The 121,896-nt window shown below is 35.9% G+C and overlaps 5 protein-coding genes and 1 long non-coding RNA gene across 25 annotated transcripts; 1 reads left to right on the top strand and 5 right to left on the bottom strand.

Annotated features, from left to right (window-relative positions):
* Positions 1-27,871: 27,871 nt before the first annotated feature.
* On the bottom strand, positions 27,872-34,227 carry LOC125670512 (uncharacterized). The gene is made up of 8 exons (XM_048905720.2): positions 34,216-34,227; positions 33,706-33,824; positions 33,307-33,439; positions 32,703-32,849; positions 32,225-32,434; positions 31,787-32,017; positions 31,106-31,205; positions 27,872-29,183 (listed from the first exon to the last, which is right to left on the bottom strand). The coding sequence occupies exons 2-8, from the start codon at positions 33,769-33,771 to the stop codon at positions 28,031-28,033; spliced, it is 2,040 nt and encodes a 679-aa protein (XP_048761677.2). The 5' UTR covers positions 33,772-33,824; positions 34,216-34,227; the 3' UTR covers positions 27,872-28,030.
* Positions 33,705-42,290, top strand: LOC125670513 (uncharacterized). The gene is made up of 2 exons (XR_007368233.2): positions 33,705-33,845; positions 40,869-42,290. It is a non-coding gene; the product is annotated as an uncharacterized LOC125670513 (long non-coding RNA).
* Positions 38,675-46,050, bottom strand: LOC125670511 (uncharacterized). The gene is made up of 8 exons (XM_048905719.2): positions 45,868-46,050; positions 45,615-45,736; positions 45,204-45,354; positions 44,928-45,074; positions 42,452-42,661; positions 42,120-42,320; positions 41,875-41,971; positions 38,675-41,707 (listed from the first exon to the last, which is right to left on the bottom strand). Exons 1-8 carry the CDS (start codon positions 46,007-46,009, stop codon positions 40,609-40,611), a joined length of 2,169 nt encoding a protein of 722 aa, XP_048761676.2. The 5' UTR covers positions 46,010-46,050; the 3' UTR covers positions 38,675-40,608.
* Positions 46,051-65,489: 19,439 nt separating this feature from the next.
* Positions 65,490-95,329, bottom strand: LOC125668794 (uncharacterized). 10 transcript variants are annotated; one of them, XR_007367771.2, is made up of 9 exons: positions 89,718-95,329; positions 77,842-77,956; positions 74,789-75,060; positions 72,584-72,685; positions 71,473-71,634; positions 71,073-71,096; positions 69,482-70,225; positions 67,060-67,228; positions 65,490-66,779 (listed from the first exon to the last, which is right to left on the bottom strand). XR_007367771.2 is itself a non-coding variant. In XM_048903204.2 (9 exons), exons 2-8 carry the CDS (start codon positions 77,937-77,939, stop codon positions 67,125-67,127), a joined length of 1,506 nt encoding a protein of 501 aa, XP_048759161.2. In that variant the 5' UTR covers positions 77,940-77,956; positions 89,718-95,329; the 3' UTR covers positions 65,490-66,779; positions 67,120-67,124. The 10 variants fall into 10 exon arrangements, 9 of the variants coding, with proteins under 9 accessions (XP_048759161.2, XP_048759162.2, XP_048759163.2 ...); XM_048903204.2 differs by having other exon boundaries at positions 67,120-67,228; XM_048903205.2 differs by lacking the exon at positions 89,718-95,329 and adding an exon at positions 80,935-81,421 and having other exon boundaries at positions 67,120-67,228.
* Positions 95,330-99,208: 3,879 nt separating this feature from the next.
* On the bottom strand, positions 99,209-99,841 carry LOC125669120 (transcription factor HIVEP3-like). Its single transcript, XM_048903568.2, has one exon. The coding sequence runs from the start codon at positions 99,839-99,841 to the stop codon at positions 99,209-99,211; it is 633 nt and encodes a 210-aa protein (XP_048759525.2).
* A 7,581-nt stretch (positions 99,842-107,422) lies between these two features.
* On the bottom strand, positions 107,423-120,618 carry LOC125670629 (cyclin-dependent kinase 12-like). Of its 11 annotated transcripts, none has more exons than XM_056163604.1 (9): positions 120,129-120,440; positions 115,364-115,469; positions 113,557-113,994; positions 113,288-113,347; positions 113,002-113,091; positions 112,716-112,799; positions 112,161-112,274; positions 109,989-110,013; positions 107,423-109,903 (listed from the first exon to the last, which is right to left on the bottom strand). In XM_056163604.1, exons 1-9 carry the CDS (start codon positions 120,184-120,186, stop codon positions 108,641-108,643), a joined length of 2,238 nt encoding a protein of 745 aa, XP_056019579.1. In that variant the 5' UTR covers positions 120,187-120,440; the 3' UTR covers positions 107,423-108,640. The 11 variants fall into 11 exon arrangements, with proteins under 11 accessions (XP_056019579.1, XP_056019580.1, XP_056019581.1 ...); XM_056163605.1 differs by having other exon boundaries at positions 113,557-113,955; positions 120,129-120,437; XM_056163606.1 differs by lacking the exon at positions 112,161-112,274 and having other exon boundaries at positions 120,129-120,438.
* Between the last annotated feature and the right edge of the window lie 1,278 nt (positions 120,619-121,896).

The raw sequence follows: 121,896 nt of genomic DNA on the forward strand, positions 1-121,896 counted from the left end.
TTGGTCGCCACATGAGTTTTGAAAACAATTAACACAACATTATTTTTAATTTAACGAGTGTTAGAATTGGTCGGCTAATTAGAATGACAGATTGATCATGAGTACGTTGGTGAAATATTTTAAAGAACACTATTGTGTGTATGTCACTCACGACGACCAAGGTAACATTAGTACAGATTTCACACTCTGCTGGTCGAATTTACGCTGTATTTTTATATTTGTTATTTTCGCCATGGAATAGATACGTATTATCACTGCTGCGAAAAATAATCCGGCCTGTGTTTTTTTGTTTTTGGTTTGTTTTTTTTAAAGAAAGTTTGATCATGAGTACGTTGGTGAAATATTTTAAAGAACACTATTGTGTGTATGTCACTCACGACGACCAAGGTAACATTAGTACAGATTTCACACCCCGGAATAAAAGATTTTTGCCGATACTAAAGTACTGACTGGGATCCTGCGGAAGCGGAGAATGTCACTGAACATCAGCCTCTCTATCGGAACCCCTCTCATCTATCCATCGTAGGGATACCCAGAGAGTAGAGATTGTCTAGGTAGCCCAGGCCATATGTGATGCATGAGAGCAATCGACAGTTTTATAAATGAATTATTTCAATGCGTTAAATGATTAATAATCAATGGACGGATAATATAAATTTATGATTTTTACTGCATTATTTCTCTCACTCTATTTTAATTTTTAATAACCCGATCCAGCTACAAGTTAAGCTTGGTTTGGCATTCTATTCTTCTATGGCGTCATCTAATTTCGGTGTATACTGTTTAGCGGGCTGTACGACCGTCTTTGTTGCAGAACAAGTCATACCCGTGAAAATAAGGTACGCCCCTCACCTGAGATTTACCTCCACTCCTTGCAAAACAAAATGGAATACATTACATCCAAAGATACTTTGTGCAAAGTTATGAATAAAATAAAGAGATGCCGATGACAAGGAAGACGACGGACAGATTATGACCACCAGCGGCTCATATTAGCCTACGCTTTTGGTGAGCTGAATTACCGTATGCCTTCTATAGCCTGATCCCTGTGGGTAAAAATCGGCTTTTGTATCACCAGGCGTCTCTGACATCTGCGTGAGGTTTCGATTTCTTAGGGTTACAGACACTTATAACGGAATAAACAATTTAGTATAATCGGTCAATAAAACGAAGGACAGTTCCTGCTGTTGTTTGGAAGAGTTTCATTGATGCAATGATCGTGTATACGTTGGTTCCCGGTACAATACTGCTGTATGTTACGCTCACAATTCTCTGCTGGTCGAATTTACGCTGTATTTTTATATTTGTTATTTTCGCCATGGAATAGATACGTATTATCACTGCTGCGAAAAATAATCCGGCCTGTGTTTTTTTGTTTTTGGTTTGTTTTTTTTAAAGAAAGTTTAGTGTGGTCAAATTAGGCGCATGTGGTTACCAAGACTTAAAGAAAGTCGTAATAATGAGACAAAACGTTATTACAACGTAAGAAAGTCGTAATAATGACTTATGAAAGTCGTAAAACCGAGATTAAAATTCGTCTTCACGACTTACGAAAGTCAAAATAACGACTCGGGAAAGTCGTATTAACGAGCTTTAAAAACCGTAATATCGACAAAAAAGTCGTTTGTATGACTTAAGAAAGTCAGAATAAAGATTAAGGAATGACACGACGTATCTTATGTTTTTTCTACACTAATTATTTTATCTTCTCGATAAGAAGAGTTCTCGAACAATTTCCGTATTATGTTTAAATTGTATATTATAGTAAAAATCAGCTCGTTGGACAAATAGGGCATGTCCTAATTCGCTCCGTTTTTAACATTGATTGGCAAGCCTAAAATCCAAAAAAACAAGTCTGCGTTGTAAATACGTTTGTAGATTAATGTAGTTGTAGTGCTAGATGTATTTATATGTAGTTTTTCTTATTATTCTCTGTTAATATTGGCCACATTATGTAATTCTTTTCGTTTGTCCTAAAGAAGGGACAGGTCGTCCTGAAAATTTTACAATCTGGTTGTTCGTCATTTTAGTGCTTTATAATATATTTTGTATTTGACCATATATATATATATCTCCCATGACGGTTTGTAGAAACGAGACAGAATACAAGGGAGCTATACGGAAAATGTCACAAAAATTATATATAAACGTCGCACATGTCCTAAAAAAGTCCTAATTACCAGAAGGAAAGTTTTTACGTCTTAAGAAAGGTGTCATAACGAAATAAAGAGAGAGTCGTAATTACGAATTCGTAAGAATGTACTTTTGTTTACAGTGGTTTGGTATTTACATAGGAATATATTCAATTTTAAAAAATGGTTTTTTTTATCAAGGATAGCACGGGTATAATTGGTCAAATACATGTACATATGCATGGTCCATTAGATCATTCATGTACATTAAGTTTTATTCAAACCACGACCCTTGGGACTTAAATGGTGGTTTAAAGTTTTACACATATATGTAGGATTTTAAAACAAATCCTCCCAAAACCAAAACAATGTGTTAAATTTTTATGTACGCATCGTCATGTAGTATAGATTCTTGTGTCTTAAACCCGGAAAGTATCTGACCAAAACCAGATTTATCATTTCACACAGGAATGTGTAAGAAACATCTTCAAATATTTACTTTTTTATTGTTTTACCTATTGAATTTGATAACCATTACCTCATGAATGTGAGAATAATTTTGATAGGTATAATACAACTATTTTAACGGCTAGGAAGATTCTGACAGAATGAAGTAAATATAAATAAACAAAATTAATTTCAATTTGAAAATATATGATGGTATGAACAGCGAAGCTAGCGCGCCTCATGAAGTATGCTGGCGTAACGTTTTGTAGTCCATGCCCTCATGTATTTTCAAAAACGAAATTTATTTCTTAAAAACCATTTTCTAAAGAACCACTTGGGTACAGTTTGTGGAAATGATATACAAGCATTCTGACGTAATGTTTTCAATCCATGACCTGAACGTACAGAACATGTGGATTTTTATGCAACAGAGATTTGAATCAATACTGGATGTTGGAATTCAGCATTTTCACCACTCAAATACCAACATAATATGGTCCGGAAGACCTTTACATGACATGTAACATTTCTGTCAGTACTGGAGTGATACGCCGTAGATAATGGCACCGATTAAATGTTTTTAGTTAATATGATATACTTTTTAAAGACTCCCAAATGATAGAATTGTTGAATTTTGACAATTAAAGGAAGACAATATCATGCATTTTAGATTGATTATAGATTGTTTTATAATTTAAAAATGATGCTGCATCGTGAAAAAAGAAATTTTAATAGACTGTCAATAAGAAAGAGGAAATCCCGGAGGAATGCAAAGAGGGCATCCTCATCAAGCTGCCAAAGAAGGGAGATCTGAGGAACTGCGACAACTACCGCGGAATAATACTCCTGTCTGTGCCCCGCAAAGTCCTCAACAAGATCCTTCTCGAGGGCATGAAAGAGGTGTGGATCCAGTCTCCGCGACCAATAGACTGGCATTCGACGAAATTGTCCATGTGCTGACCTGATAGCCAATTTGCGCATCATCATAGAATAGTCACTTCAGCGACCGAGAAAGCGTCCGACAGCGTGGACTGAGATACACTGGAAGATACCGAGGTACTATGGAGTACCCGAGAAGCTCGTCTCTTTGATCTGCAGCACCTATCAAGGCACGGCATGCAGGGTCGCCCTCGTTGGCCAGAGGCCCAAGAAGAGTTTGGGGTAAAGACAGGAGTTCGACAAGGATGTTTACTGTCGTTATTTCTCTTCACCCTGGTAATTGACTGGGTCATGACGACCACCACGATAGACAGGAACAAGGTATATAGTGGACACTCCTGGCTCACCTTGACGACCTTGATTTCTTCAATTACCTGGCCCTCCTCTCGCACAACCACAGTTAGATGCAGGACAAGACAACTCGCCTCGCAACAACATAAGCTAAAACGGGTCTAAAGATCAACCTGAAGAAAATTGAATTGAAGTAGATGAACACCACTGTCCAATCACCAGTTACAGTTGGCGTAGAGCCGATCAGGGAAGTCGAATCTTTCGTTTACCTGGGGGTGGGGGGTGGACAGACGGGTGACACAGATCAGGACGTCAAGTCAAGAATCGGCAAGGCACGGGTAGCATTCACCATGCTCAAGAACATCTTGCCCTTGAAGGACATCCGCATGACCACCAAACTGCAGATCCTCAGCTCCAATGTTAAGTTCATTTTACTGTACGGAGTGGAGGCACGGAGAAAGATTAAAGCAATCCTGTAGATCTGGACATTTCTCAACATCTGTCTCTGGTGCATCTTGCCTGAAAGGATCACGAACCTTTAATGTGGGTATCCACTGGTGATGTGAAAAATATACATCTACTTTGTTGGGGCAAGCACATCCAGTGTATAATTCATATTTTCCGCGGTACGGAGATTAGCGGAAAATGATTGTGTTATAGATTCGGGAATAAGTTATTCAATGAAATTAGTGTATTAAGTCACGTGGTGTGAGTCTATGAGAAGTATTTACGGAGAATCAGTTCTAGCCCATCTTCAGAAGAAGACACATCAAACTTCAATAAAAATATAATTCTAATTATATTTTTAGCATTTGTTTCAAAAGTTTCATAGGTTATTGTACACTATAGGGCTAAGGTTTCCAGAGGTTTTTTCTTTTTTGGAAATATACGTTTTCATCCTGGCCAACAAGTTTTTCATATCAATAATACAGCATGTTATTTGTTATTCATATATGTATTTTTATATCATAAAACGTATATTATGCTTGTCAAATACATTGTACATATTATATTTTAATAAACCTCCGGCTCCCCGATATGTTTCCTGGGCTAGTCGGCAAATATATTTGCGTGTTTTTTTTTTTGGTGAGAATAGAGAAGACTACATGTATGTGTAATGGGGGGGGGGATACAACATGATACTCAGTTAAAATTATTGTGGACTTAGATGATATCTATTTTATTTTACTAAAGTGCTCTTTGAAAATCATCAGATGGCAAGCAAAGTGCTAAAAGGTGGCATAAATTTTATACACGTGACGTCATTTTAACGTTTTTGGTAAATATAACGATTACTTTAACCCAATTACTGTTTTTCAATTTCACAATGGTCTTTAAATGTCCGGTTTAATTGTGTTCACAAAACGTGATTTAATCGTGCTTACGAAATTGTTGTGAAGTAATGCCGCGTCTAAGTAAAGATGAGCGAAATAGAGCAGTTGGGATGGTTCAGGCAGGGACGTGCCAAAATGACGTTGCAGATCGATTTGGTGTGTCTCGGATAACCTTTACGAATCATCTAAGAACGACTGGCACCACAAACGACAGACCACATAGCGGTCGAAAAAAGTAACACACAACGTGACGACCGTCAAATTCGACTGGCACATCTACGTACATTAATGTAACCGGTGTTTGCCTGTCACTGTTACAGCAAACCAGACAGCTGGTAGGCACAACATAATTTCTGTCCAAACAGTACGCAATCGACTGAGGGAGGTAGGGTTACACTCAAGACGCCCAGTAGTTAAAACCACACTTACATGACGTGATCGTACAGCACGCTTACGCTGGGCCAATGCACGTATATTTGGAACCGTATTCGGTGGCAAAATGTAGGATAAGAGTCTATCGACGGCAAACGAGCGATATCGTGACGCTTGTGCGTGCATGAAAGCTATAGGTTTGGTGGCGGGAGCGCAATAATCTGGGCATTGATTACACATTGTGGACGCACAGAGCCAAATATAATTGAGGGAAGTCTTATTGGAGTCCGTTATCGAGACGAGATCTTATTTTCTATATTGCAACCGTTTATTGCGAGGTTTGGAAATCACCATACGTTTCAGCAGGACAACGCTCGATGTCATGTGGCGCGCGTTTGTATTGAGTATCTTACGTTCTGCCTTGACCGGCGTTATCTCCAGACTTATCCCCAATTGAGCATCTCTAGGATGAGCTTGACAGACGGGTGCGCGAACGCCCGAATCCACCGAAAACGACGGAACAGTTACGAGCTGCATTGCTAGAAGAGTGGAACGACATCCCAAAGGCTGCAGTAGAAGGACTAATTGTGTCCATGAAAGGAGAAGATAACGAACAGTGATCAATCTCATAACTCCTATAAGTAATACATAATAGATAGTTGGGCAAACGCGAACCACTGGACACACCAGAGGTGGGATCCATGAGGCGCAGATTGAGAGCTGTGATAGACGCAAGAGGTGGACACTCGTTATTAGTCTTTCAATTTTGCATTCTGAGGCATCCCCTTTCATGTAACCACTACATTGCATAGAAATCAAATTTATAAATATCCCTTTGTTGTTGCTTTTGGTTCACCTTCTTGTTGATAAAAGACTGTTCTATACATTTATATTCCATGCAAAGAATTATGTATGAATGATAAATTGTCTGTATCGTTTATTTTTCTTTTTGCTTATATCAGGCATGTTGGCATGTATAACTAGAAAATTCCGAATTTAACCGGACGTGTACGGACAACTGTCAAAATAGCTTTTGATTCTCCAATTCATTTAACGCGGGAAACAAAACGCAGTTGATGTAAACAGTACATTGTGTGCATATTTAGCTTCGCTGTTAAAATAACAACTACCAAACGTACGAGGTGTCAAACATCTGCCCAAGTCAAAGGTTTTTGGTCCGCTCCGCTCCAATCAGAAACCCTTGACTTGGAAAGATGGATGTCAAACTGAGCGTGTTCATTATGACTTACAATGTTGGACTGAATAAAATTTGGGAATATCGTTGTTACTGTTATAATGTCGTTTTTTTTAGCACGAATAATTAAACTGTTTGGGTTTTCCAAATGGTTGAAAATAATACACAAGTTTATATCGGAATGAATTGTATTGAAATTGACTTCATAGATGTTCACATTTATTTTGCCTAATCATGCTTGATTGAATGTAACGTACTGACATCGCTGCCACACATATAGTCAGCATTTATTCATTAATTGGTATATCGTTTTTCATATTGTTTATGATTTTACTCGCGTTTTAACATCAGTTTGTAGCAGCTGAAAGTCAGGTTTACTAAACATTGTGTAAATCTGTAATGTTAACTGCGTGTTGGAGAACCCTAAATACCCTGTCCTTGAACCGTGGTCAATGAAAAAATCTTAGTACGAGTAGTACAGTTGTGTTACGGCAGAGTTGCACAAGTCACGTGACTCGAACGAAAGAAAATGGGAGTAAAATATAGCCCAAACTTTGGAATTTGAACTAATTCTCTTTTGTACTTTTTACCATTAGAGCTCGCTAAACATTTTGGATTTTTAAGATACGTTTTCTAAGTCTTTACTTTGGTTATTAAATCATGAGGAAGGAATTTCAACTTGATTTATTCAAATTTTACTGCGGCAGAACTTGTAGAATCTGCTGTAGAACTTGTATACACATGTAGCTTTAGATTTTATATCACATGACTAATGTTAACCAATAAAAGTATGCCTCGGAAGTCATTGGCCAGTTGCATCAGTTCTCACACATGTCAAGCTCACACACGAAACTACAGACTACCGTACAAACACGATATGAATATCAATAAGTACAAAATAACATCTAGGTATTTGTATTAAACATTTCTGTTTTCTGTGCGTATGAATATATAGTCACTAACAACCACGCCGTAAACAAATCTGGTTTCTTTACATACGACTAGTTACAGGTACATGTAAAACGTAGTAAATAATTGAAGGACATTTATTGATTCACACATGCTTGAATGACTCCATCATCGCTGCCCAGGGTGACGATATATGGTGTTTCTCTTTCATCCTTGGCAGAATGAAAACTTGAATGAAACCATCTGATTGGCTGCGCTGTCGATGTTTGCAAGAACTTTACTAGTTGACGCTTTACGCATTAATCAATTCGTATATGAAAATACATGTGTAATATAAAGATCCTAAGAAATTCTATGTTTTAGAGTTATATGACAAACGGGGTGATTTCAGCTTCTCCATCGTCAACTTCCCATATTTACGTAGTAATATTCTAACATCACCTGTATATGGTGTTTATATCTCTCAACTGATTCGATACGTAAGAGCTTGTTCTGCGTATGGTAAATTTTTAAATCGAGGCAGGCTACTGACAAACAAGTTGATGGTAAAGGGGTTCCAACAGTCTCGGTTGAAATCAGCATTTCGCAAATTCTACGGTCGTTATAACGATCTAGTCTGCCAATACAACCCATCATTGGGTCAAATGCTGTCTGACGTGTTTCATACCGATTGTTAGGCCGTTCTTGGCACACTGATTGTGACTACAGATAACTCTGTTTACCTGATCAAGATATAGGGCTCACGGTGGGTGTGACCGCTCTACAGGAGATGCTTACTCCTCCTAGGCACCTGATCCCACCTCTGGTGTGTCCAGGGCTCCGTGTTTTCCCAACTCTGTATTTTGTATTGCTTATAGGACTTATGAGATTGATCACTGTTCGTTATTTTCACCTTTCATTCAACAAGGTTGTTATCTTGTGCATACCTAAACGATCATGTAAGATTGTTGAAAAGCTACCATGTGAAATGCCTTATGCCTGTGCTATTTCTTCCACCCAAATTCGCCCGTCAGAGTATACCAGATCCCGAGCTTTATTACACATTTCTTCGTCGATGGCATTTTTTGGGCGTCCACACCCGGCTTCATCTACTAAAAACGTTCTACCGTGTTTGAATTCCCCTACCCAGAATTTAACCTGACCATAAGATGATGCAGAAGACTCATAAACATCGTCTAACTCGCCGTGTATTTCCTTGTCTGTTTTACCTTTTAAATACAAGTACTGAATTATAGCATGTTACTCAACTTTAGATGTAACGCATGCGTTTGCGTCACTAGCCATGTTTGACATTCAATATCTTATTAAAAAATGACTTGATACGCGTGCAATTTTGTACCCAGGTATAAAACATGTATTGAAACAAGGCATGAAAATCGTGACCATCTCGGTCAATTGGAAATGGGATAGGCTGGTCACTTATTGACTCGCCCTCGTACCATTCCTTATTGCGATATTCAACCAATGAAAAAGTCCCTTATTTTCAGTCCTCGGGAGCATAGAAAAACATGCTTTCGAAGCGAAAATTTTGACTACGTTTAAGTTGGACAAGTTACAAAACTTTTCAGCGAGATGCTTTATCTGCATTCAATTTATTGAAGCGAAGGGTGTATTTGTGTCTATAAAGACAGGAGAGGGAAAAGCCCGTGTTACCAAGCGTTTACTACTGCGTACTAGTCTCTGTGCATGTCTGTACATGTCTCTATGTTCAGTCCTCGTAGTCTCGCCACTTTTATCCAACATAGGAGAGCAATGTGTTTTTTAACAGACTTTCATCGGTTTATATAGCTATGTTAAACTTACTTGAGTATTAAATACTGCCGAAATTTGTTCCAGTTGTGTTGTCGGCACAATTTGAACTAGTAATTTTGACTTTCTTTACATTGTGTAAACACAATTGATGTCTCACCTACACTAATTACAAAATGGCATGTATTGTATTTGTATTGTTTATTGACCAAGAACCATACAGTTAATAGGTATAAAGTATACACAACAACTTATACAATGAAATAATGACAAAACATAATATATCATACTGATGTACATGGACAGGGTAGATACTGAGGATAATCTTATAATAACTGAGATCTAATAGATGAACATTTATATAGGTATTTACCAAGTTTACATAATTCCGTAATATTTCCAGTTGATAATAGTTGGATAAGCTTGAAAGTGAATGGGATTGTGAGGCCATATTTTATTTCAAATTTGCATCTAATTTTGAAATTGTATCATGCATGACTGATTTTATTCACGTGTCATGTAGCAGTAATGATAACATATCAGAGTAGGATCCAGGATTTCCGAAAGGGGGGGGGGAGCATGTGAAAGTGAAGTATTAGCCAAAATAATCAAGCATTTTAGGTGCCAAATCTGGAGTTTTCATCTATATATCTTTGATAGTGGCACAACAAAACACACACACTTTCATGGGCGCCGCCATTGCAGCTAACACTATGAGTTCCGGGAATACTTACAGCGATTCCCATTGATCCTCGATAGGTGATATAAGGTCATGCATTTTAATGAGTTATGCGAAAATATTGGAGTTGTGTCCCACGGGAGGTAAACGGAGAGTGACTGACCGTGGGTTTCCGACGATGGGTATACACGTACCAGTATAAGTACATGAAATTACTTGCAATTGCTCCAAACTGATATTTGAATAACTTAATTACCTGAACAATATGTCAAACTATACGAGACTACTTCTGAACGATTTTAGTGTAGTAATACACAATACAATGTCACTAATTATTATTGATCCAAACATAGTTATAGTAGAAAACAAACAAGAGATAAACACTGCACATTACAAGGAATACGTGTCCGGGTTCTTTGTATCATGGGAATCCTTATCTTATATATTTTTGTGATGAAATACAGTTAGGCTTTTATGTTAAGTTGAACTGAAAACAACGGAACAGCGATGGTGATTGATTGTATATTGTTAACTCCCTCTCGAGAATTTCTCACTCATTTGGAATTGCCGGTGATTTAGGCATATTAGTATGCTTGGCGCTTACAACCTTTGAGGAGGGAGGGATCTTTATCGTGCCACACCTGCTGCGACATGGGGCCTGGGTTTTGCGGTCTCATCTGAAAGACCACCCTACATGTATTTAGTCGCCTCTTACGACAAACAAAGGATACTGAGGACCTATTCTAACTCGAATCCCCACGGTTGGTGAATGTAAAATACCTTTATATGCAAATAAAAAGTGAAATGTCCTCCATGACCACTTAATAAATTAATTCCAATCCTGTTTGTAATATTGGTTATGAAAACAATAGAAATATGAGTAATTACAATTCTATCTTCCATAATACGAACACCCTAGATATTTATTCGTGAAGTTTATATTTTGTAATTTAACTTGTTTGTGTTCGATTGGGGGGTTAGTGCTTTTGTCGGGGAATATAATACATTGAACCAGCCTTGAATTATCATACAAAGCATTAGTATGTGACATCTTTGTACGTTTAATTCTCAAATACTTGTAGCCTTTTCTAATTACTAGTACCTCGAAGTAATGAGCGACAACTTCAACGGAACAGAGAAAATAAAATTAGAAACATCTCCAAGAGAGAGAGAGAGAGAGAGAGAGAGAGAGAGAGAGAGAGAGAGAGGGGCTTTAAATTCTTTTGGAGATATTTCTCATTCCAATTCGTTGCTTTCCCTAATTCTACTGGAACAATCTCTAATTCTTTTAGACCTGTTTTTTATGCGCTTCATGAAGTATGCTGGCGTTAGGCATCGCAGTTCACATCCTCATTTATTTTTAAAAATGAAATTCTTTTCTTAAATACATTTGTATTTGAGTTTATGCTGATACATGCTACGAATGTATATAGTATATCATCATATGAAAAAAAAAGAAAGATTGAAGATATATATTATTTTGAAGGTTGTAAAAAATGTGCATTTATGATTTATGCAACATTGCCTATACCTTTCTCTCTTTCCTGTTATTTTAGTCACCGTTCGTTAATTTTACAATCTGGATATAATTGTATTTGTTTTAATGATTGTGTATTTAATTAAAACATATACAATGTATATGTACGAGCATATATCCTTAATCTGGTATTGTAATTAATGCTCTCTTTAATTGGAAATTTAAGTAATTGAATTAAAAATGTACAATTGAATTGGAAACTAAATTCAATGAAATCGCGCTCTGAGATAGAAACAAGTCTAAGTCAGTGGAATTACAGAGGAAAATAATTCAATGATGAGTGTCCTATAACATAACGAGCTCTTACAGAGTGTAGCACTCTCTAATTGAATTGTTGCGCACTTTAATTGAATTATTACGTACGTGCATGTAATATAATTCAAATACGAATCCACAATGGTTAGAAAGCGCTATAATTATGTAAACATGCACATGTAGAATTAGCGAGTATTTAAATTTGGCATTATTAACAAAGGTTTGCGGATCGCTAAAATATAGATCCCGCTAATATTTCGTATTGGTCTATTATTTTACTGGATATATACAGATACGTAAACATTGGAACTCAAGACCTCACTAAAATTTAATACCTGTACTATAAGACAAATTGCTATCCTTACGTCTCAATCGTGAACATTTACAGTTATCACCATGGAGTTTTTAATTAAATACGTCTTCCAACAGAATTTAAAGTGTTGCAATTTCCCACTGTCTCCTATGTCCCAGTAATTCACAAATATGTCTGTAAATACGGATTACGTTTTCTCAGCGGATCGAGTCCACAACCAAAATGACTAATTATCCACCACGTGGTCATTGTAATGCTTCCGAAGATTTCCTTTTGTAGCAGACTTGGAGGTTCCAAAAGATTCCATGTCTCCGATTTTCGTTCAATCATCGAAGCCTACTCACGTAGTTAAAGATTGTTTTGCATTGATATTTATTTAGGAACAGTACAGTGCGCAATGTTTGTTTTTGTTTTTGTATAGCCTATATAACAGTACCAACTTTACATTTACTTACAGGGTCTAAGGGTCTCATTCTCATACCCTTATGTTCTACACACTCCTCTGGGGATTCATTTACGTAAGACAAGAATTGTACAACACTTTCAAACAGATTTTTCGGTGTTTTAATTTTTTTAATGACAGTAGGATGTGATGAAAATTCAAATTTCGTTATTTGAGTATGATCTCTTCAGTGGTTCGGAAGTGATTGCAAAGCTCTTCAAAATTCAAATAATGAAGTTTCGGATACTTTAAACGCGTGTCCATAAACCCGTTTGTCGTGTTAAAATTTTCGAGTTCAGAGAATATACAATTGACCGAGATTGTAGCTGTTGTTTAAAGTTTTCTAAAAAGCGGATCTTGCTAACGGGGGAGGGGTGCATCGTAGTGCAATGGGGGAAACAAATGTCATACATGGATCATCGTCTGCAGACACGTGACCCTGTCCTGAACTAACTAATAACTACAAATTTTGTTTGGTCTTATGTAGTTTGCAGAACTCTACAGACCGCGATGGTTCGTGCGAACCAAGCTGCTTTGCTGAGATATCTAAAGTTGTTTTTAATTTGTATTATTTTTTTTAATTTGTTGGTTTTATGCCCATGGCAACAATGCCAAATTTTGATACATACAGTCGTTCCCTGGAGTCGTTTCAGAGAAATGACGACTAAGACACGTGTTCGTATTGAAACTGTTGTTTGCGGTAATGGGTTTGTGAAATAATTGTGTTTACTAAGAGGATGCTATTTTTAGAAAATTTGAAATAGGTTTGTGATGATTTTAAAGCTGTAATTTGTTTACTAAAGATACTACTTTTGAAAGAAGAAAAAAAGAAAGAATAAGCAAATGAACTGCCTGACATAATTAAAAGCCCTAGGTGTGTTGGATTAAAACTATGACGTGTTGTCAAATATTACGAAGACATCTTATGTCGAACAAAGATTAGTATACTAGTACATGTATTATCTTAAAATGAAAATCATTAATAAGAAAATTCCGTAATATCTTCCAAAGAAATATTTATTGTTTTAAATTCAGTACAAAGCTCGTACTATTGTTGGTAAAACTTATTTTATTCCGTGAAGTTTCAATTATGATGTGAAAAATCTTCCAATTTATATGATAATCGTATCTCTTTTCTAATTTTCGTGTACTTAAATTACGATAAAATCAAACACGTGTTTTCATACAGGATACTGGCTTTAATTGAACATGAAAATCTTAACAAAAGAGTGATAGAATTAGGTTAACGAATAGAATAAAAAAAAACTCGGTAACGTCTTCGCTGTCTAAGAACATGTCAATGATTCACATCGATTTCACTGAACCAATACAGCGCTAAGGCCCCAATGAAACCCAACACACAATAATTTGTCATGATGTAAATGAGGTTTAAAACGGTAGACTTATTTTCTTTTGCAAAAAAGGGCTTGTATATGATTTGCAAATTTTGAAACACCTTTGGTCACCTTCGACCATTGGTTTTAAGGTCAACTGGAGCTGTGGATACAAGAAATATTCCCTGTGTGTATTGCTTCTTGGATCCTGTTTCTCATGCGAATGGTTCCAGCCATTTCGTGTATTTTGAGAGGGCTTTTTATCACATGTACGATGTCACTGTGTTGTCGCTTACATAAACGATATTAGATGTTTATACAGTTGTATTCATTTATCCGCAGAGAGGAATGTACCGGGAAGTGAGTATTGATTTCATAATCAAATAATTTCTTGTCGCTGGCTTAGCAAATTATTGCAGAGTTTCTTTCATTACAGATCGACGGTATATAAGAGAGACATGTATTTGCTTCGCATTTCAAATCCTCGGGGGCAAAAACGATTTATTTCTGCGTTCTGGTGAGCATTGTCAAGTAAACAAGAGAACAGCAATAAATAAAGATGCTACATATCTGTCGCTATTTTCCTCAAAAGTGTTGCTCTTCCAAGGTCGGAACATTTTTTGAGAATGGCGTTTACTAGAATGACCTTTAGAATCAGGAAAATGCTTGTCTGCGAGGAATCCAATGTGAAATTGTGGTAGAAGAATTAACAGTTATTAGTACAATTAATATGTTAAAAATGAGCAAATAGCTTAATTTGTCGGTTGCAACCACTTTGCAGAGAGTTTCCCCCAATGATTATGAAAACTGCATTTTTGAACGAAATGAAATATATTTCATTCTCTTAAAAGGAAGGGGGTCTCGCTCAAAAATCACACGGCCTCTCACCTCTGTCGGCGCGTGTTTGAATCCCGCTCGCGCCGGTAAGTGAGAAAGTTTCCCTGTTTACTTTCGGAAGGTCGGTGGTCTCTTCCCAGGTACATTGTATCTGGGTTCTCTATTCCACCAATATAAAACTGGGCGACACCAGATAACTGAAAAATTGTTGAGTGTGGCAGAAAACAGCAATCAATCTTAAAAAGAAAATGTTGGTTGTTATTTGCCTTTTCAAGTATATCATTGAGGAAATTAGCAAGATTCCAGTTCTTCGAGAGCAAGCCTACAAAACTGTATTTCTCTCGACTTCAGCCTGCTCTTGGGGAACTGGAATTTTGCTGCGACTCCCTCAATGATATGTTTTAACCTTTTTGATATACCGATACAAATATATTAAAACGTACAATGTTTATTTTAACCCTTCAAGTTCAGTATACCGGTAACAGAAAGGAGGAAAAAATCATAAAAACAATAAATTTTACTTAAAATGATTTAAAATATAATATATAATAATTGAACATGTTTAAGGAAGTTGAAAAGGTCTTATTTTTTCCTATATAACTTTATTTTGTGTGGTAGCAGACGAAAACAACAATGACGAGTGAGTCCCGGAGGGAAAATTCATAACACACACACACATATATATATATATAGTATAGTATAGACTGGCTATTTGAATAAGAATAAAAGTTCTGAAAGCGTAAATTTTGTTTATATCAGCCGTTGGTATACATTAAAGTGACCATGTCAAGAATAATTTGTTTGAATTTGGCCATTAAATTTGATGTGAAATTACCGGTATTATGTATTTCCTCTTCTAAACGAGTGATTATTTTATCAAAGAAAGATGGTGATTGTCGACTTTTGATTGAGCTGTTATACCGAGCGAAGATCGGACGGGCCGAAGGTCCGTCCGCGAAGCAAGGCTCTAAAGGTAACATGTATGTAAAAGATTGAATATTGTTTAACGTCCCACTTGAAAATATTTCACTCATTTGGAGACGTCACAAATGATGGTGAAGGGCTGTGAAATTTAGGCCTATGCTCGGCGCTTGCGGTCATTGAGCAGGGAGGGATCTTTATTGTGCCACACCTGCTGTGACACGGGACCTCGGTTTTTTGTGGTCTCGTCCGAAGGACCACCCCATTTAGTTGCCTCTTATGATAAGCAGGGGTTACTGAGAACCTATTCGAACCCGGATCCCCACGGGACCGTATGTAGACGAAAAAATAAGAAAATCAGCAAATGAATATAGTATAATCTCTACATACGTTCACTGAAAACTTTGTGATCCATATGGGCGCCGCCATTTTGTTTTGTTCATTAGTTGCTTCTTCAGTTATTCGTGTTTTCATTTTGAATGCCAAAAATACAAGATTGACGTGCAATGTGTAGTAGAAAATAGAAAACATAATACGACTAAATAGATGAACGAGTTCATGGGTTTCTTTAAATGGATATATACATTATACTAGTATTTCGTTTACGTTTTTGCCACTTTGAATTCTGTTGGTTAATTTTGTTTAGTTTTAACTGTCTTTTAAATTGCAAACGGGATGTATTGTTGTTTATAATTGTTTGATTTGAAGGGAAAAAAGTCAAGGGTAAATGTGAAGTCACAATGCACGGTTTATGTCGGCTGGCGTTATATTCCCCGCGTTAAATGAATAGGCGGATCCTGTAGTTATCCTTATATATCCCCCTTTAATATTTAGATGTTACTGGGCGTTTAGTGTAAGGGGAATTTCATAAATAATATATACTTTGAAATGAATTATGATTTACCGTACTTAATGGAATTATGATTATCACTTGCGACACGCCAATAGACATTTCATGCTTTTTTTGGTCCAACGGTCACATCGTATTTACATATTATAATTAAATACTTACTAAATTTTTGTGTGCCTGCAATTCGGGTGGTTGCTTGACGTGTGGCAATCATCCTTTAGGCAATATATCAACGCAGCGATGAGCATTTGTACCCACCTTGTGAATACCAAAATATTTTTGCGCCTCACCATGCGTAAGAGTTCAACAAGGACAACTCCGAAATTGCGTATTCCATCGTATAATGAATATTCATGACTCCATTCAGAAAACATCAGAACTTTCCATAATATGAAATGGAAGCTGCTTGGTGTTCCGAATAGATGTGTATTAGTTCATCGAAATGAAGCACATTTTGCAGGATATCAATCATTTTAGGTGATTTACATGGAATCAACAAAGCATGTCAATTAACATTCATATAGTGAAAAATCAGTGCAGGTATATAAACCCACCTAAACTTCAAATATGGGCGCCACCAGATAACTGAAAAATTGTTGAGTGTGGCGGAAAACATAAATCAATCGATCAACCAATCAATCAAATGACGATGAGATGTAGTGGAGGTTTTTTTTAAACGGGTTTTGGTTTTAAAATGTACAATTTTTCTCTTTTAAATGTACATGTAACTTTTACCAAAACAATTTTTCTTCTGAGTTTTCTTCTGACATTGCAGACGAAGGTCAAAATCTTTCACAGCAAAGTCAAGGCTGTTTTGCTGTATGGATCCAGTCGTCAGTATCAGCAGAATTCAGTCATTGATTCATACCTAAGAAGAATCCTGCAGGTACGTTCATCAAACGCCATCACCAATGAGGATTCGTGGTAAACAGATGTCTTTAGAAACCGATATTATAAGGAAACCAGGGGTTGAAAATTGACATACTCTTCGTAAACCTTCAAACGACATCACGAGGCAAGCTCGAAGCTGGAACTCGTAATGGGTTAGATTGGTCATACTCTTTGTAAACTTCCAAATGACATCACAAGGCAAGCTTTAAGCTAGAACCCACAAGACAAAAAGAAATATGATGACCAGAGAACACCTGACGCCGGTATTTGGAAGCAGACACAAAGAGTTTAGGATTTACCTGAAATTAGTAGGATAAAAGAGTTCTGTATAAAGATATTTGATTACCGGTCCTGGTAGCTCTTCGTAACCGGGAAGTCGTGAGTTCGACGCTCGTGTCATGGTCCCATCCTACTTTAGACCATGCGTCAAACCTAATTGAGTATAAGGTATTGATTGCTCCTTCGCCAAACGCTTGGCATTTAGAAGTGAGAACCACGAGTCTTTCGAATATGACCTTAAGAATGGCGGTTCCGTGTTGCGGCAGGTGTTGGCACGTTAAAGAACCGTCACTGCTAGGACCGTAAGCGCTACACATAGGTTTACATTTTTGGTACTTCATTTACGACCGGTGACGTCTCAACAGGACGTACATGTAAAACAGACAACCAACCAACTTGATGTTCTTATTCGTTCTACTCAAACGAACATAAATAATTTATAAAATAAACACAAACACGTAAGTTAGGATATGAAGCGCTCTGAAAGTGCAGTTTACTTATTTCAAAAACACTGTTATACATAAACAATTCTTCACACAGTATTCTCTTCCTTTCTACAAAATCAATCAATTTTTAATGATAAATCAAAGTACTCGAGTAAGGCAAGGGCGGGTGGGTGGGGCATAAGTTATCTGCACTAAAAAGAGCATTCGAATGGTTTCACAATTCTACTCACTGACAGTGGTCAGTTTAAATCCGTGTAATGACTATTTTGATGTCACCTGACAAGGTGACAATTAGACTACCCAATAGATGACAGGTATAAATAAACACGAACAGGTGTTATTAGAACCTTTAATGAATACATAACCTAACGACGGCTTCAGGTAGTAGGCACAGGTAGATACAAGGAAGTATATATAAGTAAGTAGTCATAGTTTCTTCTTTCGACATGTAGTGTGTATGATGCACACACCCTAATATATATATATATATATATATATATATATATATATATATATATATATATATATATATATATATATCACGTATTTGTCTGCATACCCTTTTATTCATAAATATGTCGCCATAATTGCAATTTTGGGTATGTAGTGACGAAGTTTTAGGGAAAACCTTTGTTCAAATGGCTGAATAGATAAAAGACAAGATTTTCATATTATTTTCACTGTAAAAAGGATTATCTCTTCAAGATATTTATCAGAATTCTGTTTAAAGACAACTGAAGTCTTACCCAATCTTAACCTACCACAGAACATACATGTATAATATCAGAATTCTATTTAAAGACAAATGAAACAGATTTTAGAGTCAACCCAATCTTCATCTATCACAGCACACAGTATAGCGTCCGAGTACAATAGCCAGTTAATTGAGATACGATGTAATGATAAAAAGGGCTGCCATTATGTCACTCTGCCCTTTTGTCTACAGGGAAATTGATATTGAATTCTAGGGTAACAATTTCACGGAAAAATGTAAGATAATGATAGAAACACTGAAAGATACACGTGTATTTATATCCAGAAAAGAATACATCCAACGTCACAGGTATTTAAAGCATTCAACGGAAAATTCCATATAGGGTCTGCCACAACGAAATAAATAGAATAATGAATGAACTACATGTATATACTTATTATTCAGTATTAAGATAAACTTTTATCAGTTCAAATATTTAAAGCGTTGTGTAATTTACATTAATACGGCATGTCTAATCTAGTTATGTTATTTAGATTTTAGACAATATATTTTTTGATATGAATGGCTTTGAAATACATGTACAAATAAAATAAATCCATGGTGACGTTCTCTTGTGCAGGTAATCTGAAGATTATGACAGTAAACCCTAATCCTCAGCTGATAAAACGACGCTCTACGGAAAGAATTTCAGTCGTAATCCCTTGATAAAGTACTGAGCCGATCATGACATCGCAAGGATCAAAAGCAGGGACAGGAAACAGGTCAATTCATCTCAAGCGAGTTCACGCAGTTTTGAAACAAAGTGCTCCAAATGGCAGGTTTTCTATCGTTAATCAGTATTTTAAAACTTTGAATGCGGTTTGTTAGATAAAATGTAGAATACGCGTAGGGTTGAACACGGATGATGTGAAACAATTTGTTTTCGACCAAATCCATTTCAGTATATTGTGTGAAAAACTGTCGATAACGTCGGGACGAAGGGTGTATTTTCGTAATAGTAATTGTAAACTAAATTGCAATGACGTAAAATCATCGCACATCATACAATTTTTGTCTAATTAAGCTTTGAAATGTTTACTTTTTTATGTCTGTGTGCTGATAACGCAAGAGTTTGCAGACAAATTGTATTACGAACGGTAGGGAAATTTGCTCGCACATCGTCGTATTGTATCAGAACAATAGATGCCAGAAGACATTTAAAATTCATATTTACATTGAATTTAGATATGACTTTGAAGATGTCATTGTAATACATGTATCCCATTTCCTAGAACCCATCCAACCTGTCAGTCAACGAGTCACAGCAGCCGTGCTTTACGTAGTTGGTTGAAAAGGCATCGTGACGTCAACGTAATTGTTTTGATTGGGGCATTGTGGTATCATTGCGAATTATTATCAAAGTTTTTCATAAGAAAATCATGTTGTGATGTAGATATGATTGTAATGTAAATATGATTCTAATGTACAAATAAAATATAAATTTGATATGCACAGAACTACATTTAAATGTAATCCCTTGTATCTTTGAATGAAAAGAGTTGATTTACGTAATGAAATACAGTCTAAACTCTCTTTGTATCATGGATGAAATACGACGGTAGATATCACAATTATGTAGCCTGAATGCTGTAAACGAGATGCGACAGGAACACCCAGACTGCTAGTTTGTTGATGGGTCGTGGGTTGGAAACCCTGTAAGTCAAGCGTAACAGGCCCTTGCACGTAGTTTGGTCCTTTTCCAAAGATGCTCAGCTGAAAACTTTGACAGATGTGACCTTTAAATCAGATGCCCCAGGAGAGCAATCGACAAAGATCATACAGCGCAAGTCCAAAGCCTAGGTCTGCGATGGAATCGATAAAGGTCAATAAGCTCAAGTTATATATATATATATATATAAACGTACATGTAGTTGTAAGCTGAGATGGCGTAGCTACTGTGAGGATAAAATTGGTTTTAATCCATTAATCATTACATAATGCATGTAGAATACGTATCTGGCGACACAAATTTCCATACACAATCGATTGTTCAATGAAGACGATACAGATCAATTGTATACGATATAGTAAAGTAGACGTTTGTGTCAGATATTGAACCACAGACACTGTCATCGACGTAGATCAATAGAAAGAAGGAAAGCCGGGTGTGCTTTCAAACACACGAGGAAGACATGCAGCCGGTAAAATATAAAGCCGACCTTTAAAATCAGTACATTAGGTTCATGATGTAAAAGTTATACGGTACCAATTTTGATGCACCAGATGCGCATTTCGACAAATGTCTCTTTAGTGTTGCTCAACCGAAATGTTTGAAATCCGTAATAACAATAAACTTGCTATAGCTATTTTAAGGAAAACAGAGTGCCAAAAAGTGGAGTCCAATTCGTCTATTGATTGATTGAATATTGTTTAACGTCCCTCTCGAGAATATTACACTCATATGGAGACGTCACCACTGCCGGTGAAGGGCTACAGGCCTATGCTCTGCGCTTATGGCCATTGAGCAGGGAGGGATCTTTATCGTGCCACACCCGCTGTGACACGGGGCCTCGGTTTTAGAGGTCTCATCCAAAGGACCGCCCCATTTAGTCGCCTCTTACAACAAGCAAGGGGGTACTGAGGACCTATTCTAACCCGGATCCCCACGAGATCTAAATTCGTCTAAAGATAAGAGCTATGCATGAGGGAGATAATCCTTAATTTTGAAATGAATTTCTAAATTTTATCACAGCAATTAAATATACATCCTTATTTTCAAGCTAGTAACGAAATACTTAGCTACTGGGCTGTAGAGATCCTCGGGGACTAACAGTCCACCAGCAGAGGCCTCTACCCAGTAGTCATCAGGGCCGTAAGTAGGGTTCTAAATCAGGGGAGGCAGGGGATTGGGGGCCGCCGATTGACTTTACGACTGAAAATGACACTTTTTAAATCCCAATTTATCATGTTTGTGTTTCATTTGTACTATGTAAAGAATCGTAATATGGTGTCAAAGACAAAGGTGCTTGTCTTCATTTTAAACATATATCCTATAATATAACATTTATATAATTTTATTTTCTTTTTTGCCAAAAAATCAGACGAGGCAGTTGCCTCGTCTGCCTCATCGGCAGTTACGGCCCTGGACTCATAACGTAAAACTTATATACGGTACCAATTTTGATGCACCAGATGCGCATTTCGACAAATAATGTCTCTTCAGTGGTGCTCAACCGAAATGTTTGAAATCCGAAATACTAAATTCTGCACCAGTAGGTGGCAAAGTAAGACCACGAAAAAGACCGAGTTAAAAAGTATAAACATTAACTCGGGGCGGACAAGACATGGGGCGACACTTTATCTCGATTGAGATTCAGCTCGGCTGAATGCCTTCACTGAATCTCGTAGCAGTCATTCATAATTCTTGTCTGGAAAATTTATTTTCAGCTTCGGCCGGTTCTAGCAATTGATATGAACTTAAGTGACACTAGTACTGCTATTCGCTTCAGATAATTTAGTTGACTATTAAACCAACTTTGTATCACTATTTATGCTGCATTACTAAGTATGTAAATTCCATATAATAAAGAATCACCAAATTTTCCGTTCAAATGAGGACGTCTATGGTGCAATATTTTATCTGAAATTGAAGATTCCTTCTTCTTTTTTTAATTAGCAATGTATCTGTAATTTAATAAAACAGACTATAGGAACTCTTCAATTTCAGGAGATAAATATTGTGCCCGGAAAGTCTTCATTTGAACGGAAAATTTAGTGGCTGTTTTCGAATTCGTTTTGGGATTTTCATTGGTAAGCAACGGTAAGCAATGTGAATTTAATACTGATAAAGAGTTAACATTCATCTAACTTATCTGAAGCGAACTGCAGTGTCACATAAGTGCACATTAATTGCTAGAACAGGCCGAAACTGAAAGTAAATGTCCAGATATGAATTATGAAGGATTTTCCGAGATTCGGTGAAGACGTCAGTCCAAATATTTAGCCGAGCCGAATTTCAGCCGAGATTAGACTACAACCAAACGAACACGAAGCAGTAGTTACACGATAGCACGACAGGAAGGACGGATATTGTGACAAATCGAAATATTACAATCACACTAGTATGACAGATTCACGATAATGATTATGCGAGTTAACACGGTGTTACGTGAGATTACGACATAACGACTTAATAAATAGTACATACTGTATCGTGCTGATTACAGAAGGTGTCTGTGCCTCCCTAAAGACTGCAACTTTTTTCAACACATTGTCGAATTTAAAAGACAACCGGGGGAAATCATGGGGATCCCCATTAATTCCAAGTTTTATTCAAATACAGCTTTATTAAGCAGAATTTTTCTCAATTACATGAAGTATGCATATTTAAAAATTAATTCTTATAAAGTTTATAAGGAAAGCGTAATTTTGCCAAGGAAGAAAGGGGTAAACAATTTTAATTAACAAAAACAAAATTGATGTGATATGCACGAGGTGATAGCTCACACATACGATATATTACATGTTAGACACACACACAACTTATCTGGTACATACAATAAACAATGGTTTTCTTTATTCATTTGGTAATGATTGCTTTAACTCTCAATATGTGTCAGGTTTTTGGTACAACTAAGGAAACATGTTATGCATGAGTAGATAGCTGAACTAAAGTCCATCTCGATACGTACTGGCAATTAGTGAGGCGGTGAAAGTTAGGCTACCTCGTGTCTGGTGACTGTACGAGTCATAGTGCCTGCGTGTTTAATACAAGAATAATATATTTTTTGATATTTGTATTCCTTACTGGCGGACTTACGCAGCACATTTTTTTTCCAAATACTTTTTTGATAATATCTTCAAATATTAATTGGAAACTTAACTCGCAATATACATGGTGCTGGTTTTTAAAACCCCTCACCTGCCGTACCAGTGTTCGTAATTCACACGATTTGAGTAACAATGCACGGGATTTTCCGGGCGCTATTCAAAACTAATGATAAGCTAAAACGAGTTTTGTCGTGATAAAACAGTTCTGCTGGTGATTACAGATGCAAAATCAACAGCAGAGATAAAAATAAGACTATATGCCGCGTTTAAACAATGAAATGCGAATATGCTGCAACCAGGCGTTAGTCAGCGGGAGGTAGCGTGACGTTTTAATGTTCACCTCTGTACAATAAACCGTTTGTTGCAACGGTATCCTCATAAATACCAAAAAATGATTGCCCAAGACCTGGTCGACCGTTTTTGACACGTACGGACGACAAAGTCACTTCCGGGATAGGTTTACGGCTGCTGCGATTACGGCAAGGCAAACAAATGGACATCATGGTAGGTGGTCCATTCATCCCTAGAGAAGTATCCAGAATATTGAAATGTGCTCGGATCTTCTTAACCCGCACCACCGACGTTACAGAGTAAATTGGGCCAGACAGAGGCTGAATAAACGCCAAAACTGGACAAGGGTCTTGTTCTCCGACGATTCTGGACTTAACGTTAGAAATGCTTAAGACAGAGCTTGATTCTACCGTCCTATACATGATCCTTAATTAGTCCCCGGATGTGCCAGATTCGGTGGAGATAACGTCATGGTATGGGGTGCGATTGTCGCAAATTTTCCCTCACGAATTTTGAACGAAACCTTAACGTACAGGCAGACGATTCTGTAGTCAGTGTTAGTACCATTGATGCAACAGCATAAACAAGACAATGGATTCGTATTTCATTATACCCCACGGAAATGACACTTAAGGTTATTGAAATAATATTGGTTGAACAAATCACGTGATCAAGTCTACATTTCACTGGTCGCGGTAGCTCAGTGATGAAATACTCTAATTGAAACCATCAGTGGAAATTCTGGATCATTTTGGCACAATACGATTAATTGTGGAAAAAATAGGATATAGAGTCATTGTTAAAAGTTTTGACGTTCGTTATTACGAAAAAGCACTTATCTACCAGTTACGTAATAACTATTTTTGGAATCATTACGAGATCAAAAGTTGTAAAATTGTTACAAGGAAGATTGATTGATTGAATGTTGTTTAGCGTCCCTCTCGAGAATATTTCACTCATATGGAGACGTCACCATTGCCGGTGAAGGGCTGTAAAATTTGGGCATATGCTCGTCGCTTATGGCCTTTGAGCAGGGAGGTATCTTTATCGTGCCACACCTGCTGTGACACGGGACCTCGGTTTTAGAGGTCTCATCCGAAGGACCGCCCCATTTAGTCGCCTCTTACGACAAACAAGGGATACTGAGGACCTATTCTAACCCGGATCCCCACGGGATTACAATGAAGACTTTCAAATTAAAGTCTGTATAACGAGACAAAAAGCTGAGACCACGATCGTAAATAATTTCACCTTCATGTAGTACGGGGCAAAAAATCGTAACAACTTTTAGAAATCATTTTTACGACCATTTTCACGTAATAACGAAAACCTATATTAACACCCATTTATTTTTGCATCCTTTAATTTGATCTCCCTCCGTTTTGGTCGATATTATTTATGTTGCAAGTAGTTATGGCCGATGGGATTGTTATGTCCGACAAGCTAGCTCCCACTGATGTAAATCCAACAATCTCTTTATGAATCGATTTATTCTTCGTAATTAAGGACTTCTCTTGGAAACCCCCCGTATGATGACAGTTTCAGTCCTCATTTTGAATGAACTTTTCGAAGTCATTCGTATTTAAATCGCTCAATATACTTCGAAAAATATTACATCATTGATACTCCTGCAAATGACTCTTTTTATTTTATTGCAGAAATCTTGCACCCTATTTACCACTTACATGTCAAACAACTTAAGGAATGTCCGTACAAATGACTGTTCGTGTCGTGACTTCGTTATGCTAGGAACCTCTAAGGCGCATCCTGTTCTTTCCTTGTCAATATCGTCGGCTACAAATAGAAGTTTCATGTAACAGGTACTCAATTTCCCACGTGAAATCAGTCTTTATAGATAACAATTGCAGAGAATGTCCTTTTAAAGCCGATAATGAAACAAGCATAAAATCGTAGAGTATGTATTTCAAGCAAAACATAAACCGTGGATAATATCAATAAAATATGAAAATTCGTAAACACGAAGATCTAAACGAATTCATCATATGTATCTCATTGCACAGCTGCTCGTCAATTACGCAAATATTAATTCGTCTTTCATCATTACTCATCACGGCCTAGACAGCGGCATCAGTTTATGCTTTTATGCTCTCAAAACGCGAAAATGAATATTCTGTTTGGACATTAAAGTTGCTAACTCCATAGTCTATTTTATTTAGTCATGTGACCGGAGAAATCGTATCCCACATTTCTGCGGAAACCCTTCAGTATTTCTCTGATTGATAATGCCAAAGATAGTACATAATCATAGTGACGTCACTATCAATCAACGTCCGGGAGCGCGTTTTACAAAAGAACTTACGACAAACTTTAGATACTGGAATTTTCAACTTTATTGTAAATCACTCACTCCAAATGCAAAATATTTTAAAAGAAAATATTGAAATTAAAGCCTCAGAAAAGTTTTAATTCATTAATTTAAAGTAATAACTGTATAATACAATTTAGGACTTGCGACTTTGTCGTAAGTTGTTTCGTAAAACGGGCTCCAGAATTCTGAACTTTAAAAATTGAAATACTTTGAGAATAAGTTGATTCCATATTGTGAACAATTCATTGCATAGATATTCAGTAGAGCTTTATTCAACCAATCCAAGGAGAATATGCTTTTCCAGGGCGAAGAAAGCTTCATATAAACGCATACCATTGTATCCAACAGAAAGCGCAAGTGATTATAAGTATCAAGATTTAAGAACTATATTTTGGCTACATCTGAATTAATTTTTTAAGGTGGGTATAATCAAAGGTAGCTTAATTGATAAAATGCTGAGTTGTCGTCATATTGTGAGAATACCAACAGCGACATTTTAAGGATTTGTGATATCATGTTATATGGAAAACTGCCTAAGTATATAGAATAGCAAACACTCGAATATCACGACTTGGGTATAAATATATCAATGTAGTGGGTTGTTATACGTTTTATTGACCAGTCGTAGCGTGATCTTCTGGAGAAAGGATTATACTGGCGGCGTTACCAAAACGTGACACGGATGCAGACGACACTTTGAGGCTCTGACGTCATTCCGGAAATTTACTGATTAACTTTATTTATTCGATGAACAAATTGTCACCGAGGAAATAGTATAATAAACCTTACGGAATTTGTCCCGAGAAATGAATCTTGTTTAATAATTTTTTTTCAGTCTGAACTTTTCATAAATTTACTATGTAGGGATAACCATTTAATGTTTTCATCAATGCTGTCAAATTAGCAATCAGCGTTTGCATATATATCCATACAAGGAATAGAGACTTTAAACCGATGGGTTCGATACAGCACATCACATTTCCTTACCCGCATCCGGAAATCGCTTGGTGGATTGCTTTTCTAATTCATCTGAAAATCACAGATCTGTATGCTAGTTTAGTAATTTATTTTCTCCAATTAATCTTACAACTGAATACTCTTTTGGGTTGTTTTAGATGGTGAAAGAGATGATTTTGAAAGAATTCATTTCATATATCAATTATCTGCGTTTTTAAGAAATACATGAAAAAACAATGCAAAATATAAAACCGTAATATGTAGTTCAGTTTACGTCAAGGTATTTGATGAAATTGTCCTAGACTACATTTCCATGAAGACGACACATGCCCAACAGACATTTCGTATAGTTTTTTAACATTAAAAGGATCGAGTCTCATGCTTTAAAACACAGTGGCAATCCTTTAAATTCCTAGATTCTAATAACAATAATCCAGCCCATAAAGTCACCTGATCATTCTGAAACTTCAGTTATCTTTTGATCTTTTACATTTATACAAGTACATGTAGCTACAATTTATTTATTTTTTAAAAACTACTTTGAGAACGCTTTGTAGCCCTATTTGGGTGTAATCCTTTCAAAGAGGAGAATTGTAGATGAAGGTAAAGATAAATAAGTAGATAACAGATTGAATTTATTGGGAAAAAAACCATTTGACGCTTACTCACGCGAGCTAACTCTTAGCTCTTGTGACACAAAGAATTGGTAACATTAAAATATTCGGGGGGTTTTGTGGCATTTAAAAAAAACAGGTATTACTCTAAGTTTCCGAAACACTATAATTTAACACTGGGCTGAGGTTGACCGAGATAGGCTCGAACGCTTTCCATTGTGTCATATTCTTCGTCACAGACCGTTGAAGGAGAGTTTGCATGAGGATTGTTCATAGTGTCATATACTGGATCACTTGTAGGTGACGAAACATCCGGTAGTGCACTGACCCTTACTCTGTTTCCGGTTCCTTTTCCTTTAGGGTCAGTTCCACGTGTTTGTGTAGAGCCTTTGTTGCGACGTGCAGAATTTACCGACGGAGCGGAAGCGGAAACGTTTACTCTAGCATGCGGTTGTTTACTCTCTTGACTCCATTTTATTTTCACACTTTTAGCTTTATTAGTTGAACCGTCATCTTTCCACAGTTTTTCGTACGAGTTTTTCGGTTCCAAACTGGTTCCTGTTTTCTGAGGAAAGGAAACTTCCTTCTTCGTCCGTTTACGAGACATTGACAGGCTGTCGTCTGGAGGAGATTTTGACAGGCTGTCGTCTGGAGGAGATTTTGACGGTTTTTCTAATTTGTGATATACTACTATATTGTTGCTAACATCATGTTTTTCTACATCGGTCAAGTTACTAGAAGCAATATCGTCTGATTTTCGTCGTTCCAGTTCATGATAAAAAACTACCCCCGTATCTGATTTTTCTACTTTATAGTACATATCACCTGTGCCACCTTGTCTATCCGTTTGAACAGATTCATTTTCTTTGCTATCTCTGTGTTTAAAACTTCTACTGGGTGTGTCAGTGGGGTAAACTTTTTCTAAGACAAAATACTGTCCATCTGGTGCCACAGTTCCCGCGCTCCTTGACGTGCCTTTTAATTCAACCAAAGAGGTCTCATCGTAAATTTCTAGTTCGTCTTTAATGTCGCTGTAAGCGCTCTCTAATTCTTTGTGCTCATCATCCGTCGATGCTTCTGTTCCGTTCAATTCAAGGACATTTCCTATAAAACATTTTCGCGGCGGAAGCGATAAACGTGGTCTGTCTACCATAGTGTCTGTGGCCAGCTCTTGTTCCGATACAGTGAGATACAATTCTTCCCCCGAGCTATTTGTCATTCCACAATGTTCGTTGCTTTCAAGCATTACTCTGAAATCCGTGTAGTTGTTTGGGGTGCTCTCGGGGATGTTGATTGCTTTACGTCGTTTTATTTTCCTGTAATGTAGTACATACTAGTATATCAGTACAAGTTTTGTTATATGTAAACCACCATAATCTCCCATTCGATGGTCTATAAAGAGCTCTATTTTGAAAAGAATTTAATATTTTCAGAAGATTGTCTTTCAACAGAAGATGCAATCAAGCAATGTGGCATTCTTTGATTTTATCAGTATTTTCATAAGTTTTAATATGCACGGTTGTGTGTGTGTTGTTTTTTGTTTTGTTGTTTTGGTTTTTTTTTTTTTTTTTTTTTTTGGTATCATACCTTTTTCTGCTCTGAGCACTTTATCGGAGAGAGAGAGAGAGAGAGAGAGAGAGAGAGAGAGAGAGAGATTCGTGAGACACAGGAAAACATTTCTTTAGAGTATAAATGCACACAAAGTGACAGTTTCTTGTCAGGAGAAATATGAAAACCGTCTCTGAGAACAATGACACCAGTCGGCTTTGATTCCGTATGCGTTATCTGATTATTTTCCAATAACGGCCCTCAAGACGTTCGTTGCACTTCTTGAACCTTATTGAACGGAGGACTCCAGCAAGCATGCTGGCAAAATAGCGGACTATGATTGTGATATATTCCCGTCTCTGTTACAGAAATCAACATTAATGACTTCGTTTTAATTGGTAATTTCCATGTTCTGTGGATAAGAAATGGAATGTAATGAATAATTGCGTGAAATTCCAGTATTGCCATTTCTCCGTCACCGTGATAACAAATATATAAGATATTATAATATATATATATATATATATATATATATATAAAAGAGAGCACTGAGTTCCAACAGCACCCGATACCTAGAAGCGTTGGATGTCGGATCCACAACGTGTATACGAGGAAAAATACAAACAATTATACAAAGCACTAAAATGACCAACGACATGAACAACCAGATTGTCAAATTTTCACACACAAATGAGATATATATGTTAATATCCCTTACTCGACTCCTTTGTGAAAATAGAGACTAGTCTTCAGTGTGTCTCATCACCAGGTCTGTGTGTCAGTGTGTCTCATCACCAGGTCTGAGCTTTCTCCTATGAGGAAGCATGAACGATTTACGACCACTAGATCTAAATATTATACCAGATATGTTGAACATATTTCATAAATGATTTCCTTTACTGTGCTTAATCAATTTTCGTGAGATTACAAATTGATGAATTTATCAGAATTCAGTTAACGAGTGTTGTGGAAAGCCACCGCTTGTCCTCCCGTTATGGACAAAAACTTATACGTCGTTAATCTCTTGATTTCGTGGTCTGACACAACCTCTAAATTAGTTTTAAACGACATGGTAAAATCTGAGTACTCTTTTTCATTCAATGGGCATCATTTGTTCTTTGGACGAACAATATGAGTGTGGTTACCTTTTCATCATCATTACAGGAAAACATTATCAAGATTTTTGTTTTTTTTTTTATCATTTTTAATTTCTTATAGGGTTTTCACCCATAGTTGAAAATATAAATATATCAAAGAATTCCAGTCCCTTTACGATTTGAATTTGTTTTTTTTTTTCACTTTTTTTTCTTCAAAGCATGAAGGTGTATTCTAATACTTATATACTTCTATTCATTGTATCAACAACCCTTATTGCATTCCCATAACAACATGTGTGCTGTGTACCACTGAAAATTGAAAATTCGGAGTGGAAGATGATCGTAAATTAATTTAAGTAAAGGTAAAAAAAAATTATAACCTAATTATTTAACATATTTTCTTTATATGTAATTTAGATGTACCGTCATATCGTTTCGTTTTGTGATATTGAATTAAGGGATTGATTCACTTATAGGAAGCTATGTAAAGCCTCCCAGTTAGAATTAGTTGTCTCCCTTTAAGAAAATCAATTAGAAACACAATGCTGATGCGACCGACAAATCGGGCTGCAATAATTGCTACGTATACTCACAGAGAACAGCAGACAACCGTGATCACGATCACCAGCAGTAACAAAGCGGAAAGAACGGCGAGCACGATGTACCACTTAAAATGGTCAGCAAATCCATCTCCTTAAAGAAATGACAAAGTACTTTCAGAACGGAAAGAAAATTACAAAAACTGAATATGATTTTATGTATTGCAGTACCAATCTTCCCAAATACAAAATATTGTAAAAGATTTTATATTGTTTAACGTCGCTCTCGAGAATTTTTCACTCATGTGGAGACCATTGCCGGTAAAGGACTGCCTATGCTCGGCGCTTACGGCCTTCGAGCAGGGAGGGATCTTTATCGTACCACACGTACTGCGACACGGGACCTTGATTTACGGGCATACGTATGATTCTTAGATATATGTACATGATTTTGAAATACATATGTAACCGGTCAACAGGAGATGCTTACTCCTCCTAGGTACCTGATTCCACCTCTGGTATGTCCAGGGGCCGGTGTTTGCCTAGCTCTTTATTTTGTATTTGAAGTTGATCACTGTTCGTCATCTTCACCTTTCATCTGTACGTTATACGATAAGTGAGTAAAAAAGCCCAGGTGAATTATGGATTGATGGCAGCTGAAGTTCACGTTTTACAGGAGTGCAGGAATGGATTTTTACAAAATCATGAATATATTACAAAGAAGGTAACTATGACCTGCTCCCGAGCTGTTGTTATTTCTGGTGAATCCGCTCGATTGATTGGTGGCGATAGTTGATATTTTTTGTCGTACTATAAGGGTCATCTCTGTCACGTGAGAGGAAGTGACGTCATTGTATTGACACAACACTCTCAAATAATCAGCACAGGGACGGAATTCAGTAGACAGTTTTCCGTTAGTGTCTAATCTTCCAGCTACACAGTGGGTAGAGGAAGAACTTGGTAAATCTGTAAAATGATTGGGTCTTGTTTATTGGATTAGTTTCTAATTAATAGTATGTAAAACACTATACGACATTCTTGTTTAGAAGATACATATGCCTTAAAATTCTTTATTAGAGTTGTTTTGATATTCATGGTAACATTGGTAATATGCCTTAAAATTCTTTATTAGAGTTGTTTTGATATTCATGGTAACATTGGTAACTTTCTCACCAGTGCCGAAAGTCATCTGATGTCTTCTAAACAGTCCGACCCAGTATTTATCGTCAGCCATTGGTGTTAGCAATGATTGTTTGGGAATAAGAAAAGACTGAAATTCCAGTATGCCCTCTGCTGTCTGATAACTTTGTTCTACGGCATCCGGCCAGGACTGCACAGGTAAGGTATATATCTGCAGGTGATGACTATGGGGGAAACCCAGGACTGACAATAATAACCTACATTTTACCAGTCTATTTTTGAAAAAAAAAACCAACAAAACAATAGCGTGTAAAATGCATGGACAGGGTTGTTATATTTTGATATTTGTATTTCCTAGGACTTAGATTAAAGAATAGCACTCTAATCCCGATGAGATGAATTTAAGCACGTATATATCGACTGTAGAATGAAGTTGGATAGTATGTCAAAGGAAAAAGCACAATTTCAATCACTGGGTCACTGAATTTAAAAAATCTGATATACAACTTACCTGTTCGGTACATATATCCTATGTCGTCATCAGCACACGGCAGGACTATTGGTCTTCCAAACTGGTAGTACTGGGCTCCAGTGAGGTTGTACTCCCCTATGTAACCCGAGGCAAGGCACTCCCCCAGTCCTTGGTGCTGCTCAGAAACTGAACCAATCAGGATCATTTATCATCAAATTTATCTGTTTTGCCCCTCAATATTGTACGAAAATAACACAAATCCTTTAACAGTTGACATGCTATCAAGGTTGGTTAATAACCTTCGAGTTAATGTGATAAAGCACTTTGCACGTGCTTGTAGTTCGTTGCTTTGTTATTTTTCATTTATGATAATGATATGTTTGAATTACTTGAATACAGGGTGACTGATTCAATAATAACGCAATTGCCTGTTTGTTTTGAGTATTTTCACCCATTCGTGTAAAATTTAAAATGCAAAAACCGACAAGCGGTTAGGATATCTAGTATATTATTCCTGTTTACCACATCAAATGAAACATTGACATTTCTTTTGTTATTGTCTGATAAAATGATATCAGACTGTCTCCTGTAAATCACGTGTCAGAACTTTTAATTTAATATTTATACTCGTTATTTGCCTCACCTGCTTGATAAACAACAGCAATAATACTACTGTCGCCACAGAAATCAGCCTTTGAACCCGAGCACCTCTGTGGATAACATTTCACGAGTTCAGACAAGCGGGAATTGTCCAGGAAACAAAAGCAGGCATCGGACTGAAGAAAATCATACAGTTTCCAAGTCAGTCATAATAAGTGAAAGTAGGAATTTTGTCTGTAAAATGTGAATATGTGACGATTTTTAATTTCCACAACATTAAGGTAATTCTCAAGAGCGATAAATAGAAATAATTCATATACAATGGAAAGGCTATAATAATGGTTTTGGATCTGAAGCATGTTGATGTTGACCAATTGTCTCATTAAATGGTTTGTTTTGATTTCTACTTCACAAGAAGGGAAAACACGAGGACTATACGCACGCTCAATGCAAAGAGGGTGGATTCTTCACAATAGTCGTAACAGGACTTGACATCATGAGTAACCATTGTCGTGGTATTTCGGATGGAGCTTGACAAAGTGGTGCCGCCATTGAAACAACCTATAAGGTAATCATCAAACTGTAAGTATTTCTTAATATTTCACGGAAATGTGTTATCCCATGAAAGAAAGGATAAAATGAATAAACCCTGCAAAACACACATCATGGTTTCATTCAATTTCGTGGACATTAATCGAATTCCCGGATAGCTAAATTCATGCTGTTCATTTATGGACAAATACCGTTCGCCGTTGATCACATAATCTCGAAGTCTGACACAGCCACGAAATCAACAAATATCGGTTTTCAATGAAACATGACGGAACGGTTGTAGTGGGTTACTCTGTTGTCCTCTGTCAATGATATACATGATGAAGAGAGAGAAGCATTGCATGCTCATGTATCACGGTGGTACTTTGCAAAACGAAAACATACGTCATGAGTTACCTACCAAGGATCTTTATCCACCTTGTGTACTTCACGTAGGCACCGATCCAGAAGGTTTGGTTGGCAGGGGGAGTGGAAAGATCTACCGTATCTTCTGATACATTGAAGGGGATCTCTGACCCAAGAGGTTTACATACTTCTTTTGCCGATGCCCAGTGACTTGCAAACTGACTTACACTGGCCTGAATTTCTGTTAAATAAAATACGTGACATAACTTTCAGTAAAGTTGGATGTTTTATTTTCTAATATGCAACAAACCCTATCGCTCTATCATTTTATTGTACATTGGAACATTCGGTCGTCACTGGTGAATTAAACAAATAGATTTGAATACTTCCTTTGTAAGGAAATTCTTATTTGTGGTTTTAGTGGTTCTTAATATTGTTAAAAGTGAACTTATAGTGAAAAATATGAATAAATCCGCATTTTCTCTATATTTCCCACCAGTTTGAAGATAGTCAGCATATCGCAAATAGTGTGGTCGTTATAATGATCTAGTTTCCCAAAACAAGTGGGTCAAATGCTGTCTGACGTGTTTCATACCGATTTATAGGCCGTTCCTGGCACACTTATTTTGACTACGGATTACTCCATTTACCTTACCAAGACATAGGGCTCATGGCGGGTGTGACCGGTCGACAGATAATGCTTACCCCTCCTATGCACCTGATCCCACCTCTGGTATATCCAGGGGACCGTCTTTGTTCAACTCTTTATTTTGCATTGCTTATAGAAGCTATGAAATTGATCACTGTTTGGTATCTTCACATTTCATGAAAGCACTGTGACGAAACACTTACCTTTCCCCCAACAAAATATGATCGTTGAAATGAAAATAGAAACAGAAATAACATTTATAATTCCCATTCTAACATCACTGATTTATTCATTTACTGCATGTCGAATGACCCAGAACCACAAATCCCCATTAAAATCCTCGTGTATGTAATCCTTCCTTTCCTAAGCGGATATGCTGGTCCATCATTATATGTATCTTATCTGAAATTACGGCACATCCTTTATTACATGTAGCTTAATTAAATGAAGACGTCTGTCTTGTATAGGGTCGAATTAATGTGTGAATCGTAAATTGAAAAAAAAACCAAACAACAACATCAAAACTATATTTTTCACTTTTGATGTACTTTTAATGCTACTATCTGTTAAGGTATAATATTCCACATTACTTTTCAATGTAGGGGATATTTGGCAATGGTAATAGAAGTAATTATTGTCTAGTTTAAATAACCCTCCATATGTATATATATAGGCTTATCATCAATTCATCTGTAGATGTAGGTAATGATTTGCTCCGGCTGCGAGTCCTCTGCTTGACTACTGTGTAGGTAACATGTGGAGGGTCTCGGTTCTGTGATCCAAATATGAAATAAATCCAGTGGTTTTTATTGAAAATGGTTTACATTTAAACTAGCATCAAATTATCAAATCAATATGAGTTTTAAGCAGTGCCTGATATTATGATTGTCCCCATATTATGGATTATTGAATAGTTTTAAAACAATGCATTAATTAAACGTAACAGCAATCGTAGCACATTTCCATCAGTTTTAGGAAAGAATTCGTTTCTATGCCGTCTATTTAACTCGACGAATACAAATGAAGGACGTAGCTACTTGTTTTTGTTTTAGATATTGTTGTTGCAAGCACTCTTGTAATAACACTGTTTTGATTATTACGATGTCGCGTGTAATAATCACGATAATCCTCAGTCTTAAAATAACCTAGTAGTTAGAACACTGACTTCGTATCCAGGAGGTCTCGAGTTCGAGTCTCAATTCCGGCGCCGCGTCAAATCTCAGATGGTTAACATTGGTAGTGACTGTTCCTTCGCCAAGCGTCGGGCATTAGAAGTAAGGGTCACGGGTCTTTCGGTTATGACTTTAAAAACGGAGGTCCTGTGTCACAGTAAGCATTGATACAATAAAGAACACACTGCGACGGCCTAGAGCGCTATACATGGATCATAATTTGTGGGGCTTCATCTACAACTGGAGGCATCTCTGTATGAAGGGAAAATTCTCGAATGCGATGTAAACAATCGTAATTATAGTTTCATAACAAATATAATGTGAATGATATTTCAATGCATTATTCATATAACAGCTGCTGTAACACTGGTTGTAATTTTGTACTTCCCCTTCTCACCGAGTAATCGTGTACAGGGCTCTTCTACATTTTACTACCTGCGTCAACAACAACAATAAAATGGCTAGGAAGATTCACGAAGGAAAACCCGTATCTTTCCAAACAAATAATCTCCTTCTGAAAAAAGCTTCCTACTAACTGATAATTATTTAGAACACACATTTGTAGTGTGTCTGTAATGCGAAGCTTTTTTATTGCTCTTTGGTATGCTCTTGCTCTTTTACGGCGGTGTAGAAAGGCCAAATAAAAATATATTATTCGTTCGGAGGAAATAGCAAGTTGTTCGGATGAATTAGCAAATTGTTCAGACAATTTAGTAATTCGTTCGGAATTACTAATTTGTTCGGACGAAATATAAATTCGTTCGGAAGAATTACCAATTTTTTCGCACGAAACAGAAATTCGATCGGACAAATTAGTAAATTTCGAACGAATTATCAATTTGTTCGGGCGAACTAGCAAATTGTTCGGACGAATTAGAAATTCGTTCGGACGAGTTAGCAACTTTTAAGGGACATTTTTGTCGTATCTTTATAGAGAGCATGTACATGTAGGTATATAAATATATGCCTATAGGGAGGGTTGACAGCGGAGATTTCCCCTTTTTTTCGTCTTTTTACATGTTAAAATTCTTTTTGTCCGGCCGCCCTCATCCCTTTTTGTCTGTCCTCAAGCTCCCTCTTTCAAAAACGATGTTACGCGGCTGCTCGTGTCCCCTTCTCACTTTCAATAGTAAGGGACAAGAGTATGTTTGTGCCCCTCCTCAAGCTTTTGGGATCCCAAACGAGGTCCTCATCTTTATAATAAATATTGTTTGATAACAATCTCCCTATGATTTTGGTGTTAGAAATTTCTGTTCTAAAATTGTTATTTGCTATAATGATTGGATATCCAGATTTGTGTTGACTAAACTTAATAGGTTCTGATTGACGCATAATTACATTATTGCCGTCCCGTACAAAATTGACTTCCTATTTAATGCGTAATACTCCGTTGTATGGAAAATTTTCATCTGATAAACTTTTACGCTTGATTTTAGTCTTATTGGGAAATAATCATAACACAATTTTACAGCAAAATAGAATTCTTATAAATACAACTCATATTGCTTTACATTATTGATTTCCAAGATAAATTTTTCTAGTTTTTTGTTTATTTTGGCTCAAGCATGCACCTGCCCCCCCCCCCCTCCATATTTTGGATTGTATTCCCACCCTATTAACTATGACGCCACTGAATGTATGTGGTAAAACTTGTGTAAGAAAATATATGTAATGGGAATGGGGTAATGCTTTATCTAAAAAAGCTATTAGGTTGAGTTCCAGTCCTCATGCATACACAGATCTTAGCCGTATTCACGTGACAATCCCGAGGGGAGGGGTTTAGGCCTACCTTAAACTTTTAAGACTGAGCTTGATTTGGGGATTCCCCACCATTTTTCAGCTTGTTATTTCAGGGGTTGGGGGGGTCGTCTCCATCTTGATTTAAAAAATGTTTATATGGAAAATTTTGGAATTGAATCCCGTATCAGCATGTACCCCAACTAAAGTTTTGTGCCCCCCTACCACCACTTTAAGATATTTGACTGCGCCATTGGCTTTGCCTTGTAGTTGATAACAGCTAACTCGTCCGAACAAATTACTGATATGTTCGGACAAATTTACCTATTCGTTAGAACGAATTTCTGTTTCGTCCGAACAAATTGGTAATTTGTCCGGTTACTATTTCGTCCAAACAAATTATTAATTCGTCTGAACAAATCGGTTATTCGTCAGAACAAATCGCTAATTCGTCCGAACGACTAATATATTTCTAGTTGGCCTTTCTACGCCGCCGTACTCTTATCTTCACAATACTTGTCATTGATTTTTTTTCTTCATTTTACGTGATCAGGTAATACACACCTCTTAGGTTGTAGCGTTATTCGTACTAGTATATCATGTTTCATATCTGTTCACTGTCATTCCGAGGCCTCCTTGTATCTAAATTGGTACATTTTAAAAGAAAGAATTTGATAGGGAACAAGTTATATCGGTGGACAAAGTTAAGATTTAAACAGTCGTATCTCAAATCAAATTCATTAATAATTCCGCTAGTGGTTGCCCACTTTTTCCCTACTTTCAAACATTCATGAAATAATTGCAGCCCAATTACAATCTGTAGAATGGATATCTCAAACCTGTTATTTATTCTTACTACCAAACAAAATGTAGTCACGTGATTCGCAACACTTAGAAGGATTGCTATGATTTAGCAAAAGTTTGATAGAAGAAAAAACCACCACTGACTTCTAGAATTTCCTCATCTCTGAATATGAAAACTTGACGAGGTATGAACAAAATTCTTGTTTACCCAAAATTCAAATCTTCAAAAAGCAAAAAAGACTTTCATTTACTATGTATAAATTCACAACAAAAATGAATACATATGTCAATATTTTGCCATATTGTATTTCTTAAAAGTGACAATATTAATTATAGTGTCATATTACCTACACCCAGTAATTATAAACTTGTGATATATTTTCCCTGGGGGATTTCTTGCGATGTAGCCAATGTGACTTGTTCATATTTTGCGTAGAACGTTTAATGGAAATGGTAATATTTATAATTTTTAAAGTATGTATTGCCATAATAAGACACTTTTGTCAAGGGGGAAAGGCGCAAGAATACGATACTTGTTTATCTACAGTATGTAAAACGAGAACAATTTGAGGACTTTAACTTTTATAATAATAATAAAACTTCGCTACATCCTAGTTGTATTGCCCCCCAAGTATATTTGTCTAAAAGTGAGCAGTGCTTAGTGGTAAATATGTCAAATATACAACACTGCAGTCTGAACACGAGGACGTTCATACTTTTTACTACCTTTAAGAACAGTCAATATCAAGACAAATGGTAGTTCGTATCGTGATTATTTTTATCCGTATCTCACAACTCGAGGATCTGCCCACGCGTGCAGATAGGAATATAACTATCAACTTCCAGAAAAAATAAGCCTTACACAAAAATGGTAGAAATTGTAATCTCTTTTAATTGTTTGGTTCCAAAATCCCATTATTAATACACGAGAGAGAAAAATGAATGCTTATAGGATGGATAATTCGATTATTTTGAAGGTAATACTTTATCATACATAAAACATGTGAGGATTAAAATCCCCCAGTGTAAATTGTAGACTCCGAGATTTTATATTTTGTCATGAAACAAGAGCTTAAGTATGTATCTAATTAGAGTTTACCTTTCTTTTGTTTTTCTGTAATGCTTCTTTCAGCTGCCATCGTATCCATTTTAATTTGTGTCAAAATAAACTGTTGTAAAGACTATATAAAAGATGAGTCGTACTTCACAAACAAGGAGAAAACTGTAGAAAAACAGAGAATTACTAGTACTGTGTTGTTAAAAGGAAGATAGTTCTCATGAATTCATACCTTATTTATGATTTAACTGTCCTTAAAATCCATCTTTGACTCTTGCTTGTGTTATGTAATTATTTTTGTTATACTGAACTCAGTACAGAGCTTTTCAGCAAATAGATACAGTATCCTACAACCCATAGCTTGTAAAAGAATACCTTTTGACATTTTAGATGAATAATTTTCAAACATTTTTAGAAATTCGTATGAATGAAAGGTGAAGATAACGAACGGCGATCAATCTCATAACTCCTATAAGCAATACAAAATAGATAGTTGGGCAAACACGGACCCCTGGACACACCAGAGGTGGGATCAGGTGCCTAGGAGGAGTAAGCATGAATATAAAGATATCAAATACACAATACTATAAGCCCTAGTTTACACAATAAAGAATATGTTTGGTATCAAAACAAACTTTCGACATTTTAGAAAATAAAAAGGTTCATATTTAGTCAAAAGTATTTGATATGATTTTAAAAGATCGTTGCGCACGAAAATAAATTAGACATATGTTCTCAGAGATTTATCCTAACAACTTACGTTATAGTAGAACACAAACGTAAAAAAAAAAATGCAGTACAATGGTGAATGAATTTTGAAACGATTGATTTTGCTGTTGCAACAAAGTATGAGTATACATGCATGTGCTTAAAACATGCATAAGGTTTCAAAGTTGGTAATTTATATGAGTGAATAAGACTTGTATAGAATCGTTAGACCAGTGCTGAAGTACGAGTTGTTTTTCCTTGACACATTCGGGAAATCGTCTGTTAGTTGTTATTCGACACACTTTAGGGGGTTTTCTACGCTCATTTACTCGGGAAATCGTCAGTTTTCGAAACATTTTGTTCCGATGTCTCCAGTGAATTATCTAAATAATCACGCACACTTTCCAAAGTATCATAGATATCCTCATTAGTAGACTGTGTGGACCCCTTCCGATCTCTCTTAGTGTGATCATACAGAGAGTTACGCATGTCTAACCCGGTCTTTTTCATACTCAGTGGAATGACATAATCATTTGAGTCATATTCAGGCATCACATGTTTGCTTGTTTTGTATTTTCTAGAACTGCCACGATGGAACAACGTCAAAGCTGGAGCAGATGTTGTTGATTTTAAAGCACCATGTGGGTGAAGAGAAGTCTCTTTTAAACCGTGAGGCTTACCCCTCATACTCATGGATTTCTTTGTTTTATTGAGATCGACTTCATATTCCTCTTGTACAACACCTAAGCTTCCTTCTCGCGAAGAAGCAACACGAAATATTCTGGATGGTTCAAAAGAAGCTGCCCTTCCACCAACCCATTTAGAGAGGGGAATTCTGTTGGCTACCGCCCGTAGAGTGGCGTCCACATTTCTATTTGCATTGCCTTCTAATGTAGGTTTAGGCTCCAACACATGATAAAAATGATCATCGTCTTGTTCTACTTTGTTAGATTCACTAGTGTCTGAAGTCTCTTTATTCTTGATTTCCTCGAGTATATAATATTCACCCTCAGGAATGATATCAGGAATGCTATGCCGCGGTGTCGGTGGAGGGGTAGGTGGAGTGGGTGGTGGGTCTTCATCATACATTTTGATAACACTTCTGATTACATTATAGTCAGACTGCCTTCTAACAGGAAGGTCAGCTAATCTTGAGGCCCCTGGTCCACTCGTTTGAGAAGGGTTTTCAACTGGAGCGGTCGGTAAGCTTTTTTTCTTACTTTTCCACTTCAAACTTCTTTGTTTTTTCTTTTCTGGGAGAGAAATCGATTCATTCCGCAGTTGAATGTCCGAGATCGTTGATATTGCGTCTCCGTCTGTAATAACGCTGTAGATGCTCTCAATTTCTGTGTACAAACCATCCGAATGAACTTCGGTAGGAGACGTATTAAGGATGGATCGGCGTTTCTTCCGCAATGTTCTACAGAAGATTATTCCCAATTATTTTTGTTTTTTATTAATTTTCAAAAAATACTTCCACATCCAATTTTATTACATAATTCAAAATTTACCTGCATCCTATTCATCTTATATTACTCTTTTTATTATGAAATCATTTCATAATATACTCCATATTTGATTACTTACAATACTATCCAACAGACTCCAACGATAACTAGAGCAATCAGCGCAATGGCAAACACAGCGATGAAGATGAACCAGTCCAAATTCACAGAAGTAGTATCTGTTAGAAGGATAGAAGATGCACGGTTATTCAATCTAGAAACATCTATGTTTCGCTTCCGTCCGAAATATTAATTAAAGGTGGAACAGAACAGCGAATGGAAATGTTGTAATACACACAGTAACAATTTTATGTTTCAACAAAGTACCTGTATTATCGATAATATTTCCGACTGTCGTGGTCGTAGAAACAACTGAAGTCATGTGTATACTATTATTTGTTTCTTCTGATTGTTTAACTTCGCACAACACTGGCAAGCTTTCGTTACAAAAGCGATAGGTTATCTTTAGTTTTCCTGACGCGTTGACTTCCCCGGCAACACAGTGAGCTGGAGTTCCTGGAGGTATTTCTGGAAAGAAGAAAACCACGATAAGAGTGACCTGTATTTGGACGGTGATTTTGAGCCTATTCCATGTAATACACATGCAGGCGTAAGAAAATGGGAATTTATTGAATCATATGAATGTAAATTGAACTTACCAGTTCCAAACTCCATTTTGTGTCTTCGAAGAAATCCGACCCAATATTGGTCACCTACTATTGGCTGACTTAGGTCCTGCAACCGGAACCGAAAAATCACAAATTCGAGCAATCCAAACTGATTTCCATAACTGTTGTCCACAGCTTCCTTCCATGACGTCACAGGTAACGTGTACAAACGAAAATTATGGGCTGCTGGAAAATCGAGCCCTAAAGAAAATAAACAGAAAACACAGAATTTCGTGAATGTTTTCAGAAATCATTCTCTAATTAGTTGGGTATGTGAAGTGATTAAAAAAAATGGTAAACGTGATAATTTGCATAACGGCGAAGAAGTGATTCCTTGCATTAAATTTTATGTTTGAAATAAAATTTATCGACTTCTAAAAATACTGCTAAATATAAATTGAAATACACTTGGCATTCTGTGCTAATTTCTATAGTCCCCACCCACTGACGTCATAATGACAAGCTGTTGATTTGCATGCGTTGAGAAATGTACATATGGAGAAACTAACACATTGGAACTTTTTGAAAACTATTTTTAATTTGAAAAGCTCAACTCCTAATTATATGATATATGGAGAATCTGGGCGTTTTCCGATGTATATCAAGGTTTATTCAAGAATGATTGCATACTGGGCAAAATTGTTACACTCAGAAAATAAAATTGTTAATATTGTTTATAGATATTTTTGTACCCAGTATGACAAAGTTGGATATAAAAACCCTTGGATTGACTGTGTTCAAAAAAATTTAAACGTGTGGAATTTCAAATATTTGGAATGAGCAAGGTTATTGCGTAAATGTTAAATGGTTATCTACAACAGTTAACCTGATCTTGAAAGATCAATTTATTCAGAAGTGGTCTTCTGATATTGATGACTCTTCTAAGGACCAGGTTTATAAACTTTTCAAACATTGTTTTGGTTTAGAGAAATATGTACTTACTCTGCCTGTAAAATTAAGAAAATTATGAAATTTCGCACTTCAAATCACCGATTACCCATAGAGATAGGAAGATGGCATGGTATTCCCCTGAATGAAAGATTATGTACATTTTGTAATAAAGGAGAAATAGGAGATGAATTCCATTTTATTTTACAGTGTCCAACCTTTTCACAATTAAGGAAAAAAATACATAGACATTTTTTTTTATGAAAGACCAAATGTTCTGAAGTTTTCTAATCTATTGTCAACTCAAGATATGAAAATATTAAGAAATCTCTGTGTTTTTATTTCTCATATTTTTGAGATTGTCTGTTGTTCTTCGTAATAGTTCTTCTGCTACATGTACTTCTTAAACGTAGTACTATTATAGTTATTTATACTTATTTTATGTTTCCCTCTGGTATCTAAGAAAGCTGTATTATTCCATATATTAACCTCTGACGATTTTTCTTGCATGTACATTGTATTATATTTATTGTACCTCATATACTGTTTAGCATGGTTTGAGCGAAATATATCGAATTGAATTGAATTGGAACTTCAAAGGGTTATCACAGTGAAAACATTTGATTAAATATGAATGTAAAAATTTATATTTTTCTTTTCCTAATTTTACTTCCGAAATTTATTACCAAATTATGGATACGATATAGCTAACATTTTAATTCATGGTACAGTTGTAACATAATGTTCACTACGATTATACCATTATAATGAATCGACAATTATCCCTAGTTATGCTTCCCCATAGACACTTCTATTTACAAATAAATTAAATATGTAATATTTCGTTTCACGCGTCCGTCTCTTACACAACTGTGTACTGACAAATATACTGTTGGTAATGAAAATTTCCCCTTCATCGTTACGTGTTATTCATGAGCACTTTATACATATGTATATATAAAAAAATTAACATCAAGGTTCAAAATTACCCCATGTCCGTAAGTCCGAGACTAGTAAAAAATAACATCGCAGACTAATAAACTCCCTATGGAACTAGTCCACATGGACTAGCGAAATATCAATTTTGAATTGGTTAGGATTTTTGCAAATTTGTCAGAGTCTCTTAAATGTTTGAACTTATGGTTGAATACCTGCATGTTTAAGCATCTGCATGACAATGACATGATGACTATTCAAATATGAGCTTTATATCAGGGTTACCCCGAGTCTCTCAGAGGTTATCATATGCTTCTAAAGAAAATGAAAGAAAGTGCGGTTGTCGTTTTATACTGTAGGTGTCAGAAACTCAACTATTTGCAAGGTTTTGGTTTGATTAAATATCATTGAATAAAGATGAATTTATAGATCATCTTTTTATATGATATGGGTGGACTAGTCCGTAAGGACTTTTGCTTGAAAAAGCTAATTTCACACCCTGAACATTTAACAGTTACTTACTTTCATTAGATCTATATGTGAGTTTTAAATGTCACCACACCACATTTTAAAAGTTTTTTCCAAAGAAAAATCATGTTAGAAGATAGAAAGAAAGAGAGGGAGAAAGAGAGACATGTCTCACTTGTTCGATAGGTGTATCCCAGCCCATTGGTGTTGCAGGGTAAAACAACAGGTGCACGGAACCCGTAATAACTAGTCCCATCCTCGGTAAAGACGCCAGTATACTGTGAAGCTAAACATTCCTCTGATCCTACAAATTCTGCTGTGTCTGAAAATGGATGAAGGAAAGAACCTTTTTTAAAAAATCAATTATTTCAGGGAACTGCTTTCTGTCTCTCTCTTCTCTCTCTGTAAAGTGTTCATAACTTTATGTTTAATAATGACTAATTCTGCATACCTATCTTGTAAATCATTAAGGACACCAAGTTGTTTGTAACTAAGGTTTCACCACAGAAATCGTCCTGATTCCCTGAACATCTTTGAGGGTAGCAAGGCCCATTATTACTGACAGTGGGAAAATTGTTAGTGAAGCAGTAGCATTGTGTACTCTGAAGACAAAAATGCATCAGACATGTAGTATATAAATAATTCAGGAATCTACAATCAACAAATCATTCTGCTTTTTCTGCAGCACTACATGTATTTAAAAAGTACTGGGAACAAACCGCAAATTGCTGTATATCGGTGAGTTGTTTTTTTCATGCTATAAATACATGTACATGAAAAATATTTAATCCTTTCCCATTTTGTATTTTAAGCAAATTTAAGCTTGTAGACAGTAAATGATGACTTTCAGTAAAATACTTACACTCAAGGCAAAGTATGGTAATCCTGTACAATATTCAAAGCAGCTATATACATTGTTTTCTTTCAACGTCGTTGTCCTATTTACTAAGGAAGAAATTGTGCTTTCAGTAACTCTAAAACATCCTGAAATTTTAATCAAACAATTAAAATACAACGGGAAAACTCACATGATAGAAAACGTGTAGATCACTATGTGGCTATGCTTAATTTTAAGTTAATCCTTTATTGAATGGAACACCCAATTAACTTATTACCTAGCATTTTCAACCACGAGGAGTACAATCCGTAGGCACCTATCCATGCTAACCTGCCCCTATCAGCAGACGACACAGAGATCGTGTCAGTGTTCGTGCTGAATGGAGTCCTGGATCCCAGGGGTGTGCTGCAAAACTGCATGGCGGTTCTCCAATCACCATTTGATCGACTAATATTTGCCAGAATAACTAAGGAGAATTCACATCAATTTATATACAAACAAGATAAGAACAACACATATGTTACACACAAGTTCGTATTTAGTCTCAATGAATATAATTTGTTTCATCACGTGTGAGCAGAACAATGTCTCTTATGTTTAAAGAGGACGTACAGATTCGTCTCAAAATTCAATCACAAAATAATGAATCTTATGATCCAAACTTACCGTTTCCATTACAAAGATCATTTTCGGAAGCTACAATCGTTATTAATACCCAAATACGAAAACTCCATTCCATTATTTACAATATGATTTCTATGTGGCAAGGATATTGTATAACTAATGAGACGTCAAACGGAAGTAAGCGTTTCTCGAGCCATCGGAAACAGTGTATACTTCTAACACGAGGTCCGCATTGTAATACAATGCAAATGACCCCTGCATTATTAGTGGACGTTATTAAATAAAGCGTACCTCGCAGGGCTACAATTACAGATCTGAATAAAATTTCAAGATGGAGGTACAATTGGAAATCATTCATCTATCCATTGTTGAAGTGTGATAAGTAAGAAGTGTCTTATTCAAGAAGAAAAAAATCATATAATAATTATGATTACACATGTTTCTCAAAACTTCCTATTCAGAAATAAACAAATCCAGATATAGATTCTACATGTGTTTATTTATATCTTAGAAAAGCATTATTTCTGGACATCACGGACGTAAAATACTGGCATTATTATAATAGACAACGAACCCTCTATCAAAATTGCGAAAGGTTTAGGCACCAGGGTGGAGCTAGGTTGTCACATATTTTAGGTATTGAAAATGTAATTGACAACTTTTGTTACTTCTGGGCATCAAGCAGATTATTATAATAAGCAACGTAAAAGGTATAAACCCTGGGTTCAGGTTGATCGTGTTATGATCATATCTTACTCCTCCTAGACACCTGATCCCACCTCTGGTATATCCAGGGTCCGTGGTTGCCCAACTCTCTATTATGTATTGCTTATAGGAGTTATGAAATTGGTCACTGTTCGTTATCTTCACCTTTCATAGAGGATACTGAGATGTGAAATATACGTGTAAGTACATGAGACAACAATTCGCCTTTGGTGATCAGGTCTTCCAACAGTCTGTTGGAATTCCCATGGGCACGAATTGTGCTCCTTTGTTAGCTGACCTGTTTTTATATTCATATGAAGCAGAATTTATTCAAAAACTTCTACGTGAGAAGAAAAAATCTCTCGCTGTGGCCTTCAATTCGACATCTCGATATATCGATGACGTTTTGTCTATTAACAATAATAACTTTCATTCATATGTCGATTTGATATATCCCTGTGAGCTCGAAATAAAGGACAGCACAGAGTCGTCCACTTCTGCTTCGTACTTAGATATTTTATTGAAAGTAGACATTAACGGCAAACTGACAACTCAACTGTATGACAAACGGGATTATTTCAGCTTCTCCATCGTCAACTTCCCATATTTATGTAGGAATATTCCATTATCACCTGCATATGGTGTTTATATATCTCAACCGATTCGATATGCAAGAGCTTGTTCTGGGTATAGTCAGTTTTTAAATCGAGGTAAGCTACTGACAAACAAGTTGATGGTACAGGGGTTTCAACAGTCTCGATTGAAGTCAGTATTTTGCAAATTCTATGGTCGCTATAACGATCTAGTTCGTCAATACAACCTATCACTGGGTCAAATGCTGTCTGACGTGTTTCATACCGATTGTTTAGCCGTTCTTGGCACACTGATTTTGACTGCGGATAACTCTGTTTACCTGGTCAGGATATAGGGCCCATGGCGGGTGTGACCGGTCAACAGGGGATGCTTACTCCTCCTAAGTACCTGATCCCACCTCTGGTGTGTCCAGGGGTCCGTGTTTGCCCAACTATCTATTTTGTATTGCTTATAGGAGTTATGAGATTGATCACTGTTCGTTATCTTCACCTTGCATGTTGAAAATGCAATATATTTTTGAAAATCTTTATTTCTCTACATTATGCAGACAAACAGTTTGTATGATTACAATGGTTGGTTGGTTGTAAATAGTTTATAGTAAATAGCTCGATAATCTTTCACTCGTAGAGAGACCGCCATCTTTCCCGAGGAAGGGCTACAAAATTTGTAACCTAAACATTCCATTTGTTCAAATCGAATGATATATTTATCATCGTCACAGTTTTTAGCAAATCATTATATAGAAAATTGTAATACGACTAAATATATATTTGTTCCTCACAAAAATATCAACAGCCATCAAGGACAAACTTCCAAAGGACTGTGCCACAACATACGAGTATGCCAGAAGTGGTGTAAATGAAATGTGGATTCTGAAACGTTCTAAAGAACTTTTAGTTTTGAAATCGCACATCTTTTGTCAAATCAACATTAAAACGTGTGATTTTTCAACACTTTACACGACCATTCCTCCGATAAATTAAAGACTAGACGTTTTGGCATCATAGACAGTTGCTACTAAACTGGATAAAGAAAATATTCATATCTATTGATCAGTCATCCAAAAAATTACTTTGTTAAAAACCACTCTGATTCTACGCACTAGTACTCTGAATTTGAAATTAAAAATATGCTGGAGTTCCTTATTGACAGTATCTTTGTTGTGGTGATCAGGTCTTCCAACAGACTTTTGTTGGAATTTCCATGGGTACGAATTGTGTTCCATTATTGACTGACCTGTTTTTATATTCTTATGAGGCAGAATTAAAATCTCTAGCTGTGGCCTTCAACTCAACAATTAGATATACCGACGATGTTTTATCTATTAGCAATAATCATTTTCATTCACATGCCGATTAGATATAACCCAGTGAACTCGAAATAAAAGATACCAGATCAGAAGTATAAGATATCAGAAAAACATGTTTTTTATTGTTTGATAATGTAGCTGCGCTTGCCTAACGGCAACACCGTAACATTATCTTGCAAATGGTAATTATTAGCGACGGATGTCACTCTGTAGGACATAGTATACTATATCGATATCCGCTTTGACTTCTTGTTTTATGAATTTGGCATTCCCGTTGGATCAATCCGTCTAAGATCGCATTTGTAAAAATCGCATCAGTGTCCTCACTGGAACGCTTAGATGCTGACAGCTAAACTCTTGTGTCCCTTACTTGTCATTACTATAAGTTGCTCATCTGCCCCGCGTGTCAAAACATTATGTGGCTTATTTCATACAGACACTCGTTTCACCATGTAACTATAACCAGTTTTGTCTTTCTGCATTAAAATATAAAGAAGCTGTTCATAAAAAACAAGTAAAATATTTGATGATAATTACAAATTAAGAGAGTGAGTATTGTTTGTGTACCAGCGTGCGAGTGATGCAAACCGCATCTACACCCTTGATAATGTAATCATGCATACGAGGACTGACTTGCCACATATCTCCTGTTTTTTCGCCTTTGATCTAATGCCCCAATACTTTGTTATTTCCAAAAGTAATGATCACCTATATATGTGATAATAGAAACTCAATCTACTTATTACATAGGTGGGCAAATCTAATTGGGAGCATCCGATTTACATACATACACACACGTGCGCGTATTTCATACTTCACAATATCAAATAAATCACACTTTACCCGAATCCACAAAATATTGGGTAAGTTCTCGGATTTATCTATGCTTTGGCACTCAATTACAAAACACTATAGGTAATATACATTGTATTGGTTTTGATAACATCAGGTGTTTTGCCGTTAGATTTGATTATAACCTACTCCAAACAAAACCTAGCCACCCAAACTATACTCCGTCTTATGTTTCTGTTTTCTATTTTTTTTACGAGATCGTTGATTTTCTTTGTAGTGTCTTTGCTTCGTAAATAGATGTGTAGACGTTCTCAAGATATTTAGCAGACAGTGTCTTCCTATGTCTAGTGTAAATTGACCCTTGGCCTTTGACCTTTTCACATGAAAACAACTTTTCTACTCATAACAAACCCATACATGAGATATCATTACAATCAAGTGAATGATTCTTAAGATATTGAGCGGACAACATGTGTTCTACCAACCGACAGACCGACCAACTGACTGACAGGTGCGAAGTTGTAGATACTGTAAATGTATTACATTTGGCTGTGTATTCTATTTAGCGCCTTTGGCGGAACGCAGCTTCCGCTAAATCAAGTACATCGCTAAATGCCATCCGTAAATCTAGATGTTTAAAGTAATTCAGGAATGCGCTAAATCAAATCTACGCTAACTTGTTGAAAAAGCGATTTCCGCCAAATATCGTACACGCCAAATATAATTCGTCTACAACTTCACATTTTGATATAAATTGTGAAAGACTAATTGTCGAAGACCGTATTTGTAAAAATCGCATGATTTAAAATTCGATTCTTTTTATACTCTTTAAAATCCGGATTAGAATATAACCTCTACTTATTGTGATATGATTTGAGTTATCTACCTTTACGCATCAGTATAATACGAGTTATCCACCTTTATGTCATACATGTGGTGTACATTGCAAGTGAGATAAAGCCTTAGGCTAGCTTTATCACACGCCCGTTTGATAAAGCACTTCCGGTCCGAACTACTTTTGACACTGTCCCCGCTTGGATGACATATTTTCTGTGCTTATGGATATCGACGCATGAAATAAAGCGTATAACCTGTTATTCTGTATTTATTTAGATTTTCAATAACTACGTTAAACTACGCCTACTCAAAAATTAACGATACGAAAACAAAGAGATGTCCACACTATTATCATCAACAAGGATTCAACCGCCTGCTGGGCAGGCCTAATCGAAAGTACCTCTACATGCTGCGGTACCAAGCATTCACAATCACAGTCTCTTTTCTTTGGAGTCATATTGAATGTAATGAATCTCAACAGCTTTACTTACTTAAGTGCCTCGGGATTTCCTCTCGCCCTCAGATCCAAAGAAACCACGTGAATAAAATCAAAAAGCACAAACACTTCTACTTTTCATTGTAAACTGTTGAACATTCTAATAACGCTGCATTAAAATAGCATTTTCATTGATCGTTGTTAGGCTACACATGTTTATTTCAAAAAGACGGCGACATCAAACTTTTTAGCAGAAGGTCAGGGCTACGTCAAAAAATAAATACTCGGTTAATTGTTGTTATTTTGTTGTAATTGCAAAACCATTATTAATTATAAACTAAAATCCCTTCTACAACAATTTTCATTCATGGTTGTTGTTTTTTTTATTATAAAATTGCCCTTTGTAATACACATGAATCCATTATAAGCGCAGTGTTTTTCCCGTGTAAGGAAGATTAATAAGTACGACGCATGAGCCACGAATTCAAAACAAACTCAATCAGCTGTTTCTACCATACTGGGGGATCATCTCAAAATTAAGCGAAAAGAAGACGTATGAGATAAATAGAACATCTATAATTGCGTATTTTGATATTTGGTTTATCCAACGAGCTGATATGGCAAGCCTCGCGAATAAATACACCATATCATCGTTGGATAAACCAAATATCAAAATACGCAATATAGATATCCTCTATTTATATAATATAAGGATTTGAATTGTATACCTTAAAAAACTGTATAATTTAAGTAATCTAATTTTATGAAATTATGAAACAGTATGGTGTGAGTTATCTACCTTTATGTAACAATATAGATCGAGATTCACCTGCATGTAGCAATATGAGTTTACCTATATGTAGCAATATGAGTTTATATTTATGTAGCATTATGAGATTACATTTAAATGTAGCATTATGAGTTTGCCTCTATGTAGCAATACCAGTATGAATCGAGTTATTTACCTTTACACAACAGAATGACTTGCATTATATGTATCTACTTTTATACAACAGTGTCACTGTGGTTTGCGTTATCTACCTTTAAAGGCGACTAAATGGGGCGGCCCTTCGGATGAGACCACAAAAACCGAGGTCAATCAATCATTTATACAACAGTATGGTTTCAGTTATGTACCTTTATACAACATTATGATTTGAATTATCTACATTTATGTAATAATAGAATTTCAGTTATTGCCATTCATGTAGCAGTAGAATTTGAGTTATGTACATTTATTCAACAGAATGATTTGAGTTATGTACATTTATACAACAGAATGATTTGAGTTATGTACATTTATACAACAGAATGATTTGAGTTATGTACATTTATTCAACAGAATGATTTGAGTTATGTACATTTATACAACAGAATGATTTGAGTTATGTACATTTATACAACAGAATGATTTGAGTTATGTACATTTATACAACAGAATGATTTTAGTTATGTACATTTATACAACAGAATTATTTTAGTTATGTACATTTATACAACAGAATGATTTGAGTTATGTACATTTATACAACAGAATGATTTGAGTTATGTACATTTATACAACAGAATGATTTTAGTTATCTGAATTGATACAACAGAATGGATTTTAGTTATCTGAATTGATACAACAGAATGATTTGAGTTATGTACATTTATACAACAGAATTGATACATGAGTAAAATTTCAGTTATCTGTCTATACTGCAGAATCATTAATGTTCGAGGAGGCCAATGTTCGTGGGTAGCCAAATATTTACGTGTGTGTGTGGATGGAATTTCAAGGCTTAACGTCAGTTTGAAAATATAAATCATATTACTATAGAAGCTATTGCAAAGAGACAGATGGGAAAGGGAGGAGGAGGTCAGACCAATTCAGATTTCCACGAGCATCATGATAATATTTCATTTATGAGGATCCGGATTAGAATAGGTTCCAAATTATCATCAACAAATACATGGTACGCTGTGTAAAAAAGAAAAGTTCACATTTTGCTGCTCCAGTGACCACAGACATTGTAGTTGTGTTCGCTGCTACAATGTTACTGATATTGACACAAGCTTCAAAGATCAGCTGCAAATAATTTGTTTTATTTCACCGACCGTCATGAATTTGTCATTTTTTCCTCATCCTCTCTCCTTTTTCAAAATTATTGGGGCGGCATCTGTTAGTTCGTTATTGAGATTACATCTACTTAGACCGGTGTAAGTGGTGTACGTGTACATTTGCATACATCCAATTTATGTACATGTAAATGATTTCATGACCTGTAGAGATTCATATAAAACTTTGTCTCAGGATATAAGATATATCACACATTACACGTATACATTAATCATATAAGCAAAATCATCAAAATTCAGTTTGTTACTTTCGTTTTACAGTTACATTGTGCAAAGCCTCTCTAGAATTTTTTTCCAGATAAAATGTAAAATTTAATTGTAAACCACATGTATCTTATAATAGTTATATTTTAGCATAGTTCAAAATATTATTCAAGGTTGTAAATATGCTCAAACTTCACATGTCTTACGAAAATATGATAATGTATAATTTTTCCAGATTTTAAGGGAGGGTGTACTTGTTGTAGAGCTGATAGCTTCTAAAATAATATGTCAACATATGATTTTCTTGCTCAAATCCTTATTCTAAGATAATAATCTGTAAATCAAAAACAATTTATTCAAGGTTTAATCCATCAAAATTAGGGAAAAGACCAATATTGACGTCAAATGGTATCTCCTACAGTATTTCCTTTCACATGTTTGGGCTCATAAATTATACATTGTGAAAATATTTATTCCAATTTATTAGAATAAATGATTACATACCATTAAATAAAGGGTATATAGTCTATGTTGCTTATTACAGCCCATTTGTTTGGGAAAATAATAATTAATAAGAAAATAAAGAAGGAGGAGTGCATTTTCCTTAATGTTGATGGGGTGCTTACTTTTGAGAAGCAATAGCAACGAAAATAGCATGTCAACAAAAATATTTTTCAATGTCTATCTATTACTGGAATGTATATATATCTTGTAAAGGCAATTTTTTCATGATTGAGTCCATTTAAGGCCGAGTATATATCTACATTAAATACAATTCATGATAGTACATATAATAATGATAATGATTCGATATCATATTCAAATGTAGATGTGTGATAAACTTAGGCTAATATCATTGAATTTTCCAAAGACTAAAATCTGAAAATGAAAAGGTGAAGATAACGAACAGTGAATTGGAGGTGTGTGTATAAAAAAGGTGAAGATAACGAACAGTGAGATGGAGGTGTGTGTATAAAAAAGGTGAAGATAACGAACAGTGAGGTGAAGGTGTGTGTATAAAAAAGGTGAAGATAACGGACAGTGAGATGGAGGTGTGTGTATAAAAAAGGTGAAGATAACGAACAGTGAGATGAAGGTGTGTGTATAAAAAAGGTGAAGATAACGAACAGTGAGATGGAGGTGTGTGTATAAAAAAGGTGAAGATAACGAACAGTGAGATGGAGGTGTGTGTATAAAAAAGGTGAAGATAACGAACAGTGAGGTGAAGGTGTGTGTATAAAAAAGGTGAAGATAACGGACAGTGAGATGGAGGTGTGTGTATAAAAAAGGTGAAGATAACGAACAGTGAGATGGAGGTGTGTGTATAAAAAAGGTGAAGATAACGAACAGTGAGATGAAGGTGTGTATATAAAAAGGTGAAGATAACGATCAGTGAGGTGAATGTATGTGTATAAAAAAGGTGAAGATAACGAACAATGAGATGAAGGTGTGTGTATAAAAAGGTGAAGATAACGAACAATGAGATGAAGGTGTGTGTATAAAAAAGGTGAAGATAACGAACAGTGAGATGGAGGTGTGTGTATAAAAAAGGTGAAGATAACGAACAGTGAGATGGAGGTGTGTGTATAAAAAAGGTGAAGATAACGAACAGTGAGATGAAGGTGTGTGTATAAAAAGGTGAAGATAACGAACAGTGAGATGAAGGTGTGTGTATATAAAAAGGTGAAGATAACGGACAGTGAGGTGAAGGTGTGTGTATAAAAAAGGTGAAGATAACGGACAGTGAGATGGAGGTGTGTGTATAAAAAAGGTGAAGATAACGAACAGTGAGATGAAGGTGTGTGTATAAAAAAGGTGAAGATAACGAACAGTGAGATGGAGGTGTGTGTATAAAAAAGGTGAAGATAACGAACAGTGAGATGGAGGTGTGTGTATAAAAAAGGTGAAGATAACGAACAGTGAGGTGAAGGTGTGTGTATAAAAAAGGTGAAGATAACGAACAGTGAGATGGAGGTGTGTGTATAAAAAAGGTGAAGATAACGAACAGTGAGATGGAGGTGTGTGTATAAAAAAGGTGAAGATAACGAACAGTGAGATGGAGGTGTGTGTATAAAAAAGGTGAAGATAACGAACAGTGAGGTGAAGGTGTGTGTATAAAAAAGGTGAAGATAACGGACAGTGAGATGGAGGTGTGTGTATAAAAAAGGTGAAGATAACGAACAGTGAGATGGAGGTGTGTGTATAAAAAAGGTGAAGATAACGAACAGTGAGATGAAGGTGTGTGTATATAAAAAGGTGAAGATAACGGACAGTGAGGTGAAGGTGTGTGTATAAAAAAGGTGAAGATAACGAACAGTGAGATGAAGCTGTGTGTATAACGTTTGTTGATCTCCTAGAAAACGTTCAAATTTCGATAAGACATTGACATTTCACCTTGCATTTATATGTCATCGTCATTCAAAGCCTGATCTAAAACATTGTCACCGTTGACAATGTGTGATGGTGAAGTCGTCGTTGTGGAAAGCTGTTATCGGCAGTGTCACTATGGTAGTGGAGGTTAAGCACCGGTCGACAATTCACTTCTTGCAATTCAGACGTCTGGATTCATTCGTATCGGTTGTGCAGTTGCTATTAAATTGCGTGGGCAAGACGTCGGAATATTGCTGAAAACATAACTGGATCCATTTTAGATATCTCATTGAATAGCACAAAAACATATATTCCTTTAGCAAGGCGAAGATAACGAACAGTGATCAATCTCATAAATCCTATAAGCAATACAAAATAGAGAGTTGATTTAATTTTAACCAGTCAGAGTCGAATTATATTGTTTGAAAATTACGTTGATATACATGTATTGTCGAAAGAGGCGTTTTGATTTACAATTCATTTGAAATACAATGAATAATTCTAAAGAACTTTTAGTAAACTTGAAATCACAGAATTTTCCCCAAATCAATAGCATTAAAACCTATGACTTTTCAACACTATACACGACCATTCCTCACGATAAATTAAAGACTAGACTTTTTGACATCATAGACAGTTGCTTCTTCAACAAAAACGGAAAACGGAAATATTCATATCTAGTGATCAGTCATTGAAAACCTTATTTTGTTAAACACCACTCTGATTCCACGCACAAGTACTCTGAAGTTGAAATAAAAAATATGCTAGAGTTCCTCATTGACAATATCTTCGTGGTCTTTGGTGATCAGGTCTTCCAACAGTCTGTTGGAATTCCCATGGGCACGAATTGTGCTCCTTTGTTAGCTGACCTGTTTTTATATTCATATGAAGCAGAATTTATTCAAAAACTTCTACGTGAGAAGAAAAAATCTCTCGCTGTGACCTTCAATTCGACATCTCGATATATCGATGACGTTTTGTCTATTAACAATGATAGCTTTCATTCATATGTCGATTTGATATATCCCTGTGAGCTCGAAATAAAGGACAGCACAGAGTCGTCCACTTCTGCTTCATACTTAGATATTTTATTGAAAGTAGACATTAACGGCAAACTAACAACTCAACTGTATGACAAACGGGATGATTTCAGCTTCTCCATCGTCAACTTCCCACATTTATGTAGCAATATTCCATTATCACCTGCATATGGTGTTTATATATCTCAACTGATTCGATATGCAAGAGCTTGTTCTGGGTATAGTCAGTTTTTAAATCGAGGTAAGCTACTGACAAACAAGTTGATGGTACAGAGATTTCAACAGTCTCGATTGAAGTCAGCATTTCGCAAATTCTATGGTCGTTATAATGATCTAGTTCGTCAATACAACCTCGCATTGGGTCAAATGCTGTCTGACGTGTTTCATACCGATTGTTAAGCCGTTCTTGGCACACTGATTTTGACTGCGGATAACTCCGTTTACCTGATCAGGATATGGGGCTCACGGCGGGTGTGACCGGTCAACAGGGGATGCTTACTCCTCCTAGGCACCTGATCCCACCTCTGGTGTGTCCAGGGGTCCGTGTTTGCCCAACCATCTATTTTGTATTGCTTGTAGGAGTTATGAGATTGATCACTGTTCGTTATCTTCACCTTGCATACATGTTCAATGAAAAATTAAGATAACGAACAGTGATTAATCTCATAACTCCTATAAATAACACAAAATTAAGTGTAGGACAAACACGGATCCCTGATATACCAGAGGTGGCATCAGGTGCCGAGGAGGTACAGGGTATAAGCATGCCCTGTTGACTGGTCAGACCCACCGTGAGCCATATACCTTGATCAGGTAAACGGGGTAATCCGTTATCAAAATCAGTATGTAAAGAACGGCCTGACCGTTGGTATGAAACACGTCAGAATGTATTCGATTCAGCGATAGCTTGCAAATTAGATCAATATAACAGCCACGTGTTTCATAACAATTGTTTAATATGTTAAGAACTAAAACATGATTTGGAAGAATTTGTCTTTGGCTAAGAATCCATTGGATATAAAAAGTTACATTTATAACGAATCAAACTTTGTCCCCAGCACTTAGCTGAAAGCATGGTTTACTGTATAGAAAACTCTTGCACTGCCTGTGAAATATTCCAAACCAGAATAAGTTAAAAAAAAATGCAGGACGTTAAACAATTAGCTCACTGATTTTGACTGCAGATACCTGATCAAGATATAAGGCTCACGGCGGGTGTGACCGGTCGACAGGGGATGCATACTCTTCTTAGTCACCAGATTCCACCTCTGGTATATCCAGGGGTCTGTGTTTGCCCAACTCTCTATTTCATATTGCTTATAGGAGTTATGAGATTGATCACTGTTCGTTATCTTAACCTTTCACAATATACAATCAATCGAAACCAGAAAGTTTAGGACAGTGGCAGACATCGCCAGTGCATTCGCAGCAGTAACACTTTCCTTAGTAACATTGGTGACGCCTGAAATAGTATATCCGCTTTGCCATTAGTAGCTGTAGTGTTTGGTATCTGAAGATAGTATCTGAAAGAACGTATCCATTATATTGTAAGACGCTCTAGCACAACGTTGGAACAATCAATTTGCAGGAAGCACTTGAGCTATTACACAATGAATGTAACGATACAGGTACCCCGTATTGGGTACATATAATGTAGGATTAGAGCACCAATTAAAGAAGTCATTCAATTTCTTGAAATGTCATTTTAATACACAATGACATCCAATATTGATTAAACAACATGCTGTGACAAACTGCTAACGTAAAAGTACCCAATCCCATAAAGCGTGACATCCGTCACATTTCTGTCCAAATATATTCATGGAGGATACCTCCATGATAATCCCTGTTGGCACTATCACAGAGTAGAAGCGTATAATAGGTTGATAAAGAATGAACTACTATCTTAAATGATTATAACTTATCTCCCTAATTATAGCTCTCTGCCTCATTTTGAATATATTTTCATTCATAGACATGTACATAAATATCTATTAGATTAAACTTGAATATCAAATTATGTAAGTGTACTTTTTTCATCGCATCTTAAATTAGCATAATCGGGTCTGATTAATCAGGAATGAGAGTCTCTATTGTGATCATGAATATGAATGCGTACAACCATGAATCAATTAGTCTTGCTTAAGCACACAGACGCTAAACTATACGAATACAGGTACAATGCTTTAGAGTGAAATACGGAATGAAAAGAATAATTGACGTGAAGAAAGAAAATGAGCATGCTCTTCAGAGAAATACGACATAATTCTTCACAGAACTTCAAGTTGTTCACTTGACCGTATTATCAATTTGTTCAATCAATCAATCTACAATCTGTACTGAAAATACCACTCAGAAATTCATTATTTGATTTATAGATGCCATTGAATATCACTCTTTTTATACAACCCTGTCCTCTGTATTTTGTCGTCCTGTTTTAATTGTTTTATCGTAAATAAAATTCATTTGTGGTATTTCCTCTCTTTTTATTTATAATTTGTTAACTTAAGCATCTTTGATTTGGTTTTACCTAATTTCAATGAGATATGAAGTACTACTTTGTGAAGATTAAGGATAAAGCGTTTCCTCTCGTTGACAATATTTAGGTCAATATGCAAGTGGAAGAGTTGTCGAACTTACTTCATTCTGAGAAGAAGCAACCAATTTTATGTTTTTTTCAACTACATGTACATAAGTGTCAGATACCATATTGATGTTTAGCTATCAGTTATACATGTATATATATATATATATTTTATCTAAGAGAGATGATCCAAACTTTCATATTTTGCCTGAAAGTTCTCTATTATTTATCAGAATGTGTTTATATTTATCAGCAGCTATCTTTGATTATTACGAAAGTTTTTGGAGATTTACAAATGCATGATATTGGACTGTTAGTCCCCGAGGTTCTCTACAGCCCAGTAGCTAAGTACTTCGTTGCTAGCTTGAAAATACGGATGTATATTTAATTGCTGGGATAAAATTTTGAAATTCATTTCAAAATTGAGGATTATCTCCCTCATGCATAGTTCTGATCCTTGGACGAATTTGGCTCCATTTATTTGGCACTCTGGTGTCCCTTGAGCATCACTGAAGAGACATTATTTGTCGAAAAGCGCATCTGGTGCATCAAAATTGGTACCGTATAAGTTTTACATATCATCATCTTAACGTAAAACGTTTCCATGGAAACCAATAATTATGCGTGTAGGAGGCCTCCAATGTTAAACAATACCAGTTGAATGCGATATGCTAGTTAACTATTCAAAGAAAAAAACCGAATGTGTCACATAATCCAAAATAGACAACAAAATAAACACTTTCCAAATCCTTTATCTCTCCAATTACAACTGGGCTAGCACGTCTTGCTGCAGTCTGATTAAATACGCGCTGGTAATATGATGTCGTTACACATACTAGCGACATAATATTACCGGAGCGTTTAATCAAATTGGCTCTGGTGTTAATAGAAACCGGGTTACTTCCCCCGATTTCACATTGGTGTACAAGTACATTTTAAAACAAACATTGATCATGCTCTGTGGTAAGCTAAGGAAATACTGACTTAGGGTTAACCCTTATCCTCCAGTGAGTGATAAACTAATAGTTCTCTGGGTTTTATTTTGTATTTGTTGTATCTCTATCCTTTCACTGTTCGTTATTTTCACTTTTCAATGCTTTATCTTTTATTGCGAGAAAATAAAACATTGATTGGGTGTTGACGGGAAGGAAATCAGTGTGTTGCGACTGAACTGGTTTTGCGGTGGGTACAAAAAATCAGTCAACGGATTATCACCGTATATGTAACATGAAAGATGAAAGGTAGCGAACAGTGATCAATCTCATAGATCCTATGAGAAATAAAAAAAAAGTTGGACAAACACGGATCCCTGGATATACCAGAGATGGGATCAGAAACGTAGGAGGAGTAAGCACCCTTGTCGACCGGTCATACCCACCGTGAGCCCTATATCTTGATCAGGTAAACGGAGTTATCCGTACTCAGAATCAGTGTGCCAAGAACGGCCTAACAATCGGTTTGAAACACGTCAGACAACATTTGATTCAATGATAGGTTGTAATGGCAAACTAGATCGTTATAACGACCATAGAATTTGCGAAAGGCTAACTTTAAACGACACTGTTAAACCACATGTAGCATCAATTTTACATCAATATTTAATTGGTGTTATAAAATTTAGAAATTCATTTCAAAATTAAGGATTATCTCCCTCACGCATAGCTCTTATCCTTAGACAAATTTGACTCCACTTTTTTGGCACACTGTTTTTCCCTATGATAGCTCTAAAACGTCATTGTTATTTCGGATTTCAAACATTTCGGTTGAGCATCACTGAAGAGACATTATTTGTCGAAATGCGCATCTGGTGCATCAAAATTGGTACCGTACAAGTTTTACATCAACTTGTTTAACAGTAGTCTGCCTCAGTTTAAAAACTGAGCATATACAGAACAAGCTCTTGCGTATCAAATCAGCTGAGAGATAAAAACACCAGATTCTGGTGATTATGAAATATTGCTATTTAAATATGGGAAGTTGACGATGGAGAAGCTGAAATCATCTCGTTTGTCATTACGTGTTAGTTTGTCATTGGTATTATTTTCAATAAAATATCTAAGTACTAAGCAGATGTGGAGGACTCTGTGATGTCTTTGATTTCGAATTCACGGGGATATAGCGAATTATCATATGAATGAAAATGATTATTGTTTTAAAATATCTATAACGTTGTCGATATATCTAAATGTCGAATTGAAGACCACAGGAAGAGATGTTTTCTTCTCATATAGAAGCTTTTGAATAAATTCTGCTTCATAGGAATAAACAAAAGAGGTCAGCTAACAAAGGAGCACAATTCGTGTCTATGGGAATTCCAACAGACTGTTGGAAGATCTTATCACAAAAGACTACGAAGATATTGTCACTGAGTAACTCCAGTATATTTTTTATTCCAACTTCAGAGTACTTGTGCGTGTGTTGTTTGACAAAGTAATTTTTGTATGATTGGTTACTGGAAATGAATATTTCCCCTTTCCATTTTTGTTGAAGAAGCAAATGCCTATGATGCCAAAAAGTCTAGTCTTTAATTTATAGCAAGGAATGGTCGTGTAATGTGTTGAAAAGTCATACGTTTTGATGTTGATTTGAGAAAAGTTTTGCTATTTCAAATTTACTAAAAGTTCTTTAGAAGATTTTAGGATCCATATTTACACCACTTCTGGCCTATGTTGTGGCGCAGTACGTTTGAATTTTCTCCTTCACCGCTGTTAATTATTTCGTAAGGAGCAAAGATAGGGGCTTGATAGAAGATTTACTCGATCCAGCTATGTATCTTTGTCTGTAAGGGTTTTTGTGAAGTTTAGGCATCCAGTTTAAGTATCATGAAAGGTAAACATAACGAACAGTGATCAATCTCATAACTCCTATATCATGTTCTTTTTTATATTTAGCCCATCGTCTGGCATACTCTTAGACAGAATTCGTAATAGAAATGATGTTCTGTCGCTAATTGAAATACCGAAGTTCTCTGAATTTAGGGCCTTTTGAAATAAATGATATCAGGTCCTCATTTTCAACTTTATCAACATCAACAGTAATGACATGTTCAGCTGGATTATAGTTGAAAGAAGACAAAGAACAAGAACGCGTAGGTTGATTAAATTCAAGATTGTCTGTATCTAGGCACTGCAAAGTTTTTTTGTAATTAAAAAGTTAGAACGCAATAGTAGAAGTATATTTGTAGGAAATACAAGGTGTAGACTTGAACTTGAAATATGCTGGAATACAAGACTAAACGTTTTCTGTGAAACATTAGATAAGATGTCTGATCGTACGCATCCGAAGGAAATTGAAACCGAGTTCAACAATACTTGATACATTATAACGACCATGGTTAACAGTGGCGTAGCTTCCATTGAGGCAACCGAGGCAGCTGCCTCGGTAAAAAAACCCAACCTTTTACGTTGTTAAAATGTCGACAGCTTCTGGCGGGCTGCGCCCCCCAGACCCCCTTCCTCGGTAATATTCGAACCCAAGCTACGCCTATGGTTAATACATAGATAAACAGTCTGTCTGTGATGCCTTGGATTCACACGAATGGTGTTGCATAACGCTGTGGTGGCTCCCGGGTTGTCTGTCAGTGTTGCAGTGTTGCCATTGGTAACAATACCTATAATAGTACATTGTAAAATCACAGACAGAAAACGTATATAAAATGTCTGCATGTTTTGGTGTGGTTTTTTGTTTTTGCTGAAACAGACAAAAGCAAAGTGCACGAACTTTTGGATCATCCTTTGTCACATTTTCTGTTGACTGTACCAGGTGTTCTATGTTATAAAAAGAAAAGATGATTTGGAATAGATAATTATGATTTTGTATTCTTCAACAAATGATTAGATTTTCTTTTTAGTGTTTTAAAGTGCTTTAGAGCCAACTCGTATTTACCCGCCAACTGCACTGTTGAAACCAACACTTAACTCCAATATAAACTAAGTACAACGTATATACCAAAATATATCTCACAAACCCTTGACAAATTACATTGAAAATTTCAAGGGTGAATATGTAAACTCTGAGTAGTTCCATGAGAGGTTTCGTGCCCATTAATATTCAACATAACATGTAAATATGAACTTATGCTGGACACCATCGAATATGTTATCGGTATGTGTGTACTGATGTTCTGTCAAACAGAGAAGGGAACTTTTGTTTTATTCTTTTACAGTTTTCGGTTGATTTCATTATCACCTAAATGTGGTATTTATATCTTTCAACTGATTCGATACACAAGAGCGTGTTCTACGAATGGTCAATTTTTAAATCGAGGCAGGCCACTGACAAACAAGTTGATGGTGCAGGGGTTTCAACAGTCTCGTTTAAAGTCAGCATTTCGCAAATTCTATGGTCGTTATAACGATCTAGTACGTCAATACAACCTATCATTGGGTCAAATGCTGTCTGACGTGTTTCATACCGATGTTAGACTGTTCTTGGTACCCTTATGTTGACTACAGGTAACTTCGTTTGCTTGGTCAAGATATGGGGCTCACGACGGGTGTTACCGGTCGACAGGACATGCTTACTCCTCTTAGGCACCTGATCCCACCTCTGGTATATCCAGGGGTTCGTGTTTGCCCAACTCTCTATTTTGCATTGCTTAAGGGAGTTATGGGATTGATCACTGTTCGTTATCTTCACCATTCATTTCCTTCATCCGTTGTTATGAAAGTATTAATTAAGCTATTTGAAGGCTAATATCTATATGCATAATATACTATAGATTGATGGAAGTGCATTTACAAAAATAAAATCGGATCTCGCTCTCCTTCTATAGATATAGTCGAGTAAAGTTAAAAACCCGTTAATTTCTCACGAACGTCCGATAACATAATTGCCGTGTACTTTTTATATCCACTTACTGATTCAAAATTTGGTTAGAGCAAAGCACGATTATAGCGAAGATGACTGTTCAATTCATTTCTCTGTTGCTTGAAGGAATTTAAGTGCATTGTATGTTACTATTCAGTAAAATATATTGCTAACAAATATCGAGGGGGTATAATTGAAAAAAATGAATTGAGGTGTGCATATAGCTTATTATTTTATTATCGTAGACTCTTAAGATAAAAATGTATCATTTCAATCATTTACATAAAACGGCTCTTTCACAGTGGACATACATGTATACCCGTATTATTAGTACATGCATCAGTGAACATAAGGAAACCCGCGTTCTAGTGCAGCATAACCCACGGTTGCGGTCTTTTGTGCCCAATTTCCTTCACCCGTTATTATAAAAATGTAAATTATGAGCTATAAACCTCAAGTTAAATGTTGATATTTTAATGTATTATCTATCATAGATTGGTGAAGGTTCGTGGATAAAAATACAATCGGATTTCGCTCTTCTTCAGCAGATATAGGCCAATAAAGTTAAAAACTCGTTGATTTCTCAGAAACGTCGGATAATAAAACGGCAGTGCATATTTGATATCCAACTACAACATTCAGAATTTGTTTAGCACAAAGCACGATTATTGCTAAGATGATTGTTCAATTGATTCCTATTGTGAACATCGCATACTACAGTGTATCTGTGAGAGGGAATAGTACGTACGTATCCCCAAACGGCGCTTTAAATCTTTGACCCGGTTCTTAGTACCCGAGTACCCGGCGTGATGTTAGCGACCGTCTGTAATGAAACGTAATATGTCAAGTATTTGTGAGACAAACCTTTTACATGAGAAGGTGAGTTTTAAGGCGACGCGTGTCTTGTCGAATCATTGGATCAAATTGTTGCCGATTATGTAACAACAGCTTAGTACTCCAATCCGACATTTCACGCTACATTGCTCCCAGTCGGAGAGCGTACGTCTTGGTCAGCATCACAGCTGTATAAAGTATTCAGTAAACTGCAAATTCATCCTTTGTCGTCTTCCTTTCCCCATAGACACTTTGTGTCGACTGCTTTACAACTACATATATATAAACTTCAATCCTTGCTTGTCTATGAATGTTTGTTTGATTTATTTATTTTCTTTTTTTTTCATCCTCCATGGACACTGCCGACTGCTCTTCAACTATCTTTCTTCCCGCTTAGTCAAGCAAAGTACTCGATAATATCGCACCCGCTTTCAATATCACGAAATGCTTGGATCGCGTGCACTACATGTATATATCTATCTTGCACACTAGTATGCCATACCTGTTTAAGACGTAGTGCACGCGAAGGAAGAATTTTGCGATATCGGGAGTGGGTGCGCCAAGTCAATATTACAGGCAGCATGATCTGTAAGTCGGTATGTAATGCACTCCATCTTCACGCAAAGGTAGATACACAAAATATGCATTCTAATTACTTTATTAGAAAATAAATACATATATGGCGTACTGCTCTTAATATTGGATACATGATGAACTTACATAAGAAATATATGTGATTCTTTAGATAATGATATTTTTCATATTTCATATACATGTATAGTAAGCATACAAATATATTCCCTGGGAATGTTCGATAACTCCCATCCACGCATTCCTTGTTTAAATAATAAAATCTCGTAGTCTGATAACTGATTATAGATATTTTCTTTATCCACAGTAATTATATGAAATAGTGGCTTCTTGGTAAAGATGGAAAGTCTTCCTCATGGAATATGAAGTTAAATTCAAACCTCACCAAATCCATATATTTCCTTCAATATAACAACAATTTTGTGAGTTATCAAATTGTATCTTCGAAAATTACATGAAATACAGTAGGAAATATTATCTAAACATTCAAGTTTTAAAAACGTACGACGGGAAATAAGCTCAGTCGTGAACATTCTTGAAGTAAGAAATAATGCAAAGACTAAAACCATTAGTTTTAAAATTGTCTTGAATATTTGTTGTTATAATCAACCTGTATAGACTTGTGAAAGCCATCTTAACACAATTTTTAAAAAACAAAAAGAGACATTCAAAATGAATATGATAAGTCTTGTATGAAAATACATGTATTATGTATCAAAATTAGATATAGAAAACAGAGAATCCAACGAAATAAATTCCAATGTCCACTTCTGACTACCAGATGCTTGTCTACACATGAACAGTTAGTACCTCTGAAACGCATGTACAAGATACGTATTCTGGTTCACACACCCACACAACTCAAACAAATTTCACACAATTCATAAAAATCATATAGAACATACACGTCCATATTTTGATTTCTTGTCCTTTGAGTATTAGCATTGCTATAAGAAAAATTCAATCAAACAATGAAAGCAGCGAGAAAATAACTCACAGTGACTTTGATAACAGTACATATTCTATGTTTAGAAAATAGACTCACAGTGACTTTGATAACAGTACATGATCTATGTTTCGTTGGTACTAGCAAACTGAAAATAAGGTCCATTACGAAATTTATTTTCTAAATGGCGTGACTTTGTAGATGATGTGTTTTGTGTCGATCGAAGGAGTGGGTATAAATGTGAAAGACGAGAAATCCGCAATCACATTTGGCACATGGCTGGCATATAATATCTCATGAACAATGTACAACGTATTATTGCGTTTCTTCTTTTGTAGAAATTCACGTTTGCAGTGTCTGATTTCACATCCATTTCTTCACCTCCACATGATTCTGCAATAGACAAACATCCATACTTCATTATACGTGACTGGTCCACACATATGACAAAGAAAGTCCCTTCACGTTTAACCGTGCTTCAAGCTTGGGTTTCTAAAAAAAATCTCAATCTTGAGTTTGAGTTTTTCATTTATTTGAGCATTCAAAATTTGAGCAAAATCTCAGACTTAAGTTCAAGTTTCGACTTACGTTTCTTTCCAGAAATCCTGGCAAACTTGAAAATTTTGCTTTATATCTTAGAACTGATAAACTAATGGTTGGTGGGTTTTCTTACTTGTGTTATAATGGTGGTGGGTTTTCTTACTTGTGTTATAATGGTGGTGGGTTTTCTTACTTGTGTTATAATGGTACCGGAGAATGTGGTCGACTTCCTAGATAGTCTGTTCCTTCGTCGTCTGACAGATAATTATTCAGGAAGTCAAAAGCAGCAGACACCTGTTTGCCTATTGAAAACAAAAATCAGAAAACATAGAAAATGGATTTACTCTTGCCTCTTTTATACCCTTTATAATAACTAGTCGTTGTGTGTAGTTTATGTTAAAGCCTTTTCTCCAATTAAGGTAATTCCGATCTTCTAGAATTATAGGTTCAATCTTATATTTGATAGCTGATTCTTCAAAAAATACATCTTAGTAACAAATAAAAATGATAAAATAAGTATGTTGCGGTATTAATAAAATTTATCAATCAGCACACATATACTGTTATCAACGTCAGAAAATTGCAATTTTCTTTAAACAGCATTATCAAAATTTTACAAAAACTGGTTAAAACGATATGATAGTGTTCATAGCTATTTCATGAGACTGTTTGTTTAAAAAATATTTGCAAAATGTTTGTGAAAAATAAAGGAAATCTATCGCATTATGGACCTGATCAAAGATTCTATGAAAACAGAGTTATTGCCCTTGGATTCAATATTTTCAAACATATAATTGATCATTCATATATAACTTAGACATCTGAAATATTTTATAGTTAACAAGATTTTTTGCAATAAATATTGAAAAAGACTCCAGCAAAATTTAAGTTCCTGTTATGCATAAATCTTAATAAATCATTGACTTTGCGAAATCTGATGACGTCACAGGAGGGTGGAAATACTTTAAATAACAGATGAAATGCTAGCGTACCTCTTAGGTACATGATGTTGAACATCATTGTGAAATTATTTTAGCATTTGTAAACCCCTCCAATTTCTACTTAAGTTCATCTTGTTGCATAAATACTAAGAGCAACCCAGGTCTAGTACTTATCAAAGACAAGAGTTTTCTTAAGGACCGTCGCCCACGTAATTTGAATATAAGAATCCTTCTTCTATCCTAATTTGATTTCATTGCATCTTGAGGACGCTTGATACAAAACAAATGAATGCATGAATTGAGAGAGAGAGAGAGAGAGAGAGAGAGAGAGAGAGAGAGAGAGAGAGAGCGAGCGAGCGCGCACTGCAATGACATTACATAAATCCCCACAACAAACCAGACAACTGTTTTGGACTTGACTGAGAAATCAAAAGAATAAATTACATTCATACGGTAAATTGTATTCTCTTTACTTATAAGGTAAATTGTATTCGTTCTACTTAAAAACACATGAATTTAGTTCTCATTTTCATTTTTTTCTTGGAAAAAAGTTTTTTAGTAGCAAGTATCGTTAACATGTTCTATCCTTCGTCTGTACTAAAGATATTAACGGTCTCCTGGTATACGCTAGATTCATCTTGAACCGTTTAAACTTTACTGGTATCGAGCAAACTATTCCCCGCTTTGGACGAGGAGAGCTTTCTTTTACAGTAAAACCACTTGGCCGTGTTATTTTGTAGTTGACGGATTGGTTGGTGGGTTTTTCTTCACAATTCTTAACTTTAAATTACTTCATTGTTTTGAACAATGCATGCATCTCCATAAGTAAAATTGAGCATTTCAATCATTTCTAATTCGACAGCTTTCTGTCCACTTAAGTAAATGCATCACTACACTTGAATATTAACAACTTCCGCTGGTTTTCAATCTTGCGATATAAGATACATCTTCCCCTTCATTTTATGCATGACACTACATGTATAAAGATCACAGGACATAAGATTAAAATCACTGGTGTATAAGAACTCAAAAGGATCTCAAAAGAACTCTTCATTTGAATTTTTACAAAATATCTTGTCTGTTCTCTTCCATACATCATCGAGTTTTTAATCTATGTCAAAGATATATACTTATATTTCATTTTACTTAAACTTTTCTATTCGCTAATTCATGCAGATTCTGGAGCATGGCAGTGATATATTCTTCATATCGAAAACCAGGACATTCTAACATCGACAAACATGACATATCACTTCGAAACAACTTCAAAAAGGATCCATATATAGCACAATTTGTTGATTTTCTAAATCGACAATGTACTTCATGTAGTTATTTTTTCTGTTCAGAATGTTATGACCATTAGAATTATAACATAGTACTTTGCATAATTTGAGAGAAATTATAGGCATGCAAGCAAATCACACAGAGCTGTTTTCACACTTTAGTCAATAAAATCGCCAGTACCAGGACCTATTGGTCATCTTTGTCTAGACAAGACAACAGGCCAATAAAACAATTACCAATTACTGCAAACGTACAAGTATAGTAACATGCCAATAAAGCAATTCCTTATTGTAAACCGTGATTCATCATAACCAATATAGATATACCTACCGTCAGTGTTACTGTCAGCCCTGCCCCTGGTGGACGCCCGCGAAGATACGGGATCCTCCCCGCTGAACACTGGGTTATCATGACCGTTCTTTTCATACACATCTGGCCTGACTGTGACGCTGACGAATGTGCTTTCCTTTAGGTTATTCCTAATGTTCTCTTGTTTCTCACTAGAATGAGCTCTTTCTCGTTTGATGTGTCCACTATACTCATAACGCTTCACTTCGACTTCTTCATCATCACTGTCTTTCGGCAAGTTAAGCCTCAGCTCCTCCTTATTATTCCACTGAGTTGATACGGGTTTGCTGTCTACAAAGTCTTTACTTTTCTCTTGCATTGCTCTCAATTTAGCGCTGTCTGTTTGAGATAACTCTTGTTCATTCACTTCCGGTTTGGTTTCCTTATCGTCTCTGACACCATTCATGTTCTGTCGCATCTCACGTTGTTTATGATCACGTGACTGTCTTTCGTGAATCTCTACTGACGCTGTACGAGGCACGCGACCTTCTAGAGACCCTTTCTGGTGTCGGTCACTCGTTTCCTTTTTACCTCTGTTGGACGATCGGTTTTCCAGATCGTACGGAGAATCGTACTTACGTTCACGTTTCCTGCGTTTGGTTCCTGTTAAATCACTGTGTGTTCGTTGAACCTTCTTCCCGCGCTTTCTATCTTCAAATACGTCACGGTATGGATCATATATGGCTCCTTGGTCGTCCGGATATTCCACTAAAAGTGTTCGAGAATCTGTAAAATATCCTTTTCAATTTAAACGACTTGTGTTACACGTATCAGGAAATTAACAGCATTAGATTCCCTAATTACCGAAAACACATGCACAGTTACGCATATGCAAAAGACAAAGGCCTCTGTGAGGCTAATTTTGACGCACTGCACCACTCATCATATGTTAATCATTATGAATACATAATTTAATTTTCAATTAATTATACGTTGAAGATTTTTTGTTGACAGTTTACTAGATTCGCGATTCTTGTTTTCATCATCCCTAATAAGAGAAATATAAAGATTTCTTTATTGATATTAAGGCTCGTCCGGAAATGGTGGACTCCATGTACAAATTCATGTAAGTTTAAACATCCGTAAACACTCTGTTGACCGAAATCTTTCCATGATCTCGTCTCAGTTTCTTTTGAATGGATATTTCTTCTTTTCGACATCCATAAACAGTGACACGTGTGTATTACGTTGGAGAAATGTTAGCTTTGTGCTATAGGCATCACCCACGTCTATTCTAACGAAACTTTTTTCATTGTATAAAGCTAGTATGTGGAATTAGCGTTTTCGTGCATTTCACAAATAAGTCTCTGTTATTAAATTATCCACACACAAAAAACCAACCCAAATTTAACCAGCTTTACACCAAATAGTAAGTAATAAAGTAAACTTTTTATGTTCCTCTACAACATAAGAATGGCAGGTTGTTTTGATGATGAAGTGAAGGTAAGTATTCGTATTCAATTTTAGGAAAATGTTAACATCAGTTACACCAAACCACACGTAAAGAAAACGATGAGAGAAGAAAAGAAAACAAGAGTGTTAAAATGAAATTATAACACTGCAATAGACTTACAAAATGTCCTCAGCGGAAGAAAGTCTTTTTCAAAAATACAATTGCATTACTTTTGGATACACATTAATTTAGAACAAATTATATGACTTACGTCAAACATAGTAATCCAATCAGTGATGGAAAATTAACCAGACTCATGAAACTTTTAATATCACGTCGGCTCATGTAAAACAGGAAACAGCCTTTTGTATCAAAGCATGTGTTTCCCAAGTGCTTTATTTTGAAGCAGGGAAGATAATGCAGAATTGATCAATTATATCTCGAAGTGATATACATGTACTATAATCTAGAAATTAAAGATGTTGAATTGAAGCAGAAATACGAGTACATCATTAAAAAAAATGAATTTTGTAATTACATCTTTATTTTACTGAAGATAAAAGACATTCAAGAAACACACCTCGAACGCCTCCATAGCCACCTGACGGGTACCCGGCATAAGGGGACGGTGGATAAAGCTCAAGGTAGTTGTTACTGTTAGGAAGACGTCCGTACTGTTCATAGGAGGAGGGGGCCTGCTGACTGTGGTAAATTTGACTGTTTCCTTGATAAACCAAGTAAGCTGTAAATAAGTGAATATGATCAATATTTGTACTCTGTCATATAAGGAAAACACTCATTTCCTATAGCCATAACACTGAAGCACACTGTGACTGAGATGTTTTCTTCTTCTAGAATTGGAGTGTGATATTTATAAATATCATGAAAGATATCATTTTTAAAATTCTGCGAAAAATTGTTTGTTTAAAAATAACTAACATAATCAAAGGATGCAAGTTTATCGTATCATTATATAGAACCTGGGAACTTTAATGCAATACATATATGGTTAATACAACCTTAACCATTATAAATATACAACGCATTACATGTGCCAATCGCAACATTTCATACTAATCTAAAACAAAATCACCTCTCAAGACACGGGAATTTTACTAAATATTGCACAACCAGCATATTCAGTGATTATATTGTATTTACTTAACTACTAATTGCATACCATGCAAAGTTTTTTCCTCATAATACTTTTTTATTGAACTACATGTATTGACATATTGCTAATCTCTATAAAAAGACGTGAATTAAAGAATTTGTATTTAAAAGAAAACTTTCTAATTACTTTGTATTGCATTGCATGACTCTTACATGTCACAACAAACCTATAAATTAACTATAATTTAGTATCATATGATGTAAAAATTCAAAACATACTAAAAGGTGATCATGCAAATATTTGAAAAACACACGAATGGTGTTAAGCTTTAAGGATAAAAATAGAAATAACTCTCTTCCAAATCTACGATCAGAAAAACATTAAATAAAGAGACATTGACATCAATTTTTACTGTGTTGAAAAAAGAGCAAATTCAAGATGGCGCACAGCGGTGAAAAACCGACATGGGTGAGTATTGTTATGTATATAAAGCATTCATTGCAGTATATTTCAAGGTGTCTAAAGCAACTGAAACCAACGTCTAAATATACACTTTTCATGCAGCTACAGTACATACGATAGTAATAATTGTAACTGGTGTAATATGGTTGTCTTTGTAGCGAGCCACTTCGGATCTCTCGGTCCTTATTGATCTGCCTGTACAGTTGTCGATTGTAACCTGTTTCGTTTTACATAAATTAGAATAACTATCTGTGCAGCAAAACTATCTATTTTGCCTTTCTATGTCAATATATTTCCATTTCTTAACCAAACTAACCCTAAAATTGCTTTTTCTTTTTAAAACCTTTCAATCGCTGGAGTGGGTGTTTTATGCAGCCACTTGAAAGTATTATTTGAAAGAGGTTCACATTGTAAACCCATATTAATACTTAAGTATTACAGTCTAATTTCACGAATAAGATTATCCTCAGTGAAATGTGGCATTTATTTATATAAATATATATGGAAAAAAAAATTCAAAGGCATTTGTCACTGTCAAACATCCATCGACGAGTGACATCTGTCCTTCATGGCGCGATTTATGAAAGCAACATGAAACATTAACACTCCATGGTTCTGTATGGATTCATAAATCATGAAAATTGATCCTTCAAGAATAAAAAAAAGTGTTGATAAATAAATACCGCTGAATGAAAGCAATATCAATACTATTCATCAATGTCTATTTCTGAATGGAACAAGTGTTGTTAGCGTGGTTAATTGTCTAATACATGTGGCGTGAGAAAATATTATTTGTAAAATAAGATGACATTTAAAATGGGTAAAAAACAGTTAAGAATTCTTGTGTTTGTTAAAGATTAAGCAAAGTGTGGATGTAATCAAGACGATGAGTTTAAAGTTTAAGAACAAGGAGCAGGTATCGACACCCTTGCGTACACCACAAGACATGGTGTTTAGCGCTTATTACATAATATGTAATCACATATACATATTCAGAAAATGAGTCAAAACAAAATAGATTTCGATCATTAAAATTTCTAAATAGAGGCTCTGGATCGTAGTTTGATTATCGATAATACCCACAGAATCCACGGAACGCAATATGATATTTGTTGAATCATTCTAAACCAGGAAGAGTCCAATTATATCTCTATAAATAAACTGTTTGTGTAAGTTGTCAACGACTAATTAAATAGCGGTACATCTATACAAAGTACGGTTATATTAGAAACGGTATTGCTTACAATAATTTCTATTCATTTAATAGTTTACTGGTAGGAAGTGCATGCTGACATAGCTCAAACAAAAAAGATTTTTTTTCTCACGATGGGCGATACCAGTGGTACACGTTACGCCATTGCTTATCACGGGTTATGGGCACTAATAGGACATTGAGTGATGAGTCCCCAGGCGCGCGCGACCGATTGATGACCGTAACAAGTTGTAAGGATAATCTACCGCGGCAAACTTATGTCACAAACGTATATATCACTGGTAGGTCAAAAACATTAGAACTGTGTGAAACGAAAGGAAAATGAATATGTGTATTGCAAAAGAAATAAGGCATACCATATTGCACAGCTGCAAGTTAATACATGAACCATTTGAGCTACAGGTATTGATACAAATCATATTAAAATTCAATCTATGGAATACCCAAGTCATGTCAGAAAAAGAAATTAATGGCCTACATATAGAGCATCTTAAAACGAGTATTTATGGCATAGGAAATTTATGAAATGAGTTACAGGATTTAATGTTTCCCTAACCTTGGTGAGGAAAATATTAACATCCGGTAACTCATTTCATAAATTTCATATACCATAAGCACGAGTGTAAGATTATATTTATCACACAACTATCACTAAACGCAAATTCTAATTTACTAATTCACAAGCAGAATGTCACAAATTTTTTTAAATTTAATTTAATTTTTTTATTTATTTTTTTTTTCCTTTTGCTTTCAATTTGATTGTGACATCGTCGCTACGTCACGGTTTGAAGAAACTTGAAATTATTTTCACTTCATAAAAGACTCAAAATCCTCCTGAAACAACCTTGGTGACAAAGCAAGGTCTTTTACCGTCAATGTTAACAATTTCAAAGGATGGCATGTTTTGTTTATGTGGCACATGAATGATTGACCTACCTAATTTGCATAATTATGAACCTGTGTTACGAGTTCATATCGTTTTTCCGAACCCGTGTAATATGAACCTGGAAAAGTACTGTTGTGTGATAAAGTAGCTTTAGAGAGATACAGTTGCGTCGAAGATGATGCTATAGATCTTTGAATATTTTCCTTCTTTCTATTACTCACGTGGTGACAGTCTGTCGTCTGATATAGCCCTCTGCATGGCGGGTTGCTGTTTCCTCTGATTGTCGTTGTAGTACATTTGAGATTTCCCGGGAGTGTAAATAGAGGGCGCTCCCATCCACAGACCATTAGTCCCCACCTTTGGTAACCTAGGGTCGGAGTGCTCCATACGTGGGTCCATTCCGTTGCCATATTTGCTGTTTTTTCCTAAACTTGTGTCATGGCTACCGCTCTGGGGCAATCGACGATGTTTTTCCTCATGTTTTTTCCGTTTTCTTAAAGATAAAAAAAATATTTGTAACAATTATAAGATCAAAGTAATAGTTTTCTCTTTGTATTTACGCATGCTGGTAGCTTCTTAAAGCCCTAAGGTTGAAGTATATTTCAATGAAATAGTAATTTTGTTCTTTTTACAAAGACATAAACTGGCATATGAAACTGCGGTTTTCAGTATGAATAATCTGCCATCTTGACATGAAATATCGCGTTTGGACACGCTGTTGTTTGCATGTTGATTCACGTCCCATTCGAGAATTGTTCCCTGATACAGAGACGTCATCAGCTTTAGGCGAAGTGCCACAAATTTTGACCTGTGTATATGACACTCAGGGTCATAGTGATGTTTCTTTGTCGTGTCTATGCTTACCGAGACTAGGGAATTTCGTTTATAACGTCATATTTGAAAGACCCGTGACTCTGGCTCTTGGAGAAGGAACAAATACTACCTAATTAACACGTCTTGAGTTTGACGTGGCGCAGAGATTGAGTGCCCTACTCAAGCCAACATCCAAAATATTTGATCAGATTGTAATGATTTACATACTTTTATTTCTTGTTTGTTTTCCTGTCTTGCTAAATGACAGAGTCCCCCCCCCCCTCCCAAATTCGATCTGATGCAAAGCAGAAATAAGTTGCTCTAAAAGCAGTCATAAAATAGTATCGTTTTTTATTCCTATAAATGAAATCAATTACTATTAATATTCTTCATGTTGTGGTAAGTTGAGATCGTTTTGGATGAATTTACTTTTTGACAATATTTTCAATTCTAACATTCTTTAAAAAGATATATCTTCTAACGTATCTCTATCATATTCATAATTTGCACTTTAGTTACTGATTTTGTGTTACATTAACATTAACGAATACTGTTTATTCAATATCGTCCGTGTCATCTTTACGAGCTACCATGTACGTTTTTCATACTGATTTTATCATACGTAAAAGAGTGCAACAAGGGACAACATTTTGACTGTAATTATTCATAGTAAGAAATCAAGCAGCTGTGTTTACCACCTTGTTATTCCTTCGGGGCGACAACAAAGTTGGTTGAACAAATCTGATTATCATCCATTCGGAAAAATATAGATTTCCCTGCTGAAATTTACGCCATGCATTGCTTTAGATATTTAACCGGAGGGAGAGTCGTGTTCTACCGATACGGTACATGGTTGTACAAGAAGAAAATCATTATACAAATTTATCTGTCACGTACAATATCTTTTTCTTTCTCTCAAATGGTACACTTTTCACATGGTTAATTGATGTTCCTGTTTTTAAACTTTTTTTAAGGCGACTTGCTACAAACTTTTTTTTCTTCCAAAATGATGAAAATGGATACTAAAGCTGTGATTATACAAGTAAAATGAATAATTTAACCGCATGGAATTTAATTTTTACTATGATTTTTCAATTATGTCCAATACAGTGGGACAACTTTATATAGAGTTATATAGGTAGCGGCAATATATATCACAATATTTGAACATCATAGAAAATGTGCGGGTTACTAATATTTTAGAAATTGAATAGTTGTACTAATTACAAGAAGAAGAAGCCTATATACATATATATATATATATATATATATATATCAATCTTTCTGTTTGTATTATATATATATATATATAAATATAAATCAACCTTTCTGTTTGTAGCAAGTACCTAATCATATTATTTAATATTCTGTATATCTATCTCATAAACTATCTAGCATTGTTCAAAGTTTGAGAAACATCGTTACAACAGTCATATGATATCATTATCAAATCATGACCGTGTAAATTATATTCATAATATTCATGATATATGTAGCAGGGCTCCTCTTATTTGACGTTTTAAGCTAAAAACCGATGTTGTCGTGTTTAGAATTAAGAAGGTCAGACTTTCTCTGGTCTGTTCATTGTATTGAGTTAGATGTGGGGTTAAATACACAAAAATGTACAAAATAATACATGACAACTGAATTTCACAATTCGTGAAGTGGACCACTTATGTCTCAGAACCAAAGAACCGCCATCGCTCTACGATTGCTGATTAAGTTTATGCATGATCAAGTTCATATATTTTCTTGAAACTATTCATAACATATGATAGATTAGGACAATAAAAGCATACAAACACATATTTCTGGTCAGAGATACAAACTCAGAGTGTGAGAATAAGAAGAGAGAAAAGATGTTAGCATAAATACCATGAACTAAATCATATATCATTTCAATAAACATAGAGATTTGTCTGTGATTTTTAAAAGATTTTGTTTTAACATGAGATCGGGAAATTAAAGTAAAATAGTTTATCTTTTAACATAGTTCTTTCGTAGGTGAGAAAATGTGCTATAGTAAAAAATATGATGAAATTCATTTACAAAATTGTCCTTGTTAGAATGCGTTACGCTAATGAAGGAATGTATGTACAGCAAATTAAATTCTTTGTTGGTGGTGTGTTGTTTGTTGTTGTTGTTTGTTAATGTTTTGTATGTGTGTGAATGTTGAATGATATCATTGTTTAAAAAATGAGCGGAGAATTTGTTACATTTATCGATTAGTTTTGTTTTTGACTAAACGAAATAAACGCAAATCTATTAGAACGCATCGACCATATTATTGTAAATATGGTTCATTATGGTGAATATATTTCTGGACAATATTAATTTCGAAAGCACATTTTGACAATGAACAGCAACTTCGGACATTAATAGTATGAATAATGGGAAAATTCATGCTGAAGAAATTCCTAAACGTATCTTCAACAACACGCAATGAACAAACTCTACTCACCCACAAACACAGTAGATGAGGACTGCCAAAACAATCAGGATCACCACCAATCCCGCTAAAGAACCACCCACAATAGCGATCAGTTCGTCGGTGTTCATGGTCTATTTTATTCTATCTGTAAACAAGGAGAGAGTAAAAAATCAAATACTAAAGCGAATTGTTTGTTATTTCGTGCGTATATGTTGACAGTGACTGTGAGTAAATAGTCAGATTTCAGATGATAAGTACTCCGCGGTCACAGATGCAGAGCCAAAAAGAAACTTTTATAACAAAAATCAATATACCCTCACGGAGCGTAAATAGGTGTAAAGTATCCAAAGTAGCTATATTTCGAAATAAATGGTTAATTATCCAGTTAGTTCCGCAGTCGTGACTGCTGTCCATAGGCAGATATCATTTTAACACTCAATTTATTTCATTAAGTGTAAAATAAAAAGACTACAATTGACAGAATAATTTCGGCAACAAAGACTCGTCATCATTCTCTGCACGTAGCAAGCTTACACAAGCATGAAGAATGTAGGTATTTTTATACCACACATCAAATTTTCATATTTAAAAAAACCGTTAATTGTTGTTACGTTTTTAAAACCCACATTTTTGTTTGACCGAAGAGCATGGTTTTCTTATGACTGATGGATTTTTAAAATAATATTTTTGCATTATTACTCCACCGTTTGCACCTTTTGTACGATAAACAAAATATGTTACTATCAGCATATCAAAAGCATATCCCAGTTAAGGGGCAGAACTGCCACTCCTACGTTAGTAATGAGAATTGCACACCAGACATTTTTGTAAAATGTATTGTTTGTGCATTCCTGCATTGCGGACAACTCTGTAACCTGGATAAGAAATTTTCAAAAGTGATTTACTCTTACGATCCAGACAAGTGTCATCTACTAGTTTTCTTAGAATTGTTTTTATGTATAGGTCTGTCCTCGATTTTCATATTGTAAACAGTATTTTTTGTTTATACTTTATAGTTTAATATGGGTCATACTGATGAGTCGTAAAGCTTAAAGCCAATTAACAATCATAATTACAAGAACAATTTTAGATGCAAAGTATGCATGTGTTTCCGACAATTTGATTTCTTTCAATGCTTTCTTGACTTCTCACGGCGTTACCAGATTTAAAACCGTACAAGATTTTTTTTTTATATATTAGATGGAGTCATTACCGTAGTTAAGGGCTCTACAAACACGACCTCTGGCGTTTTCTGTAGCTTGGAGATGGGCATTCTCATTGAAGTTGAAATACGATGTTTGCATACAAAATTTATGCAGTCTCTTTTACCTCATAAAGCTCGCGGTGGGGTCGATTTCAGATATAAATCAATCCACGGGAATATCGGAAGGTGTACCTTTATTGAAATGCACGTGGTAACATAAAGATTTCTTATTCCTCAACACAGAAAAACGTTTGAAAAATGCATTTTTAAAATAATGTACATTTTCTCAGTTGTAATATGTATTTTATTTTACTGTTTATAAGAAGTTTAAAACATTTTATTATTTGTTTGGTTTACATTTCATAATTATTCAGAGAAACATTCAAATCATTATCTTTTATATTCTAACTTGTTTTTTCGACAAATGAGAATTTCTTGAATTTTTATTCAAAGGAACCAAGGGAGAACTGTGTTAATGAAATACAAAATGCAACCATTCCACGTGCATTTATTTATGATATTTTACCTCTACGTCCGTCAACGAGGGGATTGGTCGAGAATTAGGGACTAAGGCTATCTATCCAGCTATGATTTGTACCTGCGTATAAGACGGGTACCTTAATAAAGGTGTTACACGTATGTTTATGAACGAATTAAGTAGCGTAGAGAAATGAAGGGGCGCACCTCGCACAAATATTTACTTTATTGTTGGTTCAATTTACAAGATCTTTGCTACTTTAATGAAAATAAATAAATAAGGTAGATAAAATGGTTTGATCAGAGAGGGGTGGCCACGTACGAACGTCAGAATAGTCTTGCTCAAAAGGGACACCATAAAAATGTCGCTCAGTCAATCTGTTGTTGACACTTCAATAAGTTGGCATTTATTCATTCATCTGTTGTCCTTGCGTAAGCGAAATTACTGTTTGAATAATTCATTGAGTAGTTTTTTTGACGATTAATGAAATACCTACAAATATGCATACATTTTGCATGCGTGGGGTTTCGCGCCGAGCGAGTGAATCCTTATACAAAACACAAACGATATATATATGTCTGTACTTTAGAAATTCAACGTGTTTTATCTTCAAAAGATTTAACTTCTTTTCAGGCAAAATCAAAATATTACCATAGACGATTAATGTAAATTTAGTATATTTTGATGAGGATTTTCCATTGGTTTTGAACAAAATCTTAAACAAAAACATTTGACCATTAAATTAAGCATTATCATTTTCACAAAGACAAATGGCTTCCCTCCAAATGACGAAGTTCACTGAAGCAACAAAGCTTGAGAATGATCCGCCCGTGTCCTTTCTATTGTAATGTGAACTGACAAACAACATGTACAAAATTCAATTTCTTTGAAACCTTCCTTAAAAAGGGACTTGAAAGAGATTAGAGTCACTGAATAATGTAGTAAAGGCTTCCAATGGAAATCTTATCAAGCTCGCCAAAGGACGCGAGTCTTACAACGTACAAGGCGATTGCACTTGTTGAATGACCTGACAAGATTTTCTTTGCATCACAATAGGCGGGCATAGTGGAAGAACGATTTACAACGCGAATGTAATTAAATTGTAATTAGTGCACTAGTTGAGAGTAATTAAGACATGCCATAGGTCCACACAGGACCTACATTGAGCTTTGTTCGTTATGATATTAAAATGATTTAAAGAGACGCTCATAAATGTGTTTAAACTGGTATTCCCCTATTGCCGACATAATAAAGGAAACATGATTTGTTTATCGACGAAATAAAGGTAGTCACTGAACCACGTACAATTCACCGAAACATCACTTCCTCAATAACCTAATTATAAGATAACTGTACTGCTGTTACAGAGAAAAAATACATCTCACAAATCGATACAAAGAAAACAGTGAAGAAAAATCTGAAGAGTTCGTACACAACTTACTGAGTACATCCACTTCTCCATGTAACAAATATCCCCGTCAGTGTATATTCCATAAAAATTCGTGTATTTGCAAATTACTCCATGAAATATGACTCAAGAATGACAAATGTACAAGACAGGTAAATTTCACCTGAAGGGTCACAAGTCGATTTCACCTACATCCCATGTCAAATGTCCTACTTCAGACAGAAACGCACGAACGTTGAATGGTCCTATCACACAAAGTCCGAATTCAATCTCTTGGATTCAATTCAAGTATCTTTTAATACCATTACTCGAGAGGGGCAATTTACCTGGTAACCTAATTCAAAAACATTTTCGTAGTAAACTAGGTTCAAGCCATGCGTACTCGACCAAATCACCGTTTCGCATCGCTAGCGGCTTTGTATGGATATGGTGCGCTTCGTCTAGTCCTGGGCTGTAATTTAGCCAAGGATTATCTGTACCTACGAGGTTTGGGCGTTGATTAAATTGCAGTAACGGATATATAATGAAATTATTCACTAATTACATGTGTTTCATTCATTCGCTATGCACTATGGATAATTTCCAAACGCCTCGAAATTTACATTAGAACGACCGGGTCGATGTCATTCAAAATTGTTCAATAAACCTTGAAACATGTCATAAAATCTTCTTTCAGTTTATCAATATACATGCTTTGCTTGATCAATGGTAACATATTGCGAGTTACAACGTCGCCCATATTGTCATGGAAACAAGTTAATTAAAAACATTAAACAGGACTCATCAATAGTTTATTGCATATTTTTGAAGTTGAAAGTTTTAACGAAGAGAGACGAATTCTCCCTTTGTAAAATAGGCTGATTGTTTCCCGTTGACTGTCAACAATGAAGGAGAAACATTTATTCAAACCATTGACGAAAATATTAAAGATACGATGTAATGTGCTTATATATACCCTTATTGCGAAGTACGAGTAGATCCTATCTTTGTACCGTGGCAAGTGGAATTAATACCCAAAGTGCTGCCAAAAATATTCTGCGAAACATCAACTAATTCAAACTTTAACCTTTGCATTAATTTTTTTCTGTTCTAGAAATAAAAGACGAAACTCCTTGCCAAGTTTGCTGTGCTCGATCTACAGTTCCTTATCTTCGAGGGGTTTGTTTTTGGCATAAAAATTCCTACATTGGCCTAGTGAATTTTCGACATTGGTCCCCGAAATAAAATCAAAGATATGAAAGTAGGTACAAATCTAGATTTATAGAATGGTGGGGATCAGGGGCGGATCCAGGATTTGTGGTTACGGGGGTCGCCACTTTATGAAGCAGTGGGTCCAGCTCGAAGCCCTGGTGGGGGTCCAGGGGGCGAAGCCCCGGAAGCTCCTGGATTTTACAGATTTTATGGGGCTTGAAATATTTCTCCTATAAAGTCATTTGTACTATTTTCTATCATTTTAATAAGGTGAAATTAATAAAATCACCCAAATTTTAAGGGTTTTTTGGAAAAAATTAGGTTCTCCCAATAAAGTAATTCAAGAAATCAAAGGATTTTGTCATTTATATCTCCGGGAGTGGAAGAAATTATTGCTTCTTTTATCGTTTAGTACATTTTCCGAAACAAGATACCGCGATTTACCTTAAATTTGAAAATTTTAGGGGAGCCGGAATCCGCCACTGGGGATACTTAGGCTGCAGGTCGTCGTTGAAAAGACTTTATACATATGTCTCGGATACATCCGTTTATTTATTGACTGCTAATCATCACGAAGAGTTACTGCAACAGGCGTTTATACCAAATCAAAGTGCAATTTTTATGCGATAAGATTTTGTATTACATGTAAAATTCATGAATATCAGTCAAGCCCATGTATATTGCTTTTGAGCATGAAATAATTAATTAGCGTAAAACGAAGTCGGTAGCTATATCACCCGAGAGAAATGCACGATCTTCGGCTTTATTACCAAGTCTGGTCGATGAAAAATGATACACATTTACAATAATTTCGTGTTGCCTACGTGACCAGAAATGTTTTAAAAGCAAACATGTGCATGGTCTACACATGAGCCGTTGTAAGATGATTTCCGAGACATGCAAGTAAATGAATATAGGCGAATTTGATACAATGAAAATTTTCCGACACAATGATTATCATGTGCTTGTGTAAGGGGGCCTCAAGAACGACATGTAAAAAAACCCCACCTGTGCCAGTGTGAACATTTTAAACATCGTCTTCCGGTGTACGCTGCTGAGTAATGTTGTTAAAATATAATCGCTTATTTCAAATATAAACTGAACGTGACTGAAGTTTATCTTCAATAAACCTTGGAGTGCAACGTTGTCCCCTTACAGCGAATTTCTATAAAAACGAGGCTTGTAGCTGGAGGAAACTGTATTTTAACCATTTATAATGTATCTTCTATTATAACTCAATATTTTGATATGTTCGTCGTCTGTTTTGATATATTAAAGGGGGAAAATAATCTCTTAATCTTTTGAGTCAACAAGTTTGTGCTAGAGTCTTCACAGTTAAACGACACAGTCTTTGGCATTCGAAAAAAAAATAATATGCTTCCTGTTCCCTATTGGTTATTCTAATTAGTAAGTCTACCAAGTTATATAACACCCATTCTGATCGACTGAGTGAAAGAAATGAAGATCATATTCAAGACACTGTAATTATGAGTTGCTGAGTTGTATTTGCAAAGCGATTTTCCGTCCCTTGTGCCTGTAATCATTTTCCCGGAGCGAAAGAAAATATGCATATCGCAAGATTTGAATTTCATCGCTTTCAAACTCGAAAACTACGCAAAATATTTTATTTAAAACACATTTAAAGTAGTTTTAGGCATAAAAAGAGTTAATTTTGCTGAAAAAATGAAAAAGTTTAGAAACATGCGTTGTGTCCTTTAAGATACGTCTATGTAGACCGCCATTGCTAAGGCTGCTTTCGCGTCTGTTCTGTGGCTATGGAATTGACATGGATAGGCAATGTAATATAGTAGAAACTAATGGGGTTCCACCCTCAACATCTGTGCAGACACATGAAACTTAAACTTAAAATCTGCAATGTCATTCTTGATGAATATTGAATTCTAATTCATTAAATACACAATAAGATAATCGATATTGCTGATCGGGTGTACTGTTATATACGAGGCCTAGAACCACTCTTTGTAGGACTTTTAAGTTGCACAACAACAGATTGCATATGGATTTTTTCGATTTCACCCCACAGTTCACAAAATAAATGATGTGGTCTTTATTTTCGTTCTTTCAATTTTCGCTTGAAAGGTCCATTTATCTATGAAAACGGGTATTTATATGCGACATCCATATACCCCCGACGAAGCAATCATGGATACGATGTGCGTCTATTCACCCTTTGTTACCACAGTGTTTCAATGTGTCAGCATTCCCGTTTCGAGTCGCGAGTAAAATCGATTTACGTTGGGTGTGGTTTATAATTATCTGTCATTTGATCAGCCCCGACAGAAAAATATGTGTTCTTCCGATGTTTTTACAGATTTATCTTTGTCCCATTGTGTGTTTGTGGTGCTCCATTTCTTCGGTCGGTGTTGTAGACAAGTATTCATACAATTAGATATTTCTATGTCACCTCGGTTTCACTGTAGTTAATTTTATCCGTATGTTTTATTACTAGTTATTATTATGACGGTATTGATGATTTGGTTTGTATTATTCCAAATTCGCATTTTTGAAGCACTCACACAATTCAGAGTCTACGCCTAAATGGGTTTTTTTCCTACAATATAACATATACGCCTTTTATGTTTAATTTGTACAAATCGATTTTTAAAAAAAATCAAAATTGATTTTCTGATCTTTATTAACTTGAAACACATGGTCCGGGCGATGATTTTATGAACGTCCCCGAACCATTTCAGCGTCATCATAGAATTTATTGCTTTAAAAACAAACTTGAAATGAAAGATGAAAACCGTGGTAAAGGCTTTTGATTAATTCATGTACATGTATATATGGAATTCACAACAGCAAAACTGAAAACAAAATTAATGTTGTCGCTTTCTACTCTATCTCATTAGGTACATGTACGTGCATGTATACTCAAAATGTCATCGAACTCCATTGCTAGAATTTTCTACATCTTAGACAGCGTTGCTCAGTCTTGATATTCATTCAGTTTCCAATTACTCAAGTACGTAAGAGATATGATGCTTTAATCGATGAGGGTAGGTGCTCATAATGATGTCCCTAAATTGTCGTGCCCTTCATTTCCCCTTTACATGGTAATTTTAGAGGTCAAATGTTATCGCTCATTGAGTCAACCATAGTAATATAATGTCATCGTCCGATAAATGAACTTGATGCCCCACCCGGTCAAATTGTTACCCATGGTCTAAGTGCTTCGTGAAGACGGCTATTTATCATATCAGTGTTTAAATCGGAATCTTGAGTTCCGATCATCTTCGATGTAGGAATTCTATCACGCTTGATCAATGACATACCGTAGCTTGTTCATTGCATGGATACGAAGTCAATGACTTTCAAACTCGAACACAAAGAAGAAAATTTACTTAAAACTGATAATGAGAATCTCAATATGTAATTATGATTACCGTACTTTTTTGATACATTATATTCATCAATAAAGGATTATATTACTCAAACATTGCCTCTATAAAGCATTAGAAATAAGTATGCTGAAATTACTGATATATATATATATATATATATATATATATATATATATATATATATATCTCCAAATGTGAAAAATTGTCTCCGTGTCCGTGTCCAGTAATCAATAAGTAAAATATTAAATAAAATATGACAACAACGTGTTGTCATAATTTATTTAATATTTTACCCATATATATATATATATATAATGATTCTTGTCGAAAATAACATTGTTTGGGTATGATTGTATCTATGATGTCACAAAATGAACACTTTTCTGTGAATTCCCTAAAGTACAGCCAAAAAGTTCAAAATATTATCCATATTGTATTTTAGAAATAATCGAGCGGGGGCGTGGTCGAACTCCAATTTCACATACAGTGTATTTTATCGATATAATCATTGTGCACACTATATACCACTAAACAGTGTCTGGTCATCGAAGTAAAACATGTGTATCATATGTTTGCTAAACATTGCTATTCTAAAATATGAAATTATGCAATTTTCGTGACGTCACAACTAAATAATGAAATCATAAGGGGAAGCAAGATGACACCATCGAGTTGTATATTGCATTCACACACACGTAGTTCTAAATCAAAACAGGATTTCGGAGGTAGAAACTAATCACTGTTACCCCGATAAGTCTTTTTTCCTACCTAATTTACAAATTTAATAATATTTGGATAAAATTGATTTCTAAAAACTTAAAATATTTCGTACTTGGAATGAATTCCATTGTTCTGACCAGATTCCTAATTATTTGTTTAACCCTAAAAAAAAAAAAAAACCACGTCATTGACAACAAACTACTCTAGATTACGTAATATGACAATGGGTATTGTATCCCGCCACTTTTAGCTGCTACATAGTCCTTTATATTCTCTGTGATATAAATCTTACAAAAACTCTCATTATGATGAAAGCTCCTTTTTAAACAAAAATTATCACAAATTACGCGGGCTTAGACATGTCGATATCGGTATTAGCTATCATTAGCTATAGTAATGCAAGTTTAATAAGTTTATTTCTTTGTTCAGAAATGACCAAGTAAGCCTTTCTTTAAGCCTCTCCTATTCAATCATATTTACGGCCGAGGTTTAACGCATTTTAAAATGCAGATCTAATAACAAAATTAGCCATCTGATCTGGCCTTTCATTTGTACTTTATCGCTTTCAATAACCAATATGGTGTTTTATCAATCGATCACATTTAAAGTATATACATACTTATATACGTCTACTCAATACAGAATACCGAACACATTAAATTACTATTTCTCAGATCCTTTCTAATGTTAACTTATGTAATAGAGAATAATCTGTTTCCTTAATAAATCAGAATAAATATTCAAGATCCATCATAAGTCATACTATGTGATGTTTACATTAACTATAGTTTGGTCTGTATCATATAATGTTTACATTATACAATTATTGCTGTTTTTGAGGTCAATACGATAATTTAGATACCTGAGGAGTGCAATATTCACCGAGCCCGAAGGTTGAGGTGAATATTGTACTTCGAAGGTGGCTAAATCATCGTATTGACCTCAAAAACAGCAATAATTGTTTTATTATATGATTAAAAATCCCTTCAAGATTGTTCTTCGCTTTAATTGTAAGTTTCAACGACCTATTTTTGGTCCTATGTGGAAAAAATAATTCCTTATGTTCACCTGGAAGGTCTATTTTTGGTCCTATGTGGAAAAAATAATTCCTTATGTTCACCTGGAAGGTCACGTGCAGGTAAACATAACGTAGTATGATTTCTACATTGTTGGATCTCAGCCAATGAGAGAGCTAGGAATTATTCAATCATATAATAATAACTAATGTTTAATCTGTATGATATCATGTTTACATTAACTAATGTTTTATCTGTATCATATAATGTTTACATTAACTAATGTTTTATCTGTATAATATAATGTTTACATTAACTAATGTTTTATCTGTATCATATAATGTTTACATTAACTAATGTTTTATCTGTATCATATAATGTTTACATTAACTAATGTTTATCTGTATGATATAATGTTGACATTAACTAATGTTTTATCTGTATGATATAATGTTGACATTAACTAATGTTTTATCTGTATGATATAATGTTGACATTAACTAATGTTTTATCTGTATGATATAATGTTTACATTAACTAATGTTTATCTGTATCATATAATGTTTACATTAACTAATGTTTTATCTGTATGCTATAATGTTTACATTAACTAATGTTTTATCTGTATGATATAAGTTTTACATTAACTAATGTTTTATCTGTATGATATAATGTTTACATTAACTGATATAAGTTTTACATTAACTAATGTTTTATCTGTATGATATAATGTTTACATTAACTAATGTTTTATCTGTATGATATAATGTTTACATTAATGTTTTATCTGTATCATATAATGTTTGTATACATTAACTAATGTTTTATCTGTTTTATATAATGTTTAGATTAACTAATCTTTTATCTGTAATAAGCCCTTGTGTTTTAGTGCTTTCAGCGAAAGCACTTTGTCGCACAAGTAACTTTTCAATTTGACATAACAGCCTTTGGATGGATGGAGATAGATAAATAGATAAATAGATAGATAGATAAAGATAGATAGATAAGTTTAATCCCTAGATATAAAACCACGCACAAGTATAAGGATGTATCAGCAGACCTGTAGCTCTCTAGGTCTGTCCCAATATTCTCCTTAGAGAGCGATAGATCTGCAACTAGTACATATATATGAGACTGTCTGTGTTCTTTTCATATCATCCATAACACAAACAACGTAAATCTTTCATTCCGTACAAAATACATTTTGCTAACATTAATGTACATTTGTTTTGATTATGTTAAGTTTTTTCAAAAGTCTTTTTTATATAAAGTCTAAGAACATTACCTATAGATGGCACTTTGCATATCGCCATATATCTTATTCATTTTGCTGTTAAGCTTTACTGGTATTTATATGTATGTGCATTTTGTCATGCATAACATTTGGTAATGAATTATAAAATAAAAAAGATACGAAATCATTGTTTTAATGTTGATTCCGGTTTTAGAATGTTAAACGTATAGTCAAGGTTTTTGCGTGTCCCTTCCCTTAATTTTTGGTCTTTTGTTTAGAATGACTAAAACTTTTTCAATTTTCTAACCTATGTGCTGCGCCCACATTCCAAAATCTGTAAATCATTTTTTTTGGTGTCATTGTGTGTTCTTAAAATTTATCTTCCCCTATTGTGTGAAGTATATAGAGCATAAAGCTTATATTCTAGATGTTATTAGAAGACTGGGTCCCCTTCTCAAATTCCTTTACCGCTTGAGGGGCTTTCTTAAAAACTTAATTTGATACACGAATTATTCTAAACCCGTGATTTTGAAACATAAACTTTGATAGTATTTCAAGGGATGATACAATGGGGGAACGTCTCATGATGTAATTTTAAAAGGAATATTCTGACTGAAGCTCTCAAATATTCTAAAACCACTAACATTTTTGGGTGTGTAATTACAGGTCGGGTTTTGCCTTTCACGGTTTGATAGGAAAGCACCAGGAAGAGCTGATAAAAAGGAAGAAATTTTTAATGTAAATTTAATATGAAAAATAAAAAGCACGTTTCAATCCTTTGTACAAATATTCAATGCGTACCCTTCCGAATTCAATCTAACCGGGATTTTAGAGATAAAAAAGGCTTTAATAGAGCACACAGTTTCAAAATATGGGCCAGATAAAATAGCATTCGTTGTATCTGAGTTTTCGGGTACACGCCCTTTACCAATCTAAATTCCCCCAAGTAGGCATATATGATATATTTACACACCTGTTGAATACACAGTTTTGAAGGTCAAGGATTTAAGTGAAAATCACAAGCAACGTTACACTCGTTTAAAACTTTTTACAGATTAAAATGTATAGTGCAAGCACCTAGTGTCAGAAATGTACACAAAGAAAGAACATACACATGATTAAGTAGACCCCGCAAATGTAAACACCCATCAAATATCCAATACAATAAATGTTAGGGATTTCAATCGATATAACAATTTCCCGGTGCAAAAGATAATCTGCTTTTCTATTTTTACGCATTGCAATGTAGGAAGAGACATGGAAACGGAAAATCAATTGAAAGAATCTTACCTTTAAGACAGAGTCTGTATTCTGTAGATATTCTTCACAAGATCGCCAGCAATCTCCCTGTACTCTTTCAAAGTTATAAAACACGTCGACTGCCCTGTCATGAATTAATAATTCATTGATTAAAATCGTTGTATTGCAAAAGGCACTTGTCCTTTATTCCGACGCAGGGTCACTCCAACGAATTAAAAACACAAACGAAATATTCAAATGTGGTCAAAACTGAGAGCCTCAGTCACGAGGTAAAAATCTCCGGGATACACCCCATGACTAACTGTACAAGTTTCGACATCGACCAATATCCATTTAAAACCTTAGCTCTCACCCCTTTTTACACGCAGTTAAATATTATTACTTTAAATGGCACATATGTCATTTAAAACACCCGGCAAAGTCCCAATAATACAGACATGCGTTGGGTATAGATATTGGTTCGGTCGTTATTGAAAAACAGAATTATCGGCTGAATTAATTTGTCTGTGGTCTGAGATACCTCGGCTCCCGGGGTATTTGATCTTTGGAACGAAAAGCAGATTCTTGGCACGGTAAGCCTATCTGTGCTTCATGAATCATTCATTTCGGGTGGTACTCTCGGAGTAACAAGATAGGACTAAATGTCAGATCACGACACAGGGTTTTATGCTTAATGTAAGACGATACGGGGCATAGGAAAATTCAATTTGATATCATTGTTTTTTCTCTGTATTAATATATTCATTGTCACGGGGAAGCATATTACTTTTTCACACGAGCTTATTTTCGAGATGTTCAACATATGTGGGTATGTACGACTTACCCTGGTGTGTCCATGGTGTGTCTAGCTTTCATAAATCATACAAAACAGACAGTGTGTAAAGAAAATGCAGTTCAAAATATTTTTAAGGTATTCAACTGTGTTTATTTAGATAATATCTGTTCAAGATGACCTCACCAGAAGTGCATGTAAGTACTATTATTAGTACATGGGCATTACACCCGACCCAGTTGGACATATATATGTGTCAATTTAAATATTTATCATGAAAAATAAATGTTTGTTGTACGTGGATGGAATAAAATACTGTCAATTTAGGAGTGGGATTTCCTCAAAGGATTTTGGTACTACTGTACTAACCACATACAAAATATAACATTTCAATTCAATCAGTAACATAGTTATCAATAATCATATGCCGAATACATTTGTTTAAAAAAGACATTTTCTTTCATTATAATGCACACGGCAACCTGATAGAATTTTTTTTTTTCAGTTTCATTTTTAAATTCAGTCATACAGAACAGTGTTATTATACGACATGCTAATTCAAACATATTTTTATTGAGAAACTCAATAGGATCGGACAACAGGCATAGACTACATAGGCCCTCTCCCAAATACAAAGGTCAAGTACAAAGTTATGATTGATAACAGGATTATTTGAAAATGTGACAATATTGTAATGAGGTTTACATGAAAATAGTTAATAAGAGTTTTGCTTTTGACATCGCTGTTGTGTGTTGTAAATTTATCAAATGTATTTGTAGAATATATGATAGAACACGATGCTTTATGAGAGCCGTCTGGTTGGTATGAAATATTCCGTGATCTTTGAAGAGTAAATTTCCTGTAGTCTAGATATTTAATTTCACGTATTTTGGCAATTTAGAATTTGAAACTTTTAGATCTATTAAAGGAAATTAGTTTTGCGCATTCAATGTGACTTTGTATGTTGCAATGGTTATGGCTAAGTCATCAGACATTTGAACGAATTTTTTTTTCAGATGGGCATGTAACCGAAAGTTGATTTTCATTTCTCTGTGGTTTTGATAAGACACTAATTTAAGGCTATCTTTAAAATGATGACCAGCAGTTTTTCATTCAAAAATTAAATTGAAACAAAATATATTTTAAAAAGAAAAACCCCATAACAATTCTAAAATAGAAAGAAGCAATACATAGTTGCAAACAAAGAAATAATGGGATTTTACGATGTAGACATTTTTTACTCGGGAGACTACTTTTTATACAAAACAACGAACAATGCTGCACTCTGAAAATAGCAGGCGTCAGTAGATTTAATAAGTCTGGCAAACGGAAACCCTACAGTGCATGTCACGTACACAATGTTTCAGTTTTTTCACACTAATATGGGTTTTATTTTCCTTGCTCAAATATCAAATTTCGCTCAAATGAATTAATTCATTTTCGCTCAAAAGGACTTTTTCTTCTTCCGTCAAACACCCACTTTCTTGTTGTTGTTGTTTTTGTTTTTTTTGGTGGGGGGGGGGGGGTGTCATCAATTTGTTCAACTGTACTCACAGCATGTGCCCTGGGCCCCTAGTGACATTTTTGCACTGGTCAAAGGAAAACAAGCCCAGTTACAACCTCTCACAATCAGAGTTATCTTTCCTATGTATATAATCTCTACACGCAGTATATCTTGATTTATCTCCCTTTTATCCATCGCCGGATTGTACTAGAAGAAAAAAGCTAGTTAGGGTTCCATGGTTTTGATGTCCGAATGATATTGTACACGACAGTTAATGTGATGAAAAACCAAGTGTGATATAAATCTACGCATTGTGTCGTCTGCTGTCGCATGCAAGATGCTTTATCGCTCTTTTAAGAATACTTTAAAACAACACTTCCTGCTACTCAATATGGTCACACCCAAAATAAATGGGTCAAACGATTGTTTACGATGTATTTCTGTTGAATGCACTTAAAACGAAGGCATGCTGTTTTTCTGGGTTTTTTTGGTTTTTTTTATTCGTGTCTTCAGCATCAAATTCGTTTCAAGCAGCCCCACTTAATCTTTGAAATCAGACTAAGGTAGTGTTTAAGGTAATGCCAAAGTCCACCTGGCTAGATTTCTACTGCCTGGTACACATGTTCTCATCCAGAGTTTCCTCTGCGACATGTCGGTAGCATTATGTGGAACATGTTTATCTTCATTTCACAAATATAAATCAAGTCAACTTATTCGATTCCAATGCAGCAACTTCAAATCAATGGAAACCACATCCAAACAATGCCCAAATATCCGTGATGATTTAAGTCACAAATATTTGTTTGGGGGTTGTTTTTCTGTATTTATAGCGCAGTCGTACGGGTTCGATCGCAACTCGGCTGGTAGAGCACCTGGCTAGATAATTAGGGGGAGGACGGGTTCGAATCCCTCCCTGTTTCACATAAAATGTGACAGAATTGATTATTAAATCTAAAATGTTTTGATGACTGACAATGAAAGTTAAAAAGAAAAACCTTCAATTTATTTTTTTTCTTAAATAAACACATGATTCTGACATAAATCAAGTCGGTTAATTAAAGCGGAACCATAAAAATAGCTGTTACTACAAAACATGTCTATTTATGTCGACGTGATGAGTCTTTAGGTTTGATAAACCAAAGGAAAGCAACTGTATAGTATTACAAGAATGATGTGAAGTAAAACGCAGCCACTCCACCTCAAGAAAACACCTAATTCAAACCTCCAGAATACACTTAATCTAAACCCACAGAATACACCTAATCCACACCTCAAGAATACAACTAATCCATATCTTCAGAATACACCAATCCATACCTTCAGAATACACCTAATCCATACCTTCAGAATATACCAATCCATACTTTCAGAATACACCTGATTCACCTCACCACATACCTCCAGAATGCACCTAATCAACACCTCCATAATACACCTAATCCACACCTCCATAATACACCTATTCCATACCTTCAGAATATACCAATCCATACCTTCAGAATACACCTGATTCACATCACCGCATACCTCCAGAATGCACCTAATCCACACATCCATAATACACCTAATCCACACCTCCATAATACACCTAATCCACACCTCAAGAATACACCTAATCCATACCTTCAGAATATACCAATCCATACCTTCAGAATACACCTGATTCACATTACCGCATACCTTCAGAATACACTTAATCCACACCTCCAGAATACATATAATCCACGCCAACACACCTCCAGAATACACCTAATTCACTCCACCACATACTGATACACCTAATACACTATACACCGGTAACACACCTCACCACAGCTCGATGATACACCTCACCACCCCCGATAATACACCTTACCACACTCCGATAATACACCCTACCACACCCCAATTATACATCCCACCACGCCCCGATAATACACCTCACCACATTCCGATAATACACCCTACCACACCCCGATAATACACCCCATCACACCTCAATAATACACCTCACCACACCCCGATAATACAACATACTACACCCCGATAATACACCCCACCACACCCGATAATACACCCCCAACACACTCCGATAATACACCTGACTACATCCCGATAATACACCCTACCACACCCCGATAATACACCCTACCACACCCCGATAATACACTTCACCACACCCCGGTAATACACCTCACCACACCCCGATAATACAACATACCACACTCCGATAATACACCTCACCACATTCCGATAATACAACATACCACACTCCCATAATACACCCCACCACACCCGATAATACACCTCACCACACCTGATAATAGACCTCACCACACTCCGATAATACACCCCACCACACCTGATAATACACCCCACCACACCCCGATAATACACATTTCCGATAATACAACATACCACACCCCGATAATACACCCCACCACACACGATAATACACCCCAACACACTCCAATAATTACACTCCATACACCCAGATAATACACTCCATACACCCCACTACACCCGATGATACACATAATATACCCCATTGCACACACCGAGAATTACACTCCACCATAGCCTGTGAATACACTCCATCCACTCCACCATAGCCTAAGAATAACCCTACAACACCCCGACAATGCACCCCATAAACCCCACCACACCCCGACAATGCACCCCATAAACCCTACCACACCCTGACAATGCACCCCATAAACCCCACCACACCCCGACAATGCACCCCATAAACCCTACCACACCCCGACAATGCACCCCATAAACTGCAATACACTCCGACAATGCACCCCATAAATCCTACCACCCCCCTACAATGCACCCCATCACATCCCGACAATGCACCCCATAAACCACACCACACCCCGACAATGCACCCCATAAACCCTACCACACCCCGAGAGTGCACCCAATAAACCCCACCACACTCTGACAATGCACCCCCATAAACTCTACCACACCCCGACAATGCACCCCATCACATCCCGATAATGCACCCCATAAACCCCACCACACCCCGACAATGCACCCCATAAACCTCACCACATCACGACAATGCACCCGATAAACCCTACCACACCTCGACAATGCACCCCATAAACCCTACCACACCCCGACAGTGCACCCCATAAACCCTACCACACCCGACAATGCACCCCATCGCATCCCGACAATGCACCCCATAAACCACACCACACCCCGACAATGCACCCCATAAACCCTACCACACCCCGACAATGCATCCCATCACATCCCGACAATGCACCCCATAAACCACACCACACCCCGACAGTGCACCCCATCACATCCCGACAATGCACCCCATAAACCACACCACACCCCGACAATGCACCCCATAAACCCTACCACACCCCGACAGTGCACCCCATAAACCCTATCACACCCTGACAATGCACCCCATAAACCCCACCAAACCACGAGAATGCACCCCATAAACCCCACCACACCCTGAAAATGCACTCCATTCCGATCAAAAAGGTGTTTCTTATTACATATGATGGTTACGTCTGTAAACAATTCTTGTTTTTGTGGTTTGTGATTATGAATGTATTGGTTGTTTAAAAAACAATGAAATCGTGGGAGGATTTTCATAACCGGCGACCGTGATCAGAATGGAACAAATTTCCGGTTTTAAGTCTTACATAACATATTTTGAGTGAAATCTTTGAAAAACAACTATACAATTTGTAAAAAAAAAAAAGTATTTAAAAATCCCCATGTAATTTAGAATCAAGGTTCTTAAATGGCCCTTGGGGCTACGGGATTCAGAAAAATCAGCTACAATCAGGGGCGGATCCAGGAATTGCGGTTAGGGGGGTGCAACTTTATGAGGCAAGGGATCTGGTGGCCGTCTTGAGGCCCCTAGTTGGTCCAGGGCAAAGCCATGGTGGGGGCCCAGGGGGGGGGGGGGGGGGCTAAACCCCCAGAAGTTGCTGGATTTTACAGATTTTATAGGGCTTGAAATATGTCTCCTATGTAGTCAGTTTTACTATTTTCTGGCATTTTTAATAAGATGAAATTGATAACATGACGCAATTTTTAAAGGGTTTTGTAAAAAAAAAAAAAAAAAAAAAGAAAGATATAAGTTCTCCCAATAAAAGTAATTCAATAAATCAAAAGATTTTGTCATATCGTATACATTTTTCTAAACACGAGACCACAGTTTGCTTTAAAGAAAAATTTAAGGGAGGGGGGCGGCTTCGCCCCTTTAAATTCTTCGCCCCTTTAAATAATCTGTAGTAAATACATGTAGTATTGGGGTAAGAATAGGGTCATTTGTAATTCAGGCAATTAATTACATACCCTGGGTGTGACCATGTGTGGCAATTCCAAACTTTGTATTTGATGAATGACCTTTCAGCTTTGACCTTTCAGTTCACCACGTAATACGCCAGTTTCGAGATTAGAGCTCTCCTGTGTAGGAGGTGCATTTAGTGGAACTTTGAATGCTTAGGTTGGATATAGTGCATCGTCGCAAACCACGGGTTATTTGTTCATTCTATTTCACAAACCCGTGGCTGCCTGCTACAACATTCTTATGAATATGAATGACTACCATTCAACCAATCAAATAATGATCTGAAGATTTTTATCAGAAACTTTCTCCAATGAATTATCCAATGAAAATCATCGACATATCCTCTGTTCGGAATCAGAGTAAACATGGCGGCAATTGAAAGTAATGTGTATCGAAAGTCATCGTTGCAAACCACGGGTTATTGTTTCATTCTATTTCACAAACGTTTGTCAAATAGAATGGTTTGCGACGATGGACAGAGTGATACTACAGTCAATGAGAAAGATGATCAAATGTATAAAAACCGACTTCTTTTTAAATACTTGATGTAGGAAATATAAAATGTTATCAAAAGAAATGTTTTACTAAAGTGGAAACATAAATACAATGCCATATTTCCAAGCAATGTCCTGGATATGATAGGTAGGAGCAACAAAATAACGTGATGTAATAAGAATTCCAAGTATTTAATTACCTTTGAATACTTACCGGTATCATTTACTTAGTTTATGTATCAGTCGAAATTGGGTGATGAAACTGTATGATAAATTCACTGAGCAGATTCACTTATGCAGTGATGAATATCTGTCCCACTCCCGCGTGTAAACAAGTTGTTTTGCACGTTACTAAGTACGAGAGTCCTCCAAATGGAAATACCTCGAACGTATCTCGAAACTGGCGTATTGGTGAGGCCCATGGCCTTTTTGTTTACTTCGATGACAAACATCAATGTCGTAAGGATTTACTTACAGTACTTTTTTTCAAAACTTATAGGCCTGTAATACAGATATTGCTCTATTACAGGAAAATAAGAAGAGAACTTGCAAGAAAGTAAAAAAATATTATAGAAGCAAGTGAAATGATTAATTCCAAGACAAAACCTGTTCTAAAATATAATCAATGAGAACGTGATACTGTACACTAGGAAAGATAACTCTGATTTCGAGATAAAGAAAACATTCGCGTTCCCTCGCATCTGAGACGCTGTTGTCGTTCTTGGGTTTTCTAAACCAAAAATCATTTTCGTAAAAAATAATATGAATCATGGACGAATCCAGCAAAATCTCCCCAGCATTTTACCATATAAAGATTCAATACAAAAATGTAAAACAAACATTTTGCTTGTGTTCTAGATGGATTCGTTACAATTATACTAAAACATGCTCTAAATCACAGACACATTGTAATTGAAATGACAGAATTGTTTGCAGACATACCTTAAAATATCGATTAATGAAACAATTGACGAGAGTAGCATGTGTGCGATCTAGACAAATATTAATCCCACCAGATGAGCTGATTTTTCTAATTAATCTGATTTTTTGTTACAGCCAAGATGGTGCCCATCGAAATATAAAATAGATAGAAAGAACAAGGCCTATTGCCATCATTAAGCACGTAGTAACAGTTGGAGGGGGGGGGGGGGGGGCAGGGACACTTTCGTTTGACAACACACTGCTTCTTTTGTCCCTTAAATTTACACGCGAATTTTGATTTATTGGCTGATTGATATCCCAGTGACAGGGTGAATGTATGCTTGACCCGATGAATTGAACTCTTGTACTTAACCATCACTCACCCCCTCCCCCTCCCCTTGTTGTACATTGACATGAAATATCTATATTGAGAATTATGTTTTCCTGTGTAATGTGCATTTGATAGGAAGCAGCAATTTGAAATGATTTGGGGGATTAATCCAGTTTTAACAATATTGTTCAAAATTATCCCTGTTGTTGAAATTGTACAAACTCTAATTAAAATCACAAAAACTGTAGAAGTACTTTTAGCATTGTGAAATTTGATAGATCATTCTATCTCAGAAACAGCGGTGATACTTATTGTAACGTGTTTGGGTCCGTAAATTTGGATAGATCAAGACAATGATAGATAAATGATTGTATATATAGAAAAATGGCAATCAGCAATAATTACGAAAAATGATGTGAATAAGAACGAGTCAATATATACAGTTAAGTCTTAGGATTATCTATCCCTAATATAAGAGCAAACAAATCTAATTAAGTATATGGTCTGTGTCCGGGCAGGTATGTATCCTCGGGACAGGTATGTATCCTATACAAGTACGGGTCTCGGATGTATCCCCAGATCTGTCTTATACCCAGACAGAACTTAACTACAATTATATCTAAATATAACAAACAGTTTTAATTCACTGTATAACACCCTAAAATCAGTATACTAGCCACCGTATACTAAAAATAACCAGGGTTGAATTTATTCTCGCCTTACCGCTTCTGCTGCGATCTTACGCCTTTGAGCTCCGACAATGAACTGGCGAAATATCGCTCATCACCGCCTTATATACTGATGTGCACTCGAACTACCCTCGGACGCTTTCGTAATGCACAACAATAAAGCCCGGTTTACGTAATAGCTAGATACATCCCGAGCCCGACTTTTCCGAGCCCGACCGTTAATCATCACATTACCCACTCCTCTATTCCTCATGCGTCCTCGCATGATAAAACAATAAAGGGCTAATGATAAATGATTTAATGAGAAGAAATCATGAGATATGGAAACAATGAAGAAATGATGAACATATCTTTAACAAATGAAATTGTCAATTCAAGTTATGAAAACTTTTGATATACATACATATCTTAATGATAAAGAAGTTAAGGTCAACATTATAATAAAAGACTATCTGTCTGAACAGTACCGAATTAAGCTTCCAACAGTCAATCTTACTACATATTATAAAACTCCTCTCTCTCTACAATGTTCTCGACACTTCTGCCATTCTCATGGTACTTGGTGATGGTAACCTCTTTAACTCGCTTTCGGTAGCTAGCTGTCTGGGTACTTTTATCCACTTTACTTCCGACACCAGCATCGGTCTGTGTCGCAACTGCCACGCCACCCTGGGCAGGATACACTGCGGTTCTACAGACCACTTTTCTAGGAGCTTGAACAGGACTGGGGGAAGTTCGTTTTCTGTACGTACGTCCAGTCAACAGGTCAATTGTATCAGCCTTATCTGCTGGGGGTTCTTTTTCCTTGGAAGTCTCCTCCAATTGAACCTCTGGATCTTCATCCCAGTCACTCCCACTGTCACTATCATCCTGCGGTGAACAACTGGGTCCTGGAATGTTTTTCGCTGTCTCTTTGGACGTATCGATCTCCGCATGCTTCAACCTCATGTGTTTTGCTAGATATTCTTTCTTCTTAAAGGACACATGACATCTTTCGCACACTAACATGCTGCTGGCACACTTTACTACATGGGCTGTCCAGGCATCCTTCCCTTCCACTTCCTTAAAGCACACTGGACAAATCTCCTTCAGTTTCTTGGGGGTCACCTTTGTGTTCACCATTGTCATTCTGAAAAATATGTAAAACACAACAACCTTATACAAATGATTTCAGCCTTCTTGATGCAAACAAACAAAAACAAACAATAGCAGGACTACTGGTCCTATCATAGGATAGAATGCTCTGGGACATAGAATTTATACATATATACAACTGAAATTCGGGTTCTAGTCCTGAACATAATCATGTAGCTAAGTAGGAGTACGCCTTTCGCGTTTTGGTCGGTTCTCAGCAACCAACTCGTCTGTTACTTCAACATTTTTGTTGGATGATCTAAAGTCATGATCCTGTTCTTCGATATCTATATCAATATTTGGAGGGTCACTGAACCCTTGTTCGGTACCCTCGCCTCTGAGAACTTGAGCCTTACAGGCTTTCATCCTGTCGCAATGAACTACTAGATTGCTTGATTCAGCAGTACCCACATCTTTAACCTCCTGGTTCAATGTTCTTGTATAGTCCTCATGCACATCTGGTTTCTCCCAGTCGTCAAAATATCCACATTGTGTGCAGGGAATTCTACTTAGCCCATCTGCATTTCCATGCAGTCGACCAGCTCGATGCTCGATTTCCATATCGTATGCCGAAATCACCTCAAGCCATCGAGCTAACTGCCCTTCAGGGTCCTTAAACCTAAGCAACCACCGAAGGGAACTGTGATCCGTCCTCACAAGAAACTTGCGTCCATACAAGAAATGCCTGAAATGTTTTATAAATGTAACTACTGCAAAGAGCTCCTTCCTTGTCACGTAGTATCTTCTCTCAGACTTGCTGAGAACCTTACTGGCATACGCTACTACCCTCTCCTGTCCATTTTGAACCTGTGACAGGGCTGCGCCGATCGCATTTTGGCTCGCATCCGTATCAAGGATAAATGGTTTGCTGAAATCGGGATGCGTGAGGAGAGGTGCTGATGTTAGTTTTGCTTTCAACGCATCAAAAGCTATCTGGCATTCATTTGTCCATTTGAAAACAACCGATGCTTCAGTCAATCAATGTAATGGACGAGCTATATCGGCAAAGTTTGCTATGAATTTCCTATAATAGCTGCAGAGGCCAATGAACGACCTTACTTGCGTCTTGTTCACTGGCTCTGGCCACTTTTTAACGGCTTCAACCTTCTCCACATCCGTCTCGACCCCCTTTTCAGATATAAAATGCCCCAGGTATTTGACGTGTTTTGCAAACAGCGTGCATTTCCTGGCCTTCAGTTTCAAACCAGCTTCTCTTAACTTTTCAAAGACCAATTCTAGGCTTTGTAACATTTCTTCATAGGTTTTCCCATACACAATAACATCATCTAAATAGATGAGGCATACTTGCCACTGTAAACCTGACAACACCGTCTCCATAAGACGTTCGAATGTTGCCGGGGCATTGCAGAGCCCGAATGGCATTACATTGAACTCAAACAAACCTTGCCGGGTCACGAATGCTGTCTTAGGCTTGTCTTTTGGGTCTAGCTCAACCTGCCAGTATCCAGCGTTAAGGTCGAGGGTACTGAACCACTTTGCACCATTCAACTGATTGAGTGATTCATCGATACGAGGTAGGGGATAGGCGTCTTTGGTAGTGACACTATTTAACCGCCTATAGTCTACACAGAACCTTTTGGATCCGTCCTTCTTTTTTACCAAGACAATTGCTGATGACCAGGCACTCTGAGAAGGTTCAATAATACCTCTTTTCAACATGTCAGACACATGTTCTTCGACTTCTTTTTGCATATGAAATGGAAGGCGCCTTGGTGCCTGTTTGATAGCTGGTTGAGTCCCGGTATCGATCTTGTGTTGAACTATTGAGGTTCGACCAACATCCTCATCAGTCACAGAAAACAGATCTGAATATCTGATAAGTAAATCTCTGGCCATGTCTTTTTCGTGACATCCGAGATTCTTAGTGCTGCTATCAAACAGCTCCTGTATATGCTTTGGCATTTCCTGCGTATTATTTGCAGCTTTCTTCGTACATGACACAGCTACCATCTCACTGATTGGGGACAACTTACCAACCACAGTTCCTGGCTGAAAAGTCTTGTTAGAAGATGACAGATTCATCAGGCGGAGTGGTACTCTTTCTTGGCGTCGTATCAAAGACCTAGCCAACATAGCAGAATCTGATTGCAAGAACTTTTCAGATGGCTCCACCAGTCCAATTTTTACAGGGAATCCCCCATCTGGCCCAGCACAAATCTTGCCCTCAGCCATTACTTCAGACCTGGGGGGTATTACAACCCTGTTGACTAGTGCAATCTTGTACTAATGTGCGGTGCCTTCCAACTGAATAGGGTGTTCTATCCCAGATATGGCAACTTTGTGTGTACGCATGTTTATAATGGCCTCATGCTTGACGAGGAAATCTAAACCAAGAATTCCGTCCACAGATATATCAACCACGATCATTTCTTGTTGAAGAGTTTTCCCATCCAGCACAAGACTGATCGATGTTTTACCATATATCCCTACAGAGGACCCATTGGCGGACAGTACATTTCTGTCAACCTTTTTCAATGAGCACATGTCTTTCCCGTGTATGTTCCCATAGCATACCTTTGATAGCAAGGAAACAGTGGCACCTGTATCAATGAGTAAGTACGCATCCATCTCATTTATTTTGGCAGTCACGTAAACTCCTGACTCCTTGATAGAATGGATGGTCCTCGAGTGTTCCTCTCCAGATTTGGGTTCGTTACCTTGAGCCCGATCACTTGGCTTATGTCCAGTTGTATTCATTTTCTTCTGTTTATAACCTGACTGATGGGTCGGTTTAAATTCGGGACAATCTCTTTTTAAGTGTTTGTCAGATCCGCACCTGTAACACTTTCGTACACTGCTTGCATAATTATTCCTACTTTCATCTTTGGCCTGCCTTGCATCGCGTCCCTTTGTTTGCATTTGAAACTTCCATTGTTTCATGTCCTTCATTTCCCTTTGGAGATATCCCATATTTTTCTCCATTGTCTCTATGAATTTATCTATCTTTGAACGTGATCAGACTCTTGATCTACGCTTCTCACACTTTCAGTGCGACGGCTCTCGACTCTGTAAAAAGCTTCAAGTTCAACGGCTCTCTGTATAGCGTCGTTTAGACTGTTAGGTCTGGCCTGTTTTACCTTCAGACGCATCTCCGCGTTATGCAGTCCATCTAGAAACTGTTCTGTGGCAAGGATCTCACGAACATTGTCCGGAGCCGTAGGATAGGCTAGATTCACAAGCCTCCTTATCTCTTGGCCCATCTCCGGTAAACTCTCTGAAGGTCTCTGTCTCCTTTCTCTAAGCTGAGTCCTATATAGCTCTGTCTGGTTTAAGGGAGCAAACCTATCCTGCAAAGCCTTGACCAGTTTTGCGTAGTTTTGTCTCTCATCCCTAGGCTGATTACCTAGCACACTTTGAGCTAGCCCTCTAAGAGATGAAGCTAAATATAACCCCTTCTCTGTCTCGGTCCATTCGTTTAGCAGACACACAGACTCAAAATGAGATAGATAGTCGTTCCACATGCCTGAACCGTCATAAGTAGCAGGTTTAATAAAGTTCCTTGGCTTTGATCTCGCCTGATTTTGGTTTGTATCTATCCTTGTGCTGTGTGCAGGGTTCTGTCCTCCGTTTACATCTCCGTGACTCAGACTAACATTATCAAGAGCCCTATCCGGTCTACCTGTAAACGGTGTACTCGTCCTTGTTATTTGTCTTGGCCTTGAGCTGCCAGAGATACTTTCCTGCATACCTAAAAGTCGCAAAGATTCATCTATCTCCCTACTGAGATTTTCTATTTCTCGATCTATGTATGATATGTCAGCCCGTCGACCAGACATTGTGATAGAAACAAATTTATTATAACCCTATCAAAACGACCTAACCCAAATCCCACCGCTGCCACCAATTTATGTAACGTATTTGGGTCCGTAAATTTGGATAGATCAAGACAATGATAGATAAATGATTGTATATATAGAAAAATGGCAATCAGCAATAATTACGAAAAATGATGTGAATAAGAACGAGTCAATATACACAGTTAAGTCTTAGGATTATCTATCCCTAATATAAGAGCAAACAAATCTAATTAAGTATATGGTCTGTGTCCGGGCAGGTATGTATCCTCGGGACAGGTATGTATCCTATACAAGTACGGGTCTCGGATGTATCCCCAGATCTGTCTTATACCCAGACAGAACTTAACTACAATTATATCTAAATATAACAAACAGTTTTAATTCACTGTATAACACCCTAAAATCAGTATACTAGCCACCGTATACTAAAAATAACCAGGGTTGAATTTATTATCGCCTTACCGCTTCTGCTGCGATCTTACGCCTTTGAGCTCCGACAAATCGCTCATCACCGCCTTATATACTGATGTGCACTCGAACTACCCTCGGACGCTTTCGTAATGCACAACAATAAAGCCCAGCTAGATACATCCCGAGCCCGACTTTTCCGAGCCCGACCGTTAATCATCACATTATTAATCACAAAATAGGATCATATACGGTACAGACTGGCGGGTAACTAGATATAGATAGTATTGCTTAGAGAGTCCCTGGATTCAGACGAAATCTGCAGGAGTAGTAGCAATAAATAAAGTCCTGTGTCTAGACCCTAATCTTAGATAGTTAACGAAAAGGACATCTAATTAATAATTCCTTTTATTCATATTTCGTATTTGGCGATTTAACTTGTAATGGGAAATAATGTATCATGTTCTAATTTGTCCCACTCAAGCCAACACATATAATTTTAACATAAACAGGATGTGAAGTACTCTAAAAGGGCAGTTTACTTATTTAACTCGCACACACACACGCGCGCACCCCCACACACACATCATTGAAAGAATGTTGTTCGATTTGTAGAGCGCTGGTTACACGCTGCTGGGAGAGCTGGTTCAGCAGGTCGCGAGTTCGACCCCAGACAGGGGCGAAGTGGTATCCATGTAATGTGAATTTCTCTGCTTTTTATACACACATATGTAACACGTACGTCTATCTATCTATCTCTCTCTCTCTATCTATCTATCTATCTATCTATCTATCTATCTATCTATCTATCTATCTATCTATCTATCTATCTATCTATCTATCTATCTATCTATCTATCTATCTATATATATATATATATATATATATATATATATATATGTATATATAAAATAATTACTTTTAAATATGAATTTTATAGATACATATAGCCATGAATAAATATGATATGCGAATTATTTCTTCAAAAATATTCTCATTCGAAAGATTGCAGTTTGATATCCAGGGAAACTAGGTCATCTGTACATAAAGTACATTTACGTATACTTATAGGTCTAGCGCTATCTAACGGAAGGTCATAGAACACGGATGTTTTCCCTTCTGGACATAACCATTGATTTCATGTGGAGAAATCTACACTAGGCTAACTACAACTTATTTTCTGCGTAAAAAATTACATGAATGAAATCCAGCATTACATATAACCAACAAATATCAATCTGGGTTTAAACCAGGTGATTCTACAACTCACCAGTTACTTGAAATATATCATACAATTATATCTTGTCTTTATAAAGGCAACGATGTTAGAGTTGTTTTCTGTGATATCTCCAAAGCATTTGATAGAGTATTGCACATACGTATTTTACATAAATTAAAGCATTATGGTATTTCAGAATAATTGATTAGATGGATTGAAAATTATTTATCTGATAGAACTCAAAAGGTAGTACTGGATGGTTTTTTTCTTCATCATCCCCTAGACACACCAATTCAGGAGTCCCTCAAGGATCAGTTTTAGGACCCTTTCTTTTCCTTTTGTTTATTAATGATATATCTATAGGCATAAGAAACCCTTTAAGACTCTTTGCAGATGATATTTTTCTTTATAGAATAGTCAATTATGACATTGTCAATTCTGCAAATTCGTTGACTATTGATCTTGAAAAAATTCACCAGTGGTCTAGTAAATGGACAGTTGAATTTAATCCAATCAAAACAGTCAATATGGATGTTAGTAGGAAAATTATTTCTCATTCTAAGGTAAAAATTTGGTCAGCATGGCCCATTTATTCAAAATGTTGAAACTCAAACTCACTTGGGAATAATATTCCAGAAAGATGGAAGTTGGAAAAAGCATATTCATGTCAAAGCATGTCGACGATTAAATGTCTTAAGAATGTTAAAATATAAACTTAAAAGGGATTCATCGATAAAAATTTATTTTTCTTATGTTCGGTCCATCTTTGAATACTCAAATATTGTTTGATATAATTGTACAGAAAGAGATGCTAATTTACTTGAAGATGTTCAGATGCAGCATCACGAATAATTAAAGGTTTAAGGGTAAATTCATCAAGATCGATACTTTATAATGAACTTGGATGGGATACCTTAGCAATAAGAAGGAAAATACATAAACTTGTGCTATTCTACAAAATAGTTCATGTATTAACCCCCCAATATTTGCAGGACTTACTTTAGCCATGTATTTTACCCCCTAACTCTTATTCATTAAGAAACCAGGATACTCTAAAATTTAACATTCCAATAGCGAAAACAACTTCGTATATGAAATTAGACTAAAATTGTGGAATGACCTACCCTCGAGTATTCGAAGTCTTCTAACACTAATATCTTTCAAGCGTGTCATCAAAAGTATATATTCCATCAAACCTAAATATTATTTTATCTATGGCAATCGAAAAGCAAATATACTGCATTGTCAATTGCGAAATAAAGCTAGTAATCCTAATGCTGATTTATTTAAGCACTTTCTTAGGGAAAATCCTTATTGTGACTTGTGTCCAAATTGTCCTGAAACCACACTTCACTTTTTTCTGAAGTGTCCAAAATATTGTACACAAAGACAAATACAAAGTTTTAATGATCTACAATTACCTTTATCTTTAGAACTTATTTTGTATGGTAACAATAATCTCAGTTATAACCAAAATGTTGCAAGTTTCAGAAATGTACATGAATTTATTTTGTCTACAAATAATTCGATTAATTTCTTAAATTATTTCATTCTCATACCACAGAACCAATTTGTTTATATTTTTTTCCTGTATAGTAGATTTCTATATCCATACCTAAATTGTATTTGTCAGTCATACTTCAAGCTGTAAATTATCATAGAAATGGAAACTGTTAAACATAATATTATCAATGTATATAATATTATATTGCTTCATTATCATTATATAATAACTATATCTGTATGACCTTGACCATGTATTTGTATGGAGGGCTTATATAGGCCACGCCTGTTGTCCAATCCTTTTATGTATCATACATAATAAAATATTGTTTGAATTTCAAATTCTGTAGACAGATAGAGACAGTTCATTGTGTATAGGGAGCTCAACGAAAAATTCGAGCAACGTATACGTCCAAAGAATTTTCGACGTCGAAAAAAAAGACTCCCATAATTATAATGACCATGATGGCATCCTTTTATATCTCGCAAAGTCACCTCTCGTTACACAGTACAGTGCGCCATACTGAATGGAAAAAAGCAACATAATCATAACGAAATGTGGTTTGGGTAGTAATGTACAGCTGAACAAAAAGTCTGTACACACGGCAACAAAATACATCAAAATGCTTTAGATTGCGATATATTTTTACTATATAAAATTCATAGATATATTTATCACATCACAGAGATAATTAAGGTAATGATAATGTTGAACAAGGTCATCAGATAACAAAGTAAAGCAACACCGAGGTTTACACAATTCAGCAGTGAAACCTACACGAATTGCCATTGAAACATGTGTTATCTATACAAAATTCACGAAGCTGTAATTTATACACACAGAGATGAAATGGAACATGATGTCCCAAACGACATACTCTTCAACATAAACGACATCGATTACAGAAACATATGACATGTGTTCTCTCTCCGATTCTTATATGTCACAATTAATGAAATACAAATCATATACTCACAATAAAAACAATACATAGATAAGAGAGTTATATGTAAATAGTAATTGGATTACTAGTACGTCTTTAACCATCTATTCATCAGTATGCCGAAAATTGTTAGCACCTTTAGACTGGGGCAAAATTAAAACATCTTACAGTTTTAAAAACTTAGATATAAAATCATCCATATCGAGTTGTGCTTGGATGAAGTAAGACCCAATCTAAATTAAACATAGAACATCTTGTGATTGCATACTCATTCATAAGAATGTAACCTTTGTTATGTACACAATAAAAAAATATAACTTTTGTTGTTTAAGAATAGAAATTTGTAACTGTACATATTATAATATATTAAAACATTCAAACATGTTCATTTACTCACAATGAGCACAAGCGATTTCATGATACCAACTTTTTCTTTTGAAAAAACAAATAGGTATAAGTATACACGCTTAGGAAAATCAATATGGTTTGTGTTATAGAATTCTGGTTAAAGTTTGTTATTATCACAATAAAAATGGACCATATATGGTATGAATACAGACTCTATAATCTACAATACAGTATAAAAAAAAATCTATGATATCTAAATTTTATCTGAGCAAACACAAATGCATAAGTATTGTATGTATATGTGTACATGAAATTAACAATGCAGTGATTAAAAGCACTCTCTGACGCATCCTTTGGCAAAATTTAATACAATTTTATATTTGTATGGAAGGCGCTCACTGATGACCAATTTATGTATGGTGAAACGCGTCGTAGTAATGTTGGCAAAAATGTTTGATGCATATGTTAAACATAATACTTATCACTAGCCATTTTCGCACTTCACTAATTCTTCTCAATCTATCAGAAATACATATGACATATCACGTTTCTCCTATAGCATAGGAGGAGGGGGTGGTGGAGGGGGAGGAGGTGGGGGAGGCGGTGCCCCAGTTTGTGGAATATTCATGGACGCCCGTGGACTATTTGGTTCTGACCTTGGAATAATTTCCGGTGGTGCTGCTGAAAAGTTTACAGCTCGCGAGTTACTTGCGTCATCATCGTCATCAGCTCCTATGGATGCCCCTCTCTGTCTTTGCTGTAATTCACGAAGAACCTGATTTGAAAATGCTGCCTTCATGTCTGGAGGTCCTCTTGATTCTGTTTGTGGTGAGAATGGCGATTTTCTCTCTTTTGTCGACCGATCTGTTTCCGCGTCAAAAGGAGGTGTGGGAGGTCTCTCTACTGTGGACTCTCGTGGCGTTACAACTGCGTCAAATGGAGGCGTCTCGGGACGCATGGGATAACCCGAAGACCTAGCGGGTCTGTTGAAGGATTCTCTAGGAGAAACGGGTTCACTGGGGATATCAACGGGAGGCGTCGCGGGTCTCTCATCTCTTGTGTAATCACGATCAAAGGTAAAATCGTCTCGTTCATCTCTGTAATGTCTACTTGACTTCGATAGCTGGGCTGTCTGTGAATAGCCTAAGACGTCTTTTCGTGAAGAAATGTCACGTCTTTCCGTTTGAGAAAGACTATAAGATTTATTAGGGTACTCTGGAATATTTTTAATTTCCTTGTCCTCTTCATCATCATAATCTTTATCAAATTCTGTAGGTTTTCCAGCATGCCTGTTCTGAATGATATTTTCTAGCTGGTCAGACATCGACTGTCGTAACGGATTGCTTTGATGTTCATCATAAACAGCAGGAGTCGTTGGTTTAACGACGGAAGCATAAAGCCCTGCGTTATCGCCATCGGATGACCTTATGCTTTCTCGCACCGCTACGCTTGGTTTAATCACCGCTGCATATTCATTACCGGAAGCTTCCTCAATGAAATTCCTATTTTCCTCAGAGAAGGATTTCCTTGGTGTCGTTTGCTTCGGAGAACTTGAACTGCTTTCTTTGAAGATGACGTCGCCTGGTGTTGGTTCTGCACTAAATCCGCTGAACATGTCGTCAATTTGCCTGGCCTCCTCATTGGATTCTTTCGATATTCTTGATGACTGTTCCTTTGTCGATTGTCTCAGTGACGTCATGTTCTCGGGATATTTGGGTGGGGAATTTGTGTTATCTACATTTTGTTTTTCGGGAGATTTGGATCTACGTTTTCTCTCGGGAGACGTTTTACTTGTTTCTTCGTCAGAAAATTTTATCTGCAATGACAAATCAAAAGAAAATCATTATTTCATCATCTTAGATCTGATCGTAATACCGTCTGCATAGCGTTTTGAAATTTACCTGTTCTTCTCCGCTTTCAACTTCCCTGCAATGTAAAGAATAAACAGAATATTATTTATCAACATCCACAATCATTTCAAATTCTTTCGAAAATATCTCAACTTCAAATGATAACTTTTAATCCATGTGTAAAGAAGAGTAGATTACAAAAATGTGAAGATATTCTCATCTTAACTTATAACAATTGCATATAAAGTTAAAAACATTTATTCGCAGCATAGTAAAACGTTTTACACACACCCCTTCCAGCCACGTATAAGCTAGTACTAGTATCATTCAAAATATAAAACACTAATTAAAGCTAGGTAAAAGTACAGACATGAGGAAGATTGTATTCTACAATTGTACGGTATGTATTAATAAATGAAAACTTCCTAAACATGATATGTTTTCATTGTATGTGTAGCTATTTTTCATTTTACGTGAAAATCTTTTTCATTTTAAGTGTAAATATTTTTCATTTTACGTGTAAATCTTTTTCATTTTACGTATAAATATTTTTCATTGTACGTGTAGATATTTTTCATTTTACGTATAGATAATTTTCATTTTACGTATAAATATTTTTCATTGTACGTGTAGATATTTTTCATTTTACGTATAGATAATTTTCATTTTACTTGTAAATTTTATATGTTTTATCTGTACGTGTAAATATGTTTTAATTGTACGTGTAGATATTTTTCATTTTACGTGTAGACATTTTTTACTTGTACGTGTAAATATTTTTCAATGTACGTGTAGATATTTTTCATCTCAGACATTTGGAATCTTTCAAGAGCAGAACATATGTTAATGATCGTCACTACATCACAACAACCACTGTCCAATAAAATGCACACAGGCTTCACTGGAGTTTACTGTCCACGTTCATTAACACACTTAGATATTCAACAGCTAACAGGTTCTAAATTCAACTGGGTTTCGAACATATATATTTACCAATGTATAACTGTACAGTATGCAAGCTTTCTTGTGATATTTTGTATTTACAGATTTCATCTAAAGCTACAAACATGTTCCACATTTCGGATAAATCTGGCAAACCCCAAGTGGCAAGTTCGGATCCGCCACGCATTTTTTCTACAGAAAATCCATCAAGCACCAGACTCTAACTGCAATCAAAATACCGAGAGATTTCTTACTATGTTACAGCATTTTTCAATTTCCTGAAGAATCTCAGTAAGATTTTAATGGGTATTTTGAGATACATGTACATGAAATATGATACCAATCATACACAAGGGGGAGGGGGTCAAAAATCGTATGAGAGATTTAAAAATTTCGTGAGATTTGTTTTAATTCTAAACTATTCCTGTATAGGACTTTGTACAAAAAGGCAAAAATTTTGCCTAAAATATTCAAAGTCCTCAAACTATCATGGAATTTTACGGCATTAAAAATATTAAGAACGTCATGTCATAAAAATGTTAAGAACGTCATGTCATAAAAATCAGAACGTCATGTCATAAAAATGTTAAGAACGTCATGTCATACAAATATTTTCATCATATTATGTGACATGATGGCGTTTCTGAAAGATTAACAGACAACAAAAACTAATATTTAACAAACGATAGTCAATCTGAATACAGCTTCATTAATCGTAGAATATAAGGCCAATTAATTGCAGTGTTGAGTCAAATTAAGAATTTTTTTAATAAAGTTAAAAGTAACAGGTGGCGGTATAATTACAGAAACTACATGTATTTAGGAAATTGGAAATGCATCCAAGAATCTTAACTTTTAAAACAAATAGTCTTGTAAATCAGTTTATAATTTTTAACAATATTGGGCTAAAAGACCCCCTAGTTCATTGTATGCATTTGTAACAATTTCCGTTAAAACCCAAGATATAGTAAAAAAAATAATTTAAAAATCCAGAAGTTTTCTCTCTCTTCTCTCTCTCTCTCTCTCTCTCTCTCTCTCTCTCTCTCTCTCGATCGATCGATCGATCGATCGATCGAATTTTTCACTCGTCAGATGAGAGTCATCTGTAACAAAGGTTTTGAAGTTGTTCATGATATGTCCGATGTTTTCTGATATGTATGGGGATGAGGATTTCCGATTTGCCACTTGGGATTTGGTAGAACTAAACATTCAACTCGACAACAAGTACAGACGTTATCAAACAGGTGCAATACTACGAGCCCAACACCTCATGCACCTTACCCCGTCGATTTAGGGTAACTATCGATCTGAGTAGACCGAAATTCACGCTGATGATGTTTCTTCGATTCATCGTTAGAAATCCGAGGTCTGGGCTTTTCTCTCCTAGACTGATCTCTGTAGGGATATATACGTTGGATTCGTTGCTTAAATCTAATCTTTTTAAAAATACTAATTCTACTCAGTGCACTTGGTTCATTTTGCGAAGATTTTTAAAGTTTTTCATCACAATAATATAAAGAAGATACCATCATAAAGTTACATGTAAACAACACTGAAATTTCTTTGTGGTGCATTTCTGGTGTCCATAGTGATTCCCATTTCACTTTTCTACATATAGGGCGGTGAAGTTGAGCTACCATGCATGCAGTGACCTACCACAAAACTAGGCATACAAATTTTACTACACGCAAAAAAAAATTCCCCAGTTGCACGTCGTTATGAGATGAGACATAGACTACTATTACTTGAATTGCATTTGTCTAATTCTGTTATCAACATCATGCAAATCAACATCATGCATCATTAAAATCCACATCATAAAAGCCCCTCTCTTACCGGACAGACCAAGCCACAGAGCTTGCTGTGCTAGAACTTGGCGTTCTAGTTATATGACTAGTGAATTTATGATTTGTTCCTCCTCTGAAAAAATAACATTTGGTATATAGGATGTTTCATATTGGAAACAAATTGTACGTGTGTGAGGCATCATGCATCTTTTCTGATATAGGTGCCTATTATTCCATGAAAAATAATACTTCTACGTGCTAGATCTAGACTAGTTGATCATAGCCACTGATGTCTAATATATTGGTTGTCATACAGTGTGTGTATCGAACCATACCGAGCTAAAGAATTGTTCGATTTGGATGAAACAGAACTCGACGAAATGGATTTATTTTCATCTAAGATTTGGTCCGCTTTCTCCTCGTCTCTGTAAATATATGGATAAGTCTGCTAAACATTGGTGAGTTACACGACATGTGTTATTTTCCCAAGGACTGCTACCGAGTACATACAATTTCGAAATTCTACTCAAGAGTGATGGTCAACAAAAGCAGCAGCTGTATCATGCAATCTTAAAACTTTGTAGATAGAGTAGTTTTGCGTGAAGCTCTACCAAACCTTACCCTGGAGGGTTAGAGCGAACGAAATCGCGGAGTTTAGGATGTGGTCGTCTAGACCGTTTTCTGCAAATGATATTTCAAACTTAGTAAATGGTCGTTTTATAAAAGGTTTTCCTTTTCACCAAAAGAATTTATACATGCACTAAGAAAATGCTGTTCAGCATGGAAGTAAACATTTCTGGCACCAATATTCTGTACAACCCGTTTTAAACCTAGAAAAGCAATGCAAAGAGAAAAAGTAATTCTTAGATCTTGGAAGAACATATACGTACTTGATCTCCACTTTGGACGACGCATCTCTACTGGCTGAGAAGAAGGACCTTTTATATCTCCTTTTGTGCTCTCGCATGGTGGACCGCACCGAATGTTCGTCCTCTTCTGATTCGTCAATATAAATAACCTGCTGATACGGAGGATACATGAAATGTGGTGCCATCATGGATCTGTAGAGACCAGGAGGTCCTGCAGTGAACCTTAGAGGACCCGGGGGACCTCGGTGGCTACCTAACTGCTTACTCCGGTTGCTTCGCTGGGTACCATGAGGGGTTCCCATGACCCCGTTTGGGACTCGAGTCTGAAGGGGAATGCCATTAGGCGCGTTTCCGTTCATGTCATATTTTGGCGGCGGTTTTCGATGCCGTGTTTTGGGGGGACCTCTTGGAGGTGTGTACCTGCATAATGAATGTGTGAACTGGGTGTCACATATATGTCTGAAAAGGTACACATTTTCAAAACCTAAAAAGTGAAATATAAAACAGGAAAACGGATCAGATGAAAATTTTACATTTTAATCACGAAAAGATGAATGAGCAAACGTAAGGTTTTCTATTTTATTTCTCCCTTCCTTATCGTCAGTTTGTAAATGATATTTTCTGTCAATATTTCAGTCACAACGTAAGTCAAATCTGTTGTATAAATTGACGCATTCAGTCATATTCATTCTTTATCTGATGTTTAGTTTGTAGGAAATCAATCTTTGTGACCGTCGACAATGTGGTGAGGATATTGGAAAAATCGAATGACATTTACAAAATGCGTTCATTTACACAACTAAAGAAATATGACTGGTTTAAGTAATTAATCAGTAATTAGTTACCCTATAAATGTACATCATCACATGTCACTGCAGTCGAATGTTTCATCGAGATATTTTGTTTCCTATGTATCACTATTTTCATTTAAAACGAATTTTCTTAAATACTTCAGACATGCATAATTATCTTGTAATTAGTATGGTATTGCTCTGCTAATTCTTCTCTTTCAATATATTAACCGGAAGTCTTATTTTTCAGGTATTACAGTCACGCCTTGCTGAGGCAGTTACGAGGGATTAAAACTTCCTGGTTGCACAGTTGCAGTTGAGCTGTATGTCTGAAATAACATGACCCGATAAGATTTGTGATAATTATTATGCCCAGTTAAGCCTGTGGAATTTCATTATAAGATGAACGCACTAATACCAAAACAGAACAGAGTAGGTGTTAAGGCTGAAAACACAATTTCGATAGTATCTCAATATAGAATACAGACAACTCTGTTCAGTGCAGCTAATCTTAATCACTTCTATTTTCCCTTGATATAGAAAACAATGTTGATTCAACTCTTTTGATTACCCACATATTAATTTTAAGGCCTGTGAATAATGAATATACCTATGTTTTGAGGTCCGACAAAAAGCAAACCCAGACAATCGAGTTTACTGAAACATTATCGATCCAACTTCATTTTTCTTTCATTCCGTTTTCGTACATATTTCGTCAATAAATGCACCTTACAGTAACTCTACAGTCGTGTTTTATATCAGCAGAAATAATCTTCAAACTTTAACTACTATCGTTCCGATACAGCGTGACACTGCTTGATCGAGCGTGCAAATATTTGGATGAGGCTTGTCATAGATTTCAATGAATCCGGTTTTACTTTTGTTCTCAGTAACCAATAGAAAGAATGGCATAGCATGGTCATCCAAACTCACTTCTCACTGTTATTGAAACCATACGACCAATCAGCGAGTAAAATTTGCGTGTTCGGTGTAGCGAAGTAACACGCCGTAATCGGAACGATAGTAAATTACTATACCTGTAGCACAGTATAGCGCATACAATGATTATGGCTACCAGCATTAGGCCCACCGCTACAGATGACCCGATGATTCCGGTCAGTCCAGAGTCCAGAGCAGTTACACCTGTCAATGTTAAAAAACAAGACAGCTGAAATGTAGCGAGTGCTGCTGATCAAGATTTCAATGTGTCCACTACAAGTCATAAAAATAGGAAGATTTGTGATATGTGGCAGTGGAAGTTTAAGTGACATATGTACCCCATACATATCAATCGCTAATCCCTTACAGATTACTACAAAAACCGTGTACCGTTAAAAATAGTTCATAATGGTCAAACGAGAAATAAAGTGCAAAGTAATCACGTTAAAAGACCTCATTTTGTCAGTTTTCAAATAGATTTACGTTTACTAGAAACATTGTACATTCGTGTAAATACAGAGCATTTTTGAAGTTACTTGCAAAATGTAATAAAAATAATCCATGAATAGCAATTGAGACGGTCGGAGACATTGTAAGAATTTGGGAAAAGAAATACAATGAGGAGGTGAAGATTTCTCATTTAAGGAGTCGGTGTTTATAGGTGGTTTGTGTTAAGGGTGTATAAAGACATCAGACACATGAAGGGATGTGCAGAAATTACCAACTGCTTTCAATGTATGTATATCCCCCATTATACAAACAAACTAGGCATTTACATATAAATAAAAAAAATGTGAAACGAAAAAGCATACAATGACAGATCAGGATAAACAGGTCATTTTGAATATTAGCTCATCAATTAGACAAGCGAGTCTTCTTTGAACAATCTGTCTTCGAGTTTTTGTGGACAGTATTTTGAAGAATATGCATGATGCATTAACCAATTTGAAATTTACAACCACGACAAGTGGAGGAATGTGATTAAAGCAAAGGTCGATTTTCATTGTATTTAGTAGACCTGACTTTTTCGAGGTTGAACACACATATACGATAATTATCAATTTTTATTAACAACTTTTGTCGAGACGCCAAGCATGACACATATATATCGAACCAAGAAGACAATGTTTGAATTATGTATATTTTGGGAGTGTGCATGACCATTGTATGTAGGAATCGTACTTGATTTCTTAAATACTGACCAAAACAATGTCGACAAGCCACCTATAATACAGTACAACTTGTACAAAATATCATTTGCGCATGCTTGGTTAGGTCTCTGCAATACAACCGTGATGTCCCCATTCTTGGTTTACATTTTACTGTGTTCCCTATTTTATCAGATACACAGGTGAAACAGTTCTACAACACGTCATTGTATACCTACTTAGTATGTCCTTAAGTTATATCTATTGTATCGTACACAATGTGAAATCGAAACTCGGATACTATGATTCTGCGAAATCTGAAACACTATAGGGTGTCTACATAGTTCCCAAGTTCTATACAGAATGTAGTTCGTTACAATACCATTTTATCATTTCTACTTTCGGCATGGTCCCTGATCTACACAGAAACGTTGACAAGTGATGTGTATCATTTTTGTATGCATGAAAGAATTGTTAAAACAATATCAAAATAAATCTGTGTATATGAAACATAAGGTCACGTGCTACGCAATATTAAGCAACAACTTTAAAACTCGAAATCTGGTATTGGTCTTTTCACTGACAACAACCTTTCAGCTCGCAGGAAGAGGCTATGTTGTGATAAGTTTGTACAGAACGGGCGATAGACATCATCGCCCGTGCATCCAGAAACCAGAGAGAAAGAGAAAACAACAATTGTTTAATATATATATATATAATATACAACAAAAGGATATATTTATCACCTTATATCTAATGATGAATTACCCTAAAACACTTTACAACATAAAAATACTGTATAAACAGACACTATTAAATTAAAAATCCCATAAAACACAAGAGTTTTGATGACCAGAATTTCTGTAATTTGCATGATATCAATGGTTCAAGCTTATACTTATTTCGCAACGATTCACTGCTTTTTGTTGGTTGGGATATTGGCGCGAAGTGTTCATTGGTGTGGGAGGAAATCCGAGACATTGGTTGTATAGATACAGTATATTACAATGAAGATTTAAATAAAGCATAACTTATCCAGCGTCCTAAAGAAAATACAAAATGTAAACTGTGACGTGATTGAATTAACCCTTGTTTCTCATATAAAAAGTCTCCATTTGATAGAAATATAGAATGTGCTTCTTTTATATCGTTTCCTGGATCAGTGTGCATTAGGTACATTGCAGGCGACATCAAATGCATATACCTCTACATATATTGGTGTGATGATAAAAACCGTCCCAGATTCTGATTGGAAAAAGAATTCTCTCTCCACATATCTATACCATTCGATACATTATGTACCTATATCAATAATAAGTAAGCCGTGCAAATGAGTGCGACTTCAAAGTTAGATGGCAGACGAGGTGGTATTTGTTTGGTTCATCTGGAGAGAATGCAAGTATCGTGATATGCAATGTGTGCATCTTCTGTTTATCTGCATAGATGTTGAGCACAACAAGTTTCTTTATATTATTTCAATATTTTTTTTTATAATAACTATAGTTTAAGAGTATACTTTATTATACATGCATATATGCTTATTTGCAAAACAGGCTAGGGTTATGCATTTCAAACTCCATGTATTTTTTTCTGTGTACATGAACAATTGGTTAATTTCTAAATAACATGCAATGATACATTAGAACTTAAGTGACAACATAATTTTGATTTCCTCGTGAAGAATCAGGGTTTCCGACCTTACAGATATAGGAACACTAAAGCCCTTTCTCACATTCACGGATCAGGAGCCGGTGTGACGCCGGATGCAAAATTCTAGAGTATTTTAAAGCACGGTTTATCGTCTTTGTTATAGAAGTTTTTTTTAACAATGAGATAATTACATTTCTTCCTGGTACAGTTTGGTCTAATTTTACATAAACAGGTGGAATTTTCCCAGCTGTAGTGTCACTTGTCGCTCTTGGGAATAAATCAAGTATCAAGAAACGCCATGAAGATTTTTTTGTATGTAAATATTTTTATATGTACATCGCTTAAAACCGGTTTCTACTTTCCCAACACTGTTCTATTAATAGAATATCGATGATGACCATTCTTTATCGATCCGTATATGCATTTTGAGGCCGATTAGTTTGCTCTGAGCCGGTTCCCAGAATAATACACCTGTTGACTTCAACTAAAAGCAAACTTTGTCAAGAATGTATTATGAGGGATTAACTTCATGTGGTAGGCAAATGTGGTTTGGAGGATGCATAATTCACATTTAAAGTACGCGTATTTAATGAATTGAGTCATGCATAACCAAAATCGCTGAAAATTAAATGGAGATATAGTGCAAATTCTTTCAAAGAGAAAATTGAAACGGCATGAATTTCATTTGCACTTGCAAGAACTGTTGCCAGATGTGGAAGAGCACCACCATGATTTATACACAGTATATATATATTTTTTTTTATACATGTAGCAATATCCTACCTACTGTAGAATTTTATGTCCAATGCAACACCATCATTTGATAAATTGGTAATGCGGCGATAAAGTGGGTATAAATGATCCTCAAAGTCTTCTTACTAATGCAATTTGGTTATCAATTGAAACTGGTCTTTTTTCACGATATTCAATACCTCTCTGGAAGACAAACCTTAGTCTTTCCAAACAATGCTTGCGTAAGATTTCCGATATATAGGCCTACTTTTCCGGTCATTAATTTGTGTTTATTGTGGCGGGTTAACACCTATGTTATTATTTGTTGGTAATTACCACGTTAATTCTGAACAGAACTGCAATTAATGGATGTATTATGATGCATAGGTCGTCTGCATTCAGAGCTGGGGGCAGACGACACATTCACCATCGTCCAAATGATTGTCGTATAAAATTCTTTCACACAATAGCATGAGCCTTGCCCCTAAGGTGCCAGTCAAGCAGACAGACATCAGCGAGGTGAGGTCAATCAAGATATCGAAAGTTCGAAAACGAATCAAATATTGACCATCTTTCAGGCGTCTTAAACACCAAGCTCTTGAATTAACCTGTGCACAGAACCCAAACCAACATTATGCAATACAGCATTTAAACACTATTTGTGTTATTGTACGCTAAATCCAACATTAAATTGGCGTGTTACGTCACTGACATACGATATTCCATTTCAAAACCTGTTAATCTTTAAAGATCCTAATCCGCTGGCTGCGTTCTTGGTAGTCGGTGTACTAGTCTGTGGTGTGGTCATTTGGTCTAGTTAAACGTCTACATAACATAATGTCTGATCAGTCTTGCAGTAGTGCATTGAACGGTCATTTACATACATGTATGTGATCAATATTTTCGAGAATCTGAAACAAACGTGAAATGAGCTTTGTATACCCTTTTGGGGTACCATGATATGTGTCCAATACGTACATCCTTTTCTGACAAGTACAATATTTATTGGGTCGTCTTACATTTTATTCTTAATTGGGAATTCAAACGCATAAAAATATACTACGAATAACGAAACCGTGCGGGGTGCTTTAATCATATTTTATAAATAGCCAATGTACTGGAGTGATTGGCCCCACCCTATACATTATATTAACTAATGTCTGATTATGATAAATAATGTATACACTTTTTCAAAAATAAGAAATAGTATATCAATAAAAGTTAAATTTCATTACATCTGGTTAATTCTGATATCTGTTAATTGGGGTCAAAACATTGCACTTTACGTGTTGACACAACAACACGACCAGTCAGAAGGTATAGACACACTTACCTGGCAAAGCAAGGAGGAGGCAGACAAAAATCGAACCGGTGTCAAATGTAAAATCCATTTTTTTTTTTCACGTCTGGATCTTTGAAGAATCCGAAATCTTGAGACAAATGAGACACTGGCGGAGATACTAGGAAGTTACATGTCTGTAGACTGAAAAACCGGCCTCTTCTACACGCCACAGTTCTCTTTACAATATTTGCTTTTTAAACAGGCGTAAGTTGGGTCGACAATTCACGGTTGAGTGATCGCTTAAAAAGACAACTAATCGTCTCAAAACTATGAATATACGCACAAAATGTGTTGGAAACATTTTTTCGTGTTTGAAGTGATGTTCCACGTTCATGGAATTGAAGACGACCTTGAAACTTAAGGTGAAAAGTGGTAGATATATGCAGAAGATCAATACGATGAAAATCAATTAACTGTCACATAATAAAGCGAGATTGTGTATACTGGGAAATGCGCCGGGCTTCGTTACCTCGCCAAATCAATGTCGAATTCTATTGTCGTATACAGAAACTATAAATAATTCATATTTACGTCTATCAAATCGTTGATATTATTTACTAGGTTTACCTTGTATAAGCATAATTTAAAGTTTCGCTAATTACCATAATAAAATTGCCTTCGGTTGTTTTAAGCCCATTCCTTGACGCATTATTTCAGATGCGGTCACAGGTGCTTGTAACTTCTGAAAGGGATTCGGGTATAATATATGATTAAATATTTCACCTCAGCGAAATTCCAGGTCATTGTGATTGACCAAGAAACTGAAAAGAACATTTTAATCTGTAATTGTTGCCTCGGGTACGGTTCTAAGAACAAACTTCTTTCGTGGACAATTCAATTCTATTGTTGTGGATCATCCTTTCATACAAGTGTCTTCTTAAAACATTATATGTAGACAATTGCTTGACATTGGTTAAAATTCTAAATAGCCAGCGGGTGAAAGTTACATTTCATTGTTGTACTTGCGTTTTCTAAGTGTGAACAAAGTCTGAATCAAAGACGAACACTTAGGCCAAATTAAGGGAGGACCACAGGGATTTCCTATTACAATGTTCCAAAGATGGGAATAACAGATATTTTAATGCTGATCAAAAGTTTGTGAAAGGGATGTGGCTTTTGGAAATGAGACTGTTACGAACATGCATAATACATGCACTAGCTCCAGACTCAATTGTAGTTTATATCACCGATCATTACTCAACCATATTTCATTCATTACAAGGAATTTGATTGCTTCATTAAAAGTATAAATGTACAATTTTTATTTTATTTTTGTGTGTATGGTGACATAATAATAAATAATATTAATTAAAGAAACAGGAATGTAAATGAATTTTAGTTTAAACAATATTTATTCGTAAATAATTCGATAATGTTTACAAACAATGTCTTATACATGAAATAGATTGAGAAACAAGCCAAAAGGCTTATATTAATCTCGCTCTAAATGAATTTTATATTTCATTGCCACCTATAAATGATTATAATTTTTAAATGCTACACACTCCTGTATTAGAGTTTTTTTTATATTGGTGCTATCTGTTTGGACTTTTTCTCTTGTGTCTATTACGAGTACTTTGCTTTATATGCCCTTAACGACCCAGAACTGTTTTTAAAAATATTATTTCATTTCTTCATGGGACCCTCTGTCCTTTGTATGTGACTCTTTGTCCTTGGCTTTAGGACTCGCTATCCTTGGTATGGGACTCACTATCCTTGGTATGGGACTCTCTATCCTTGGTATAGGACTCACTATCCT

The sequence above is a fragment of the Ostrea edulis genome, chromosome 4 (assembly GCF_947568905.1).
Source record: "Ostrea edulis chromosome 4, xbOstEdul1.1, whole genome shotgun sequence".
NCBI classification, from domain to species: domain Eukaryota; kingdom Metazoa; phylum Mollusca; class Bivalvia; order Ostreida; family Ostreidae; genus Ostrea; species Ostrea edulis.

What these genes read in the sequence shown, in the direction of transcription:
- LOC125670511 (XM_048905719.2), bottom strand. Translation starts at nt 46,009, where the DNA reads ATGCAGTTTTGCAGCACACCCCTGGGATCCAGGACTCCATTCAGCACG. An exon ending in CTTAATGATTTACAAGATAG is followed by an intron (nt 45,075 to 45,203) that starts GTATGCAGAATT and finishes ATCCATTTTCAG; the next exon opens with ACACAGCAGAATTTGTAGGA. An exon ending in GGGATACACCTATCGAACAA is followed by an intron (nt 42,662 to 44,927) that starts GTGAGACATGTC and finishes TATTTTCTTTAG; the next exon opens with GGCTCGATTTTCCAGCAGCC.
- LOC125670512 (XM_048905720.2), bottom strand. Translation starts at nt 33,771, where the DNA reads ATGGTTACTCATGATGTCAAGTCCTGTTACGACTATTGTGAAGAATCC. An exon ending in TCAGATGACTTTCGGCACTG is followed by an intron (nt 32,018 to 32,224) that starts GTGAGAAAGTTA and finishes ATCATTTTACAG; the next exon opens with ATTTACCAAGTTCTTCCTCT. An exon ending in ACGGTTGTCTGCTGTTCTCT is followed by an intron (nt 29,184 to 31,105) that starts GTGAGTATACGT and finishes ACTACATTACAG; the next exon opens with GAAAATAAAACGACGTAAAG.
- LOC125670629 (XM_056163604.1), bottom strand. Translation starts at nt 120,186, where the DNA reads ATGGATTTTACATTTGACACCGGTTCGATTTTTGTCTGCCTCCTCCTT. An exon ending in TCGTCCAAAGTGGAGATCAA is followed by an intron (nt 113,348 to 113,556) that starts GTACGTATATGT and finishes TATCATTTGCAG; the next exon opens with AAAACGGTCTAGACGACCAC. An exon ending in TCTGTGGCTTGGTCTGTCCG is followed by an intron (nt 112,275 to 112,715) that starts GTAAGAGAGGGG and finishes ATATCCCTACAG; the next exon opens with AGATCAGTCTAGGAGAGAAA.
- LOC125668794 (XM_048903204.2), bottom strand. Translation starts at nt 77,939, where the DNA reads ATGAACACCGACGAACTGATCGCTATTGTGGGTGGTTCTTTAGCGGGA. An exon ending in AGACGACAGACTGTCACCAC is followed by an intron (nt 72,686 to 74,788) that starts GTGAGTAATAGA and finishes AAAACGAAACAG; the next exon opens with GTTACAATCGACAACTGTAC. An exon ending in TCTTCCGCTGAGGACATTTT is followed by an intron (nt 70,226 to 71,072) that starts GTAAGTCTATTG and finishes GATATTTTACAG; the next exon opens with ATTCTCGAACACTTTTAGTG.
- LOC125669120 (XM_048903568.2), bottom strand. Translation starts at nt 99,841, where the DNA reads ATGACAATGGTGAACACAAAGGTGACCCCCAAGAAACTGAAGGAGATT.